This window comes from Haliotis asinina, chromosome 4, assembly GCF_037392515.1.
Source record: "Haliotis asinina isolate JCU_RB_2024 chromosome 4, JCU_Hal_asi_v2, whole genome shotgun sequence".
Classification (NCBI taxonomy): Eukaryota; Metazoa; Mollusca; class Gastropoda; order Lepetellida; family Haliotidae; genus Haliotis; species Haliotis asinina.
Window position 1 is genome coordinate 3409787 of NC_090283.1, and position 144179 is coordinate 3553965.

Genomic DNA, 144179 nt, shown 5'->3' on the forward strand with positions numbered 1-144179 from the left:
GGGTACAATGTGTGAAGCCTTATTCTGGTGCAGGAAGCGGTAACGGATTCCAAAAAGATTCATCAAGGGAAACCACTCTTGTAATAGAGTGGGTTCTTTTTGAACAGACGACGCGAGAGGACTATTTACAGTAATGTGGAACACTGGTTTGACCACCTGTATAGGGTCATGAACGGTAAGTGTTTGCTAACTCCGACGGTAATGAAATGTTTCCTATATGATGTAAAATGTTTCGTGTATGGTGTAAATGGCGGTTTGTTTGTAAAATGATGTTTGAAGAACTGTTTTACTGTCTGTTTAGGGAGGAAACGGCGAGGTTCAGACTCGTGCCAGTTATATTGGGCCATATATTTTCATAGACGTGAATGTTTAGTGTAGCCTAAATAATATTCATGAATTCAGTTTTCGTAAGATCCAAGTCTGGGTTTGCACATTTGAAGAATCATCTTACCCACAATCACACAATTTCTGTTTGATTGTCCGTTGTTTATTTACCGAATGGCAACAGGTTAATCAACATAATTTTACATATGTACAGTGCCGAGAACTCCTGTAACATGGCAGGCCATATGAGTATGCATTGTGGGCAATGCAAAAGTTGATAAGTGTGATGTCATTTGTTAAACAGTGATTGAAAACTAAACTGAAATTTTGTGCGCAGAGCAGTGGTAATTGGATGTACACTTCTATAACATTTACCTGTTAAACTTTACAAAGATCCATCCGAAACTCACTTCATAAAAGTTATTTATGCTACATTGAAATAACGTGAAAGTCTATGGAAGTTACGCCAGGTGTCCAAATATAACTGATGTCTGTATGTTTCTGCAGTGTCTATAACGCTCGAACACTGTGGTAGCCATAGTGATGGCCCAGTGGACAAAATGTTTAACACCCCGGATGCCACAGGGCATATATGTCCTTCCTCTTCAACCCTCACTTTCACGTCCAATAAAATTCTTAATATATCAAGCACATATATATAAATGTCGCCATTTTTCACACTATACAAAATCGCGATTCACAGCGCTATATGCTGTATGTTTTGAAATGTTAAGATCTGATAAATACTGAGAATAGAAATCTACTGAATTTCAATAATAGGACATTAATGATCACTGATATCAAGTTTTCATGTAACCAGGAATGATAATTCTGAAACGTCGCCGATGAACACAGAATCGGTTGGGATGTTTTCGAAAATACACGAAGGCCGAAGCGCGCTTTCCGCCATATTGGATAGTGTTTACAAAATCACGTTTCGAGAAGGCCGGTATTGAGACGCTTTTTACATCACGTATACTTATTTCATAGTCAGCTTCGACAAATGCGTCATTGAAATTTGAATTCCCCATACATCTTAGAATCAAATTATAAATGGTCTTTGTCCATTTGTCACCAATGGATAAAACGAATCGAGAGATACTGGTTATGAGAAATCTGTGCTCGAATGACTGCATATGTTTGAAATGTAAACAAAGAATAATTCCGCTTTTACACTGCGTAGCATCCAGACGTATTGCTTACATTGATTCGGTACGTTTAGTATATTCAGGGGGAGAGTATCGTGGCAAGAAATAGCAAATTAAAAATAGATACAATGCAGTCATTTGATAATTCAACATTTAATGTTGAGCGTTATGCATTAGCGCATAAATCCAATTTCACATACACTTATATCGTTCAGACATCAGGCTGTATTTTCTTCGCTCACACTTTTCGTAAAGATGACAATTAAAACAAATCGTAGCAAAGTGATTTTATTGGTGCACGATACAAAAACGGAGAAATTTACTGCATTTTAACGCACACAAACGTCTTGGGCAGCATTTAGCAGTATCTATTTCTCAACCCCCTGAGGTAGTCGCAGTTATACTCATCCCAACGGAAAGGAAATTAAATATTCTACATTTCTGTGTAATTTCATAGCAGTACGCAGATCCAGGGCAGTTCTCGCACAACGTTCATTTTTCAAACTTCGTGAAAATGTGCGCCAGAAAGACAACTCGGCATCTAGGTGGTTAAACATCATTCTGGAGAAGGGCAGTATGTTCCGACACAGTTTCCAACGATCTAAAACTCAAATTACAATCTCACACTCAAATTACAACTAACAGATGGTGACAGTGATCTTCATGGTTTGACTGAATAACTGGTGCACATACAGCTCCTCGATTCGTTTTCATGTCATTGGCGTCGTATTTTGATAACTTTACGTGTTGTTTTTCTTTCAGATTTCGTAAAATGGCAATTGCTATTTCTCATATAGAATTGAAATACAATTTGTTTATTTATCGTATGACTAAAAATGGTTGTGTGGAAATGCAAATAAGAAACCAAGAACTTTTGTTCACTAATACGACCAAGGCTAAAATACTTATTTCTTATTCATGTAGTTGTTTGCATGTTTCAAAGAGCTATAGTGTAAGCATCAAGTATTCTCAAAAGACATGTTAAAGGGTTGTGAATGTTGCAGCCATATTGTTTGAGACGCACGTAAAATCTCTTCGTCTTACACCTTCCAAGTACCCCACTCCTGATACCTCGGTCTCTGCAACTGTAGTATGGGGTTCAACTTTTTATGACATATCTTTCACATTTGCTGTTGCTGCAAGGTTTCTCGTGCAGTGTAAATGTTAACATACTCGATAACAGGAGAAACAGTTTTTTGGCGCTGTCGTCTTTTAAACTAGGGAGAAACAGGTTTCATTGCTTTAAATAGGCATTTTCCCTAGGATCACGTTGGTCAAGGATTTGTGGATTTTACACATTGAAATACAAAATATCCCATTACAATTTTAATATGGAGGAAATTCCCATTACTTATGCATGCGTACTCTATGCAGTAATATAGAAATATACTATAATTGCTTCGCAAAGTCCCATTGTGCAGATTAAGGAAGAGGTTTCCTCCAGTTGACCATTTGCTCAAGAGTGATCCTTGTTTTCCGTATTTCACAAGTGTAACAATGTTACATTTCTAGTGTAATACTTCTTTGACTATAGTTAAGGGCGTTTAGGGGACACCAATGAGTTAGAAAAAAACCCAAAAACAATTCATGACGCCACAATGTTACATACTCAGTCGATAAATGTAATGTACCAAAGGCGAATTACCTTTACCAAGACCTATTGATCTCTAGTTTCTTAACCAAAAGAACATGGATTTTTAACACTGATATTATTATCGCGAAATAGTTACAAGATACGTTTCGTAGATACGTTTCGTAGCTTCACATCTTACCCGGCCAATTCTATTGCTTTAATTTCCACAAGTCTTCTGCAATACTTTTAACGAAAGCTGCTCGTTTGTCACGCCCTTAAAGTACGAGTTCAGATCATTTCATATAATATATATGACTCCACAATCGTAAATATGTTTCATTCTTATCGAATGAATTTAGTTCCCCTGACAAGGTGTCCAAAAGGAAATGGGAAACTGCTTCATGCATTAGCATTGGGAATGAGTTGGAATCTCACAACTGATGATTGCTCTATTTCCAACTAAGCAATCACTGAATAAAGTGGGTTAGCGTTATTTTTGAGATTTTCTTGTTCATGTTCTTGTTGCAGGCAGGTATAACATGATGCAGCTAGCAAGATGATGACTAATATATCATGAACAGAAACGCCCTGGTGTCTTCAAGAAATAATCAGTCAATGAAGTGTGTTTTCTTAGAATAAAACACGTTTACCGACCCTAACTACTTCGAAGATATGTTCCTTTGTCAAGTGTTTCAAAGACTGAAACAGTAGTTCCAAAATCGTTTGTTTTTCGAGTAAGAGAAAATTTGATTGATGACTTGGTAGATGTGTACGTGCATACCCCCGTATTAGGAGTTACAGCTGAAAAGGAAATCTCTTTTAGTTGCCTATTGAGAATAAAATCAATTTGCGATTCTTAAACAATATTTAAAAGTATATATTTGAAAATACAGGGTGAACAGTTTCCACAAATCATCATCATCATCATCATCATCATTATTTATAGCTGGTTACAATCATCTAAAAGCATCATTTAGAGTGCTTCTATAATGTTTATCACGTTTGGAATTAAACAGAAATTTAGCATTCTTATTTGAAGTAGTTCTGATACACCAGAGTGCATGCACCAACAGGGACACCATTCTTGACCAACTCGTGTTATTCCGGGACAAACTCCATGGGGGTTACGGAGAGGGGCGGAATAGCTCCGAATGCAGTTGCCATTCCCGGAATAACACCAGTGGGTCACGAATGCACACGAGCACAATATACGTTAGAATCATCTACCCTCGCACGTGGGCTGAGCAGACGACAAACCACACAGAAATGGAGGATATTGGATGTTGACTGTTCTCTGGAAAGCTAGCAGTATTCCACACGTTTTATTTTCAGGGTTTTTTTACGACTTGTATCAGAAACAAACGGAATATGAAGACGAGCGCAGAGACATTCTGACAAAGTAAGTGTATAGCAGTCTTTATGTTATTGGATTGTTAGTCATATGCCGTTACCATGTAATCTGCTCTATCTTACATGTCTGTTACCCAGTACTAGAGTGGGGGAAGCCATAGTGTGATATTTGTGAAAGTTTTATTGCGTAAGACACAGATATGATAAAAATGCCTGCATATGGTTATTTGATGTAGCTGTACGGGTATCAAAGAAGAGCTTTGTATCTTAAGTGTATTTGTCATAGGACTACTTGTCAGCAAAGTAATGTGACAACAACCTTTCATATTTTGCCATATTTATTTTCTCAAATCTTTGATAGTTTTTTTTCATATTCGGAAAGATGTCCTCTCGCAATATTTCGTAGTTTTATGTTTTCCTTTTCATATTGTTTGCTTTAAAGACGATGCAATCTACAACAATCATGTCAATGTATCTCACCTATTTGAGGATGTGTCTGGTGATGACATCAGGCGCATTAATAGCATTGTGGATGAGTGTTCAGTCAGATGTTGAAAAGACCTATTTGCCTACATACATATCTTGGTATGTCAGACCCGAGACAGACGAAGACCTTGGTTCGTTTCCCGACATAGCTACAGTGTGTGAAACCAGTTTCTGGTATTCCCGGTGGTGGTACTGCCGGGATATTACTGAAAGCAGTGTAAAACTAAGCCCACCCACTCACTGCTCAATGTCCAGGAATACGGCCTAACCCTCTGACAAATCCAGCAAATTCACTGACAGTTTCACTGCATCCATACACTCATCGGTATGAAGTGAAGGTCCTGGGGTAAGTATTTCTTTGTATGTCGTACTAAAAGAACTTTACTCGTGTCTCTTACATAAACCACACTGTATGACAGTAACTAGATTATTGGTTTCTACGTGCTAAACTAATGAATTACTGATTATGCGTTTCATTGTTTTGCAAAACACATTCGTAAGTGCTTCAGACCTTGATAACTATATGTTATCAGTTCCTGCGACAGTCCCTGGAGCATGTTGAAGAACTTTATGAAGCTCATGAATAGGAAACATTTCATCATGATCTTCCCCAGCAGAGGTCTTAGTGATACAGTCATCAAATGTGATGTTTAGTTCATAAGAAAACAACTTATGGGATCAAGAATGCCGATGAAATGTTCAGTTTTAGTTTGTTTATACACATAGTTTCATATAATCCAGTTTGGTTGTATTCCATCACAGCTTTCAAATTAAAAAGGGCCAGTTGTAAGACATAAGAGGTTGTTCTCTCGTCACCTAAGCCTAATATATTGCCTACATTAGTTCAGTTATCGGCATATTGCCCAATTTTGTGGATGGCACTTTGCCAAATATTGAGTGTGGAAAAAATGCGAACCATTGTCATTTTAGTTTTCTTTTGGAACGGTGCAAGTTTTACACACATTCTAGGGAATTTACATAGTGAAATAGAGACCAGTAAAAAATGTTTGTACCTCACACTTCTCTGAATTGGCAGGGAACCTGGAAGTAACTCTACTTTACGAAGTTAAACCCTATCAGTAATGTGAATGGTTCAACAGGAGAGAAATGCGTTTTTGAAGTACCCATCTCCCCAAAAAGGGGCGATATGTAGAAATGGATTATTCATAATGTCATTGCGGGGAATCAAACCAGTGTCCAAATCAACTTACCCGAAAATCTTGCACATCAACAATAATTCACAAAATATCCAGGCGATGTATTTCAATACCTCTATTTGCATGTTTTTATAACGTCCTAGTATTTCGTTAAACGTGTGTCTATGATGTCCTGGCGGACAAAAGCTGTTGAAATGCACTATGAAACTTTGTATGGAAGTCTGACAAATGCTTGTTCCTAATGACCGATATTTAATAATTTTGTGACTTTTTCAATAGCAGTAGTCAAGGTTATTCGAATGTACAGAGGCCAAATTTAACAGTGGCATTGACATTTATGTCAGACATACTAGATTGTTTCTGAATGTGGGGGTGGGGGACAGTTGTCATTAAATTCCCACACTTCCAAATCAAATGTATTGTATTAGATGTCCACTCTACGCACACGCACACGCACGCACGCACTCACGCACTTGCGTGCGCGCGCACACACACACACACACACACACACGAATCTGCCAATGACTCATGTTAGATTGTGATGATTCAGTGATTGCAGTCTAAGTAAACTAATCCTCAGTACCTTTCGTTACACTCCACTACTGAGTCTAACAAAACCTTGTGGGAGGTCACGTCAGGTAACCTTTGAGATTGACCAATCAGAACACAGTTTACCAAATCGCGAAAGTGGACATTAGCACATACCTTTTGAAATCTGTATCTCGAAAAGGTTGAAACCCGAACGATTCCGAATGCTGTTTAGTGTACGCTCGCTTCCGGGTGATGCACACGGCGTACATACAACCATGACAACGGTGAGTAAACAGTCGCTGACAATGGTGTTTTGGCAATATTCAAGGATGTCATCTTGAGGAAATATTAGCTACTGGTAACCATGTCAACAGAAACCCCAAAGCCCATATACTGCAGGTCAAATAATTGTGTTATATGCGGATTCTTCTTTATGGAGAGATCTGTGTCTCCTGAATATTTTGAAAGTTTCTCCGATCCCTAAATAGTAGCCTTTTCCTGATTGGTTAAATCTGTTTAACCGTCTCGCGTTTGATTGGACGGTCATTAAGTGGGCAAGATTCTTTATGGATAACAACTTCTTTATTGCATATGAAATATTGCATATGCAATAAAGAAGTTGTTATCCATAAAGAATCTTATCCTCTTATCACTTACCAGCTTCTAGTAATGCCAATCAAACAAATCATGGACGGTCATTGGTCGCTAAAAAGGTTACCTGACGTGACCTTGTACTAGGTTTTGTTAGACTCAGTGGTGCAGTGTAACGAAATACACTGAGACTAAGTTTACTTAGTCTGCAGTGATTGGATCCGGATGTTGGGACATTGTGGGCGAGCTGGCTAATGTGCCAGGCTAGTGATCCAGCAAGGTTGAGGTTTCAGGATCCAGCCCACCTGTGACGGGGTGTAAAAACCTTGGAGTCATCTTTGTGTGCAGACTCTTTCAGTGTTGTCACAACCTCTAATGTACAGTACACAACTCTGTGCACTTAATCCTCTCAATGCTATCGTCGAACCCATTCGACAGGAGTGCAGGATAATGACATCTCCAAATAAAACTTGCAATAATTATTCAACGAGTCGGATTTACGTGTCATATGAATTATGTATGGAATGTACTAATTCTCACCTTTTTAAATATGTAATGTTCAATACGTTTATATACCTTAAAACGAAACGCCCGCGAATTAAAAATGAGATCGCCAAATTTCTCAGCACGCAGTCGAAAATAACGGCCATTGTTCACTTCCAGCGCACCACGCCGTGTGGTACCCAGTCTAATATTTTCTTCATAATGAAATATTTTTTGATAGTTTAGTCGATATTTTTTGTTCCTTGACGAAGAGAAAGCTCATAAGTTTCCCATTTTCTAAAAATTAGTAACTTTCGGCTCAAATAAATATAAACAAAACCAATCTCAATGTTATATCATCGATTGGACGAACAGAAACGATCATGGCAACGGCGGTAAACAAACAACTCCACATGTATCGTGATGCCGAAGAAAATGTGCCATCCTTTTGACATATCCAATTATTTTATCTGGAATTAATTACACGGTGTGAATAGGTAAATGTTATTTCCTCTGCACAGAAATTACCAGATTTAGCGATTTTATTTTGATTTGGTTTGATAAACTTCCAACATTCACAAAGTTGACAGCCGTTGGTGACCCGAAAGGGCGTGGCCAAACTCGCGGTCTTTCTAAGTGACAAGATACGAAGGATGTTTGAAAATATGCGTTCATAAGCAGAATCTGAACACATATACATTGAAAGAAAACGACTCAATACCTATATAATGCAGATCATGAAACAGTATCACAATATTTGTAATTGTACCCACCCTTGATGAAACCGGAAGCACGTACACGGCATGGCACTCGTGGAAGTAAAATGTGAAAGAGTTGGAAAACGACCATTGATACATTTTCTAAACTGATTCAAATTCCCGTAAGATCTATACTATACACCAGAGTTACCTTTCAGTCATCCTCAGTCATTTACTATTAGTTGTGTTCAATAGCAGTTGTCATTTGTTGCTTGTGTTGTAGTATTTCTCCTGAAGTTAGCCGTCGATGTGTTGATCTTTAGTTTAGCAAATCCGAAGTCGATGATTTTCGCGGTCTATTTTTTTTCAAAGAATGTTCTGACACGGGGAGACATATAAATTGTCAGTGTGTCGTAACAATAACAGAATATTCTTCTGTGTATATCGTTACAAGAAGTACAATTTTGATGATTGAAGATCTCATGAAAAAAAATCATTTTTCCTTTTGCAGAAACGAACGAAACCAGAGCTAGTGTGAGAATGTAACGTACAGTAAATGTATTTCATAAAAATTAATTACTGCTTAGAAAACAACTGTCATCGTCTTTGTGAATCAGTATTTATTTTAGACATTAAAACAGCTAAACATCACATCTTTTGTTCACGAATTTGGAGCAAAATTGAAATTATTTTGTTACTCCAAACAGCAGAGCTTTCGGAGTTAATTCTACCTAGTATATATAATGCAGGTAATGTTTCAGATCAAATTGTTTGACGTGTGTGCATATTTGTATAAAAAAAATCATGTCATGCTGCTCAGTCCGTGGTTCCATACAGCTTTTAGATATTGCACTAGTGCAATCTGAACTGCAAAATGTACCTCATGTTTATGGCCATACTTTTTACTTACTTGCACACTGTCTATGTTCATATTTTACTGTTAAAACAGACTTCATCTGGGAAACAGACTGATGATCCAAACTCTTGGAGCAGTGATTACACTGACAGTGATCGAAAGACAGACTCATTTTTTTCTTGTGATGAAATTTCATGAAGTAATATGAAATTATCATACCAGACCTAGAATAATTTTGTCGTAGTGATGTTTTGAATATGGAATATCAAAACTACAAGTGACAGATAATTAAGTGTTGAGTAGGAGGTGCAACCTATGTTAGTCTTTGGCATCAAGGTAATCATGTGGTGGCAAGTAAATTTCTTTTTTCCTAATACTGAGCTCTGCAGTGAGTGTTTTTTATTGTCCAGTTTGGAGCTATTCTTTAAGATTTCAATTTGGATTTTTTTTCATTGCCATGTGTATATGGCAAAGACATATATATCAAATGCTTCCAGATCTTTAACGGAGGACTGCTCAGTCCTTGGCATTTTGTTATTCAAGGAGGACTGTTCTTCATGTTTCTTGTTTCATGATGGTTTAGGCTATTGAACACTAAATAATTGGAGTATATCACCATCAGACACTTCAGCAAACAGAAACAATCCTTGAAAGTTCATTAGACCCATTTCATAATGTGACATTGCTCCTAAACCCAGGAAAAGACAATAAGGTAGAATAATATATATTTACAGAATATGAAGCATGTTTACTTTCACCAGAGACAATATAACTTCTTATATGTATATGGTTTCTTTTTTATCAAATGATAACATTTTCTGATAAATTTACATGTACTGTTACTTCAACAACATAAATGACATTATTTGTCATGTGCGATTCAAAATAATTCAGCAAACAAAGTGGTACTGCTGAAAACAAAAATAACTCATCACCCATTTGTATTTGATGTACATTTTGGCACGATATTATGAAGAAATAAAATACACAAAATAATTTGTAACATCTGTCCATATATTTTATGGCATACATGTAGTTGTAATAAAAAATTGTGCAAAACTGTCAGCTTTCCACATTACTGAAAGACATTAATTAAAATTTGGTTATTTACACGTTGCAAATGCATTGACAGATTTTAAGTGTCTTTGCCTTTGTCTATTTGAGAGAGAAAAATAATTGTCATATTATTATCATTTAACATATTAAAGTATATCAAAAGATTTAAAGTTGTAACCAGTTATGAAACATAAAGCATTGACAAATCTATCGCAATTATTCATCAAGAACGTTAATTCATTGCATAAAATTATGAATGTAATTCAACTTGTTCTAAAGTGAGACATATAATTTTCCCAATCATGTAATATGAACGCATTTTTTATCAAATCATCTCCGATTTCATGTGAAACTATAACTGAAAATATATTTTTGTTTATAAAACATGTATACTGCAGTTCTTACTACACTACATCGTCATAAAAAGAAAAGCATGAATGTTATTTTGAAACACAAATGCCACGCCCATATCCGCGCACCTGTTGTTGAGAATGATATTTGTACACGTTTCTGTGTTGGACCATGTGAAAAAAACAATAAGCTGGGATCAACATGCATCACAATTATATCTTTGCTATCTTTATATTCAGTGGACAATAAAGTATTGTGCCTAATATGAATAAAAATTCAAATAAAAGATACTGAAAAACTTGCATCTGCAGTGTTGATCGACTACTGTTTCCGGGTCACGGGAGCATACAAGGTCAAACTGGTTCGGCTATGTGCAAATTATATAGTCAAAAATACACCAAGAAAATTCTATGAGCTCTGATTAATCACTTTAAACAGTTATTTGTGCTAAATTCAGGCGAAATATCTCCAACTTTTCTGTTCATATTCAATAGCGAATGAATTTCATCAAGCAATCCCCGTCTGTGACATCACATCCGGTGACCTTTGCACTTACTAGAAAACAAGTTAGATTTCACGATCTTAATTTTCGTCCGTCTTTCGTCATACTAAACGGAAAATGATACATGGAACACTTGTAGAATGAGAAATTCTCCCTCTTTCACCAGGTCTTACACAGAAGAGTTCTGTAATCTTTCTTCTGACCAAAAAAGCTATATTTTATGTAGGAGTTCGACGAAGCGCGCCATGTTTGTTTTTTCGTATGCGCAACACGATTTAACACCCTCTTTTTGTGGGTTTGTGCAAAAATTAATGAACCATAACACTTGATATTTGCACTCATGAATGCTTATGAATCATGTATTTTATTCTGCTATTTTCATTACATGACACGTTTAAATAAACGTAATAGTGCCATTTCAGTAAGACCTGTCATGACATCGAAAATATTATTTGTTTACGACAAACGTTTTCGATTATTTTTTTTCAGAATTATTTTTTAATTTGTCGTCGCGCGGATATTTGCCGATACAAATATACGAAATTAAAGTCAGATACTTATGAAATATCAGTAGTAAGAATATTGAAATCGGTTTGCGATAATTGGACAATTTATACGGTTCCTAGTATAAAACGCATCCGGCTACCAATCGAGTAATTCAAGTAAATTCAGGAAAATTTACTCTGTTTATGTTTGTCTTGTAATTAATATCTGTACGTTTGAAATTATCTGGATATTTTTTTATAGTAATGTTTATTTTTGTATGTAGTATTAATGAGCTGAATATTTTTTCAGTTGTCCCTTCTTTAGTGACGCACTGAGTGTTTGAAATCACCCACCCTCTTATTAGCGCCTTATGCTGAAATTAATTCAGCAGGCTAAAGGTTAAAAGAACCCACGAATCCTTTGGTATATGAACAGATGGTGGTCACATGAACACGTGCATACACCTAGTTGCGGGTACAGCAAGGTGCAGTAAACTTGGACAAAGTGCTGTGACTGTGTCCCAGTGCACCCAGCTAGTGCGTGGATATGTGCGCTATAAAAATATCCTATCTATCTATATCTATCTATGTTTCAGGAGTATCAATAACCTAACACACCATTTAAATGTAGTAACAATAACATCCCTGACATGCAGACTGAATTGGAGGTTGAGAAATTGTGTTCCTTGTTTCTCTGGCACATTCTACATCCTTATGTCACAAACAAGTTCTATGAGATTGGGATCACAATTCCTGGTGTGGTAAGGTCAAATTGCCACCCCTTGATCTAAACAATGTCCAGAAGCATGAGCATGATGTGTCTTGGCATTGTCATTCAAGAAGACCGACATTGTTTTCACAGGATGCTCATAGAAATATGGTACAAAACCCTGATAGTTGTCGGTGATTAACAGTTAGCCTTTCATATTTTGTCTGTTAAGGAAGCCTATGATCTATGGGTATGTTTATCATATCTGTTGATCTCCTCTTTATTATCAACGTTTGCAATATTTGACAGCATATGGTGTAAGGTATTCTTGCAGCACACTGAAGTCAGCACTTATTTCTCCCCTGTAATTTGGAGTGAAGTACTACTGTTGATACCTGTGTACAGTTATTCACTATAAATGGGAATCATTTCTCAGTTACGTCAGATGTTATCTTCCCTGGAAATAACCCATTGAAGCTGTAACTCTGGTTTCTCCACTTAAGAAAAAAAGAAGAAAAACAAGAATATCATTATGTGGTGAGACTGCCTTTATTTCATATTCTATGTGAAACACTCCTGTCTGCCAGAACAACAGTATGTACAATTATGCATAAAGCATTGTAGGGGAATCCCCTTAGCTGAGGCCAGATTGCAGTTACCTCCCTGCAATTGAGAGGGCAAGCTAACAATGTGTGAACAGGTTCGTTGAATAGGGTTGAGTATTTTCTGACTAAAGCTTTAGAAATTAACAACTCATTTCATTACCATTTATAAGGAAACATGAATATGAAATACTTATAGTTTCACTGATTTTCATGAAATTGAAATATCTTGTAATCTTTTCACCATCCAAATCAATACTATCGAACCCATAGAACAAATTGACAGCTCTTAACTGAGTTTGTTTTAATGAGGAATGTTCAGTAACTACAGCATGTTGAAACTAATCTGTTACACAAGGCAGTCAAAAGCTATAGTTTTCTTCATTCCCACAAATCAAAAATTGTATTACAGGTAATCAGTGTGATATATCTCATATAGTCCATCATTGTTATGTATCTCAGATAATCAATCTTCATTATCTCTATATATCTCAGATTATCAAACTCACAAAAATACAAGATTCAGACAAATATGAATACAAGAGCCAGAAGTCAATCATACTATCTGGTTGTCACTGTTACTTTGCTTCATGATTCAACAGGACCTTATTTACACATATCATTGCTAAATGATGTACTTGACAATTTGTGGGATTAAAGGAAACTTAGCCACCTAGATAAGCTAATCTGGCCAGTGATATCTATATGAAATACACCTTCGTCAAATAAGGAACACATAATGTAACCAAATACTTACAAATACAGCAATTGCTGAACGCATATCACAAAGCTTTTATTTGCACAAAGTTTAAACAGGGATTAAAAGCAGAGATATATGTATAACTAGGACTAATTGCAAAAGTTGAGTGATTAAAAAATAGAAGACATGATGCAATAAAACTTCCTTGAAAGACTTCTTACAAAAAATACAAAACAACCCTCATACTGTTGTACTACTGAAACAGATTTACTTTCAAAATTTGATTAAAATTTCACACATAACTTTGTAAGGAGATCAAAGCCTTGACTTCAATACTTCTATTTGTTACTTCCTACATGAAATATACAGGTAGAGCATCTTTACTCCACTGAAGCATGGTCCGATTGACATTTAACACAAACACAATACGGCCATTCAGAGATAAAACAGTTTGCAACTAAGACAGATTTTCCCTTGAAACAGTTTTGATACTTTTAGGACAACCTATAAGCTCCAAGCGCTACGCACGTGACTTTATGAAATGATACTACAGACAATGGCACTTGGTGATTTGACAAAACAGTTGAGGACATTTACAAAAGCAAGGTTCTTGCCTCATTGGTGCATCAAGGAAAAATTCAACAAAACAAAATCCATAAAATGGCCATAAATTATTGACGGAAAATTCTACAAGTCCATAATTTCTTTAATGGCAATATTGATACTTTCTGCAACAGTGACATGCTGAACTGACACAATATTTTCCTGTAACAATAGATACACAGGTTATCCATTGTAAAGACTAATGTGAAAAAATATCTGATTCCTATGAGATAAGTTTGAAATATTTACAAAGACAGATTCGTTTACAACATCACAACTTGATCACTAGTTTTGACAAGCATGCAAACAGGCAAAAATCAAACCACTTGCACATAAAGACAGTCTTTTTTTCTCTTTGAACCCTATCAATAATCACATTTAAAAGCTTAAAAAGTTTGTACAGCTTGTCAAGCATGAAACACTCATCAACAGGAAAATAAACAAAAAAAGTTGTGATATTGGCATCATTTAACAAGGCTTAAATTACAGTATAAGACAACACATCATACATTATATAAAAGAACCTCCAACTCAGCTTCACAAGCAGAGATGGGAGATCTGGCATCTCACACTTTATGACATTCTAAAGTAAAATAGATTTTTTTTCTATCCTTTCAGAAATAACTTGCCAAATTATCCCACAATAAATAGTATTCATATGAATCTATTAACTACAAACATTCATACCATGAAATTTCCACCTGGCCTCTTTATGAGGGTTTGATGATGTTACTTCCCTTTGATCAGCGGAGACAAATTGTTAAATGTCTGGAGACATTTTCAATTAACTGTCAAAAAATGGATATCTTAAAGTTTCTGAGACAGTTGCAATGTTCTAAATCTGTCATAAACAGCTTGAGAAAATCTTTTTACAAACTAGAAAACATCCCAAACAAGTGTGATGCTTGTTTTTGAGTACACCATACAGTAGAAATGTCTATTTGATAGAAAAATAAGATTTAAAAGATACACATGCTTCAACAGCAGACAGCACAATATTCTGACACTATGAAATTCTTCATTTAAAGTCTTCATTCATTCATCAACAGTCAAGCCAGAAACAGAGTGAACACAAAAAACTTCTTGGTTGTGGAAAGTTTACAATCATCAGTATAATTGTTCTATATACTTGCTTATGATAATAATCTCAAACTTACATGTATGGGATCTACCTACATAATCCAATATAACATAGCACTGAAAGAGTAGGATACTGGATATTTTTACATACATTTTTTTTAGGTATTTGTTGTAAATGGACATACTCAATTTAGAAGCAGTTGCAGTTACGATCATAAGGACTTTTAAACATAAATACATCTAATCATCACCAATAAAACATACTTCATGTAATCATTTCAAATTTCACAATCTCAGCATTCACCGAGCCGCCCACAGAGACAGTCAGTTACTCGTATTCACTGGACAATCGTTGGATTCCTTGCTTCAAGATGGGACATTTCCTCTATATTGCTGCAAAGGATGGCTCTAATCCAGCAGTGTTTCATACCTAGATTGTTAGTGTCCAGGATTCTGCCAAGACACACAATTGTACTTAGTCATCCCCAAAAAGTTCAAACTTCTTCCTTTGATCAGCTAGTGATTTGACAATTTTTAATCCATCCACCTACATTCCAACTGGCAAAGGTCATCTTGAAATCTTTAGTATCATGGTTAATGCCACGTAATCCATCTCCCATTTCATATGACCTTCACCTTAACACTGACCTTATTGTGGTCATGTTTGCCCAATGTAAGGCTTGAACTTTTTTCTGAGAAGGAATTGTTTTGATAACATCTGTCTGTCATACACGTCACAAGGTCTTGGGTTCCACCCCCGTCACATATTTTCTTCATAGTTGAATCAACTATTCACACCATGGATATAACGAGCACCAATATTCCCAAGTGACAATAGTAACACATAGTTCAGCTGCAGCTGTGCAGAGTCACATGACACGACAAACCCTCAGAGGCAGATCCACAATCTTCAGAACCATTTTCCCTTTGTCACAAATATCCAGTAATTTTCTTTTCTGGCTAAATGAAAAAATTTTGTTTGAAGGCATTACAGGTAATAATTTAACGTTCCTGAGATGATACCAGACTGCAGTTACTAATAGATATAATATCATTTTCTTAAGTTCAGAAACTATCACAGACAGGCCTCGAAAGAGGTCATAGCAGCCTGTTCCTTGCATTCATCCTGGGAATTGCATATGTGTTTCTCCTCGGGTCTATCAATTGTCTCTCAAAATGCAGCTTGAAATATGACGTGTCAATCATCCAGACACCAGCCTGGTTGCTCTCACTCTCACACATGAAGCACCTGGGCAAGGCAGTAACACAGTGCAATCACTGACCACGTCATGGTTACTAATGCTCCTGAAGCTGGAGGTGGCTTCGGCTTGTGGGAGTATGGAGGTGTTGGTCTTGGAGCAACTGAAACAGACATGAAAAATGAATAGTTAGTGAATTGAGACAGTACCGGGAGTAAGTTTGTGAGTTGAAAGTTCTCTTTATTTTCCAGGTCAGATTTGCAAATGCAGCAAACATTTACCACTGGGCCAAGTGTCTGGCTTCTCAACTCAAACATTCAGCACTGGCATAAAGCAAACTGGGTAGCTAATCAATCTGAAGATGTAAGCATGTGTCCTTATTTGTACTTGCTAGTTTGAATGTGATGATTAAAAACATAGCATGCATGTAAAAGAGAGCAAAATGCTTCTTGCCTGTTTTGTTGGGGCTTTTTGTTGTTTTTCTAAATTTACAAAGTTACAAACCTATTCCATATTCATTAGCTGATGTAAGGATCCCCACCACATAACAATGGAAATAGGGGTCAAAGTAGTTATCTTATCTTTAAAATGTTCCATTAAGACAAAAAATAAAATAAAATAAAATTAAACTTCAGAACCTTACATATCCTAACGATCAACATTCCTGGAGCATTGAGGATACAAAATATAGGTCTGTATTAAGAGATTGATGTCTTAGACCTATCTAGGATAATGAAATTCAGCTTCATCAATATTCATTTGATGATCAATCGAAGACCAAATGATTAATTGCTTCCCTCAAAATGCAGATTCCCATCATTAATATTTCTATCCATACTCAAGATTGTGATTAATGTTGTATAAAACCAGCCAAATCGACAAATAACGTAAGCCCTGCTTAAATTGAAATAGACTAGGTTTCATTTCAGCAGGTCCCATCACGTCTAATGACTCTATAGGTGCACTTGTCGCTATGAACGAGCTCACTAGGCTGCATGAAGAAGGATCCCCAAAAGCAATAAAACCTAGCTCCCATGGGCTCCTGGCTTTTGATACAAGAAAAATCAATAGGAAAGTCATTTTCCTTGTTCAGAACCCACTGATGAGAAGAGAACAAAAACAGATCTAAAATGCGAAATACAGCCTACATCATGGCCATTTTCAAAGGCCTGAAGATTTATTACACAGAGGTTTGAGGTCAAGCAGTAAGTATTGCCTAACAAGAAGACAAAAATAATTCTGTTCTGATGACATATATTTCTCAGGGTTTTTTTTTTTTTTAATTAAAACATCAATGCTATCACTCATGACAATCCTCTCAGAATGATGTATTTATGTTTAGGATGCTTTAAGTGCGTAAAATACCCAAAGAAATTATCATCTTTTATCACTCAATAAATATAATTTGACATAAAGAACAGTTGTTAGTTAGGAAAGCTTGATAAAAACTCTTCACATTATGATGCTGTAATTATTGGAAACCTCACACTGCATCATGTATATAACTGAAGCTATGAAAGGTGGGAAGATAAACCCTGTGCATGTAATGTTCATGTATGTTTCCCTGTACTGCACCCCTGTGACACTGGTATCCTTCTATATTCAATTTACATGTAAAAAAATTGGGTATCAATAAGTTCCTGACAAGTGGTAAAACAATAATGCATTGATTACTTCCTCCAAAATGAAACTTAAATTTCTTGAATTTCAAATAACTGTCCATTTCTGAAGCCCATGTTAGGCAAAATGCACTAAAACATCTCTCTAGCTGTTAAAAACCAACTTGCCTGGCACAAAATAAAGAGATTTCTATCAATTTCTAATGTCTTAGATTCAAGTCAGGTACAAGACTCCCTTACCTGCGTATGTCAACCAAATTGGACACCACGCAACAAAATTTAATTTGTACATCGATTCTATGCCCTTTGCGATAGCAAGAAAACGTAAATTGTGACTTAATTCCCTCAGGGATAAAATTGATGGAACCCAGTCTCCATGATATTTTACATATCAATCACATGAAACACACGTTAGCTTTGTAACAAATTCTTCCGTTTTTTTACATTTCATAAACCTAATTAATACAGTCTGCACAATGTTCAAACTCTGTTTTGCACCTTATTTTTTCAGATTTGTTCCATAAAATTTGGGGCTGTCCATTTGAGGCAATGATTCAGCAGAAAGAAATAATTTTGAGAATACTTATCCCAATTTACCAGGAAATGATTATGAAAGTCAGTGAAACAAACAGCACCAATTCATTCATCACTTGAAAGCTGAGTAATTTGAGCTGGTATGAATTTTTTAAAATTCATAATTAAATTGGACTGTATTAATTAATGATTTACTCAATAGTCAGTGGTGAATGAAGTCAAACGGAAGGTTAGTCAGGAGTTTGAAGAAGCTAACGGGGCGAGTTGAAGCTGCCCAACTCAGTTTAAATACTGTCCTATGTCGGCTTTAGTCACCATAATGTGTGTATTGCATGTGTAGGTGCAACGTTCTTCAAGTCCGTCCAGGGAACATTCTTCCTTAACACTGGGAATATGAACACATGCCAAGCTAATCCTTAAACAAAATTCATACTAAGTTTCATAGCAGAAAGCGATCACATTTTCCTTTCTCTAGATGTTAAGTCATCTTTGGAATTTAGAATTAGAAATATTAATTGTTGCCATGTCCACTAACAGTACAGAAATGTCAGTGAAGTGAAGCACCAAATACCCACTTGGATCCTTATCATCACTGTCATCCCCACTACCACTGCCAGAGGGGTCATACAAGTCCTCATCATCGTCATTGATATGAATGTTCTCATTCTTGATCCTCCTCTCCCCGCTGGAATACAGATCCTGAGGGCTGTCCCCCTGCATCTGTTCATCCATTAATAACATGCTCAGGTTCTGAAACATACAATATCACCTACTATATAACAGACTTATTGTGAATGCAATCAAGTTTGAACAACAGAAACCTATAATACGGAGAGAGTACTTCAGTGTAGAGGGTTCTGGTTGGAAAGCAGAAAACATGGTGTGTTCACTGTCTTTCATTGATCAAGCTGCATAGTTTAGCTTACTGTCTTTTCATGGTTACAGGAAACATTTTTGGCTGCTTGTTGCTAGGCATGGTGTTTAAAATAACAACAAAAAATATGAAAACTTGTGTCTCCACTTGATCCATGTTCTTTTCATCAGACCTCACAACTGAAGGTCTATTGTACACCAGGACTTGGGGGATAAATAGGATTATTTCTATGTACTTCTGCCATCTTTCTCATCTTGATATCTTTCTTCACATATCTATAGCCAGGGGTTTAATTTTGAAAAAAAAAAACAAACAAAAAACCAAACACTTGCCACAGGGCAGGTGACTTTCCTAAAGTAACTCAAGATTTTGTCCTGAGTAAATGTTCAGTTGCCCTGATGTTTATGACATAATCATGATGTTAATGTTAAAATTAGAGGACTATTTATTGACGAGTGATAACAGCAAAGAAAGATAACACTACTTTATGATCATTGTTAAATTTAACTTCTACATTTTGAGCAGATATGAAATGAAATTCAAGTTTATTTGCAGTTTGAAACTGTGAGCAGAAAATATCCAGTAGTGGACAAGTAAGACACCATTACTAGACTGCCCAAAATGAAAAATGACTTGTCCTGGGCATCAGACCATGGGATTTATAACCCCTGCTAAATATATATAGCTACTAGGTATGAGAATAACAAACATACAAAGGTTTTTTTCAGGTGCTATGCCAATGCAATATTTTTCATTTGTTCATTCTGAAGAAACAGGATGGTGATGTTAGCATTCGTATGAAGAAAATGTTGCTAATATAATTCACACAACAAAATTATTTCACTGTTGAGACTTGAAATTTGCCAACTGCAAAAAGATAATATAGGGCTTTCTAGTCCGGGAAATGTACATGTGTAGTGATGTTGAAGTTAGCAATGAATGCCACTGTTGTGGCTGTGTGGCTAAACATGTTTCAAATAAATTATGGACACTGGAAATACCTTCAACACAATATATATTTCTAATTGTCAACATGCACCTTTCCTTTCAGAGTGACCACCTGGCTGTAACACCAGAGCATAAAATCACTCCTGATTACTTCCTAGTACTCCCATTTCCATACATATGGACAATGTGTATTTTACTCAGCTATTTGCAAAATGACTTAAGGCTTTGGCACAGAAATGCAATAGGACCATTACAGATGTGGGCCTGTGACTGGAATGCCAGTCAGACTGGGCAGTAAATTGGACGAATGTTCACTGAAGCTTAGTAATACTATAACAGCGCCTTCTTATGGGAAAATATTCACCAAAGATATCTGAACATAATCCTGCACAACACATCTGAAAGAGAACCTCATGGCAACGTCTCCTCTACATGGATGATTTGCCTCCCTTGTCTGACACTGTCCCCCTCTTCCTAGTCTTTGTCTGATAGGTAATGAAGCAGAGTGATTTATTGTCTCCACATGGGAGTACACAGGCAAGGAGAGTGACAGGTCACTGACATTGATCAGTCACAGCAGCAGTCAGAAATAGATCTTAGGAACATGGTGTATACATCATGGTGTACATTGGTGATACACAAATAATTACCCAGAATACTGGCCTGTGTGCAGTAAGTGACCCAATTAATGACTGTGCAAGCACTGGACCTTGCTGTTGACAAAAGGAGCAAGCGTTGAACTTCCTACTGACAATGGAACATGCCTTTGTCTTTGCTGTTCACATTCTTACAAGCATTTGATCCTGCTGCAGACAATGGCGATGTTTCAAGCATACAAGAACTTGTCAACACACAATGTCACAAACAGCATAGATTACCAATCTGATTGTGTCAACAATCAGGGGGTGAAATTCCTCTTCAGTGACAAGACTGCAAATCCGAACTTGCATTGTTCCATTAATGTTTTATTATAGCTTGTCAGCTACAAATAGGCTTGGGGTGGTCTGCCTTGCAACATGATATGTGTTGGGTTACATGTTGGTAAGGGTAAAGTCATCAAACCCACTTGCTATTTGTGTGGTCTGTGTTGTACATGTATTATATGTATTCCCTGTGTTGTGCTATATGAGGGTAATTGCAACAGTTACCTTTTATTTCAATTCCATAACTCATAATCCAGAGGGGCAGACCAACCAAATATCAAACTTCTTTTTCCAGAACCATTTCCCACAAGAACCACTGGTGCAAACCAACTCTGTGAAACCTTTCCACTGCACCCTTCCTTCACAAGACCCAGAGGAGCAGAACAACTTCATATCAAACCTCTGACGTATGTACCTCTCAGTCGAAAGCTGTAGATCAACTGTAAATTCAAACTTGTCTCATGCTCCCGTTCCTGTAGGGATTCTTGCTAAATATCTTTATCCTAGGTTGTAATCATACCTTGATCTCATCTGTCATGATCAGGCGCACAATAATGAATCAGCTGGACTCCTAGAACCTGAACCAATCTCAAACACTGGTACTATCTTAACTCAATATCCAGTACTGGATATCCAGTACACTTCAATATGAACAAGAACTAGAGTTACAAACCAAATTCATATCCTGTTTATGTCTCCTGTACCTTCACTACCAGTCATCCCCAGCCCATCCTGTGCATCCTGTACCTTCACTACCACAGTCATCCCCTGCCCATCCTGTGCATCCTGTACCTTCACTACCACAGTCATCCCCTGCCCATCCTGTGCCTCTTGTACCTTCACTACCACAGTCATCCCCAGCCCATCCTGTGCCTCCTGTACCTTCACTACCACAGTCACCCCCTGCCCATCCAGTGCCTCCTGTACCTTCACTACCACAGTCATCCCCAGCCCATCTTGAGCCTCCTGTACCTTCACTACCAGTCATCCCCAGCCCATCCTGTGCCTCCTGTACCTTCACTACCACAGTCATCCCCAGCCCATCCTGTGCCTCCTGTACCTTCACTACCACAGTCATCCCCAGCCCATCCTGTGCCTCCTGTACCTTCACTACCACAGTCATCGCCAGCCCATCTTGTGCCTCCTGTACCTTCACTACCAGTCATCCCCTGCCGATCCTGTGCCTCCTGTACCTTCACTACCACAGTCATCCCCAGCCCATCCTGTGCCTCCTGTACCTTCACTACCAGTCATCGCCAGCCCATCTTGTGCCTCCTGTACCTTCACTACCACAGTCACCCCTGCCCATCCTGTGCCTCCTGTACCTTCACTACCACAGTCATCCCCAGCCCATCTTGTGCCTCCTGTACCTTCACTACAAGTCATCCCCAGTCCATCCTGTGCCTCCTGTACCTTCACTACCACAGTCATCCCCTGCCCATCCTGTGCCTCCTGTACCTTCACTACCACAGTCATCCCCTGCCCATCTTGTGCCTCCTGTACCTTCACTACCACAGTCACCCCTGCCCATCCTGTGCCTCCTGTACCTTCACTACCACAGTCATCCCCAGCCCATCTTGTGCCTCCTGTACCTTCACTACCAGTCATCCCCAGCCCATCCTGTGCCTCCTGTACCTTCACTACCACAGTCATCCCCTGCCCATCTTGTGCCTCCTGTACCTTCACTACCACAGTCATCCCCAGCCCATACTATAACTTGTTGCTTTGTCACTGTCCTGACTAACCAAGCAGTTATATGCAGATGATTCACTGTCACATCTGATTAGTGAGTTTCAATACCATCATACAGAAATTATAAAGAAACATGACACAGACGCATGACAAATAGAAGGCTCCATTAATTGAGTGATGTGTTCCATTCAGCTCGATCAATACAGTCAATATCCACCTGTGTTGTATAAGCATTTCAGTCTTCACGGGTATGAATGTCCCCAGGTAAGTGCTGCCTTCTGATTCTTTTCTCCATCTGATTGGACATGCCTGTCATTGTTCCACCATGAATGACTACATCAACTTATTTGTTTTCTGCATTGTTTGATACCCTTTCACTTGGCACGTCACCCATCGTGCTTGTACCTCACTGCACTTAATCAATGAACCCATGCTAGATCACACCCTGCAGGTCTGCATGAGACTACAATGATACCAGTATTGTACAGACTGTACACAATTCATCAATGTTGGGTCAATTTCATGTCACACATAAAAGTTTATGCTCCCAACTCTTTGGCCTAAGGTCTTTCCTTATGGCATCTGAACACCAACACCCACTACCTTTTGTTACATTAGGTGAGGACACCTCATTTTGATACTTAATTTTGAAAAAAATGCCCTAAAACAATCACCACTTAGCACAAACATGTGAAACTGTCATGTCTAAATTTGAATTGTCAAATGAGGCCAAGAATTTTACTTTAATGTTTATGATTTTTTCCTAAAGAATCACATTTGGGAAAATATTTCCAATTTCAGCAAGGGTAAATATATCACAAAAGAAGTCCTACTGCAAATAACCATGTATTTGTCTCCACCTACAGGTCCCATTCTAGATTCCTGTGAGAGTTACATATTTCATCATCCATGTCACTGACAAAACTCATTACTTGATCAAATTATTGCCTTAACTGTCAGTGACACAACCATGATTTGCTCAATTACAACAATGTTGTCTAAGGCCAAGCCTCATTTACTCACTTACATGTATGGTTACTGTTCTTTGACACACTAAAACACATTCAAGCATGAAACCCAATGATACACAACTGTGTTTCAGTGACACCATTTCATTTTCAAATTTGTTTAATAACTTCTCTTAATCATAACATTGATGGAGACACTGGTTGTGTAGGACAATGAATGTGTACCTTCTGACAATCCAGTACAGCTGTCTATCTGACATGTGAAGGGTTTTCTATTGTATTTGGAATATTAAACATTTCCAAAAGATATGAAAAAATGCTTTAGCTCACATCACCATTTTATACCCTGTGTCACACTAAATAAATTTAGGTTTGAATCAAGGTCAGATGGCATGTCAACAGAGCTAGTATGTAAAACTATATTCACACATTATACAACACATATCATACCATGACATCATAGCTCATGGTTCACAGCAAAGTGTAACATTCACCCTGACTTGACACTTCACCTAAATACATCAACTCATCATATCATATAATGCTCATAACAAGAACTAAAAAAGACAAAAGTTGCCAGTTGGATTTGTTCCTCTCTTACCCTTCTCATATGGATCAGTTTTTCTTTAACATTCAGCAGGTCATAGTTTGGCCTAACGTCAACTTTCACCTCTGGGTTGGCCTTGGCCTGTGCAATGAAGCTTGATTCAGGAACAATACGGGTATACCTGAAAGACAAAAACAAGACATTAAAATACGTATAACAATTTCATCCCATGATTGCAACAGAAACTTACAGTTTGTGGGTTTGAATCTCTGTTGACAGAAAATGAGTTTCTAGCTTTCAGCACAAGCTCCATGCGCACAGGTTAAGAGAAGAGGTAGATCACTCCAAACATAACCACGTTAAGCTGACACGGACAGACGTACCATAACGGCAATACCATTCAAAGCCATGCTAAACCTAACTCTCTCACACTGTCAGAGGATGTAATCTCATTTAATATATACACAGGCAGGCTTCAGCTAGAAATATCAAGTATTGTAATTCTCAACCATTTCCTATTTATATTGAACATACTCTCAGGTCACAACATATGTATTCTATGCTTGGAAAATATATCAGAGTTCTACAGTAAGAATTTATCCATTTACTTTTTTCATTCTAGAATTTCAGGCAGAATCATCTTGCCTGATCCAAATCTCACAGGAATTTCTTTGGTAAGAAAAAAAGACTTGCTTTGATGCAGATGCCATGTTTATGCTTGATTACGATGTGTGAAAGAGGAGATTTATTACAGTGGAGCATCACAGTACGGTCTTCTACTCCTCAACACACTTACTTGGTCATAGACATGCAACAGACCTCAGCATTTCTTCTTTCAGTTCAAACTCATGGAGCAAAGGTCAATTCATGTTCAGGTCAAAGGACAAAGTTTCAAAATATAATGGTAAAGTTGAAAATGTTAAAGGTCTAGCTTAAATTGAGAAATGAATGGCTTTGTTCATGGGTAAATATTTGAAAACATTTTTCGATCAAGATCATTTTTTCATTCTTATATGATCCTGGATGTCAGCATATGCAAATACGTCTACATTTAATGGTGATCTGAACACCATTCCTGCAGTATACATGACACAATAATCACCACAGCTACAGTAAACTGAAAGATGGTCCCGAAAAGACCTACACGAGTCTGCTGAGGGCGGATGACTGCAAATGGTGATCCAATGGGGTTTGTGAAGGTGAGGGACACCAGCTCTTTTGTCTGCCAGACATCCACTAAGAATACATGACTTGTTTTACAATTTACACTGATACATGTATCTACAAGACATACAGCAAGTCAATTAGTCTCATGTTAATTCCTTGTTGGCTGAGGTGAAGACAGGTTTAGTGAAGATTTTCTACCGACAGATCCCATCAAATATGGGTTTGGCTTTCTAGTAATTGACATGAAAACTTTCTTGGCTGTTCAGAAATGAATGGCGCCACTTGGTCTCTATGGGTCAGCACAAATGGATTACTGCAGTGTGTTCATTAGATTTTTTAGCTAATATTAATTTGTCTGGGTAAAACATGTCTCAAAGCCTGATGATGTTCAAATTAAATTCATGTCAGCTCTGTCTCAATTAACTACTTTTATATTGTAACTGTTAATCTTTTCCAGATTTAAATTCTGTCATTGGAGCACATTCAGCAAAAGTAAAATAGCTCCTTTTTACAAGGTCACATTTGTCATCAATGATTTGTTTACAGCTTCACTAGAAATATCTGGGTCAAGTCTGCCTTCTTGCTGAGTGAGTTTGTAAATTATTTCCCTTCTTTTTCATCAGTTCTTTAGAGCCCCCTTCAAAGTTATCTGTAATCCACTAAACAAAAATCAATTTCATTACAACTGTGACATCGTTAAAAAGTGAAACCATGTCAATTTGCACAGTTCCTGCTCACAGCGAAACTGATGCAAAACTGACAAGACGGATAAGACACACGTTGTCACCCAAACATCAGCTACTAATTGGAAGGATTTCTTTGTCTTCATCAGCAGAAAGTGCTAAACTTGCCAGTGACATCTTCAAAGGTGAAATTGACAATGATTCTCCACAAAAAGCAGCATTTGGTGTGAATAATTAGTGTCAAATGACAAGATCACAGACAATCTGGGACTGATTTATGAGTGAGATATTCTAATTCATGCAAATTAGCCCCCTTTCAGACAACATAAAATTCTAAATGACTAATTCATCACAATACAGTCTTGAAAATAGTTTGCATGCAACTTACAAAAAAATCTTTCTCCATACTGTGAATTACCAAGGAATGAATAATCACTATAAATATGTTATTTAAGCTGTTATGATCATGTATTTTCAAACTTGTTCATTTCATATCTGATGATTATGATTACCTTTGCAACATTCAAACTGTAAACATAAACCTTCCTGACTTGAAACAAAAGTTTTATCAAACTGTTACACGAACAAACCTTCACACACTACTGTCAAGTATGACTTCAGACCTAATGCACTTTGGTTTCAGCAAAAAAATACATATCATTAAAAACTACAAATGACACTAATTTCCCCACTTCGTTTTCTACCTGAAAACAACACATGCTGAGCTACTTTATCTGTTACACTAAGACAAATATATGGTGAAGCCAGAAAACCATACCTGTGTATTTCATTTTCATAGTACACTCATCACACTATGAAAATGAATTTAATGACTTCCTAACTATTACAAGAAATGGATGGTAAAGGGGAAAATCAATCACAGTCGCAGGGCTCCAGATAATTTTTTAACATGAGGAGTACGTATGCCTATTTTTTCAACATAAGAGGACTGGGAAAAGTTAGAGTACTGAATGGAATTTTATGAGGTGTAAGTAATTTCGTGTTTCGCTACATATGTGCACCACAACATTGCTACTCTTGTGTAAACAGGTCAATAAACAAAGCAATACTTTTTGGGTTAAATACATCCGTAAATGATTCTAAGACCGTATATACCATGGTGGGTATCTGCTACGTTTTCAGACTCTTTTTTCCTATCGCATCATGCATATATTTTATTCGTACCTACGTTGATACGGCCCTTTTCTGGAGCCCTGATTGTCATTTGCATTTTTTTATTGGTGAAATATCCTGACCGCCAGACAAAAAGGTTTAAGTTTAATTAAACTGAATTGAATACTTGATATGTGGGCGCACTCCAAGTGCAGCACACTACATGTGATGTCTAGCTGTGATTCCACTTGGTTGCTATTGGCTACCAACAGTTAATGCCTAGTGCAGGATGGTGTGATTCCAAGCCAGCAGCCAGCCTGCAGTCGTATAGACATTTAAAAAATCATGATAAATCTGTTGGGTGAACAATAAAAAACACAAATCATCCATGCGATTAAATGAAATCTTGCCTTAAAATTACTGTGGCTCTTTGATCTGTCCTGGGCTACTTTTCATCCATTTTGATTCCATTTTACCGACCTTCACAAGCAATAAAACTCTGTTGTAAAGTGTAATTGTAAAGCTCATGGACAGCAATCCCTGTGGCTCAAATAGCACATGTTCAATCAGGTGAATCTACGAGGGAGCTCTGTTTACTAAGTGTTCAATGGAATCATATTGTTTTCAAATTTATGACAAACAATCCTGACCTGTAATGATTGATGAAGTCCAGATTACAGATGAAGTACAGAAAATCTTGATTCTGAAATTATTTCCAATTGATCTAGACAATCTGGCTATCAATCTACCAGTGTCTTGCATAATCACAGGGTTAATCTCACCTTACCACTAATACATTTCAGATGGTTTCACCATAAAGCACTTCACAAGAACATAAAACATCATCAATTCCATTCTATACATAAATGAACACAACAAGTTAATATGATACTTTTAAACTTTTTCACATGCCTTCTTAACAGGTCACTACACTTAAAAATCTATCACAAAGCCTTAACAAGATTTGAAAACCTTTGCAGAAAGATCCGAGCACAGGGTGCCACTACTCCTTGTGGAGGTACACCTTCAAGGGGCAAGAGTGGGGGTGAGGAATGGAGGGAGTGTTCTGAGAGCACTTAAATGGATCTTGGTGTATCAGCTTTCTAACATAATCACTTCTACAGTCAAGAGGTAGCAAAGAGCTAAGTCAGCTGGTAACACAAACCCACTTGGTGGGTATAGTGTATTCACCCATGGTGCTCCTTTAAATGTTTCCAGGTTAGTTTAACCAGGCTGACATCTTTACAAGCAGGGCAACATACATATGTGTTATTTTATTCAGGACAGCTTACGCTTTGGTAACATGACAGATCTCCTACATGTTCTAAATCTCTACATTACCATGAACCCTAACAAGGAAGGACATCAAGTTTTCATAATTTTGAGAAGTATGTCACTGAAGAAATGAAATAATCAAACGTTGCAAAAAGTCTTGTCCAAGAAAATGTTAATCACTACTCCTGAGACGGGGATGTTAGATATGGCAGTTCCTCTGATACTGCTATTTGTGCGTCAGAATGTAACAGGACAATCACAGGAAGACAAGTAATCGTCATCAGGCGAATACCAGTCAAATTAAGACGGCATCAAATAATCAGCCCTTGCACAACTTCTTTCTAACAGAAAGTTTTATATTGTATATAAGTTATAGAGTATATAGTGAAATAAGTCTCAGCTCCTCAACTACTGGTTTTGTCCATTTAGTGTGTTGTAGTCTGAAATGATCTTAGGCTAATGAATCGCGTGTGATGTTGTCTCTCCCACCCTTATGACCTCATCTGCAAATCTGTATTACATGTTCATCATACTGAACCAGCCATAAACCAACCATGATGTTAACTACCTATATATAGTTTCTTGTCAATATTGCATGTCAGCAAAGACATCCCTATTCAAAGTTTCACATGTCCATTGTATATTTCTATTAAAAGCAGCGTCTATTTCCGGTCATGATCATGTGCCACAAGAAACAGGTGCTTCCGACATTGATTACCCTGTTTGATTGACAGGTCTGTTTTCTACAAACATCCTTCATGTATATTTCATTGCCCAGACTCAGACACAGCTTCCGACACAAGAACCACATTGACACAAGTAAGGGGAAATCTGGGCTGCTGATTTAATCAACAGATAACATGAGCACCAGTTTCTCTTAAATTGGGCAGCTTCATTTTTCTCAAGTCATAAATTGAATGTCATATCACACACTTCATTTTCCAGTTCAATTATTATTTTTAATAATCAACAGAAGAGGTTTTATTTTTATTCACTGCAATTAAATCCCACAATTTATTCCATAAACCTCTTCCTCATTTATAAGGGCAAACTATCCCTGACACCCCATCAACATACAAGTCACGCTGAGGTGATGCAATTTACAAAATTTATGTGACAGCACATCTTATTCATTGCCATCAACATGAACCTTCAGTGAGTTTATTAAACTGCACATATTTAAATGTATCGCGATAATACCACCACATCCATATCAACCTTCTGATCAGAAATCAACATTCCCGACAACACCCAGTCTGAAGATGCAGCCATAAGCATACAGGCTAGAATGGTAGCAATCACAATTCTGGCAACTTTTTATAGTCCACTGAGTCATATTTATCGCATTTTTAGAGATGAAATTTTCCCCTGATGGTTTTTCAAAACTAGCGATAGGATCTGGTTGGTGAAAAACCTCCTTCAATGGGGAACTCCTGTATGGCTCTGTTCAGGGAGAAGGTACATTAATCCATAGGTGGAATTCCTGTCATGTTCTTCACAGATTGTATGTGGGATAGCAAGCTGTGGATGAGCTGGCCTCAAGCCTCACTTTCTGCACTACCTCTTCCATGGCAAACATGGTAGTGACCGAAACAAGGAGATGCTTCTCACCAGCATAAATCCAGGACTATAATTACGGACCAGTGACACACTCTGCGACTTTCCAATGGCTTAGCATCACAAGATTCCATTATCTGTTAGAGTTTACCTATCAATTAAATTCAGTTCTTGAGACAAGGGATAGGGTGCCAAGTCATTCACCTAAGTTTCTGTCTGACTTGAAGCCCTGTCTATGCTATACATCTCAATAGTTAAATTCCTTTCTGAACCAAACATAATCATAAGAAGGTGGAAAAGGGTAACACTTCTGTTTGAGGTGTCTGTGTATTATTAAAAAAGAGACATCAAAACAATTTGTCTGGATAGTTTATGTGATATCAGTAGGCTTATGCACATTTGGTGCATGTCAATGCAAATACATTTTACTTCATAGTATAATTTTTTTTCACTTGTATTACTTGAATATAAGGGAATCACTTCTACAAACACCACTCTTTCATGATCAAATCCCAAAACTGTCATGACATTAACAATTTTAAATGAATTCTGCGTATTACGTCATATTGCTTCCATGTGATGATACTACATATGATAAACTGTTGTAATGTACATCATTTATGTATCTACATTTCTATATGTTTGGAACTACTGTGTTGACATTTGTAGTTTACAGAATACTCAGTGTCTATTCTAGAACTGAAAATCTAAGGGGGATTTGTCGCCCCCTGACAAAAAAGGAGGGGGGATTTGGAAAATGTAGGGGGGGAATACAAAACTGTTTCTGAAAAACACTTGGCTTGTCTCTTTTTTTAAGAGTCGGAGGGACCGGGGTCAGCCTCGGGGTTTTACTTGTCTTTCGATTCACACATCTCCTTAACAGATTGGTCTGGGGAGACGTGGCTGATAGTGTTGCTTTCTCAGTGGTATTTTGTGCAAAAAAGTCAGTTATTTTCATTCTGTGTGACATTATTCACACCAAATTACCACAAACCGTTGTAAATAAGAATTTTGTATTCATTTGTCGTCTGCAACTTCAAGTGATAATAATGTCTGATTTCGAAAACGAAGCTAAAACGAACTGCTGTTCTAAAACAGATCGACAAAACTGTTGTACACAAGCACTAGGTTTAGAGTTCATAGTCTAACGTTGTCAATTAATTAATTAATCAAATCATAACGTCATCGAAAAATGTGATCTATTTTCATACTGATATGAATGAAATTTCGTTTCCTCAATGCCGATAGTGGTTTTAACCAAGGGAGGTTACTCTATTATGTTTACATGTTGTCACTCGAACTTGACTCAGTGGCTGACTCCGATTTAAAAAGTCATTCCTTGTCAATACAAAGCTTTTTCTCGTTTTTTTAAAAGGTAGGTAGGGAGCAAATTACTATGCGCGACAGTTAGCGCTCTGTTGTTTTTATGAGGCGCATTTTGATCATTTTTAGCGTGAATCGCATGTCTTAGAATAGACACTGAATACTGTTACTGTTTCTTGATGGAATGCTATGCAATAAATATCTTATGTTTTGTATCTTTTGCGTTCTACCTTTCAAAAATGTTTTTCTTTGGTATAATCCAAAGTACGAACAAAAGTTATGACACCTATAAATTGTCATGTCAGCATAAATAACTAGCCTTCCATCAAACCACTCCTTGATATTTCCATTAACTCAGGCCATACACACTCAACCTTTAAAATATTCAAACACTTTCCTTCAACATTCAACAGGTCAAGCTCTCAATTTATTTTCAGCATGACTCAAATGTGTTGAATGACATTGATGAATTAATAGGGAAAAAGGCACTCAATGATTGGCAGAAAACATCAAATTATTGAGCGGAATATCTTCCAATAAAATTTCAGTAAAAGCAGACACAGCAACTTTTCCAGTTCAGGGTGTGCCGAGAACTGTAGATTGTTAGGTAGACAGGTACATACTATGCCAGGTACAGGAGTACACTAATATGGATGGGTATGACACAGAGGCTGAATGACGCATATTAGCTGCAGCATTTACAAGTATCTCCGGAGCAACTCTCTCAATGCCTAATCACCATTATATCTCATCACCATTAAATATACATCAGCTATACACAACATCTTGAACACATTTGGCCTCACAGTGAGTCTATGCACTATGTGAAGGTATTACAATCATATTGACCTGAAGGTCACTTTGAACAATGGCACCTGGCTAAACAATATTCCAGCAATATCAAACCCAGAATAGGCATTTTTCCTTTCTACCCAATGCAACAAAATCATTCTGTTGGGATACGTACACAGTGAGGTAGTCTAGTGATTAAATCACTGAAGGCCCGGGTTCAATTCCCCACACTGGTTGAATGTGTGAAGCACATTTCTGGTGTGTCCAACCGTGACATTGCTGGAATACTGCTAACAGCGGTGAAAAACCAAACTCGCTCACTCACTCACTCTCTCAGTGCTGTGTTACTAGCTGTAAATTCTGCTGTGAATCCTTCCTTCTGTGTACTCACACATAAGGTCTTTCCCCCTAATACCTCACATACCATATTCCCTTTCATTACCCATTATTCAAAACAAGTCAGTCCACTTTGTCACTTACGATGTAGCCAAGTATCATACACAAGTATATTGAGGTCAGTTCACCTGACAGAGCACAGAGAGCCAACATGTCCCATCCCGTCAATTCACAAGGGGCATCAATATAAGATCTCATTTTAATATCAATCAATCACAAATGAGATATCAATATTCCATTTCAAGAGCTTCTCCTGGATTGTAGGCTGCCACGGTTAGAAGGTATTTTGCCATGAGTATTATACCTCAAGTAGAAATTGCCAATTTATTATATGCTACAAAAGCTCACTGCTTGATCTGGGTCAGCTGATATCTGTGCTTGTACTTTGCAACCAGTGACCTCTAACCCACACATACACCTTTCTCATTCCAACCACACAGTCCTAATTCTATTTCCTTTTATCTTGCATCGCTCACTCCTGATCTTAGCTCTTCTCATTTTCTTCGCTATGCCTCACTCTACTACACATGTTAGTTGGACTTTTCTCATACACAATGAATGATTACATATTAACTCAAAACTTTACATCTAACTGCTTTTGCATATTGATATTCTTCTAGTGAACATACATTATGTCAACAAAATGGATCAATTCTATCCTCGGCAGCTTGACTTGACTTCACCTGATGCTGTCTTCTCTATGCAGCAGGTATGATGAGTTCTCCATCCAGGATCCCAGCACACATTAGCAGGAGCTACCACATTCAGCAGATGAGGCGGATAACATCAGTTAAATGTTAAGACATGATCTCCTCATAAGCCCCAGCTTCTGTTTATGAAATCACTAAACATGATTTCAAGATGTTTGTTCCTTTCCACATCAGTCACTGAATAATATTCTCTCTCAATCAACATGCTTGCAACTTGTCAGACTGCTTACATCCTTCCATCAGCCAACGTGACCAAAGCAGTACCCCACCAATCTTGACAATCCCCTACCCAACAGATCCAATCTACCGACCATGAGAGACAATCCCCCACCCCTCATAAACAGACCTCTCTGTGCTTTCAAAGTAATTATTATTCAGTTCTCTTACCCAATCCCCTGCATTGTATCTTCCAATCAGATGGAGATAATATACCTTGGCACACTGATTGACCACGGAGACCAAACATGTCATCAATTTACTATAGGGACTTACACTGCTGCAAAAACTCTTTGTGCGTGAGCATTCCAGTCCTGCCATCGGTAAGCCTGGCTTTGTTCCAGGGCAGCATTATCCCAGTGTTATCAGTGCTGTGTGTGTCTCCAGGATTACCTATATTTCCGATAAGTAAAGTCAGGTCACTGGTGTAGTTTGCTCACACACAGGCTAGCATATGGCTTGTTTAAGTGGAGTGACTCTGAAGTCCAAACTGGCCAATTAGTAACCACTGATGACAAACCACCCTTCATGGCTCGCATTATTAGCCTATTAAAGCGCCCCCAGCACTGTGCTTGCCAGATAAGATAATAGATGATAGTCGTAGCATGAGATCTTGTGATGGAGCTACTTGTTTTAGTAGCCTCACCTGTTGTACTACCCTGTGATGTACTAAATTCCTACATGCTGCCAATACCTTCTCTTAATTTCACCGGCCAAACCAAAGGAAATATGCCACAAATACAGTGGAGTACACAAAACATTTTCAATCATTGCACCTGGGCCTTCTTGCATGCTTTGTGGCTAATGGACACCAAGACATGATTCCGGGTGGACCATTGAAAGAATGTTATGTGGCTAATGGAACAATGTTTTGTGGCTAATGGACACCAAGACGTGCTTCCAGGTGGACCACTGGAACAATGTTTTGTGGCAAATGGACACCAAGACGGGGTTCTTGGAGGACCACTGTAGCTACAGCAAATCAAAGATATAAAGGTGCCTTACACTAATTATTAATGCCAATTTGCTTTTTGGAGTCTACATTTATATGATTGAGGGAGAAAAACTGAAATCAAATATGAAAATACTGATCATATTTCTTATAAGAATAGAACATGTTTAACGTTTAATCCTCTCAATGCTACAGTCGAACCCATTCGACAGGAGTGCAGGATAATGACATCTCCAAATAAAACTTGCAATAATTATTCAACGAGTCGGATTTACGTGTCATATGAATTATGCATGGAATGTGCTAATTCTCACCTTTTTAAATATGTAATGTTCAATACGTTTATATACCTTAAAACGAAACGCCCGCGAATTAAAAATGAGATCGCCGAATTTCTCGGCACGCAGTGGAAAATAACGGCCATTGTTCACTTCTAGCGCACCACGCCGTGTGGTACCCAGTCTAATATTTTCTTCATAATGAAATATTTTTTGATAGTTTAGTCGATATTTTTTGTTCCTTGACGAAGAGAAAGCTCATAAGTTTCCCATTTTCTAAAAATTAGTAACTTTCGGCTCAAATAAATATAAACAAAACCAATCTCAATGTTATATCATCGATTGGACGAATAGAAACGATCATGGCAATGGCGGTAAACAAACAACTCCACATGTATCGTGATGCCGAAGAAAATGTGCCATCCTTTTGACATATCCAATTATTTTATCTGGAATTAATTACACGGTGTGAATAGGTAAATGTTATTGCCTCTGCACAGAAATTACCAGATTTAGCGATTTTATTTTGATTTGGTTTGATAAACCTTCCAACATCCACAAAGTTGACAGCCGTTGGTGACCCGAAAGGGCGTGGCCAAACTCGCGGTCTTTCTAAGTGTCAAGATACGAAGGATGTTTGAAAATATGCGTTCATAAGCAGAATCTGAACACATATACATTGAAAGAAAACGACTCAATACCTATATAATGCAGATCATGAAACGGTATCACAATATTTGTAATTGTACCCACCCTTGATGAAACCGGAAGCACGTACACGGCATGGCACTCGTGGAAGTAAAATGTGAACGAGTTGGAAAACGACCATTGATACAGCCGTAGGTGACCCTAAAGGGCGGTTTTTCTAAGTGACATGACACGAAGGATGTTTGAAAATACGCGTTCATAAGCAGAATCTGAACTTATATACATGAAACAATATCACAATATTTGTAGTTGTACCCAATCTTGATGAAACCGGAAGTTGGAAAACGACCATTGATGCATTTTCTAAACTGATTCAAATTCCCGTAAGATCCATACTATACACCAGAATTACCTTTCAGTCATTCTCGGTCATTTACTGTTAGTTGTGTTCAATAGCAGTTGTCATTTGTTGCTTGTGTTGTAGTATTTCTCCTGAAGTTTGCCGTCGATGTGTTGATCTTTAGTTTAGCAAATCCGAAGTCGATGATTTTCGCCGTCTATTTTTTTCAAAGAATGTTCTGACACGGGGAGGCATATAAATGGTCAGTGTGTCGTAACAATAACAGAATATTCTTCTGTGTATATCGTTACAAGAAGTACAATTTTGATGATTGAAGATGCCATGAAAAAAAAATCAATTTTCCTTTTGCAGAAACGAACGAAACCAGAGCTAGTGTGAGAATGTAACGTACAGTAAATGTATTTCATAAAAATTAATTACTGCTTAGAAAACAACTGTCATCGTCTTTGTGAATCAGTATTTATTTTAGACATTAAAACAGCTAACATCACATCTTTTGTTCACGAATTTGGAGCAAAATTGAAATTATTTTGTTACTCCAAACAGCAGAGCTTTCGGAGTTAATTCTGCCTAGTATAATGCAGGTAATGTTTCAGATCAAATTGTTTGACGTGTGTGCATATTTGTATAAAAAAATCATGTCATGTGGCTCAGTCCGTGGTTCCATACAGCTTTTAGATATTGCACTAGTGCAATCTGAACTGCAAAATGTACCTCATGTTTATGGCCATACTTTTTACCTACTTGCACACTGTCTATGTTCATATTTTACTGTTAAAACAGACTTCATCTGGGAAACAGACTGATGATCCAAACTCTTGGAGCAGTGATTACACTGACAGTGATCGAAAGACAGACTCATTTTTTTCTTGTGATGAAATTTCATGAAGTAATATGAAATTATCATACCAGACCTAGAATAATTTTGTTGTAGTGATGTTTTGAATATGGAATATCAAAACTACAAGTGACAGATAATTAAGTGTTGAGTAGGAGGTGCAACCTATGTTAGTCTTTGGCATCAAGGTAATCATGTGGTGGCAAGTAAATTTCTTTTTTCCTAATACTGAGCTCTGCAGTGAGTAGTTTTTGTTGTCCAGTTTGGAGCTATTCTTTAAGATTTCAATTTGGATTGTTTTCATTGCCATGTGTATATGGCAAAGACATATATATCAAATGCTTCCAGATCTTTAACGGAAGACTGCTCAGTCCTTGGCATTTTGTTATTCAAGGAAGACCGTTCTTCATGTTTCTTGTTTCATGATGGTTTAGGCTATTGAACACTAAATAATTGGAGTATATCACCATCAGACACTTCAGCAAACAGAAACAATCCTTGAAAGTTCATTAGACCCATTTCATATTGTGACATTGCACCTAAACCCAGGAAAAGACAATAAGGTAGAATAATATATATTTACAGAATATGAAGCCTGTTTACTTTCACCAGAGACAATATAACTTATTATATGTATATGGTTTCTTTTTTATCAAATGATAACATTTTTTGATAAATTTATATGTACTGTTACTTCAACAACATAATTGACATTATTTGTCACATGCGATTCAAAATAATTCAGCAAACAAAGTGGTACTGTTGAAAACAAAAATAACTCATCACCCATTTGTATTTGATATACATTTTGGCACGATATTATGAAGAAATAAAATACACAAAATAATTTGTAACATCTATCCATATATTTTATGGCATACATGTAGTTGTAATAAAAAATTGTGCAAAACTGTCAGCTTTCCACATGAAAGACATTAATTAAAATTTGGTTATTTACACGTTGCTAATGCATTGACAGATTTTAAGTGTCTTTGCCCTTGTCTATTTGAGAGAGAAAAATAATTGTCATATGATTATTATCATTTAACATATTAAAGTATATGAAAAGATTTTAAGTTGTAACCAGTTATGAAACATAAAGCAATGGCAAATCTATCATAATTATTCATCAAGAACGTTAATTCATTGCATAAAATTATGAATGTAATTCAACTTGTTCTAAAGTGAGACATATAATTTTCCCAATCATGTAATATGAACGCAATTTTTATCAAATCATCTCCGATATCATGTGAAACTATAACTGAAAATATATTTTTGTTTATAAAACATGTATACTGCAGTTCTTACTACACTACATCGTCATAAAAAGAAAAGCATGAATGTTATTTTGAAACACAAATGCCACGCCCATATCCGCGCACCTGTTGTTGAGAACGATGTTTGTACACGTTTCTGTGTTGGACCATGTGAAAAAAACGAATAAGCTGGGATCAACATGCATCACAATTAAATCTTTGCTATCTTTATATTCAGTGGACAATAAAGTAATGTGCCTAATATGAACAAAAATTCAAATAAAAGATACTGAAAAACTTGCATCTGCAGTGTTGATCGACTACTGTTTCCGGGTCACGGGAGCATACAATGTCAAACTGGTTCGGCTATGTGCGAATTATATAGTAAAAAATACACCAAGAAAATTCTATGAGCTCTGATTAGTCACTTTAAACAGTTATTTGTGCTAAATTCAGACGAAATATCTCCAACTTTTCTGTTCATATTCAATACCGAATGAATTTCATCAGGCAATCCACGTCTGTGACATCACATCCGGTGACCTTTGCACGTTCTAGAAAACAAGTTAGATTTCACGATCTTAATTTTCGTCCGTCTTTCGTCATACTAAACGGAAAATGATACATGGAACACTTGTCGAATGAGAAATTCTCCCTCTTTCACCAGGTCTTACACAGAAGAGTTCTGTAATCTTTCTTCTGACCAAAAAAGCTATATTTTATGTAGGAGTTCGACGAAGCGCGCCATGTTTGTTTTTTAGTATGCGTAACACGATTTAACACCGTCTTTTTGTGGGTTTGTGCAAAAATTAATGAACCATAAAACTTGATATTTGCACTCATGAATGCTTATGAATCATGTATTTTATTCTGCTATTTTCATTACATGACACATTTAAATAAACGTAATAGTGCCATTTCAGTAAGACCTGTTATGACATCGAAAATGTTATTTGTTTACGACGAACGTTTTCGATTATTTTTTTTTCAGAATTATTTTTTAATTTGTCGTCGCGCGGATATTTGCCGATACAAATATACGAAATTAAAGTCAGATACTTATGAAATATCAGTAATACGAATATTGAAATCGGTTTGCGATAATTGGACAATTTATACGGTTCCTAGTATAAAACGCATCCGGCTACCAATTGAGTAATTCAGGTAAATTCAGGAAAATTTACTATATTCATGTTTGTCTTGTAATTAATATCTGTACGTTTGAAATTACCTGGATATTTTTTGATAATAATGTTTATTTTTGTATGTAGTATTAATGAGCTGAATATTTTTTCAGTTGTCCCTTATTTAGTGATGCACTGAGTGTTTGAAATCACCCAAATGAATTCAGCAGGCTAAAGGTTAATAAACTTATCAAATGGTTAATAAACCACAGTTTATCACATGCTTGCATACTTTGAGACAGTGGATGTTTGTTCAAATCCTCATGTTCAAGTGTACAAGATGTGAACACTATACCCTTAGACTTGCTACATCAACTCTCTCCCACTGCATATTCGTTTCCTTTGAAAAATTTCACCTTATACTCACATGCAAATTTTCAGTAAAACGCTGTACTTGTTTTCAAGATCAATGTCATTTTAGCAAATCGACATGCCACAACATAGCATGATTTCAAAGAAGTCAAGACCTATATTGGTCTCAAAAAGAATCAACCATACTTCAAACCCAGAAACATATTTGAAGAAAATATGACGGCAACACAGAACTAAATTCAATATTGATTAGGAAGTGAAAGTGCTGTAAACAAGCATCAAGCTTGCAGTGAATTGTACATCTGGCAATAAAAAAGTAAATGGGTACTGGTTGTTATTCATGTATTTTCTGCAAAGTATATCAGAGTCACTTCACATAAGAGACTATGCCCTTTTTTCACTAGATCACCATGAACTTCCCACGGATTATTTTATGGAAACTCAAATATAGACACATCAACAATAACTTTAGATGATCCATGTCTAACTCAGCACACTATTTAAGGCTTACATCCCACATTCTAATAATGTTTACATTATATTTTCACTGTTTTTCCTGCAACATCCATATTGTAGAATTCAATACCTCTTGCAAAAGATGACAACAAACATTCCTTTGCATAAGGTACATGTATAGGGTAAAAACAAGCTCAGCCAAGAAGGGAAAATTAAGGATCAATATTTTCTTATTATTTTTATGAGGAAGTTTGACAGACTGCATGGATTTATCATCACAAGAACTTATTGGAGGTTCTCTTGCATGAAGAAAGCTCATTATTAACAGGGGCTGGTTGCTGAGGTTGGCTCTGTTACACAGGTAGCAGGGGTGTGGCTAGCTAGCACAGTCCTTCATTGCAGTTAGTAGGGACCTAGTCATGAACTTTGGGCTTCCATTGCAGTTAACAGGGACCTGGGCCTAGATTTTAGGAGTTCTCTTAGCAATAAGATAGTCCAAAGTACCATACATTAATATTACATTACAACTATCTTAGAGCTAAGAGAACTTTGAAAATGTAGGCTATGGCTAGCTATTCTCGAAACATTCGTAGCCTTATGAACTTCTTAAGTCCACTCTTAACACATTGGCTACGATCTAAGTTCCGAATTCTTATGGCTACAAACGTTTCGAGAATAAGGGCCCAGGTCATGAACACTCTCTCCTTGCTGCAGTTAGCAAGGACCTGGAGGCTGGCCTTAGCATAGGATTCTAGAATGGACAATTCTTTCACACATGCAATGGTTCTAACACTTTTATTTATTTTGAAATCCCATGCTGTATAAATGGAAAATGTACATATTCAACATAAACATAATATCTTATCAAAAGTAAGAAAATTCTAGCATACACTTCTTATTTCTGACGTTAATGATACACCTGTTAAACCATTACATATATTGCATTGTACTTCTGCAGAAACTGGGGGGTCTCGGTGAGTGTTTTGTGACCAGGTATTACACTAAACTGTTGAGATCTCAATAAATGTCTACCATGGGATGTTGCCAGCAGCACTGGTTGTTGCATCTGCAACATTTGCATTGATCAATCACGTCATCTCAAAGCTGTGCAGTTAACAGGGACCATCTGCATTTTCTTCACTTGAAGAAAATCTTAATTACCTCCCTTGATGCACCTGACAAGCTGTTGCAACACACTGACCACAATCATCCCTACCTCCTACTGGTCTGGCTCAAGCACCACCCTATTGATGAATGATTGACAAGTGTACATTTCAGCATTACTGTTCACACCCATGTTGTACTCACTGCCTGCAGTCTGATTCCATAATTACTCACATTGGTTTTTAACCAACTCACTATGGCCATTTCAAGTTGCAAATCACATCTCAAAGGTTGTACATAGCATGTTTATTACGTAATACCTGCACTTGGTATTTGGAATAGGTGAAATGGGCATTGTTTAATGGCTAATTGCATGGCAGAACAACACATGCCTGACTGCAAGTCAGTGGTAACAACCCGACATTTAGACTTCATTATCATGCCATTTAACTGTACAACAATAATGGTAAGCTTGACAGTGAAAAGCAAAATGCCTGTATGCTTTCTCGCACATTCTCGCACATTCTCGCACATTCTGTCAATAACAATTCACCACAATAAGAATCAAGGTTCTGACAAAAGGGCAAGGCCTTTCTGCAAAACCCTAAAGGAAGCAAGACCATATTTCCACGGGTTCAGATCTCCCTTCGCAATGAGGCGCCTTTTCAGTCTAAAAGGAATTGTTTATCTGTATAAAAATTATATACATTCCAAGATCAAGCATTTCTGTCTTGGAAACACTAAACATACTGTGATGACAACTCATACTACTGCACATTCCTCTTTTCACACAGATATATTCTACATCATTTATGTCCTGGATCGGATTCATGGTTGACTCAAATGTCTGAATGAAATTGACTGGTCATTTCATTATTAAAATATGTCAACTGTTCTCCCTTTTTCGGGTTAAGGCATATTATCTTCATACTTTCATATCTTTCAGAAAGCCATTCCATTTTTATAAACCTGACAAATATGCACCCATAGGTTTCAAAATAAGCAAATCCTCGAAAAAATTAAGTCTGTATTGGCAAGAATATTTCACCTAAATATCCCATATTTCACTTTCCCTCTCAGTGTGTGTCCCTCCCCAACATGTCAATGTCTCCTTCATCAGAGCAGTGGAACAGGCCGCAGCATCCACTGTAACTGAAGCTAGTGCTCCTACAGTGTGACTCACACCTGGTTGGTGGGGCCCTACTGGGCTAATGAGAACCCTTTCTTCCCTACGCTTAACTCCCTTTGTATGCAGCACTGATCACCAGAGGGCACTCATTTCCATCATCCACAATGTCCTCGCTGAATCTGCCACAGTAGCAGACGATCAGGTATGCTTGGCATTCTGGGTAATAAGTCACATGACCAGCTGCCTTTGCTTGAACAATAACACCTACACTGCACTGGGGCAAGGTGTCGATGCACTTGATAAACGTATATGTAAACCAGTCCCTTTATTAGATGAACTGATTTAGATAGCCAGTTTGGGCAGATGTTTCCCATTAATTTTGGATATTTGTCAGTATTTAGCATTTATTTGGTCCTTTCTTAAAAACAAAACAAAAAAATCCCCCCAAAAAATACAAAAATAATTTTTTTATCCTTTTCATTCTATTTTCTAAATTTGGCAACATGCGTAAACTAACAAATGCTTTATATATTGCACATTTAAAACTATGTCAAATGCAGGATTATTATCTGTAGTAGTTGTAAAGAATAAATCATGCATATATAGCAATAAGTACTTTCTCAATAACAATAACATTAAGATAACTACACAATCTGGATATCTATCAAAAGACCCAACAAACCCTTAAGCTTCACAAGACTATTCATCTCTGAACAAAAACGTTAGTTTCACACAGCGTGAAATTGACGACGAACAATGAGTCACACATTTCGACCTTTTCCATCTAAAAACACAATTTCACAAGTTTCTGTTAAACCACTTAGTCTAACTCCAAAAGGCACCGAGCTTGCACCAGCTCATTTCCTCCGTTTGATGCTAAAAAACCACTGCACATAGCTAGTTTTGAGACAAAACAATTTTAGAAATTTCTCAATTCCTTGTTTGTAGTCCATGTATTTGTTTTCACAGCAATTTATTGATTTCAACAAAAACACCACAACTGAAGCTTAAACAACAAATAACTTGAATTATGATAAACCCATGTGTCATGTTACAAATAGCCACTGATCTGAAATGCACTTATCCATGGTCGCCTCGTACAGCCTTGACTTCCATAATTGCCAATTTCCTGCCCACATACCCACATGAAAGACCTGAACTACAGTCACTGCCGGGCGAAAAACTTGAAATAGACATTTTTTCTAAATACATGTTTCCACGGATTATTATTTCCATTAAAACCAATTTCATCATGCTCAGTACTTCAGCTGAAACGCCAGGATTAACCATCATCGTTCTTACCAGTGTATGAAAATTGTTTTATATTTGACAATTATGAAGCAAAATTAAGATGCCAATCTTCTTCTGCAACCACATAGTAAATTTTCAATCACCCACACAATCCACCACATTACAGCCAAGATTGTCAGAGAAAACCTGTTAATGTTGTGGCGTTTCTTTCATGATTTCATGGCTAATTTCAAACCAAAGTTTGGTCTCCTCTTCCACTGGTGCATCAGTTTGCAATCTCCCTTGACGACACCAGCAAATCAGGAGGAATCTCATCTAGGAGAGACAGGTGAGATGGACAGAGACAAACGATGTGTCACTGCTGGCCTCAAACCTCTTTACTCCCACTGAATCTGCCTATACGTCAGGATGAACTTCAATGTAGCACTTATCCCTGCTAATGTTATTCTCGCGTGTTTGAGACGTTGAATTCAAGCACAGACTTTTCTACTGATACATTTTACTTTCCAGTCTTTGAGTCCCTTCTTCTCAATATGATTTCACGTCAGCTTCACTGAAATTCAATTTTGCTTAAATTCTCTCAGGAATATGAAATTTTCTTAAAATTGACCCGAAGTAAGATTGTGCCCTCTATTTTCTAGAGAGACCAATATATATATACAGCAGCTAACTCCAGTATTGAAAGATATTGGTCAGCATCTGAACACAACCACTACTTGATCTTCATTAAAATGACTCCACGAAGTGTCTGTCTGTATCATAATAATTTATTTGTTGTATGAGACAGACCTATCAATGATACAGAGACATTGACAATTTAAACCCACTTTACAATGAGGCACACTGCTGTGTTCGTGGCTGTAGTGAATCCTCCAGTCACCTCTAACATTCCTAAACCTACATGACACTGAAGTAATTAGTTTCACAACACAGCATAAAAGATTTCTAATGAGGTCAAATGCGTTGAAAAAGTTTCTCACTATATATTTGATCAACATTCTTCTTTCTGAGAGATGCCTAACACAGAAAGGCGAGACGGCTTCTGCCTCTACAAACATGGCCTGCAGGAATAGCGCTTTCTTCGTCTGTTTAAGAGGGAAAAAAGTATGCAGATGCAAAACTGTATGTTGACTGCATTGCAGTGGAATCAGCGCACGTTAAGTGCAGTCGTAAACACCAGGGGGTGCTGCCTGCTCCAAACATATGGAGCCTATTTCGTCTGTGATAGACAGTTGAAAACTACATCCTAGAATAAGACAAGTGGCCAAACAGGGAATATCACCCCACACTACAGGCAATAATTGATGTTCTCCAGTTTTTAAAATCTCCCAAACAGGTACATTATCTTTTTAAAGGAAAAATCTTAAAGGAGTAGGGTCAAGTTGAATTAAACATGAAACATCACCATGCACCTGCAAGTTGGAATGTCAGACTCATTACGATGGTCATGTACTTTTCACAAATCGTAAACTGAAAACAAAGATCATTTTTTTAAATATTCTATGTCAGCAGCCAAGATTCTCTTTGATCATTCCTATGATGTATTTAGAAAATAAACAAATACACACAAAATCAAGGAGTCATTAAATGAGAAACATTCCTCCCTCATCTGTTCCGTCTCTGATTTCTCATTCAAACCTATTCTGACTCAACATCCTTTGAGACTATCATTAGAATATACGAGAACATGATACATAAAAACAGAATTCATTAATATATCATTCTTAATTCTATGGCTACATTAAACCTGCCAGTGATTCACAAGTCATGTAAATCATCAAAACATGTCTCATTAATTTGTCTGTCATCCGGCACAGCTAATCCCACCATTTACACTCAAAGATAAAAAGGCAGATGGATAAAGTTAAATATATAACAGATAAAAAGGTCAAATAGTGAAGCAGGACCATGACGGCTGAGTTTTACAAAAACAGCTAAGGAACAAGGGATGCATACTTGCAGCAAGTAGCTGGGTGATAATAAGCCCTGTTGTATAAACCACACATGAAATTTAGTGTCTACATTTCATTGTTTTTGTGGGCTGATGGAAAAACTTTGATAAGGATATTTGAAAAACAACCCTTGTGTGGGGAAAGTGCTCGAGTAGAATGGGTCGGTAGGTTGAGCTGGATGCCACATGTGGCAAGAATGGCAATTTCGGCAAGCAATTTCAAACAAACATCGCACCTAGCAACACTCTGCAAGACCAACACTAGGAGTGAGACCTTCCACATCACCTGCGCTACATTTACCTCAATAACTGCATCCCGTGGAATCCGCCTTAATATGCACATCAAACACCAGCCATGATGGAATTGTGTATTGACTAAGTACAGACACCGGATAAGGTCATTAGTAGACATTGATGGATTGTTGGCGGCGAAACCATTGTCAGTTCACATTCCATTAAGACACAGACCTTAAACTCAAACTTCTTCATCTGCCATTTGGAAGTGATTATAGAAATGTGAAAATACAATTTTGTAAGTTTTACATGTCTGTTTTCTGTTTTATGTAATCAAACGGCAGCATCTTAAGTACAAACTGAAATTTTCAAAAGCCCTAAAAAAAAACTCAAGCAGAATTGCACAAATTATTTTCAAAACAATTGATTCCCATGTCAATTCAAAATCAGCCAGCTATCAATATTTACCATAAACAACACCTTGTCAATCCTGCCTACTTTGCCCTTAACAGTTTTTCAACACAAAACCAGATTCTTCTAGTTCTAATGTACCAGATGACCTTGAACATGGTACCATCTAAACCAAGAATTCTTTGAATTTGCACAAGGTGCTTTTTCAGCCATTTGATAAGAAGGTTGCATAGCTACGCTACCTTTAGACAGGAGTCCCTGCAGCAACTATGTGCAACACTGACCCGAACATGAAAGACAGACGCAGACAATTGAACACATGCAGTGCACCCAGAAAGGTCAACAGGTCCAAATCAACACTTGCTAGAAAATATCCCGGCCAAGAAATTCAGGCACTCTACCATAGCTTAGCACAGCATTACGTTGTCATTGTAAATATTTAGTCCTCTAAAACAACTCATTGTGGAGCCTGATCACGTCATGTGTTCTTCACCAGGTGTTGGTCAGACATTGGGGGCGAAAATTCTCTACATTATCAAGAAAAACAGCTGTGTTTGATTCCAAACATTGTTCTCTGTGCATGGACACACATCTGTGAGGTAGCCATGTTTAACCTACTGGTAGCCGACTACTTATCAACTAATTCATCTCACATATTCTTTACATAATACTTTAAATGATTTGAGAAAAGGTCACATTTTTACAAAGAACTATATCCAGTACCGTCTCAAGCAAACAAAATTGAACCCTTGAAACTGACTTAGTACCTAGCTAAGTGCACTGCATTACTGTGGTGTGATCCGTGACAGCAACACAATGAGCCAAGGCAAGTCAACATGGCGGCCATTATTCCAAACCACCAGAACCCCATATTAACTTTTAAGTCACAGGCAACATACCTAGAGCCAACGACAGACTTAGAGTAAGGTCTTGGAGTATCACAATGGTCAAGGCCAGGTGTCATTAACACACACAAGGCAGGGATGGAGGTTATTCACCAACAAAACCAGTGCTATTGTCCATGCTACTTCAATACCTTCCTCTCACCTCAACTAAATGATCCACCAGACAAGAATTTTTACTATCTTCCCTTACAAAATAGTCTCCCTCCAGGTAAGGGGGACCAATTGATTGTCAGTCGATCGACGTCAAATATTAATAAAGACTCACAGACTCAGTGTGTTGTCAAACATTACAGCTTTGAAACAGCAAATTAGGGATGTGACAGGATTAGGTACATATTTTTGATGGTCTGGAGCTTCTAAAATGGACCTAACTCCATTTAGCTGAGCTCTGTCCAAGTAGACATGAGGGAGAATTACAATACTACTGGTATGAGGGGAGATATGGTGGCATGGATTAGTGGGACACTGGCATGTTCCTGTCAGGGGTACAAGGTCACATGCCTTGAGCAACAATTGAGACAATGATTTTCTTATTCAGGTGACAAAATTTCAAGGTGGCAATTGTGATGTGTGTTGGCAAACCAGCTGACATAACAACTGATGACAAACCCTACTTCACCCTCTCACCACAAAAACTAAGTACTATAAAAACCAAAAATCTCTTTAATTCTCATGCTGTATAATGACGAAGCCTCATTCGTTTTTATTTCTTTCAGTTATTACAACAACCTTCCACTAAAATGCTACATTCCACTTTTTTAAAAGAATTCGCTGAATCAGCCAATTCTTTACTTGATAAAAACATCCCACCAAAAAGCCATCCACTTGTAACCTTTATCAAATAAATTGAAAGTTGTTATTGAATTCATGACACAAAATCCCCAATCAAATTATCGTAACAAAACTAAGAATGTTTTTCCATGAAATCCAACATATCAGGAAACATAGCAAGGTGACCTGTAAAACCTTTGCAGAAATTCATCCAGTTTTATCAAAAACAAAGATAAACTTCTGTTTAAATGGAAACACTTGATACTCACTGCATACACACCAATCTGTCCCTGATTCCAAAGAGATCTACCTCTGTGAGACAGTCCACCATGCAGACAACTGTTGCAAACTTGATGTTGCAGTAAGTGAATACAAGGGAACACAATGTGAGCCTTGATCTATTTCCACAGTGCTACCTCATCTATCTAGACGCTCTACAATGGGTAGCAGTAACAGTCTTTGTCCAGGGTAGAATATAGCAACCTATGCTTGCTATAAAAAGCGACTATGCTTGTTGTAAGAGGCGACTAACGGGATTGTGTGGTCAGACTCACTGACCTGGTTGACCCGTCATCGGTTCCCAATTGCACAGACTGATACTCAAGCTGTTGATCACTGGAATGTCTAGTCCAGACTCAATTATTTACAGACCGCTGCCATACAGCTGGAATATTGGTGAGTGCAGCATAAAACTAAACTCACTCTTCCACTCACATTGGGTAGGGGTAACAGTCATCAACTGTAGACTCAGAACGGAAGTCTGTTGTTGAAAATCAAAGACAATATAATCATTTATGTGAGATATTGGCCTGCTTTCTGCTTATCAACAAGGTTCTTGTTTGTATAATGCTTTTCTCACCATGATTCCTTATCTTTCTTAGAAGCAAATAAATAATCAAGTTTAAACCTGACAACCCACTGATTGGTATCATGAACATCCAACTACAGGTCACCGAGTCAGACCATGGGATACACTAAGTTAGGAACTGCAACCAGCACAGGTCACCGAGTCAGACCATGGGATACACTAAGTTAGCTACTGCAGCCAGCACAGGTCACCGAGTCGGACCATGGGATACACTAAGTTAGCTACTGCAACCAGCAATCTATATACACCTGTATGTCAACATTCCAGGAAGAATGCTGCAAGTATTCAGTGTATTATGTCAAATCAAAAATGACCCATCTTTCATTTTATATACATTATTATTATAGGATATGTAAAATTATAGGATATTTTTATAGTGCACATATCCAGGCAGCTAGTGCTTGCTCGAAGCGCTGACATATATTTCCCTCAATCACTGGATATCATTATCAACAGCCCATCATATTATCAGTCTCAACTCCCTGAGGAGTATACAACTCTTGCTGCCTCTAGGTGCACCTAGCTATTTGTAGCAGTCTCATCCTATCGAGGTTGGAGTCTAATAACAAAGAAATCATAATACTTAAATCTTGAATAAACATGAATACTGATGAACTGATTATGCTAATCACAAAACATCTTTCAAAGGCAATTCGAAACAGTTATATCTATGCTGATTCGCCTACTTCCGAACAAAAGACCTTATTTAAAAGAAAAACATTATTAAATGAGGTTAAACTTTTTCAAATTCTTGCTGTTACTGTAAAGTAGCATATCTAAATGACTGGAAATATTAGAAATATATGTTAATCATTATCATATTAAAAATGAAAGCAACATTTCAGAGTAGATATCCCATCCAACTACCTAATAATGTGTCAGCACTAACTGACTACCATTAATTATTCAACTCTTGAAGAAAACCTTTTCAAATCCATTAGTTGAACTTTGAATCATAACAGATATTTAAGCTTTGATTTTAAAAACATTACTGTCTCCTTCAGAATTACCTCCATTAGCTGCTGATTCAAAAGCAAAGTTCAAAACACTAATGTAACCTTTGGTGCTGTTATTGGTACAAGTGTGTAGTTGAGCCAACCAAATATTAGACTAACTTCATGGATGCACAATCAGTACCGTTGCTAGGTGATGAATTATTGCTGTGAAACAAATTTCAAAACATCTCAGACTCAGTTCTCAGGTGATCCACTTTAGTGTGATTGTTTTACTTGGGTAAATCTTGGCAAGGATTGTTCGTGTGAATATATGTTCATTTAACACCACTGTGTTCAACATGGAATTGATGAAAGGCAACTTCTTAAAAAACAGGACTTGCAGACAGTTATTCTTCTTCAGCATTTGCAGGTGAAAAAAGGAAGGAGTTGAGGAGACAGAACAACGACCTCAAATGTCATTTTCTAAATGTTTATTCCGATACAAATTCCACAAACTGATTTGAAAAAAATCTGTAAACATCCTCTGTTACATAATAGAAGAAAATATGACACAATACCGATAAAAGGCATCCAAAACAACCTAGAAAAAAACCATGGTATCGTGACATCGGCACCTGTTAAATGGAAAGACAAGATCTTAAGCAAATATTATCGGAGACAAGTCAAGCCAACAGTTTAGGAAAGTCAGTGAAACTGCTTGGCTCCCTTGCTCTGCTGCCAACGTCCTCTGGGAAGACTGGAGATGGTGCTAGACAAGTCTTCCCCTGTCTGATGCCAACAGAAGGTGATATAATGGCTACAACACACTTCTTCCAGCTTTCCTAATTTGCATATTGCAGATTGGTTGTCTGTCTTCAAAAACAATGCGCCAAGGGAAAGGATTTTGAAGTTCATGAAAATTTCATTTTAGAGAATAAGTTTCCTCTGGTCCAAAATCCTCCCCAAATATTATTTTTGTTTGTCCAGCCCTTTGATCAAGGACTAAGTAAGACGCTAGACTTGTCTTGTAAAACACCTGCAAGAAATCACTTCAGTTGACTTAAAGAAACAGAGTAAAAAAATAATTGTTGAAACTTGGTGAATATTGGCATATTAACAAACATTTGCTGCACATGCCTGAAGTCTGCTGGTTACCCACAACCTTAATCTGTCTACAGTATGGACAGGTTAAGACACAACACAAGTTGCCAGGCAATCTGCGGCTGTGGTCAATCCCCACCTGGCATGAAACAGTAACCCGCAGTATTACTACAACCATGGTATTTCGTCTTCGGTTTGGTATTCCTTACTACAATCCAAAAATATGTGATATGTGATCATAGAATAACATTTCTGCTAATTCCTATTAACGACAATTTTGGGGGTTTTTTTTCCATGTTATTAAACAATGTTAAGTTTGACTGTTGTCAACGTTCTGCATTAAGATGATATTTCATATACCAAACAAAAACAGACTGAACAAACAATATGTACCATACCATACCGTGTACCATCTCCCACCAATCCCCACTGTCACAAGTCAAGACAAACCAACTGTTTCTGATAGACGTCATATTCCTGTGACATAATGTCAAACTAAACTAGGGTCCCTTTTTCAGCATTTGAATGCATTGTAGCTAGCATACACTACATAAATTCAACATTTAACAAATAACATAAATACACTGTGATTATCAAAACAAGTCTAATATTTGCTTGATAAATCATTCATAACATGGTGAAGTCAGCAGTGTTAAGGAATAAATTGCTGGCAAATATAAATCAGCTAAACAATTGGGATGTAGGTAACTCAAGTTAGCACATTATATTCCTTGCAGAAACAACCTTCCATAGAGGCAATAGCTTTAGCTCAGTAACAATATAAATCAATCGCATTAGGTTGTACCCCAAGGCACCCCTGTGACAATGCTGGCAGACAGACCTGAAGCATAGTAGGATATACACTTAAGGCCTGCTAAACACCAACACGATATCCCATCACGAATAAAGCCTACCGAAATTAACTTCGCAAGTTACAACTCTCCCAAGACTGTTCATCCAATCAAAACCCACATGTTCTTCTCGTTGACCAATCCTGCTTCAGTCTTCATGGCTGATCAGACAGGAATGGCCTCCAACGACTGTCATGCGCATGTGCTGTGAATCGTACACTTTCACCACATTGGATTTTATTGCTCGCAAGAGACTTAAAGGATCAGGATAAAAGGAATCTAACGTTTTCATGCATCTGCAAACCAAAATGAAATACGTTGCACCAAGTCGAGGCTTGACTGGGCTTTATGAAGCTAAAAATGCAGCTTCAAAGACCAGCCTCTGTGAAAGAGGATATAAACTGGAAGGCTTACCCAAGCACCATGCATTACGTTTACCTAAATGTATAGACTAAGCTGGTTCTAGAAGGGCCATGACTAATAGCCATTTAGACATGACAAAGGATGCACCAAGTATCATTGTAAATACTTCCCAGAAACTCTGTAATAGCCTTCCATACAAAGCACAATCCTTTCACAATACATTAGCTCATATTCTAAATTGAACAACCAGGGAATGTAATTTAAAATTTATCTGCACATTTTGAAATTGTCTATTAACCATGCCCACCAATTGAAATGATTTTCACAGACTTCACCTTGAACATTGTCACTAATCCACTGAAGTTCACTGTAAGTTGGGGCTGGGAGTGACTCCCAAATCATTCACAACTACTCAAGGATGTTTGTGTCAGGTCATTTCACACATGGAAGCTTCAAGAATGAATGAAGGATGAAAAAGTGGGAAAGCTCCAGGATCAATTTTCTCAAACATCATAAACAAATACAATCCTTCCACAGTTCAGATCCTTTTTCCTTCATCTGATACAGAATCTCCTGCTACAAAAATATCTGAGGGAAGCCAACAAAACTTAAATCACTCTGGCCAATGAGCAATGAATTCTATCCCAAAAAATGACAAAAAATAGGAAACAAAATGAGCATGCATAAATGGAAACAGGCATCTCTGATAACGCCAGTCATTTTAAAACAGTTATTTTTGCAAAACTTAAAAGCTGTTTCTTACTGCAAGAGTTCTGGGTTCACAACAATTCCTGATTTCCAGAGAGTCGGATGTATGAGATTATGTCAATATCAAGGGCAGTGTCCTATATGGTGAGAACCAATGTTATGTTAATCAGTGTAACACCTCCAGGTGTCACTACTGCTTGCTGCACACATACAACACTGAGGACAGGAGGATTGACACTGACAGAATATTTCAATGATGATCGCTATCACATTACAAACCTATGGGATGAGGCAACAGGCTTGAGGTCTACACTCTGACAGACCATTTCACTGATGCTACACTCTTACAGACCATTTCACTGATGATCGCTGTCACATTACAAACCCTTTCACAGCAATTACAAGACGGTTTAACAGTGTTACCCCTCATACTTCTCACTGAAGCAAACCCCAGTAGTAGACGTCACTTTGCTGCAAGTTACAGCTGAGGAGGATCTGAGCTAACCGCATGTACTTCTGGATCTGTCTGAATTAGTTTACTCTTTTTTTCATGACACACTGAAACTGAATACAAACTGACTACCACTTGTCCACAAGACCGTGAGTACCTTGGACAGTCTGTGGAAGAAACATGCATGTAGAAGACACATCTGGGTTTGTCCAGGTTCAGTGGCAAATGAATGTTCGCGATACTAGGTGTTACACTGCTTGCATTATATCAAAATCTTGTGTCACTAAAACACTGTGTTGGTTTGGCTGAATGTTTTGGAAATAGATTGTGTTTGAACAGATGAATGATTGAGTTCAGTCTAATGCAGCTTCTAGCAATATTCCAGCAATATCATGCCAGACCTATTTCTGTATCAGGACAGTTACATGTCCAAGCAGAGTGAGTCAAGCAGAGCAGGAATTGCACCTCATCCATATGTGATCAAACATGCCAGCACCAAGGCCATATGGTCATGGAGCTTCAAAAAAATGTGCCCCAGTCATTTTCCTTGTACAATAATGCTTTAAAGTGTCCTCAAACTAACATATACAAGGAAACTACAAATGTCAGACTTCAGTGTTTAGGGACTGTAAGAATGTTCCTAACATCCCACTTGCATCTTGTTTTGTTCAGTCACAACACAATTCGGTCATGATGCCTTCATGTCCAGGATTAATGTTGCCACACTAAAGCTGGGCAAACAGCATCACAGGTTACCAAGGAGCCAAATGTTGACAATTTGTGCACTGATTATACACATGATAGAGGTCAGGAATGTTACCTTTCATTATCAACACAGGATTCTGTTCCTCATTCCCTAGCTTCACACATTTCAAAGTTTAAAAAGAAACGTTGTTATGACCTCAAGGGATTGGTATTTTTTGGACTCGGGTCTTGTGACTCAGCTCTTTAAGTGTCCACATGCATGTATGAACTAGAACTGGGGAGAATAAAATATATGTGTACTGCTTGAACCAAACATGACAACAGTGTATTGTTATGAAGTGTTTAATTGATTATATGAAGACAATGAATCAACAAGCAGGACAAAACATGACAATACACTAGTTTGGAATAGTTTCCATGGAGTGTAGAAATCCTATAAGCAGCAATGTTGGAAATAGAGAATTGATTCTGGGCACACACTGTGGAACGTCTTATATCTACCACCCCCTCAATCAGTCACTTCCTACCTAAACAGTCGACCAGGTTCTGAAATGGACACCACAGCGGCTCGTCTACTCCTAATAGTTTCTGTCTATCTGTGTCCAACGTAAAGGCTTGCATAAACCAGCACTGGTTACCTAACCCCTGCAAGAATGCACAGTAACACAGGGCCAATGTGTTCTAATCCAGGGACCGATGACTATTGCAAACTCTGTGCTTAGCATGTACCTACAGTTGTGTTACCTGCCCTATGTTTCACCATCTACAAAGATATCTTACACCTTGATGCAAGGGGCTGGCCAGGTAATGTGTTCAATATGCACCCTTCACTTCTGTTACACAGCTTATACATGTAACAACAGTGTCAAGTAAGGCACCGTTACTCCTGCTGACTGTTTGTTCATGATGCTCGTTCATTTAGATGGTGTAGCAAGCTCTACACAGACAACTATTGTTGAAAATACTTATCTAACAACAAACTGAAAGCAGATGAAACTAATAAAAACAATATTTTGTCTTCAGATGGCATTATCAATTTCTAAGCAATACAAAATGAGCAATCAAGAGTGACAAAATGTGACTTTCAGCTTTACAAATCTCTGGTTTCAGATTTGCAGTTCAAATGGTCATTGTGAATCCTTTCCTCAAACACCACAAATAAAATTATAGCACCTCCAGTTCCACAATAGCACGCCAGATGGCAATGTTTGTAATCCTATCAAATTTGCTTGTGGCCAGCTGGTCTCATCATGAGGCTAATTACCTCCCCTGTGAGCCTGAATTACAGCCCTTGTGTAGGCAGTAGTGAAATCCCACTCCTGGGGGCTTCACTTACACCTTCAACTAAGATAGGGTTCATCTTGGGGGATGCCGGTATCAGGTCTCCACGTCCCACTGGACAGGATGTGTCGCCTGCTTTGATGGGGTACACCAACAAAAGGGTTAAAATAATTGTTCTGCTAGAAAGTGTAAGGACTGAAGACAAGTTGTCATATTCTCCTCGAACACAGTTAACCAAAGTGTAGATTGTCTCATTCTTAATGGAATTGTTTTCACAAGCAGATCTGTTTGATCTGTCTAAAAAATTCATTTTACAATTAGCTCTTGAAGAAGCTTCTAAAAAGGTGTAAAGGTGTAAAAAGGTGTAACGTTCCAGCACTAACACATACTTGAAAACTCCTTGACACTGAGAGAATCAGATTCCATGATCTGAAGCTTCACAAAGCTAAAACTGGATCAAATGTAGCCTTTCAAAACATTTTTCTGACTATCCACACAACAGACTATCAACACCATAGATAAAACCCTACAACTATGAGATTTCGATTAATACAAAAAAATTTCAAATTTGAATTTTCAAAGTTAAGTTGCACCTTTATGACTAGTGTCTATTACCCTTGATCCTAACCCCTCAAACTAGGGTCAATAGTTGTCAGATAACCTTCGGCCTCTCATTGTGTGACCTCAAGTTACACAATCCACCCCTTCTAATTACCTTCCCACAGTGAAGCAGTCATCCCTCGGCCTCCACCTCTCTCAACAAGGTAAAGAGGGGCATTATGCACAATTCAAAAGGTTCAAGTTTGAAAACATTCCAGTGAAATTACCATGTACGAAAAATATTCATCCTTGCGTACATCCTTTTCTCAAACACATGTCAACCCAAAAGACAACATTCATACCATTTTCCAAGTATTTACCTTGTGTTGCTCAACAAAAAAAGAGTATTTTTTACAATAACTGGTCAAAATCCATTCACAAACTTGGCATCAGACCATCAGCGAACCTGAAATTTTGTTTTTCTCAAGATCAGTACCAAAATAAAATGAGCAACAATTTGTGAGAGGTGTTGGGAGGTGTGACAGGCAAAGACGATGTGTTTGAACAAGACCGGTGTAAATCCTTTCTAAACTTCCGTATTGGAAGAGGACATCTAGGACTAATCACAAGCCGATGGAGACAGAAGGGGCAGTAAATGGCCTGGCATGTAACGAAGTTCCTAACGGGACATGTAGCTCCCCCTGTCCTCCCATCCTTACCCCAGGTCTGCAGAACACCACCACAAGACAAGCATTTCAACTATCAACACAATTCTCCCCAAGGCCGACTGATCCTAGGGACACAGAGATTTACTGACAGATTTGCAAACCTTGGCTACCACCACTCAATGGCCAGGCTTCTCCCAACAATAAATATTCCTTCCTACTTGCCCCCTGAAAAATCTAGAACAACCTCACACATTTGGTGGCCATGATAAAATGTCACCATAAGTGGGCACTTACGGGAATGTTTGATGGTTGTTTTTTACAATTTACATTTCATCAATACTTCTCATTCACTGAAATAAGAGAACATTTGAAGTTCACACTCACACATCCAGAACAAATGTATTTTTTACTGATGTACCTGGAAATTACACTGATCGTGGGAATGAAACAATACCTTGGATACAATGACACTTGTCTTTATGGCATGACTTGATCTAATTTGATCAGAACAATACAATAGAACTTTGCAAAAACTAATTCCGGCACTGTGGAATGGTAGTAATTAGATTTCTGCTTCAAAAGCAAACTTGTGTTGTCTACCTGTCAACTGTTCATGATGTTACACCAGGCCGAGGTGTGTAGTAATATATCCTTTAAGAGTAAAGCAGGTCTGGCATGGAGGTTGTAAGGAGTATAATTTCTGGAGTAACTTCACCTTGAGCAATATCAACACTGTCTCCTAATATCACAGTAAATCTCAAAATATGAAAACAATATTTGTGGTCATTTCTACGAGAAAAGTCATTTATCCATTTAGCTTGAAGAAACAAGATCAACATACCTACGTACACAGCCATGTTTTATTATGCTAACGATAACAAACTCTTACCAAGTGGCTTATTTTCTTTGGAAAGCAAAAGAATTGACATAAATGCTAGCGGAGGCAAGTAACATTGATCTAGCACGGAAAGCATCCTTCACAGTGTAAAGGCAACTCGTGCACCACTTCAAGACATGGCACGGTGCCGTGATATTCACTTGGAATAGTCGTGCCCATTGAGCGTATCTACCTCTCATTCGCACCAAGATTCCTTCGGGGAAACACAAATACTTTTGCACAATAATAGTGTGAATTGACATATGTTTTAGTGTATACCCTGCACCCCAGTAGGACTTTCTCCCTGGTTACCGCTGTTTAAGGTTGTTGAGACAGAGAATCTGTATACAAAGTATCCAGGACACAAATCTCAGTCCAACTTTTACAAGTTTTCAGGAACCTTGACCACATTCTCACAAACTGACGAGGAAGCGATGATGGAAGTTAAAAGTCTTGTTAAAGTTAAAAGTTAAATTTGAATTTTATTTGAAAAATTCAGTTAAATTATTATAGAATCTGCACATGATCCAAAAGCAGTTTTACTATTCAAGATATTCTCCATTATTTCTAGTTCAACATTTTTAAACAAAAATGAAGAAAAGAATTGAAGTTTAACAAAGAACAGCAAAACTTCAATTATCTTCTCTTCCCTGAAATCTGACACATAATTGCAAGTCAGTGACAGAAAATGTTCTCGGCCATGGAGGGCACGTATTTTAGAACTACACTCCCATTACGCAGCGCTTCTCAATGTGTCATGCATGCGGCCCCTCGATGGCTGCAGCAGCAGCAGCAGCATAACCCAGCCCCTGAAGCAGCAGCAGCAGCAGCAGCTCCCATCTCAGGCTGTATTCACAACGATCATAAAACAATCCAAGCACGAAAACTTATTGAAGCAAATCACCACTGTAGAGGAGCCCATGGTTATAAGTGCAGGCTAGTCACCAGAGACAAGGGAGAGTTAGTTGGTCTGGGAGATGGGAGGGACAGGCAGCATGGGAGGGGGGAGTATGGGGTGAATGGTCTTAAGTCATGAAATAAGTGATGAATACACAACCGCCATGAGAAAGGAATGAGATCTGCATTTTTTTTAAAGACAATACATGTACTGACATTGTTTGAAAAGCAATGAAGACAATTATCTAAAGAAAATCCTGTCACCAGTCAGATGCCCAAATAAAGAGGAACTGTATGAGTTCTAACATGGCCACATCATGAAACATGTAAGACAGACACAAGAGCCTGGCCATGGGAAACAAAAGGAAAATAGGATGAGTGACACTCAGGACTGTACACAACCATCTATCGTGCGACACCCAGGACTGTATGCTACCATCTATCGTGTGACACCCAGGACTGTATGCTACCATCTATCGTGTGACACCCAGGACTGTATGCTACCATCTATCGTGCGACACCCAGGACTGTTTGCTACCTTCTATCGTGCGACACCCAGGACTGTTTGCTACCATCTATCGTGTGACACCCAGGACTGTATGCTACCATCTATCGTGTGACACCCAAGACTGTTTGCTACCATCTATCGTGTGACACTCAGGACTGTTTGCCACCATCTATCGTGTGACACCCAGGACTGTTTGCTACCATCTATCGTGTGACACCCAGGACTGTTTGCTACCATCTATTGTGTGACACTCAGGACTGTTTGCTACCATCTATCGTGTGACACTCAGGACTGTATGCTACCATCTATCGTGGGACTCGCAGGACTGTACGCTACCATCTATCGTGCGACACCCAGGACTGTATGCCACCATCTATCGTGTGACACCCAGGACTGTATGCTACCATCTATTGTGTGACACCCAGGACTGTATGCTACTATTGTGGAACACTTTGCATCTTAGGATCTTAGTATGTATGCTACCATCTATCGTGGGACTCCCAGGACTGTACGCTACCATCTATCGTGCGACACCCAGGACTGTATGCTACCATCTATCGTGTGACACCCAGGACTGTATGCTACCATCTATTGTGTGACACCCAGGACTGTATGCTACTATTGTGGAACACTTTGCATCTTAGGATCTTAGTATGTTACTATGCGTTTCCATGTATCCCACCCTGTTACGATCAATGTTACCATGTATCTTAGCTTGTTACCATGTATGTTACCACATAACATCACTCAAAAGCAATCCATGAGATGTGATCTCAAGTGTACAGTGATTGCTATCCCTCTGGGAGGCCTACATTTAAGTGAAGATGGTCAAAAGATTATTCTACCTGAGGAGCAGTCGATGCATGACAAGCTAAGCCCTCCCTTATGATTCGACACTGAGATTCAAATGACTGGGTTGTGAGGTACAGAACAAGCTGACCGAGCCTGCATGTGGAAGAGGCTGGTTGCACAACCTGGTATCTGGAGACCAGAAAACAGGCAACAACCTCTTCATTAAACTCCAGCTCACAATCAGCAATATAACAAAGGTAAATCTCTAATCAAAGAAGCGATGGAAGAGTCTAGACAAGCTTTAGTCTAGATCAAGTGTTGAATTTATCTCAAACATCACAGCATAGCAGATGCTATGGATTGTAACGGGAGGCCACAACTCAAGCAGCAACTGGTCTTGTTTCTCACAGTACAACGACCATAAAAAGCAAAAGTAATAAAAGTACAGCCTTTTCATGGAGAGTATGGGCTAGAGATTGAGACCAATGTTGAACTTGTTCTTATGAAGAGTCTCAAGCCTTCCCTCTGGCCCACCAAGGAAGCAAAGTAAAAAGATAACTGCAAAGCCAGGTCTGGGTATGTCCTGTACTGCCTGTTGCCTCCCTGCCTGCTGCCTGCAGTTGTAAGTGATTCCTGGGCACACTAGGCCACAGGTCAGGGAGAAGGATGGATGCACAAGGCAAAACATGCTACAGAAAATAAATCAGTTCACTTTCCTACGTGTTGATATGATCCCATGTTCAAGTACATAGCTTAGCTAAAGGTAAGCACATCTGTGGTGTAAATGTGAAAGTGGTGTACCATACGAAAAAAGTAAAGGGTAGGATGTGAGACAGGCACAGGTGAGTTCGTCATCAGGATGGAGGGTGGGTGGCACACACTATCAGCAGATGATCTGTACTACAACAGTCTTTCCGCGGAAGAGCATTAGATTTCATGAGTGAGTGAGTTTAATTTACATAGCTTTTACAATATTCCAACAATATGGTGGCATGGGACACCAGATCTGGGCTTCACAAGCTGTGTTCATGTGGGAAAATAGATCATGAGAGCATGGCAGTATGAAAGATCATGGCACTGGTAGCCAGTGCTGTTAGACTCGCACATTCATGTGATTGTAGACCACTGCAGGTCATGTGACTACAAGGACGTCCACTACAGGTCACATGACTGTAAGGCAGACCACTGCAGGTCATGTGATTGTATGACAGACCACTAGAAGCCATTAAGAGATAGTAGACATGAAGGCGGAGCATTGATGCAGGGTCAGTAACCCCAGACATTGCTGTTATGGACACATCTGTAGACGGTGACCCTGACAAAGATGTCTCTGTTGCTGGGAGGATTAGGGCTGTATTGAGCTGACTGCAACTCTGGTCATGTTGCAAGAAACTGGATCTCTGGTTTGGAAACTGAGTCTATCAGGATCAACAGAGACTGTGAGCCTGTTGACAGCTCTGTCAGTTTCCACTCACTACCTAAATCCAGGATTTACCATCAAATGACAATGTGACACTCTCAATTACATACATCACCAACACAGTGACAGTCACAAGACAGCATATACAATGTTCTGCTGAGACCAGTAATCAGTTGTTTTTGTTTTCACATCTGAACAAATGGGACATCAATTTGTCATTTCCAAACACGTATGTGCAAAATATCCAAGTTTTAACCTGATGGTCACATCACAAAAGATAACACGTCAGTTACATTACCGCTGCACACCTTTCGTTGTCCTGACATAACCAGCTTCACTAAGGTTGCCCTGGAAACAAGATGGCTGAGAAAACATGCTGCAGGCCCAGCTTGTGAGACTGTCACTGTATGCTGGATGTCACCTCTCATACTACAGGTAATATTATCTGTTCACTGATGTGCAGTAATTCACTTTCAAACTGAATCACACATTCATGTCACAATATGTCAGTGGTAAAGTATTCGCTTGTTTACGCCAAATACCAGGGTTCGATTCCGCATATGTGTACAGTGTGTGAAGGTCATTTCTCACATTCCCCAGGATTAAATTGGTGGAAAAAAAAACAGAATAAAACCCAACTCACTCACTCACAATATGTCAGACAGACCAGTTCATATCTGCCATGTTCACAGATTTGCACAGGGCATAGTCTGTTTGGCTGTATTTTATTTCTAGGACATCAGGTAGTCTTGCAAAACTCACAAAAGATATTTCCAAAATTTCCAACACCATTTTGAGTGTTCTGAGATACACACTGTACATTCATTCATCATTTGTACATAAAATGCATGCATCCAGGCCAGTTTCTAGGCTACCTACCCTATGAGGCTTAACTAGTGTCAAGCACCTGATACAGACAGGATCACGTCAGACATGTAAGGTATGCTATCAGAGGACTAGGCTTGATATATACGGCATGTTAACATAGGACTATGTCAGACATATAGGATATAATAACATATATGTTTATGGGTATAAGTCTAGAGAAATGTCTTTTTGACCAGTCATCACAGGCTGCCATGATTTGACATGTTCATTCTTCATGGGCTGCACTGGGCTAGCAACATAGGCTGTTATTTCACATTCTGCTGTTGTCAAGAACTATAGGAGCACACCTTGATCTTTTACTGCCACCTCATATCACTCTAAACATACAGACCCGTGAAGGTCCCGGGGTAGAACAGGCCTTCAGCAACCCATGCTTGCCATAAAAGGTGACTATGCTTGTCGGAAGAGGCGACTAACGGGATCGGGTGGTCAGACTAGCTGACTTGGTTGACACATGTCATCGGTTCCCAATTGCTCAGGTCAGTGCTCATGTTGTTGATCACTGGATTGTCTGGTCCAGACTCGATTATTTACAGACCGTCGCCATATAGCTGGAATATTGCTAAGTGCGACGTAAAACTAAACTCACTCACTCACTCACTCTAAACATACAACGCTGCTGGAAATAAACAGTGTCTGTGTTAGTATGGTCAACCATTCCCTACTTTAGAAGAAGTAAGAACATACCAGATGATGACAAACTTTAATGTGAAGTCCAGCAGCAATGATATTGACTGTAGAAATGACCACTGCCGGATCCAGACAGCTGTGCTCAGAAGCAAGAATGGCAAAAAACCCATGGTAACAGTAATGAGGAACGTAACACTTACTGTGCAATGTGAGTTCCATTCCAGCACTTGCTGCTTGACATATCCTGTTCGTAGATGATGCCCTGACCACAGATTTCATTAGAAAGTCGATTGTAGATTCCACGTGAGTCCATTAGTTTCTTGAGGACAGTCTCCAGCTGTTCCATCAGGCTGGATGTCGGGGCCGGTCTCCGACGGGACTTGGGTTTGGACATGACGTAGCTCCTCTTTACATTATCCTTTGGAACAGATCTGGTGGTCAGGTTCTGGCAGTTCTCCATCACCTGGAACAACACACAAGTAAAACCTTGAGCAGCAGGACTTTAAAGAACCTTCTTACGTTATCCAATGGCTGCTGTTGTATATATAGAACCATGCATCACCAAAATTTTTATCCATCATCATCGTCATCATCATCATCATCATCCAGTAAATCATGACACTTGACTACGTAAACATCCACAACATACATTATAACCAAATCAAGGGTACATTTGAATTTCATCTTTGATTCCTAACAAAGAGACACAGACAATGTGACTGTTGGATATCACATGTATCATGCAGTGACATCTCTGAAAGCAGTCAAACATGATGTCATCTCACATGCAGATTACCTCCTGGGTGAAACCAAGTTAGCTGTCTCCCTGCCACCTCAACTAACCTTCAAATCACCAACACACCACAGAAAGTAACTTGTCCTGACTAATGTTCTTCTTACCCTGATTTTATGACACAATGTTTGATGTTAATGTTTACTGGACTATTTATCAAAGAATGATAAATTTCAAAGAATGATAGCACTAAATTATTACTGCTATTATTGTGAAATGTAATGGCTACATTATGAGCAGATATGAAATGATCTAAATTCACTTGCAGTCTGAAACCATAAGTGGAAATTATCTAATAGTCATGGACAAGTACGATAACATTATTTGATTGCCTGAAATGAAAACTGGCTTGTCCCAGGATTTTTGAGCCATTGAGTCTACATTGCAACATCACTTCCTGGTAAAACCAACCTTATGGAGACACTTTTTATCAGTCTACATTACACTGAACATATCAACATTTTTCACAAGGAAACATAATGTTGCTTTAAGTATTGCAATCCTATGCTGAATCGTCAAATGCTAATAGTAGTAGCTGTATGTCAGAAAGAACGTTTTAAACAGCTTGTACAAGCTGCACGACAGCCACAAGCTCTGTTGGCCCAGCATGGATCATCTGATATAAGGGATATTGACGCTGCCGTCTATTTCTGTATGACAGAGCTGCTAGATGACTGAGAAACAGGTAGATTTGAACAGCTACGTCTAGTGACATCTGATGTTGATGCCACCATTTATTTCTGTATGTCAGTGCTGCAAAGTGACTGTGGAACAGGTAGATGGGAACAGCTACGTCTAGTGACATCTGATGTTGATGCCACCATTTATTTCTGTATGTCAGTGCTGCAAAGTGACTGTGGAACAGGTAGATGGGAATTTCTACGTCAAGTGACATCTGATGTTGATGTCAACATCTATTTCTGTATGACTGTGCTACTAGGTGACTGAGGAACAGGTACATGTAAACAGCTACGTCTGGCGACATCTGATATCAACCATGTCAATGCCACCATCTGTTTCTGTATGTCAGTGCTGCCAAGTGACTGAGGAACAGGTAGGTGGTAACAACTACATCCAGCAACATCTGATACATCCTCAATATCTCCAGGGTATACGTTCCGATAAGTCTCCACTATACCCTGGACGCATCTCTGGACGGCTCTGCCCGATAAATTTATTACCTCCCTTGACTGTCGTTTGATCCAGTCAGGTGTCTACGCTGGGAAGTTGAGTGAACCAATCACAACTCACTTTCGTTTTTTTAATTATCTAACCGAGTATACTTGGCAATAGAAACCATGCAGAGGTTCTCTGGAAGAGTTACAAGGCGTTCTTGCAGTTGCGACCTCTACCTTTGTTGACACTGGCAAGCTCAGTTATAACGGCGGCCTAGCTGATTGGCTACTGTGAGAAGGTTGAGCCAGCAAAGGGAGGTAATAAATTTATCGGGCAGAGCCGTAGATGCGTCCAGGGTATAGTGGAGACTTATCAGAGCGTATACCCTGGAGATATTGAGGATGCATCTGATAGTGATACCAGGGATATTGACATCACCATCTATATTTGTATGTCAGTGCTGCCAAGTGACTGTGGAACAGGTACATGGGAACAGCTACATCTAGTGACATCTGATGTTGATGCTGCCATCTGTTTCTGTATGTCAGGGCTGTCAGGTGACAGGTAGATGGGAACAGCTACGTCTAGTGAGATCTGATGTTGATGCTGCCATCTGTTTCTGTATGTCAGTGCTGTCAGGTTACAGGTAGATGGGAACAGCTACGTCTAGTGACATCTGATGTTGATGCTGCCATCTGTTTCTGTATGTCAGGGCTGTCAGGTGACAGGTAGATGGGAACAGCTACGTCTAGTGACATCTGACATCAAGGATACTGAAGTTGGTATCTATTTCTGTATGTCAATACTGCCACGTGACTGAGAAACAGGTGGGTGTGAACAAGTATGTCTAGCAACACACAACCAGAAACATTGATAAATAACCTAATGAGCAGGCAAAGTGAAGTCAATCAATTCTTGGTCGGTAATTGAGAATGTAGTGAGGTTCAAATGTAGTGACATCGCTGTACATTCAGGACCAATCACTAATAATGTATATAGAACACTGATGTTAGTGTTTTCATCTGTGACTATAACCATTGTGTGGGTGTATCTCTCTCATATTCCTGTGTATCACTCTCATATTCTGATCTCTCAAAAAACAGACATTTTCAAACAAACCAATTTCACAAATTCAGATACAAATACATTTTAAAAGCAATTTCAAATTCAGCAAAGCAAATGTCATTATTTCTTGTCAAACCATATTTTCCGAAAAAGACAACTGACTTAATACACTCATGAAATCTATACAAATGCACTGAGGCAATTTCACCAGTCTGTACAGATACACATTGCAATCTGGCATGACCCAAGTCGGAAGATCAGGTGTGATCAGAGACAACCTTGATGCAATTTCAAACATGAAGCTAACTCAGTCGGAATAGGGTCCCATGAGCAGGGTCCAGGCATTTGGCTGTTGGTCCGAGCGTGGCGACGGTAGACTTGACATGATCACTGATTACCCCAATCAATGATCAATAATGTAAAGGTGGGCGGAATACATTTCCCTAAAAGTAGCTCAATTGAACTGTGGCCTTTCAACACTGATCAATTCAAAAATTTACTTTTTTATCCCAGACAATAATAATTAATGGAGATCTGTTTTTTTGTCGTGGAGGTTCTGTAAATAGCCTATTACTGCCTGGATAAAGTATTTTCCTCCAGCTTAGCTGTTGTAACCACCAGAAAGTGGCATGGCTGGATAGTCCACAGATGCAGGCTTCAAACAGACCTCAACCTTCTTCTCCCATGTACAAGATGGAGGTTTTTGTTCTGTAGGACTTTACATGAAACACGATTCAATTAAACACCAGCCTTTGATGGCAAGAAATATGATGACTGTTACAAACAGATCTTACAATAACAACAAAAGAAAAAGATTAGAAGATCTGGCTCCAACTTCAATCTAATCACAAACCACACACAACAGTGTTTAGATGTTTTTAGTGATGCTTCCACCTAAGATCTAATACACATCTCGGATTGAAAACGTGGTTGAAACTCTCTACCATTAGAGAACTGTTGTCCCCCTTGCATCAAACTCTAGAGCACCCCCTACCAGTGCAACCAGGGGTACTGTAAGTTCTAACATCAGGGTAACCAACAAGACACTTCTTGTTGCACACAATTTTTGGCTGTGATGTAGCTGACTATCTGGTCACAAGATATAAATAACTTATTCTTGTCAAGTGTTGCAGCAGCAGACGAGAATGAGGAATCCACGTCTAGCGTATCATCCTGGTGTTGAGACTGTCTGTAATCCTGACAATTATTGATTCAAGTAAGGAGAATGTCAAGATTAAATTGGACGACAATGTTTAGGTAATAGAAGACTTCCTACATTCTGTGGAGAGATCCGCTACAGCCAATTAACAGCTCTGGCCCCACTCCATCTTACAATCTTCATCTTACTGTCGTAAGTTCGTCCTAAAGAACATTCAAATCCACAATAGTGGCAGCTTTGAACAATAGTCATTTGGCACCCTAACCAGCAATATTAATAACTACATCATGCTGGCCTGAACATAACAGTGCAAACCTAAGGTCAACAGCATGAGCACCATTCTTGCCAGAATGTTCCAGAAACATCCACTTTATGTGACCTTTCAAATTACTTACTTACTGGTCCTTTGGATAACTTTCTTCTATGCATGTAGACAGAATCATGGCTTACAGATCAGTGAAACCTTAGCCAGATTTAATACATGCAAGTTGTTTTACAAAATACAAAGAAAAGAGTATTACCTTATTGTAAATCCTTGGTCCATCATCCATTGCTTGAAGTATTCCTTCTGAAATCTGTTCATGCATACCACTTAAAACTACTTCCAGACTGAATGTTTCCTTCATGCCGTTAGTGAGTGTTCTGACTGCTGATATAAGATCATCCCAAGCCGGGCTTATTTCTGACTCAGTTGCCAGACAGCCTCCAATAACATTCAAGCAGAAACCATGGCAAGGCTTAGCATCGACATATCCCTGACAATGTGAGCAGTATTGCAACCGTGTTGCAGCTTCTAGACAATTGTAATCAAACTTGATATGATCCGTGGAATTAATGGCTTCTGTGATCACAGACAAGGCATTGACAAATGCCCGTGCTCTTTGAAAAGCTTGGACAATCTTGCGGGCAAGATGTTTAGGGACATTGCCAAATGGCTGGACATCTTCCTCAGCCTGCAGCAAACAGCTGCGGTAGTGGTCATCGTAGCGGATGACAGTGGGGTCACTGAGGATGAAGTAGAAGACAGATGGGAATAGTTCGGTGAAGAAGGTTTGGACTGAGTCCTGAAGGTTGACATGCTGGCGCCGGGCATACTGCTCCATATCCAGGAAGAAGTCGCTGACAGTGCCGTGGTGCTCATTCCATGGGATGTTGTGGACTCGGGTGAGGATGACGGCGGTCCGGTTCTGTGCCTCCTCCAGTATATCAAGTATCCTCTCTGTAAAAACACAAAACACAGTTATAGAAATACAATGAGACATGATAGCAGTAACATGTTCTGGTAATGTTCTGGTAACAGACCATCCAGGACACAAGTACAGCACAAGAAAGGACATTTCAGTACAGCCATTCAGTCTGTATTGAGATAATACTTTGTTTTACCTCAGTACACTAAAAAGTACAAAATACACAACTACAATTACCTTGATGAAACTTGTGACAATTAAATATGCAACCACACGCTCAAACACCTATTTTTCCCAACCCATAGTGGGCCTTTAAAAGGCAGAGTGAAAAATGAAATATACAATTAAAAAAAAATTGTAAAGTAGATCCCCATGCACAGTTAAGTAGCCTGACATTTATTTGAAACAGAAATGTGAAACGGATTGTTGTTTAGGGAGCACGTCAATGCGTGCAGATATATCAGAGCTGGTGCCCCCAAGGTTTCCGATGTACTCCACATGACCTGCCTTGCCAAGTATGGAAAGTGAAATAATACAAGAGATCAAAAGTCATTCATAGCAGACACACCATGTTTTGACATATATCACATAACGGACATTGTGGTTAGAGAGAACTGTTCTGTTGGAACTCAGCAGGGGGACTAAGTGGCAGAAAACCAGCAGTTTAGAACGTCGCTTTGACAGCCTCTTCCTCTGCCCTAAATGTCAGTGCATTGGCAACATAGTAAGGGGACAGGCATTGAGTAATACTGGGAGTAGGGTTGTGTTCTTAAGGATGTATTTTTCTACTAGTGCTGTGAATAAAGGGGAATATCAAGTGTGAGGGTGGATATCAAGGGGTGGGGAAGAATATTAGGGGTAGGGAAGTACTGTAAATCACGATATTTTTGCGAGTGGCAACCAAAAGACGTTTGTACATAATATTTTTGCGACTTACCTAATTCTCAAAACATACTTTAGTTTGACAGTTTCAAAGCTTACTTGCATCTGAAAGTTTTATCTCAGGTAAATCCAATCACATATTAAAATTTGCCGCTAATCTTGAACACCATTCAGTGGAGTACTTCTGCATGTATGCAATCAGTGATGTTTTCCTGATGAAGGACCAGTTTAGTCAGCGTCGGAGAAGCTGTTGATCTCCAGGTAAGTGTCACTGAAACCTATTCACGCCCGCTGGATGGTCTTGGCCTTTCAAACAGTCTCGAAGAAATGTGTGTTGCGTGGTTGGTGCCTGTCTGGACTATCGGACGTACTGATTGAGTGACTTTTGTTCAGGTATCCATTGTTTGACATGTGACACACATGTGACAAGTAATTAGTCATTCTTCACGTTGTTGCTTAATATATGTGTTGTCTAGATTACATTTTCTATTGTTAATTATAAGAACTGGTGAATAATAAAGCAAAGATAGGACAGGTCGTTTGCTGACTATTAATTGCATTCTACCAGCAAATTGCGTCATAATATTTTTGCGAGCTCGAGTCATTCGCAATTTGCGCAAAAATATCATGCTCACAAAAATTTGATGATTTACAGTATATGAGGAAAGGGGCGAGATATACTGGCGGTGGTGGGTGAGGGTGTGGGTGAGGGTGAGGGTAGGGGTGGGGGTAGGGGTGAGGGTGGTAGTGTTCAGATGAGATAGGACAGGATAAGTGCAACTTCTTACCAGTCCATGTGAGTAAGTCAATAATGAGAGGATAGTCCAGCTATGTACATTAATTGTTAACACAAGACATGCAGCTGTACTTAGAACCAGGAAAAACATTCTCCTCATTTACAGATCCAAATGACAGCACTCCACCTGGGAACCATATACAGCCACATACAGTTGAACACAGGTTCACATAAAAACTGCCATCACAACTACCACATCCTCAACACAGGTTCACATAAAAACTGCCATCACAACTACCACATCCTCAACACAAAGACTTCTACCAGACAGCACCCAGCCAACCTTTTCCCTCTTCACCTGAAGTGCATGGAGACCAGCCAGTACCAAGAAAACCTAAATCTGCTTAAATGTTCCTTTGAAAGCGTAATTTCAGATAACACAGAGCTGACATAACATGTATACAGTTGTCATCTATCATATCCATGTAGATCACTTATTAATGAAGATAACCATAAACCCATTCTGACGACTATTATCTAAATTAAATTCTCTGAATTCTCTAACATTTCCAAGCCATCACTATCTGAAAATGTTCCTCCACTCCTCAGATTATTATGCTGTGCTATTTGTAACAAGTGCTTCAGTGTGCATGAAATCATGTACGGCCAAGATACCAGAGGTTACTAACAAGTGCTGTCTGACGAATACTGTAAGCTGATCATGGCAGCCAAAACCCTTCATATGAATATTTAGGCAATAACCAAAGGAGCTAGCCAAGTTAATCCACACTTTAGATATCCACTTTGGTGCATCACCAACATACTCTCAGCTGACTACAGAACCAAGAGGGCACAAAGCATGGGTGTGTAACTGATGATGGTGACACCTCATCCTGTGTACAGGGCAACCTTCAGGTCAAGAAGTACTTCATGCGGCACCTCGTCTTTGTACCTCATCCTGTGTACAGGTCAACCTTCAGGTGAAGGAGTACTGGATGTGGCACCTCGTCCTGTGTACAAGTCAACCTTCAGGTGAAGGAATTCTGGATGTAGCACCAGTTATGGTAACTTCATCCTGAGGAGCTTCCAGGTCCACCAATCTGATCCTCAACGAAGAACATGAAAGGCCACTTGACATTCTTGGAGGTATGCCTCTGTTCACCCAGCAGTGACCGGGTGCACTGCAGTATGTTTGTAGTGTGGCTATTCAGGAAGTTTGGGTTGTGTACTCCTAAGGGAGCTGAGAATCAAGATCAACAACATACACAGTGTAATAATCTATTTGTTTTTGTGTGGCTTTGGCAGCTAAAACTCAAGCACAGTTGACAGGTGTCCAGAGTATAGTAATGTGTCTGTGAGAGAACATGAGAATCCTGTGACACCCATATTTCATCTACATGTCACCTTGTGTCTGAAGCCCACTCCAAGCTACTGCTCCTCATGCATTACTCCAGAAAAAAATTTCCAGTCTGCAGACCCGACACAAGGACAAAATACTATCTGATAATACACATAAAATATAATATTTACCCTCACTGGGATAGAATTAGTGTTTAAAGTTTCATGGACTGGTACAATCAGTTTAGAAATGTTAATAGTCATCATTATCAATTCACATGTTCAAAAATAACTCCCAACTTTCAATCTCTTTGCCAATGAGAAAATTGAAGTCATAAACATCAAAGTTTGATATCCTTCCTGTTTGCAAACATCCAAACATCAAGTTCTGAACATCAATGAAGCAGTCGAGGCCCAAGTGGACACTACAGTGTGACAGTGGAGAGCTACATCATAAATGATGTTCCATGATGTTGTAACTACTTTGACCTGTCTGGGTCACTAATACAACAATGTAGTATATTACACCTTCAGTCCAATCTACACCAAATTACACTAATTGCCGCTAGTGAATCAGACAGAAATGTGTCCGTCTGACCCGCAGTATGATGTCACATACTCCCGATCTTGTCAGATCCTGTACACAGTTTGTGCCGGTAGGGGTCACTGATGTAGTCACCCCCCAATCCAATTAGCCGCTGGGGGCATGAGGATCGGCAATTGCAAAATTGATTTCCGTCTATAGATCATTGTCGGTTTCAACTGGGATACTTACAGCACTGGGCATGAATCATTGATGGAGGGACTTTGGCTATTTACGCCTGACTGGCTAGAACGATGATCGGCATCGCACAGGGGGAGGAGATCCCTGGTATTCAGACAGTTAATGCACAGCACAGATTTCACCTTGTTAGGAGGTTAGGAGGGTTGATGAGCACAGAGGATGGGGACAGACCCACTGTAACTGAGTAACTCATTAAGCTTCAGAGTTACACATCCTGGCTATTTGGCTACTGGCTACTTAGCTGTGGAAACAAGGAATTAGGGGACTGGTACATGCTGAGGCTCTGACCACCTATCATTCCACAGCCTAACCAAGTTTTATATTCCCTGATACAATACTGCACTGATTCCTGAATGGACATTAGATGCATATGGACATCAATTGATGGACTATGTTCAGTCTACTCTAAGCAGATCCTCAAAGATGTGTACATGGTCAAATAAACATACCATACATGGAGAAGCATAACAAGCAACTGAGCAACGTCATCATGAATACTACGTGATACAGTACTGCAAGCAGAAACATGAAACTGATCCAGACAAGATCGAAGGATCAAATCATGTACTGATGTACTGGGATGGAAATCCATCAACTTATTAATCACTTTGACATATTAAGTCTATTATCAGTCTATGTATGTCCAGCAAGTTTGTCCGTGTATTAACTCCCCAACATAATATCACAGTGATATGAGATCGTATTTCAGGTGCAGCTAAACCAGTCATGCACAACATCCTACACCTCCCCACACCCACAAACAACGGAATCAGAGGAAATGTGAGCCACGTCTTTCACAAATTATGTGTCACTTGCACGAAAGATACAGCACGAAACACACAACACCAAAGGCACAGCCCTGCAACACACACTGATGATATGCGGCACGCATATGAAAACATGCACATGCTTGCAAGTGTGAAACTCACACAGGCATAGAACAAAAACGTAGCTGAAAAAACAGCAGAAATGAATTAACAATGGCAATCACTTGGCACTCCTTGCTTTGAAGACCGGTCCTCCGGGGAGCTATATACAAGTGATGAAATATGAATATCGTCAGTTCCCGTCATAGATTTCATTACAATCCAAGATGACTTCGGGCCAAGTTAGATGTTTGATGACAGACTGCAATCAATGGCATCTTGGTTTGACAATAGGGGATTTACATCCCAGACCTGGCAACTTATCCGAATTGTATTGAGATTCAGTCGTCTGTGTAGCAACTCACTTCATTTGTGTGAATAATTTACATGTACTTTGGACCAGCACTTAATGCAGAGAGTAATTTAGGTGTATAGTATACCACATCTGAAATCTGAGGACAATGTTCGACACACCATACACCCTACATCACTAACCACACCACACCACACCACAGACAACACAGTTCACTACACCACAACGCACACATCACAGCACCATGTCAACGAGAGCGTACATCCTCAGGTTGCCAACACTGAACACAAGACTTATCCTCTAAAAGTGTTCGTTCATTCCCAGCGGTATGTTAACATCAGCATAAAACAGCTCCACATTTAAACCTAGAGTGAGTGCACACGGGACAAGCACACATAAATGTTGTTACACGATTAGCCTGAGTGTAAGACGCAGTGTGAAGAACTAGCGCCCCTGGGGGAGAAGGAAATCTGTCACTGGGTAGATGACCCCAGTCAACACCAGCAGCTGTAGCAGGCTATTACAATGTCTAGACCTATCACACAGCTGCTGCCCTTTACAACAAGCATTTCTAGAATTCACATCTTGGCTGTAATAGGTCAATCAAGCAATTTGGTTGCAGGCAGCATTATGTGGTAGTACAAGAAGTAGGAGCTGGACCTTCTGTGAGTACCAACACTGGGACTAGCAGCACTGTCAGACTGGCTATTATCTAAACTGCTGCAGGCATTACATCAGAATAGCTGACTGACCTTAATTCCTATTATCCCCCTTACAACAGGTATATACGTTGCAATCAGATTGTGATATCAGTCATTTTGTGAAATGAGTAAGAGGCCAGGTCAGTCATTTTGTGAAATGAGTAAGAGGCCAGGTCAGTCATTTTGTGAAATGAGTAAGAGGCCAGGTCAGTCATTTTGTGAAATGAGTAAGAGGCCAGGTCAGTCATTTTGTGAAATGAGTAAGAGGCCAGGTCAGTCATTTTGTGAAATGAGTAAGAGGCCAGGTCAGTCATTTTGTGAAATGAGTAAGAGGCCAGGTCAGTCATTTCACATCAGTATACTTTTGTTACTTCATGATATGTCAGTTCATCTATATGTGGAGGAATGGTGCTGCTCTGGACACAGCAAGTGTCAAACAAGCAAATAACGCAAATAAATGCTTCAAAGTCAAGCTGAAGAACAACAGTTGCTGCCACAATAGTTTTAACTGCTAGTTGAAATCATTATGCACTTTTGTAGATTAAGTTATTAGGTGAAATTGCATGACATGACAGAAGTATATTGATTGTTGTTTGACAAAATGATGACCCTCTAAGTCATAAGTCATTTCACAAAGTTTTAGTCATTACATGAAATGACCAATTTCAGAATCTCACTAATAATATTATATATTGCTAACACAGGGTATGATCTTGTCATCTTGTGAACATTCTTTTTACAAATAACAACTAAATTACTGCCCTATGTGTTTCAAATCCAACACATGGCTATTGCATATTTCAAACCATGTTTAAAACAATAAATTGTTACTTCTTCACAAAACGTTCTTGTAGTCTCAGAAACATGGCTTTAAGGTCAAATGGAGCAGATAGCAAGTAACAAAATAAATATATTTCCCCAGTACATAACCTAGTGCTGCTGGAACTGATGGTTTTACCAAGGGAGTTCTTCTCACATTCAGTCACAACACTACTCTCACTAGAAAAAGGACATAAAAATCTGTCTGAGCAGATTGTATTCTGGGTTAACATCATGAAGTGTCAAGTACCCTACGCATCAGAAATAACACGTTATTCCAAGAAGCAGGTTGCGTTGTGATGTGCCTGTATGTATAGACAAACAAACAGATCTTCTCATTAACACACATTTATGTAAGACGGTATGGAGTAAATACACTGACAATCAAAAGATACTCCCCTTTCTTGAGATGTACTGTGAATCATAAGTCTTTGACTCATTCTCACTACAGAAAAAGATCCATAAGAAATAGTTGACAAGCTATACCAAGTGAGTGATCACCATGTGACAAGTACCTGATGACTATTGGATTAGACAGGCCATACTTTCCATTTGGTTACCTACAACTCAACAGTTAGTGAAGTGCATCAAGGATGTCCTTGTGAGAGGTACTGTACAGGAAACTGGCAAGGCTGTGACAGGGACTGGTATGTGAAACATACTGTAGAGGCCTGGAATGTCTTAAACCATATCTGCACACTACTGGTCTTCCCGCTAAATCTTGGTAATAGTTCCAACAGCTTTTGGAGATGGCTGTTCATGATTTACATGCGTACATTGCATTTCCCAGCTGATCCGCCAGGACCCTTTGCCGGGTTAACCCCTTTGTTTCCACAGTCAAAACTACCTTCCACCACCCTGTTAACTTCCACAATACCTTGATAACTTTCAGCACACACAACCTTCGCTAGTCTGTCATGAGCAAGTACATGGTACACAGACTTGAGAAGAGCAATCTCTTGGGAGTGCACATCACATCTTACACCAGGAAGGGTTAAAGGTAAGAAATATACTTGCAGCTATTACATCCATGTGTAAAAAAGTTCAGCTGAATGCAGCTCTCCCCGAGGAGTAACTTTCAACAACTGAAGCACATCAAGGAGGGCTGTGAATTTATTTTGCAATTTGGCCAGGAAACAGCTATGAAAGTTAAATTTGTATTTGTAAAAGTTTGCCAAATCACCTAAACATTCACTAATGAGTTTTAAGAACAGTTCAAATCACAATTATTACATTAAAATTGTTTTTATCATTTCACATGAATGAAAGCACATTTTTAATTCCTAAAACATTTGTTTCCCAAGCTGGACACTTCATGGATATTTCAGAAATCCATATGTCAAGAGAAAGCTGTCCCAGTTATAAATCATTTAAACAAAGTTTAGCATAAGAATATTTACAAGCACAGTGGCATTCTTTTGAGATCAGATATCTTGCTGTATATATAGACACCTGGCTGGACTGGCCACTCAGCTAATGGCAGCCCCCAATGGCCATAATGTGCTCACAGGACAATAACACCACTGATGTCATCAGAACAAGTAAATGCTTTCTAAAAACACTTTCCTCCCTTTTTGATGTGTACAGATTCTATGGGTGTACATTTTGTCCAGCTAAGAAACCTATTGTTCAATTCAGACACCAAACAGACTTATTGCTAAGGCTTTGTTGCCCATTACAACATACTCCTAATACAGATGGCCATCAGGTATAACCTGACAACAAAGGACACTCATACATCAGGAATGTTGGTATTAAGGCCACCGTCTGATTGATCAGTTCAACAACTTAAACAATATTTCATTTGAGAAAGCTAATCTGAACTTTTTTTCATTTCTAAGCTAATTAACAACATTTGCACAATATCAATCATTCCTGTCTCAGTTTGCAAGACAACAGGCTTTGCTCAAATGCCCCCATGTGTAATACCAGGGCAACACCAAGCATGATGGATGTAGGCAGCCTCACAATACGAGACACAGCTGAGTACCTGAGAATCATTTCCAATGACTTCTGTTCAACAGCAGCAACGTCTTCTACAATAGACACTTTGTCATAAACCAAATTCCTATTCAATAAATAAAATATTCAGATTTTTATGCACCAGTCTTTTATGTTGGCTTCCATTCAATTAAGGGCAGTTTTCATTCAGGCCATTATAAATCGCGTCCACCCAGGCCAGCAGTCTTCACAGAGAACAGGAATGAATTATTCAAGAACCCATGGGGAGCACTGTCGAGTCTTTACAATTCTTTCGTGCCCACAACTGAGTTATTTTTATGACCTAAAATTATTTATCCTCTCAGTGTAGCTTGGATTCCTAGAAACTGTGTTTCTGACAACCAGGGTGTTATCCAACATTCAAAGACAACAAAGAGAAAATCAACACTCAAAGGTATCCTTACTACTTGCAGCAGTAAACCTTTCCGCACCAGATTCTGATCATAAACTTGGAACTTAACCATGCTCTGTGAACAGTTTTATTATTTTTTATTGGATCTTTTTCTCCCAGACTTTAGTCTTGTGTCCCAATTTGAAAGCATTGTCTCATCAAAACCATACTTCTGAGTGAGGAAAGACGTCAGTTTTTGACAGTGTTTAGATCATTTTTACCGACTACTGCTAGCCTTAACTCAGACTTATTTCACTTCTTTTCACATGGGATCCAAGAACAAACATAGAGAATTATTAATGTACCATAAATGTGTCAGCTGACAAGCACCATGAGACACAAAGTTCACATCATGGAGACATCAGAGTGTATGCATGTCAATCAGACATAACATCTATTATTCATCACCCCTTCAGATATGCAGATCTATGCATGTACAGGTTGTTGCATCAGACTCAAGGCACTCTCCCTACAGTCAGGAAGTATACACACCAGACCCTGACCTAGATATTGGGTCGTAACCTGACTGACCAGTACCTGACACTGCTGGATGCATCAGAGATAAACATAGCTACCTTTAGCATACCTTTAACAGTTACCATTGTCAGACTTGACTAATCCCAGCTGCCTGTAGCACAGCCTCCATTGTCAGACTTGATAAACCCAGCTGCCTGTAGCTGAGCTACCACTGTCAGACTTGACAAAACAGAGATGCCTGTGTCAGAGCTACCACTGTCAGACTTGACAAAACAGAGATGCCTGTATCAGAGCTACCACTGTCACACATGACTAAACCTACTTGTCTCTATCAGAGCTACAACTGTCAGACTTGACTAAATAGAGCTGCCTGCAGCAGTTTTTATCAGACCAGACACCACAGAGCTCTCCTTTACACAGCTGAATTAGAGACTTAACTTGATGGAGCTGACTTACACTTCAACACAGGCACACCAGAACTGTAACTATTACAGCACAATGTCAAGTTGTATCTACGCATAACTTTACCACTTTCCTTATATACCTTTTCCTTATAATACCACCCTACATACATAGGTTATCCAAGTCGGTACAAGCATGATGTCACACCAAACATTCAAAGGTGCGTCTATTGAAAGCAAGATACAAAATGTTCAATAGGTAATATGTTTCTGTAATGTGTTTCATGTTCAACAAGTTGGGTCCAGCGTACTGTCAATACTGTTTTCACACAGTGTGTGTGTGTGTATTCAGCTGAGAGCGACATTGTACTGTGAAAGGATATTACTGTCATTACATATAGAGCATTCCCTTTGCCTGGACAAACATGCTGAATCCTCATTAGCAAACTGCCAGCCACAGTGATCAGATCTCGAAACCTTAACACAAACATAACATAATGTTGCCTACCACAGATTTACAGACCTTCTGATTCTGCAGTGGTACCCATTCCGACCTGCATACAAGACACATCACAGACAGTGTTCCTCATTACATAGAAACCCTTCCCCTCCACCCAACCCTTCTGACCAATTCTGACTCTCGGTTCAAATGAGGAGACAAGTCTGGGGTACTGCTGACCAAATTTTTCCATGAGTTCAAATGGGGATACAAGCACTGGGTTCTGCCTACAATTCCATTTACAAAAATCTTTGGGGGCAAATTTCATGCCACACAGGCTGAGAAGTACCAGCAATTAACAAGATCCATGCCCATTGACTCCTGCAAGTCTCTTGGGTTTGGGAATATTGAAGATTAATATCAACTTCCATGAAATATACATCTAGTGTCAGTGTTGACAAATCTCTCAACACTTTTGATGATTGTTTACCGACTCTGTCCTCATTCAGTCAAGTGAGAGGACTATGTGCTCACTATCACTCCCCTTGGCCACAATATAATTATATCATGTTTTTTTTCTGCCAATATGATACATTGGCTATGGCCTCATATTTGACTTTATATTCCTTGGTGCCCAAACCATGTTTAATGTATAAGAGTACAGTATTTGTAGAAACTGAAGGAAAATTTCATTAACATGTTGCAGTTCCCAGTGAACTGCCAAACTGTCAGGGATACGTCCAGACCTGAGCATAGCCAATCCTGTAGATGGCTAAAACAACACCATGATGAAAGCTAAACATAGGAGCTAAGTCAACATACATTACTTAGAGAATGTTAAAGAGCAACCCAGTCATATATTAGTTAAATATCCTTGTACTGACAATACATGGAGGTTGAGTACTGGAGATGTCTTGTACTGACAATACATGAAGGGTGGGTACTGGAGATGTCTTGTACTGACAATACATGAAGGGTGGGTACTGGAGATGTCTTGTACTGACAATACATGAAGGCTGGGTACTGAGGATGTCTTGTACTGACAACACATAAAGGCTGGGTACTGGAGATGTCTTGTACCGACAATACATGGAGGTTGAGTACTGGAGATGTCTTGTACCGACAATACATGAAGGTTGGGTACTGGAGATGTTTTGTACCGACAATACATGAAGGTTGGGTACTGGAGATGTCTTGTACCGACAATACATGAAGGTTGGGTACTGGAGATGTTTTGTACTGACAATACATGAAGGGTGGGTACTGGAGATGTCTTGTACTGACAATACATGAAGGGTGGGTACTGGAGATGTCTTGTACTGACAATACATGAAGGTTGGGTACTGGAGATGTCTTGTACCGACAATACATGAAGGGTGGGTACTGGAGATGTCTTGTACCGACAATACATGAAGGGTGGGTACTGGAGATGTCTTGTACGGACAATACATGAAGGTTGGGTACTGGAGATGTCTTGTACTGACAATACATGAAGGGTGGGTACTGGAGATGTCTTGTACTGACAATACATGAAGGGTGGGTACTGGAGATGTCTTGTACTGACAATACATGAAGGGTGGGTACTGGAGATGTCTTGTACTGACAATACATGAAGGGTGGGTACTGGAGATGTCTTGTACTGAATACATGAAGGGTGGGTACTGGAGATACTGGAGATGTCTTGTACTGACAATACATGAAGGGTGGGTACTGACAATACATGAAGGGTGGGTACTGGAGATGTCTTGTACTGACAATACATGAAGGCTGGTACTTGAAACGAGTTGTACTGACAATACATGACAGTTGGAAGAGAAGTGTTTCCATTGGGTGTTAAGGTCCTGCAGGAACGTGGAGGTTTCCTACACCTAAAGACAACTATGATTGATCATTGACAGCCAACATGAGGCGTACAACTCGGACATCCCCACCTCCGACATCTTCATCCGTCACACAATCACATCACTAATGTACCAGCAAGGTGGGCATTCACTGGTCAGTGTGCTGCAATATACATGAGACGTTGAACATTAACATGTCGTCAACACCTCCAGACCGTGAAACAGATGAGCACTGTCAGTGGTGACTGCCTGATGAAAAACAAGGACAGACAGATCAATCACCTGGAGATAATCTCAAATAAATGCCTCCAACAGAAAAATAGCTGTGAGTATTCAGACAATGATGTCCAGCTGGTCATGTGCAAACTTGTCACCTGATCTTGAGGACATGATAAAGGCTGAGACCACAACGACTGACCAATGCTGTGTTGGTTGTTAGATATTCATGACATGACACCCAATACTGGTATCAGACAGAGCTGGATGCCACTTGACACCCTGTCAACACTCTAGATAGGCATATAACACTCCCAACCATAAATATACATGATTCTTGGGATATAATGATCAGTGACACATATCCATTGTCAATAATCACATCACACTCAAATACCACTCCCACCAATCATCTTTCAATATCCAAAATTTGGCTTTTTTTATCTGTTAATCATTTTTCTCCTGAAAAAATCTTATTAGCAAATTTCTTTCCAAAATTGGTCTGAATTGACTTTCATCATTAAGAAAACAGATTCCATCAATTCTGCAAAACACCATTAGTGAAGAAAGTAATCAGCATTTTCAACCATGTTCTAAATCCTCTGCATCTTATTTACATCATTTCACAACATCAAAGGCTGTCTCGATTACTTACTCATATCTCATCCTATAAATGATATGCAATAAAATTTTATATGAAGCAATGGCAAAAATCCAACTTCAATCAGAAATCAAGGATTTCCCTCCACCTAATGATCCTTGGTAATAAAATCCTGGTCAGCCGTCCTACAAAAATCAATGCTGATACATGCTGGTAAAAACACAAACAGTGCATCATGACCTTGTTGCCCTTTCCTATCTGCTGGCAAAATTCATGAAGCTGCCCTTTGTATGTGATCCTGACTTCCCACCATCAATCTACGCTGTCAGTATCAACAAGAAACATGGCAACGTTTTTACCCAGAATTCTACATCAGCTGCAGCTATTCAGTGAGAGTGATGTAAGCCTGGGATGCTGGTTAGAGATGCACAAGGTGCATGGCGAGTATATGGTGAGGTTGCATGACAAGTATATAGTGAGGTTGCATGACAAGTTTATGGTGAGGCTGTATGACAAGTATATGGTGAGGCTGTATGATGAGTATTTGGTGACGTTTCAGGATTGCTATATGGTGAGTTTGCAGGACAAGTATATGGTGAGTTTGCTGGACAAGTATATGGTGAGTTTCAACAGTTTCAAGTGAGCCTGTGTTTTTGTGAAGGACAAGTTGACAAAGTTTCATTTTTCATGTCTACAAGCCACAGATATGCAACAGAGGTGGGTATGTGATGGTCTGAGGGTATATTGACTTCAGTGAGTGAGTAAGTTTAGTTTTACATCGCTTTTAGCAATATTCCAACAATATCATGGCACGAGACACCAGAAATGGGTTTCACGCCTTGTACCCATGTGGGGAATCGAGCCCAGGTCTTCAGCACGACAAATGAACGCTCGCCTACTAGGCTACCCCACTGCCCATGTGGACGTGTCAAATATATGACAGTCCTGTAACTAGGCAGGATACTGCCAACTGTACAGCAGAAAACTGACACAAGGACACTGACTGACTGAATGCCTATCTCAACAGCTGAGCAATGTCTGATAAGGTGTGTTATTCTGTCATCTGGGTGACCCATTGTTGTTAATACACATAATCTATTGTTCTTGCTATAGATAATCTTAATAATCCATATGTTTCGTTCCCACAGACTACCTGACACGAGCATAACCCTTAGTCAGCAAATCTGTTATAGAGCACAGTATCTACAACCTATCTTGTAACTCAGCTAGTGAACAAATTCCCAGAGGCCTCTACTGTCTCGTTCTCGTTAACAATCAAGACAGTTAAGAGAACAACATCTTTTAAATTATCAAGAGAACTTCCCATATCTATATTCATGAATGTTGGCAGCCTGAACACAGGACTTAAGGAGCGAGTCTTTGTGCTGATCCTTCATCTGATGTGCTGCTTGACATCACGTGACTAAACATCACATGATACTGCTGTACATGGCAGCGAAAAAATGCAAAAAACATCTTTCTCAAGACTGGAACAGCAGATGGCTCTTGCACAAAAAGTTGCCGCTTAACGGACATAAAACCACAATAACTGCAGGCCTGGTTTCCATGGTTACCAGAGTTTTCAAATTACAAAACTGATGATCTTGAAAATCCAATCCAATTGGCAAGAAGATATACTTTAGCAGTAAATCAAATTTCAAAATATTGTTTTGCTAATCAGAAAGGAAGAAAGATTTTCTTTTCATGATGGTTTCTTTTGTACCGATATGATTTGATTCTGACACATTTTTACAGAAATACAGGGTAATCTTCCAAAAGATATTCAAATCAGTCCTAGACATAATTCTATTTTTAAAAAAGGCTTTCAGTAAATTGGATGTAATGACATGGAGGTGAAACATGGCATTCTCCTCTGTGGTGAGTATTTCAACATCAGAGTCTGTTTGAGATCCATCAGGAATATGTGAAACCATAAACCTGCACACTGTCCCTAGACAATGCTGACTAGTTATCACAGTGACATCTACACAACAGGCCAGTTGTCTATATCAAACAAAACTGAATCAAGCAGATCATGTGTCCATGCCTGGTATCAGCTACAGTAGGACCGTGAATACCCATGACAGTGTCAGGTTGAGTACAATCTGAACCCAACACATAAGCAGGCACATGGGATAATCTGGTATCACTGCCATATCTCCCTGTGTGAAGCCCAGTGGAACGTGTCAGTAAGTGTGTGTGTCAGGATGGTATACACACTGCTCTCTTATGACAGGGACAAGAATGTACGGAGGGCCACTGGATACATCTCAAGCTGGGTGTACACTTGGAATTAACACCCAGTCTTATCCTTACACACAGCCAAGTCATGGACAGGGCTTTGCTGCTGTATCACTGTAAGGAAATAAAGGTCCTCATGATTCATCCATCAACAGATAATCTGACACAGACCAACAACAGTAACACCAAGGATTACATTCAACATTCATCCTTGTGAATGTTGCTAAACCTCAAACCCAACCCACCCTTCCCCTTCGTATCAACCCCTCCCCCCACTCCCGGTGCGTGTCACAGCTCAGGCAGCACCTGCACAGCCCACCCTTCCCCTTCATAAGAACCCCTCCCCCCACTCCTGGTGCGTGTTACAGCTCAGACAGCACCTGTGCAGCCCACCCCTCACCTCCCTCTACTTCCTGGTGTGTGTCACAGCTCAGGCAGCACCTGGACAGCCCACCCTTCAGCTTCATACCCACCCCTTCTCCCACTCCCGGTGCGTGTCACAGCTCAGACAGCACCTGGACAGCCCAGCTATTCCAGACACTGTTTTTTTCAGTTGATTTCACAAGTTCACTTTAAGATCCCCTCTCACAAGGAGACCAAAACGACTTGAACACTGAGAGACTTGGACAGTGTCGGGGAGCAAAACCCTGCCGATATTCTAAAGTCCTTGGTCAATATTTGAACTCTGCTCAGCCAACAACAAATCCATCAAGCCAGTTCAGCAAGTGAGGGGCCTTTTCGCCACCTACTCTATGAGACTTGTTTGATTGCCGATTTTAAAGGATCACTTCGTAAACGTTTCCTTTGAGGCCAAATGTATGCAAACAAGGGATTTTTGTGTTCTCAGTCTTGGCAAGGGAGGGTGTGAAACGAGAGAGAGTTGTGTCATTTCATCTGTGTTGGCTAAGAGCTTATTTCGCACCAATTATTATATCACCCGGATTTCACACCAACACTAACAAAATGTCTAACATTCTTAAATTAGAAGTGATAGTGAGAGACACCTCAGACAAAGGATCACTCCCTGTCTGGGGTGTCAAAATCATCACACTAAGCATAATCTAGAAATATCTCGAAAGTAAGTGCAAAGAGTAAAAATATTTCGAAAACATATCAAGAAACACACAGCACAAACACTTTGAAATAAATAATATGATCTCCAAATGAGTTGTGGAGGTTTTCTATTGCCTGAGAAAGTTCATGACCATTAGACACAACATGCTGCCTCGTTCTTTATAATGGTGTTAGAATCTATATCGAAATGTCGCATCATCTGCAAGAAAGAAGTTGTCCATAAACGTCTTCATCCTCATAAGAACTTTAGCAAAAAAGTACTTATGTTCGGCACGCGTTTGACGAAACACTATGTTTATGAAAAGTACCTCCGTTGGCAGAAACTCTATGTTCATGAGAAGGATGTATGCTGACCAGCAAAACAAACAAAATGGTGCCTTTTTTTCAGTAGAACACAAAAGCACGAACACTTTCCTTTATGAGATGTCATTTTTCAAAAACAGAAGGTTTTTTGGCTGTTCAGTCTATGTTCACAGAAACACTGTGTTTAAGAGAAGTACGTATGTTTGAAAAAAATACCAAGACTATGACTAGCTCAGAATGACCAATAACTGCTGGATGGTGACAAGAGCCAGACACTTGATACCGCTGTGGACAGATCTGTACACCATGTGGTCAGCATCAGATCAGAGCTGAAGATGAAGATGAAGGATGACAATGCTGTCACTGAGGGCCTCCTGTCCATCATTTGTCATCTGTTACCATAGTAATTACACCACCTGTGACGTGGAGTGAGTGATGGGAGAATGGATGAATGAATGCCAAACAAGCCAGTGAATAGATTAAGCAGACCATTACAATCTACTTGACACATTTACTTCAAGAGCTACATGCTAAGTACATGGTCTGGATTTCACTGTTGTTAATTCCAATATTTCCACAATGTGGAAGGAGGCCAAGTGCTGATGAGCGTCATACATTTCAGTGTGTGATAACATCACTTTACACAGGTGGTGGCAGGGACAGCCGCTCACCCCCTCTGAACCAATCTGAACTTGGTGCACATCTTAAACATCCAAAAAGTCACATTACATTCACATTTCAATGTGATAACATTTTAAGCTCCAGTACATAATTTACAGTTGTGATCATTTAGAAGAAATTGACATAAATCATTCTCTAACTAGTGTCTCTTGTCATGGACAGACTTGACCTCAATTCTGCTGATTAGTGTTGAGTATCAATATCCAACAGTTCATTTACCTAGGAGCAACATCTGCATCTGTAAGTTGTTGTTGGAACAGGGAGTTGTCTCCTTGTGTCTTCTGCAGCTGGGAGGCTGTCAATCAGTCAATCAACCTAGTCTGTCACACCCAAGTCGTACAAGTACTGGCTCTAGATTATCAGTGTGGCAAGACAGAACACCATACGTAAATACTAGGCAATACTTTACGTACATCACACCTGACTGTACACCAACAGAAAATGTTTCCAATTTCCCATCTGACTCAAACCTAAAGGACCTGACCTCTCATACTCTTCACTACATCTGTAGATTTCATTGTCAGTAAGTCTGTCAAAACCTCAAAATGGTGACACTTCACTGTAACCAGCATTTTACCAACTAACAATTATTAGGAATGGGCAAAAAACCAGACAGGCACAAATAACATTTCTGTAACAATAACAATAATGATAAACAGCAGCAACTGACTGTAAGACAGTGCAACAACTGTGATACAACAGTATCAGCTAATTCTGTCCCAGAATAAACATGGTGATCCCAAAGCTACTCTGAAGGCTCATGAATTCAGATGAAAACAAGATCAATTTGCGGGAAGTGAGGTGTTTGATTTGCACATGTCAGAAACAGGAAGCAGGTGACAGCCAATATGTCCGTCAAGTCAAGAACAACAGATGGTCGGCCATGTGGAAGAACAATATCTCACATTCCTGTCCTCAACCGGCCTCTTCCCCAGGGTGAGCATGCCTTAGCTCCTGATTCCCTCCCCAGCCAGACATCCCCCAAACCTGTAATCATTGTCCAGGTGACCAAGCCCATGGCCAGTGTCGGCTCCTGGTTAGGTGACCATGTCCACTCATCTGGCCTTTGCCACCCACCACTGATCATGGATCTATCAGGCGGGTCTAGCCTTGACCATTGAGAGTGTTCCAGGTCAGTGTCCAGTGACTTCACACTTTACCACCCACACCTGAATTGAGGCCTCCTTCCGTTCAGGTGCTCCTAAACACCACTGGGTAATAGATCTAATTACTCTGTGGACAGAGTATAACACATTTAATGACCTCCACCCATACTCCATGAGCTAGAGGTCAGGGGCCTCCTGCTGGCAGTGAGATGAGCAAGTGTCCCATCAAAAACTGGTTATCAACAACTGGCCCCAGGAGTAAGAGCTCAGATCAGATACCTGTGTACAACAACTATTATGTTGCCCTCCCACAGCATCAGACAAACCTGATATCAGACATAGCTGCTCATCCTTATCCCCCTCTTACCACATGTCCTCTACCCTTGTCTTCCCCTCCCACGTCCTGTTCCTTTGTCCTCCTGTCCCATGTCCTATTCCCTTGGCCTCCCCTCCCACATGCCCTGTACCCTTGGCCTCCCCTCCCACTTGTCATGTACCCTTGTCTTCCCCTCCCACTTGTCCTGTACCCTTGTCCCCACCCCTCATGTCCTGTACCCTTGTCCTCCCCTCCCACATGTCCTGTACCCTTGTCCCCACCCCTCATGTTCTGTACCCTTGTCCTCTCGTGTTCTGCCTTCTCTTCTACCGTTTGTATTCTCCACTGTTGACAAGAGCCACGCTCAAAGCATGTAAACGAACACATTACTGTGTCATCTCCAAGGGACTATCCAGTATTCATACCCAGTATAAACTGTCCATTACTTCCCCACCTGCATTCCTTACCGACCTTCATCAATAGCAGCGTTGTAGTCATCAATAGCAGGGTTGTCAATAGCACCATGGACATGACAGCGATACCCACCACATAAATCGGTGGTGTTTTGTCTGGTGCTCATTCAGAACCACTGCAGACTTATTCAGCTCACAATGTACTTTATGGGCGAGGCGGGCAGGAATTGAATCAACCTTAGACAGAGTGTAGCAGTGATTCCTGTGGTCAAACAGCAGCACAATGCATACAGCTGTTCCTCTACAGCTGTCCGGACACATAAATAGCATGGGTATGTCACTAAACACACACGTATGTTAATATCCGTCAGTGACAGACACCATGGGACAAGAGTGACTGAAGCGAGTGATGTATTACCTCAACACTTGTGTTTGGCAAGGAAAAGTCCCCTGCTTTCATTGCTACATCCCTGTAATGGTAGAAGCCTGCTGTCACACGCCACTATAGTCTCCAGCAAAACACCCTCCTGAACAAACACCCTATTCTATGTCAAAATATTTATATGCAAAATGGCCATGATAGAATTTTTTAATCTCATTTACAAATTCATGGATGTAAAAAGCACCGCTTAACTACATTAATATATCATTGGAGTCAGGTCAGTGCTCATTCATGGAAGTGAGTGCTAAATATTTCAAGTAATTGTGAAGACTCTAGTAAACATCTTGAAAATGTACAAGCTGACAACAATTATTAAAACTAAGTCAACCGTTCACTCTAACACTATAACAAAGACCAGCCAAGCCCAGCATCTGTTGTCCACATTACCCATCCCCACTTCTCTCTGTGCCCTTCACCTCCTCCTTCCCATCTCTTCTTTTCCTTCATCCTGTGACTGGAAACCATATGGTTTAGGAATCCTGTGCCCAAGTCATTCCTGCAACCTATTATTTATCTGTGTCCCAGTCAAACACTTCCTACAAGTGACCCAGCACATCCAACATGCCGTCACTGACCTGGGTAAACTCTCTCTCACAGTCAAGCACATCCTACAAGCCACGTAAACCCGGGTCACAGTCAAACACTTCCCACAAGCCAGATAAACTCTGTGAACCTGTCAAGCACATCCCACAAGCCATCACTGACCTTGGTAAAATCTGTGTCCCAGTCAAGCATTTCGCACAAGACAGGTAAACTCTGTGACCCAGTCAAGCATTTCGCACAAGACAGGTAAACTCTGTGACCCAGTCAAGCACATCCCACAAGCCATCACTGACCAGGGTAAAACCCTGTGTCCCAGTCAAGCACTACCCTCAAGCCAAGTAAACACTTTGTTCAAGTCAAGCACACCCTTCAAGCCAAGGTAAACCCCATGTCCTAGTCAAGCACTTTCTACAAGACAGGTAAACCATGAGTCCCAGTCAAACACTTGCCACAAGCCATTACTGACCTATATTCAGCTGAATGTAATCTGGGACGGGAACACTAGGAAGTGGCAAGCAATGGAAATATTGACTTTCCAAGATAAATATTCATAGTCTGTCATGATTTGTCATTATATGTAACAATCACTTTACAAATGTACTGTAAAATATTTCTCGATTATAGAACCAACCCAGTAGTTTCTACATTCAAAACACTGCATGGAATATGTGCATTTGTTCATCAACGATCATCCAGAAAATAAACAAAAACGAAAGAAGACAAGCCCAGATGTTGACATACAAAAAAAACCCACATGAACTACAGACAGTGTAACACAGAGACTTCACTAACTCCTGTCTACCATACTTCTGACAAAAAAAGATACTTTTAAAATCCTTTCATCTATTTGTTTCTCAAAACACAGAACATAGAAAAAAAATTGTGTGGTTCTGTAAATCTGTCATTTCAGTGTTGAAATTAGCTCAATCATAGTTAACCCCAAGGACCAAACAATCTCTGATTTCTTATGCAAACAGAAGATAGAGAGATGACAGGTCCTATCTCTATCAGCACCTTGTGTCCCCCTCCCCCACGTCCAGATGGCTGGAACTTAGGATGCTTAGGAAAAGCTGCTCTAAATCCCCGCGTGTAAATACTGGGTGCCAGACACACAAAGAATGGCTGACAATTAGCAAAGTTATGGGATTCTGGTATAGAGAGATGGGACTGTGGTGTGTTATCAACAATCTGATACTCGTTCAACAATATCCCATAAATTAATCTCTTTATGGAGGTCAATGACAGGAAGATTTGGAGACAGGTTTGGTCAGATTTGAGACGCCATGTAACCTGTAGTTTCCCCTGAAACCACTTCTGGTCAATGAGACAAGCGGCTACAAACTGGTAGTTTTCAGCCAGAATTGAAACACTGCCTGTATACTGAAACACTGACCGTTGTGGACAGAGGTAGTGGACATGTTTAAACTGAACACAAGGCAGTTAAGAGAACAGTCACATCCATCTTCATAATGTTGGAAACAACACAAACAAACCAAAAATAGAAAAATAACGATAAAGGCAATCATAAATTTCAGTGAAACATACATCTACCTGAATCGTGTCTATTTCTGTGATATTTACAGCTACAGTGACAAGGCAGCGTACAGCATGTGCAGTTTGTCACTATCAGTGTTGCTTCATACACCTGACTCCATGGCCTAGAGCACAAGCTCATTCACCAGTCAGGGCCAGCGTTAGGAAACATGTGGCAGTGTGGAGCCTACAGACATTGCTACCAGGCAGGCTGATATCTGTCATAACCTCCGGAAATATACATCCATTATGGCACAAGGTTTGTGAATAGCTTGTATCTTCACGCATACATTACGGTTTGTGGTCCTTCAGTGACAGCAGGAAACTCATGGTTTTGTCCTTTGTGGTTTAACACATAAATTTCCAGAATAAAAGAGACTGAACAATGCTTCAAGATGTAATGTCTCATAATGCCCACTATTTCCAAAACCAAAATAGGAGATCAATTTCTCAGTAAGTTCTCATACAGTATTTCCCCACCACACAATAAACACACAAGTACACACATACACACAGACTTACTGATACAGATGCACATACATACATCTGCCCTATCACAGCCACGCCACACACAGCCTATGTCTGACATGACTCAACAATACCGCCAATAATAAATATAACGTAATTAACATTACAACAAAACATTGAAAGTCAATTATTCCTGAATGAAATCCAGTGATCAGCAGACCCATCCCTGTTATTAGAACAGATGAACTTCCAGCACAGCATCATGTCAGCAAATGGCCGCTTCCAGATGCAAAAACATATCTCTTGTTCATAACCAATTAACGACCACACAAAATAATGCTAGTGTTTTGAAGACACTTCAAAGCTGAACATGAAAGAATTGATCTGGGCACATGCTGGAATAAAATCTTCTAAGTCCTTCTTAACACTGACGTGAGTCATGAATACACTAAAATTGTCTGATGTTGCACTCGCAAGGATCAGTTCTAGCACAGGAAAAAGATTAAGTTCATCTCATTATGACATACCCCCATCAAATGGTGGTGCGGGATAAACAGATCCCATGTCTCACAGCAAAAGACCACCTCAATATTCATTTCAACCTGCCCAAACATAAACCACAGTATGATTAATTTGACAAACAATACACAGAAGATAACGGAATGTATATTTGGAGTGCCAGTTTTCCTGTTCGTGTCAGAAATGGTCCATGTTTCCATATGAAATGAAACATGAGTTACACATATACACATTTAAATAAGTGACATTCCTGCCTGCTCGTAACTGTGTGTCATGTGTGCTTGAGGGGGGAAACAGTGGGGGCACCAACAATGAAATTAGGTTAACATCCAGTAAAATAGACAACCTTCTATTAATCCATTCACAAGAGAGGCTTGGCTGCATAACTCCCCTGAAACAGGAGCGAGCAGGAAATATTTCATATGTAATTCACTTCAGTTGAAGTAGGAAGGCACTTCAGAAAGTATGGTGGCCTGTTTCGCCATCTTCATCACTGCTAACTTCCAAACACATCATTCTTATTACATATCCGAAAACTTTAACTATTTACAGTTGAGACACCAGAACGTACTAGTATATATTAGATAAGACAAATTATTAATATTTCATATAATTGTCAACCAAACGATTCAGTATGTGACATTAGAAAAAGCGTTGAATTCTTTTCAACCTCCACATAAACAAACTTCTTATCAGATAAACACTGCAATTTTCTTAACACTTATACCGGAGAATATCGGAGAATATCCGCAGCGAAGGGCGATGTTATGATAATAATGCCTGAAACCCACCAACATTTCCCCAGCACAAGCATTCCCACCATGACACAGGGACTAGGGCCGCTGGAACCGGATCAGTTGCCACGGTAACACTACCCCAACAAAACAATGGAAAATGTCTATCAGCAAAGGCCATCAGCAAATTTGCCATCCAGTAGTGTACGCTGACAATTTGTTTTGTGAACATACTTCACAGTTAACCCTTGTGTGGCCAGGAGTATTTGTCATTTATTTTGAAAATACAGGTGTCGTTGTTGAAGTTGAGTAATTCAGGGTAAACCACAGTCTCATCTTGATTTACAACACTGAGACGATACAACAAACTTTCAATTCCGGATGGACACGTATATACTTAGTCCAGAAGGCTGAAACAATTCAGTTCTTGTAATTTTCTTTGAACATGTGATATGCTGAAGTCCATAAATACTTGGTAGGGTTCGAAATATCAGTTTCAATTGAATTTAACAAAACATTATATACTGAGAAAACAACAAGAACATATCATATTCCGTTGCATATCATATTTAGCCAAACAGGATTTATAAAATAATAATCAGTTTTTCCCTTTTGTAAACTTGGCAGGATACAAGCAATAGACTTGTTGGCGGTTACAAGTTCTGATAATTAAAAAGTAAAATGCTTTCCCAGGATGTTTATCAAGATAATTCATGAATACCTGAAAAAATTCCTGACAACAGAAACAGCATGTTCCCTGACAAACTCGAATCTACTGCCAGGTTTGGAGAATCAGATCAGCCTCCACATCCTAATCTCTAGCCGTCTGCATTAATATTTAATGTAAGACTGTTAATGTTGATCTGCAAGTCAGCGTCTCCAGCAGATACCGAGTAAGGTGAAATCGTCCAATATGACCAATCTCAGTGCTGGCTACTGTATACTCACAGACACCATTCAACACTGTAGCCAACTCTGTGATGTGAATACTCTATATTTCTGAGAGAAAATTGAACAAATTTCATTCTGACTGCATACCATTATGTCTAGACTCTTCACCAATCCTCCACACACAACCATCCATCAAATGCACCTGTACTCATATCCTCAATCGGGGCCATCCTAATGTAACAAGGAGCCCTAACTATGGAATCTATCAGTAAATGTTTGCCAAGCTTTAGAAACAGTTTGGTAGGACTTCCTTCAAGCAATCAAGTACAAAGACACACATGACACATACTTCCTCACTTCCCCCAACATCACCCCCCAAACCCTTCCATCATCTGAGTCTGGGAATCTCCAACATAACTAAAGGTTCCATCTTGGTATTGTGTGGCTATGCCTGACAGATGGTATGCCACTGTATCAAGGGCTGAAATAGATAGATACTATCACAGTTTGTGGAATGGGAATGAGAATTATCTGCCCTTGAGTGTTTGTGCTGGTGTTCCTAAAGCGATAGTCAAATACTGAAATGGGAGTCTGAAGCAGCATTGTTTAATTGCCTCTCTTCAGGAGATAATAGGACTTGAAACATAACACCTTTCACCTGCAATACTAATTTCCACACCACTTTCTTAGCGTTCACAACCTTTGTTCAGTCATGGCCACGACAACAATGGTTTCAGAGAATATATTCAAATAAATCTTTGTTTACAGATCTGGCAACAATATAAAGAATAAGGACAAATAAAAAATCAGAATGGCAAATTTTTTCTCCCCCACTGATTTGTCTGACAAAAGAAACCACTGTTTGAGAGGAATTCAAGACGTTGCAAATAATAGGAATGACAAGCATTAATGGAAGATGCACTTCTTTGTTGTACAGTAGTGACTTATACTGTTTTCTTGCTTGAATCAATCAGTATGATTGTGAACCTCAGTTTTGATGCATTAGTCAGTATGGCTGTGAACCTCAGTTTTGATGCATTAGTCAGTATGACTGTGAACCTCAGTTTTGATGCATTAGTCAGTATGACTGTGAGCTGACTGCCGCCAACGTCATGTCATCTGCCTGTCATGGCCACGTTCTACAGGAGCGGAGGACCAAGATGGCGACTACACACAGACTACTAATTATGCCATCGTTAATCAGCACCACTAGAAACTTACTGATCAGCTGATCAATGTATGGATTCGTAGCCTGCTAAAATAGGCGTTGTTACTGGTGGAACTCTTCAAATGGATGCCCTAATGACACAGTCCCATAGATTTTATGTACAAGTCACTCTGATACAACTACTTGCATGACCTGCAAAAGTAGTCAATAAGAGTAATGACAAAACAAAAGTAAGAACATCGGTAAATGGATCAACTTACATGAAACAAAAAACCAAACTTCTAGAAAAGTCTGGAGTAAAGCTGGAAACCAAAACCTGAAACCTTATCAATTCCACATGCACCAGAATACGACTTAACAGGAAGCTTCAAACAGCAGTTTGTACAGAAGCACTCTTTCATGATGTCTAACATTTTACCAACTCAGAATAATATTTCACAGGTTACAGACATTTATTATACAAAAGCTCTTAACTTTTGACAGTGACAAATTTCAACTTCAAACACGAACCACTTTGTCTGGCCAACAGTGAGGGTTCTACTGGCCTACATGCTGATCTCCGCACATCAGGAATTGCAGCTGCCAAAACGATGCCTCCAATAGGTCTTAAGGACAGACAAGCTCCATGGTAACAGCTTTTCCCCTTGTGTGATTTACCTTAATTGATTAAACCCTTAAATAAACCTATTACAACACCAGCTTACCATAGTTGTGTTTTCTGCCATGCGTGTTAATTGATAGAGTGTTTGAACAAGCAGGACAGACCTTTCTTGTCAATATCAAAGACCTTGTAATTAGAGGGCTGTGTAATCCACAAAAGATTAAGCAGCCACTTTAGTTAATCCTTTATCAAACTGTTTATGTAAGCCACTTGGCGATAGAGGTAAATCTGTGGACTTAATGATCTTAGTCTTAGCTTACTCTGTAATCTTAATCAAAGACCAGCTATATGAGTGACATCCGCCTACTTGACGCTGCAACACTCACTTCTTACAACAGGCCCTCATAATATATACAATATCTGGTTTAGGGAGTAAGTAAATAAGGCTGGTTTGAATAGTATAAGAGTCTATCCAAGACTGCCAACATGCTGTGGAAAATAACCAATGTCCTGGGAATTACTACCTTTGTGTAACCATAGACTAACATCTAGTTTCTCAAATCTACATATATTACACAAAGTGTTAATAGTCAAAAAATAAAACATAATGAAAAGGACACCTGAGATTTTCTTCATTTTCAGCTATTGAAATGTAGACTTGCCATATTTTCTAAGAAATTCTATACTTGTGTCAGCTTTCTGGACACATTTGCTGCAAGGTCTGTTTGAGAGACTGGTGTAATGCCTGTGAATGGTGTAGAAAAACTCAGACACATAATTAGGGGGAATGTGTGATTCAAACCTAGAGGCCTCACCCTGGATACGATACAGTTCTGTTAAAGTTTGTAAGATATCAAATATCACATTTAATACAGACACTTGGGTGCAAAACACTTCATGTTCCTCCCATCCATTCACATCCTGACATTTTGTGTCCAAACGACATTATATTTTTAGACAAACTAGTTTCTGAACTTACAATGTAGGATATATGTAACATATTTACCATTAAAAATTCAACAGTCATTTTTAATCTGAATGGCACGAAATGGAGTTAATTTCAAAATGTCAAAGAGATATTCAATATTTTACAATGTGAGCGCATATAAAAAGTACAAAAAAATCTGATGAATACTAAGGGCAACAAGGGAGTATGTATTCACTGCTGACACACTTACATCAGATACTGGCATATGGCTGTATGTAAGTATCATTGTGGCATACATCTCCCAGACACAATCTGCTAGTGAACCCAGTATATAGCTACACAGCATTGTTCACGGCTCACAATCCTCAACCCAGCTCACACCTGACACAGACCTGTATAGTGAATCTATTCAAGTGTGTTAGCCAACCAGTAATCTATTTACACAAGCGAGTCGGTAAAGATAGTCGACTTCATTCTACGTGCCCCTCTCCCTGCCCATTCCGACCCACTTGAAGGTTGTCATGAGACAGATTTACAACACAGGGCACATGATTGTGGGCACCTTGTACAGGCTGGCAAACAGACACCTACATCTGCCGTAGACAGCTTCTGTGACAGAAGGGGGGGTCCATTATTTACTCTGAATATTTGTAGGGGGGGCAGTCCAAAGGGGAGTAAATGTATTATGTGACTTTACAAACATACCATAAATTTCGACTAAACATTTCAACATCAAAGGAATAATGAAATCCACTAGGTCTGTCTGTGTGCATGATGGTGTATGGGTATGGAGAGAGTAGGAGAGAGGTATTTCTCTCATAGCTATGACATGCTTCACACTGTTTATACTCTTAACCCATTTCCTACTGACAATGATACACACTCACCAAACTAAAGCAACACCATAATAGCTATATGAAATTCCACTGAATATCTTATTGAAATTTTAACATAAGCCTTACTAAAATTACAAAATTACGTGGGACAAAATTAGATGTTTAGTGCTTGAGGAAATGCAGATAAAAATGGTTGAGAGTCCTTGAGCTAAGATTGCTGCTGCTGGTCCTCTCCTCAGCACATAGCACTGACTCAACACATTGATCTACAGTCAAACATGTGTGTCCTCCACCAAGGCCAGACCTAACCCCTTGATATGGCTCTGGCGTGTTAACAGGTAAGTGTTGAACACTGTCGCTGGGTCTGGACACACAAGCTCTGTGTCCACTCATCCCGCACTGTGTGGGCCAGCATGAATGGCCAGTGAATGCCAGACATACCAACGTTACCCTGCCCACAGACTAACACCGATGTTGGAACAAAGGAGCATTGGGAAATGAGCCTACTATCCACCCCCTGGTGATAACGATCCTTTAAACACGCAAAAAGGTACAATCTGAAGCCAAAGGCAGAACAACAATGAGTGAAAAGCTGGAATTCCTGATTTTCCCTGGTCAGTGTCCAGCAAGCCCCCCAGCTACTTGTGGGCATTGTGTAAGCGTGACATTATCACACTTGACTGCTGATTTAAGAGGAAGCCAATGGTCAGTGTGATTAAGTGTAGGAGGTTGTTCATCATTGTTGAAAACGTACCCAATCTTCAACCATTTGCCCATTGTGAATGACTAACACCCATGCTCAAATCCCTATGACGATCCTCAAATCCTTTGATTAAAATACAGTTAGTCACATAAAAGCAACAGTGTGGAAGTCAGTCAGGAGAAATGAGCCCTGTGATCTTCTCAAGACCTTAAAGAGGTCTTTAGCTCCACAAAAACATGTTGTTCAAGATTCACGTGTAACAGAACCTTAACAATTAAATCTACCTTCCTCACAGAAAGCAATTTATTTTCTATCAAACAGTTTGTATAAAACCATTAACCTTCCCCCTGGTACGACCATCTCGGAGACTACGGTTATCTGACTTTAAGCTGCCCGAAGTGCATTAGAAAAGGGATGGGTCAATTATCAGCTGAACACTAACACCCTTAATCCTGTGGTTCTACTAGAGAGACTGACCACACCAGCTAAAAGTCCTGTCTTACTAATGTATGCCTCACACGATATGAACACTGTCCACCTTGTACCTGTCACAAACTCAATGTCCTACATAATATGTGAAGACTGAAACTAAAATGGACTTGCTCAAATGTCAGAAAACAACCCACAGGTTTGTTATAGCAATGAGTGTCAAATGTATACTGTCCTATTACAAAGTTTCACATATGGTTCACATTTCAGAATTGACATGTACCAATTACACATTACCTAATGGTAAACACGTAATAGATGTTTGAGGGCATCTTGATTCAGTTCATCCCTAGCAGCCATGAACTTCAATCACTAACGTTCCAAATTGCTACTGATAAATAAACAAACATTCAAAAAACTGAATGAAAATGAATCCAATATTGGCAAGTATTCCTGGAAAGTCCACTTAACTCAGTTAACTAGATACTGGCCGTCCTTAATGACAGTTAATGAGATCAGCCAGGGAGACATCCAACTGACAAATGTTCCAACTATAGCCTTGATGCAATACTTGACCTCGGTGTGTCAGCAGGTCGCTGGCTACTCAGGTAAATCTCACTGACTACAAGCACAGACTGGCCGTGTACGAGCTCTTTACACAAGCCTTGTAAGACCTTGTTGACAGTCAGGTGTGAATTTCAGGTACATCTATCGACAGTGATTAAGTGAAGAGTTGAAATGCAAACCCTTCACTCGCCACGCAAGTTGTAATGAACACCTACTGAGAAGTTCTTAACACTGACTTGAAGCTCCTATCACTTCAGATGGTCAGTGGTCACCTCAAACTGCCCACTTGAACAACCTATATACATAGTTTACTTCTACAGGTGTGAGATTATACCCGTGAAATGGCTTGTTTGGGTATTTGTGGAAGACATGTTGATGACACACTACCCCAAGGCTACATCTGATCCAAGACCAAAAAAATCTAATTGTACCAAAGGTTCACAAGAATTAACATAAATCTGAACCTTAAACAGTGTCAAAAGTGGAACATTAAAGTACTTAAACTAAAGATCATGTCATAGTCAGGACACCAATATGTCTGATATCTGTGATTTATACAGAAGCCCTTTCCACAGATGTGTTGTAAATATGTATCACTGACCATATGTTTCTGATGCTACAAATAAAATGTCAAATCCAAAGATGAAGAGTGGGAACTGACCAGAGGTGGAAGTTCCCACAAAGAGTCCACACATCCTCACCACAGTCACAAAACAGGTTCATTCTGCCTTTCTTGCCTTTCCTGCTTATTACTGTTGAAGTCATGGTGTATGGACACCTCAATGTGTACTGAGGCACCCTAGGTATTGAGATGACCTCTCTACTTCAATAGCAATCTAACTCGGATGTTCCTTTGTTTATGGCCACCATAATCTGAAACCCTTAATTTTCACAACTTTCCAACAAAAGACAAGGGTCTCATTTCTGGGGCTTATCTTGTAATCCTTGAACATGACTTGGGGAGATTAGCGGAAGTACATGGCAGACAGGACTATGCAGGCAGTAAACCTGTCTCCACAAACACCCCTGATAATTAATCACAATCAGGTTCCCCCATCCGGCTTGACACAGCAGAAAGTCAAGCGAATTCAGAAGATTAAACTTCAAATTTATTGTTGGTTGCTGGAGCAAATCAGTAGTTAAATCAATCTATACCCGTCAATTTCAATATCCACAATGACTGAAAAAATGTCCAAACTCAACTTCAATTTTCTTCAGGGGTGAAAGATGTAAAAGCTGAGCAATAGTAAAAACATGTCGCCATTTTTTCAAATTCTACGAACTTGGCGCCAAATTGGCAATCTTGCAGGAATTATTTCCACAAGGGTGAGTTAAGTAAATGGTGCGCAGATCGCCCCCAGTATTTTAACAGAGTCTGTCTTGGCCCAACTCCGGATGACAAATGATCAGTCGCTATCGGACAAAACATGGCTGCCTCCATGGCAGGGATGTCCAATGTAATCCCATCAGCTGATTAAAACCTACTTTCAAAATTCACATTTGCTAAGACACTGTTGCAAAGTTGTGATGTAAAATATATGTGAAAAGACTGAAAAAGTGGCACGACTGATACAATCTGAAAGCCAATTGCAAGGGCAATCAATGGCTGTGTGCTGGGTGTTGGATGAAGGCCAGCACTACTGAAAGAGTCTCCCGAATCCTGGGCCAAACTTTTGCAAAAAGCTGCACTTGATTTCATTACACTTGAAGAATGTTCCTTTGCACAACAAGAATAGAAGGCTATAAAGGAATTCAAAGAAAAACATGAACTGATGAATGAGTCAAGTTTTTAATGCATTCAGCATATCACTCTCATCATTCAACCACAGAGAATGCACTTCGTGTTTCTTAATACATTCAGAATGTCCATACAAACAAGCTTGTAGTACTCAACCAGTACTACCCAGTATAATCTGTATCTAGTCATCTGTATCAGTACCGCTAACTGGAGCCAGGGAGAGATCTCGTGACAATACTGAGCACTAGAGACAGTGGGAGATCCCCTGGGACAATACCGCCCACTAGAGACAGTGATAGATCTCCTGGGACAATACCGACCACTAGAGACATTGAGAAAACCATTGTGACAATACTGACCACTGTGGAAAGAGATCCCTTGAAGCAATACTGACCACTATAGACAGTGAGAGATCCCCTAGGACAATACTGACCACTATAGACAGTGAGAGATCCCCTTGGACAATACTGACCACTATTGACAGTGAGAGATCCCCTTGGACAATACTGACTACCAGAGACAGTGTGAGATCCCCTAGGACAATACCGACCTCTAGAGACAGTGAGAGATCCCCTAAAACAGTACCAACAACAACAGCCAATGAGACATCCCTTGTGACAGGAAAGACCACAAGCGCCTGAGAACTTGACCACTGACCATCAAGTGTCTATCACTTGAGAGTTGCGCCCTAGCAGCATGAGAGATGGATGCAAACAGGCATACATCACGTAGCAGTTGTTCTATACACACGGACAACAGAGGGGCAACAAGCCAGGGCATGGAACTGCCATGTAAGTAAACAGCCTCATGAGAAGACAGCTGGAGCAAATAGGGCATAATTGGTCAGTGTTGCAACACATCAAAGTACACTTGTGCAAACACAACTCGCAAAAACGTGATGCACTCATATCAGCGTAAATTTCAAAAGTTCACAGATCTAAAAATACTACACATGAATGTATTCGACAAAGGCAGGGTTGCCTTTGTAAATCCTGTTAGAGAGAGACAAGTCAGTCTCCTCTAACTTGTTCCTATTGGACTTGTGCCACTGGAACAGCAGGATGACGGGAAATACATGCTTTGTTACATAGAGAACATTTCCCGCAAGCTCAGTGATACTTTATGAGTATATAGGGAAGATCTGGACAAAGAACAAGCTCAGTGATACTTTATGAGTATATAGGGAAGATCTGGACAAAGAACAAGCTCAGTGATACTTTATGAGTATATAGGGAAGATCTGGACAAAGAACATGCTCAGTGATACTGTATGAGTATATAGGGAAGATCTGGACAAAGAACAAGCTCAGTGATACTGTATGAGTATATAGGGAAGATCTGGACAAAGAACAAGCTCAGTGATACTTTATGAGTATATAGGGAAGATCTGGACAAAGAACAAGCTCAGTGATACTTTATGAGTATATAGGGAAGATCTGGACAAAGAACATGCTCAGTGATACTGTATGAGTATATAGGGAAGATCTGGACAAAGAACAAGCTCAGTGATACTTTATGAGTATATAGGGAAGATCTGGACAAAGAACAAGCTCAGTGATACTTTATGAGTATATAGGGAAGATCTGGACAAAGAACATGCTCAGTGATACTGTATGAGTATATAGGGAAGATCCGGACAAAGAACAAGCTCAGTGATACTTTATGAGTATATAGGGAAGATCTGGACAAAGAACATGCTCAGTGATACTGTATGAGTATATAGGGAAGATCTGGACAAAGAACAAGCTCAGTGATACTTTATGAGTATATAGGGAAGATCTGGACAAAGAACAAGCTCAGTGATACTGTATGAGTATATAGGGAAGATCTGGACAAAGAACAAGCTCAGTGATACTTTATGAGTATATAGGGAAGATCTGGACAAAGAACAAGCTCAGTGATACTGTATGAGTATATAGGGAAGATCTGGACAAAGAACAAGCTCAGTGATACTTTATGAGTATATAGGGAAGATCTGGACAAAGAGCAAGCTCAGTGATACTTTATGAGTATATAGGGAAGATCTGGACAAAGAACAAGCTCAGTGATACTTTATGAGTATATAGGGAAGATCTGGACAAAGAACATGCTCAGTGATACTTTATGAGTATATAGGGAAGATCTGGACAAAGAACAAGCTCAGTGATACTTTATGAGTATATAGGGAAGATCTGGACGAAGAACATACCCATCTACACATTCCATCACAAAATTATCTTCCTGGACCTATCCCCTCATCAATACATGAAATCTACAAGAAACCTACTTGAAATACATGCCCTCCAGAGTTCATTTACAGGTGACAGAAAACTAATCTGAAATTTGTTGTGCCTAGGTGTACTTGGTACGAACTGACAAGGTTTTGGTTGTATTCAGCCAGGTGTACTTGTTATAAACTAACTAGGGTTTGGTTGTGTGCAGGTGAACTCGGTACGAACTGACAAGGGTATGGTGTGCTAAGGTGTACTCGTTATGAACTGACAAGGATTTGGTTGTGCTAAGGTGTACTTGTTTTGAACTGACGAGGGTTTGAGTGTGTACAGGTGTACTCATTACGAACTTACAAGGGTTTGGTCGTGTGGAAGTGTACTTAGTACAACCTGATAGCCACTCTGGTTCCCACACACGCACTGGCTGTATCGTGCACTATCAGTACTGTACCTACAATCAATACTGACACACTACAGATCAGTCACCAGTGCTCTGAGTCAGGTGATTGAGGGATGGGGGACTTTCTACTACAGGGAGGATTGATCATGACGTGCACCATGAAATCAGGTGCAAGTCAGTGCAACAGCGCTCTGAGCTGTCGATTATAGACAAAGCCTTTCTGTTGCTGTAAATGTAAATTATTGTTTATAAACCTATTAGCAGTTTCTACATTCACTTCCTTGGGATTATCATTCTACAACAGAGTGCTCCTCTGAACAATGTGGGGAAAAACAGTCACTTCCCCGTATTCTCCAACTGATTATCCTCCAGGTTCATTAATCAAACTGGAACATCACTACATCTGCATATCAACACCCTTGTTAGGCTGACATAGCTGCATTTATAATTCAAGACTTCTAATGCTCTTAATGTGACTTTGAAACGTAAACCCTTACATCCTTCAACTCAGTGTACAATATTAATACAAGCAGCAAAACATACGATATGCTCTGGAAACAGATGAAGGCATACTTGAGTAAGTTATTAGGTCACTATGTGTCAGCTAGGTGGAAATGTCAAACGTGAGACATGCTGCACAAAAAGACAGGTCACAAAGTAGTGACGGTGGTAGAAGAGCTTCAATGTCAAGGAAGAATTAGTGTGTAAATGCAACCTAAACCGTCATATAGACTTTTGACAACAGCTGGCGTGAGATCGATAACTTTACACACAATGGCATAAAGCTGTGGCGGGGACTATTGATGCGGGACAATTGAAATCAACACTCCATAGAGTGTTGTACATATCTGTCACATATGTTTGATTGTCAATGTCTCATTCAAAAATCAGATTAACAACTTTTGTCACACTTCTGTATGTGCATCAAATAAATGCGCTCTTAAATCCATGCCAAATACTTTCCATTCAATACTTTTTAGAATTATTGACAGTTTTTAAGTTGGCCAAGATTGGTTGACAGAATACAAGCAATGACAAGACTGTACACTATAGACACACTACACACGTGTTGTCATGTAATGTCACCAGTGACATGACCTGAAATCAACAACTGTGTTTGTACATTCTGACCAAGCAAATTGTAATTCATTTTAAAAGCAATCCATTGCCCTTCAAACAAAATGACTACACAAATCATTTTATCAAAAAATCTCTAAGATCAACAGTCAGCATTCATCAAAGGATTGTTGGGGAACCACAGAGTAGGAAAAGGCAGGGCGTAATTTTGTTAGCAAAGTTGCAACTTTCAACAAGGCCATTGATAGCCCTGGGGGTTTGAGGCCTGCTTAGCACAAACATCACTTGTTTACAGACGCAAATCCGTCTCTATTCAATATTTGGTCATCTCCTGTCTTACCTTGATACCAAAGACAAGATCTAGCTTAGGAGTGCTATTCAGCCAATACCCATCACTGTCAAAATAAGCTGACATAGGCAAAAAAAGTGAAGATGCAAATGTTAATACTATGAACAGTGTCCAATTTGGTCAGTGGTTGCTGCAGACAGCCAGGATGTATCAAGATACCAGCTATATTTAATACGTCCTCACAAAAACACCAAAACTAATTCTATCCAAGAATCTCAACCACAAAATACGCTGCACTGAGCCCCTAGGATACATGCTGAAACAGCTAATCTTTATACCAATGGCATGAACAAAACAGACAGGTGTGGGTACTTGTTTCAAATGTCTTTCCATTCCAACTTCATTTTTTAAAACTACAACCAGGTGCCATTCTCTAAATTGTATTTTAAAAAAAATATCCAGATATGGGTGCTAAAGGTAAAAGTATGTGTTTACACCATCTTACCTTGAAACCGTGCCAAGCTCTCCATCACCAGCTTCTTCAAATATGCATTGGTTGATCGGAGACCGTCTTTTAAATATCTCTCTGCAGCCTTCACATATTTCTCCTCTGTATCTTTCGTGCAGCACGATTTGTGGTGCTTAAGTTCTTTACCATTGAAACATACAGACACACCTGAATCTGAAATCAAATTTTGATTAAAATTTAAAGACTTTGGCTGTTTGGCGTAGCTACTTCCAATCTCAAAGAACTAGGTACGAGGAAGCTTGTAGAAATATTGAAACAACATTTGGACTGAATTTTTTCGGAAAGAACAAAGCAGTATTTGTGACAAGGAAAAAAATGCATATAAGCAAACTAAGCTTTAGGTTCTTAAGAGCGTTTCCCCTCTTAGACTGTAACTGAAATCATTACAAGATATTGAATTTTATATTAATACATAATGTGTATACATTATGAACATAGTGATTGATGATAATATATCATACATGGTCATATCAATTCACCATGCAATTTTATCCAGTCGCCATATATGTCAATAACAATTTTATAGACCATTACTATTCAATATATTCATTGTGGACTTTTACACAAATGTGAACATTGTTTAATTGTTTATAACGCGATTCTCGTAACACTGTTTTAACCAGCCGCTATTTTAAACAACGTTCTGTGAAGCATGTCCGAAGCCATTTTTTTTCACTTTATGTTTTGGATAAAAATCAAATTACTATCAACAAAAATTACATTGTTATATTATCCATACGTAAGGTAATGGTAAACGTGGGATAAAATCAGCAGGCCGAGCATATGTCTGTGTAAAGCTGTCACACTAGCGATAACGAGTGATATTTCTCGCACATCGTGGAACTAAAATACGTTTCAACTGTAGCTGTTGCTTGGTTCAGTCAAATAGCGTTCATGATCTGAAATCACGCAATATCTAGGCCATTTAGTGCGTAAGAAACTCAAGCCTTTCCACGTTGGTATTACGGCATGTTGTGAGAGACAAAAAAGAAAAGAGGTTTCGCTATCGCCACATTCACAAAAGCAATGAAACTCAAATATAGAACGCTCGTATCGCGGTTCGAAATGAATAACACATATTTTGCTTAGTGTTCTGCATACTTACCATATACTTTGTTATCGGGTACAAGATTATGTGAGCCTATTTTTTTGTGTGAAAATTCGCGTTGAACCCGTCCACATTCTTTTCCCTGATGTCTATGAGTAGGTGCTGACGCTATTGCACAGGCTATCACACACACGCCGACACACAACAACGATATAATCCGGCAGAGAGAAACCATGTTGATCACATGAGACACACAAATGTACAATCCAAGAAAATATGGTATGAAAATAGACCGGACGAAGCAAGAGAAACAGCCCGCAGTCGTCTTCACGAACCGTCCATAGATGAATGCCTACGAGAAGTCGCCATTTGCATGAGTAATACTTGAGGTCACGGGGTCAACACCTCTCCAATCTGATTGGCTGATAGATTCAGTTAGCGGGACCTGCCATACGGAGCTCCGCTTCAGACATAATCTGACAACCGAGCCATTTTCTTAGTAAAACGCGTAGATTTGAAAGAAATGTAATCCGATTAACAACCCACTCGCGTCACTTTGCTAGCTTAACATCATGTCAGACTGCTTCCAAATAAGAAAGCTCAACCACTCCTATTAAACTATTTACACGGGTGTGTGAAAACAACAGTCCATCGAGGAACGAGTTTAATCACAATGATCCATTAAGACAGATTTGCCAAACGAAGCCCGAGTGACTTAACCAGTCTCTTCACAGACCAAACCGTTCACTGTGTGGTATGAGGTCACCAGTACTACTTCGCACCGGAGTCGACCAGTTTGGAGGCGACGGTGACAATGTAAGAAATCGTACACCAATAGCGTAGATTGTTCATCATGCTATCGTTTGGTAGATTGTTCACCATGCTAGTTTGTCATACCTTGATTCCACCATTAGTACTCATACTTTAAAAGCAATGTATCAGCACCAGTTGTTATTATTATATGAAATATATATAGCGCACACATCCCTGCAACCACTGCTTACTCAAGACTCCGGTATTAGTTTCCCTCGATCATTGGATGTCAGTCTCAGCGTCACATCGTATTGTCAATCTCAACACCCTGGGGAGTATACCACTCTTGCTGCCACTAGGCGCACCGAGTTTATTGTGGCTGTTTCACGCGAACGAGGTACCCAATACACAGCTGGGTGGACTGGGTCACATAGTCACAGTAGTTCGAGTTTACTGCACGTTTCTATGCACGTATTCACGAGGCCACCATCTTGTCACAAGCCACCCAGTCACAGGTGGGCTCGATCCCGACACCTCAACCTCTTTGGATCACTAACCTGGCGCTTTAACCAGCGCACCCACCACGAGCTCCCTGAATAACCGATCATTTGTCAACTTTAGACTTTACTGGTGACATGTGATTCGACTAGTGGCAGTAGTCCGTTTAGATCAAAAGCGGATAGATTAATTCAAATTTATCTCGATAACTAATGAACATAAAATACCCAATGAAACAAACTCTGATCATGATCAAAAACATCATACAGAGTTTTTTTCAGAATTTATGGCCGAAAAATATATAAGTTGATTAGCAATCTGTCATTAAAATATTGACACAGTTCACTGTTACGAGGGAAGAGTGCACAGAATGTCGAGAAAGGAAGGAGAAGGCACAGTACAGGTAAATGAATAAAAACATTTGTCGGCACTTGTACACGTACCTCTCGGACATCTGACTGTTAGTTTCTCTGCACTCCTCCCTCGTAATTACGATGGCAATATGACAACAGTAGGTGGAACTGCAGGTATTATTCGAGTTTATTTCTAGAACCACACGGTATTACCTGTAGACCGGTATATCGCAATGCGCTTTCCAATCGATACGTATTGCAGTAATCGTCTTGAGAACCACGCGGTGTATTGGGTAAAGAACAGATTGGACGTTTGTTATAATTACCTCTATCGTTTAAAGTAAAATCGACATAGACTTTCATCCACAACCGATACAATGTTTTCATTCATTATTTAATGATATAACAGAATACTGTAATACTACAAATTGCATAAAAAAGGAAATAGAATCTCTGACTATGCAACCTGACTATGGGATTGGTGTTATCAGAAGCATAACATATATGTTCACCGACATATGTAAATGTAGAAAATAGAATTGACATGCACAATGAGTACCACTCACTTTCAAGTACTTTAGTTTTAGATGCATCCCAATATTCGTATCGCAACACGGGAACTTGTCTGCCAAACAGACCCTGAAACAAATACATCAATGACAGCCCATGCAAGTCTAGATTATGTGGTAAGTCTAAATCTCCAAAGTCTCTGGGCTCCTTTTTGGAGCGCGCGTGCGTGCGTGAGTATGTGTGTGCTGTCTGTCTGTCTTATAGTGAACTGTTATGAACTGTAATGTATGTTCTGTAAAACATGTTCATTTCAGGGACTAGTTGTAGTTTATACGGACACCTGAATAGCAATACATTGCAATACTGTTGCAAATTTATTTGCCAACACACATCCCTACTTATTTCGTCACGTGTATAATATTTGAACTGGGAACTTACATGTCCCCACAGGGTGACGGGAGTACGCAATCGACGCTCTCTGCAAAGGTGGTCCCAGCGTTTGCAACAGGCAGTTGGGTGGGCAGAGTTACGCCCCTTTACTCTACCTGTCACCCATGAATACACGATGGGCTGAGAACCAGATTGGCTGCCGTCGTGATTCTCAGTGTTTCTCACTCCGGGTGCTGCTCCCACTTTAACCAGACACGCCGCGGTGTAGCTGAAATACTGACCAGACTTACGCAATCTCTTTAGTGACTCATCACAAAGATGGTATGGAGTGACTGTGATGGCTACCAATGTAACATGAGTATCGCCAGGATACCCATAACACACCCTCTGTCTCCACAGGTACTTTTTCGACTCAGTTCAATTCATTTATTCTCGTTCAACCACCATCTGTGGTACAAGAGAGGACAAGAGAAGAACAACAACATGTTTCCTCAGTCAACGACGCTGGACGCCACAAGATTCTAACCAAGTTCTATACACAACGCCGTGTTTTATACACGTCTACGTGAACGTTTACGACTAGAATTGGAGATACTGAAAGCCAAAATGATAAATGTTATAAGTTATGGTTTTATAGGAAACGGTGAATGATTATCCGATAAATTTCATATGTAGAGAAAGTAATTGCCACATGGGATAACCCGATTACATAACTCTAACCAGTTTGTTTACCAGGACAGAAAGTATAATCAAGCGCTGGCTTTAAATAGACCAGTACACACCCGAGCACTGAAGGGCGAATGTCGTATTATTCTCTCATTGAGTACATCCGTCTGTGGATAGTGTTCTATAATGTATGCCGATGGGGTATCTTTGTGATACAAGCGTTCAGGCATTAGGCCATGGACCCGGGTTCGATTCCCCACGTGTATGCAGTGTGTGAAATCCTGAACCGTGATACTGATGGAATGCTGCTAACGGTGGTGTTTTCTGTAACTTGTACTCGTGTGTTACAAAGACATGCACACATGTACGTGCTGGATGGGTAAGACAACCTTGTGACCATCTTACTGAAATCATCGGAACAAATTCTGCTGAAATATTCAAACAATATCACATGCTCATGTATTCTGTCTCACAGTCCCCGAACCACATTCTTTCCCATGCTGCTTGACCCTCCTGCAGTATTGTAGTAGGGGGTTCTGGACCGCAGAGGTGCACCAGGGCCTCGGAGCCTCCAAACGGCCACTGCAAATCCCACATCGCTACACCCGCAACATCTTTAATTGGAGTGCACTTCCTCCAGCGGAATTTGTAGAGACAACCGTTGTCTTCAGGAACTAGATTTGCACAAAGCTCTACTTGTTATCGTGGCTCCGGGAGTTGCTCTGGCCGTTTGGAGGCTCCTGGGTGCTAGTGAACCTGTGCTGTCCAGAACCCCACTACTATACTATCTGCTCCTCCCTGCAATGTATCTTGTCTCACAGTCCTTGAACTTCATTATTTTCCCTACTGCCTTGCCCTCCCTGCAATGTAGTCTGTCTCACAGTCCCTGAACCACATTATATTTCCCACTGCCTTGCCCTCCCTGCAATGTAGTCTGTCTCACAGTCCCTGAACCACATTATTTTTCCCACTGCCTTGCCCTCCCTGCAATGTAGTCTGTCTCACAGTCCCCGAACCACATTATTTTTCCCACTGCCTTGCCCTCCCTACAATGTAGTCTGTCTCACAGTCCCTGAACCACATTATTTTTCCTACTGCCTTGCCCTCCCCGCAATGTAGTCTGTCTCACAGTCCCCGAACCACATTATTTTTCCTACTGCCTTGCCCTCCCTGCAATGTAGTCTGTCTCACAGTCCCTGAACCACATAATTTTTCCTACTGCCTTGCCCTCCCTGCAATGTAGTCTGTCTCACAGTCCCTGAACAGCATTATTTTTCCTACTGCCTTGCCCTCCATGCAATGTAGTCTGTCTCACAGTCCCCGAACTTCATTATTTCCCCTACTACCTTGCCCTCCCTGCAATGTAGTCTGTCTCACAGTCCTTGAACCACATTATTTTCCCTACTGCCTTGCCCTCCCTGCAACGTAGTCTGTCTCACAGTCCCTGAACCACATTATTTTTCCCACTGCCTTGTCCTCCCTGCAATGTAGTCTGTCTCACAGTCCTCCAGCTTCATTATTTTCCCTGGTGCCTTGCCCTCCCTGCAACGTAGCCTGTCTCACAGCCCTCGAACTTCATTATTTTCCCTACTGACTAGCCCTCTCTGAAATGCTGAAACGCTTAATGAAGCAAGTCTAGATGTAGGTTCCCCCAGTTTTAGATTCTCTGGTCTCCCTGGGGATCATTTACATTTTAAATTGATTTGTTTGTTACTATCAAAATGATATATGAATATTTAGAGACGAAACTTTAGTCTGTGCACATATGAGCTCACAAAATATGATTACTCTCAAGGTAATTGTACTAGGTCAATGATGATGTTGCTAGATCAATGGCTGCTGTAACATGCGAGTATCGCACATGTCACTCGGGTTAATGTAAAGGTTGCAATACCAAAGTCACTCCTAGACCACGTGGTCGTGTACAATGTTGGTCATGGAATACAGGAGCAGTCACTGTAAGTTGTACCGACATTTATACGTGGGGTGGTGAGTGAACGCTTGATGGTATTTTACAGCTGGTGTAATTATATGGGGGATTGATCGGCAGTATAAAGGGCACACGGTCATTATTTTAATCACAACTTTAGATCCTTGTGCATGTACCAAGCAGTTTCAGTACCGATTTTGATATCAATTACTAGTATATCACCACGAGTTAATAAAGTTACAAATATCCGAACCTTATCGACGATATATCCCTTTATACAATCAGTGTTGATATATTTGATATGAGAAGACGTGAATGTAAGAGTATATTTATCATGAAAAATGACTTTTTTTAGTTTTCAATGAAAAATGAAATCTCTGAACACGGTACTGCTCATATTAGACTTGCAGTGAAACGATGTCATAGCATTGTGAGGGCATTGTACAAAATCTACTGACAAAATGGTATTTCCTAGGAGACATTGTGTGATCTCACAACAGTAATATTTCCCGTGGAACACATTCAGTTTGGATGATGAATGTACCATAACACCACAGTTAGATATTGGCAATATAGTAACACTTACAAATACTGGTCTGCTCAAAAGTGGACCTGTGAAGATCCGGGTTAGAACTGACCTTTAGTAACTCATGCTTGTCATAAGAGGCAACTAACGGGATCGGGGTGTCAGGCTCACTGACTTGGTTGACATGCCATCGTACCCTGACTGCGAAGGCCGATGCTGATTATGCTGATCACTGGGTTGTCTGGTCCAGACTCGGTTATATACAGATCGCCACCATATAGCTGGAATATTGCTGAGTGTGTCTTTACCCTCCCCCCCCAAAAAAAAACAAAAACAAAAACAAACAAACAAACAAAAAACAAAAACAAACAACAAAACAACAAAAAACAAAAAAAAAAAACCCAAAAAACAAAACAAAACAAACTCAACAGTGGGTGAATTTAATTTTACGTCGCTTTTAGCAATATTTCAGCAATATCACGTAGAAAGACACCAGAAATGAGTTTTACACATTGCATCCATGTTGGGAACCGAACCCGTGTACGCGTTAACTATTCTGTTGTGATATCTCCCAAAACTGGACTTTGACTCATATTATGAACATTATCATATTCTCTTTCTGCATGTTTTAATTCTAATACATACAAACAATCATGTATGAATAACGTTGGATGAGAAAGATTATAAGTTTAGGCTGCTGAGCGATTGTCTTAATCAGATGGGGGTTCCAGCATCACTTAGAGTCGAGTTATTTCCGAATTCACAGTACCAGAGGGGTAGGGGTGTTCGGGCTGTTCGAACCTCAGTCCCACTTTTGAAAATCACTTATGATCACATTGAAGTTAGTGTGCTTACCTGCTCAAAAAATCATAAAGTCTTTCTTTTTCTTCATTGTAATTTCAAAATAGCAATTAAAAAGCATGTATTATAACGTTCTCTAGCCTACAAGGTTCCTACAAGCTCGATGTAGGGTTCACCACCATATACCATGCAGGTTAATGGTTAAAACGCCAACTTCTCGCGGCTGTAGGGAGTGTTAGACCGTGGTATACAGTGGTATTTCCCTCCTTACACCTAAAGGCGCTACTTGGCCCATAATCACAGACGGTGTAATTGTTGTATTATACAAGAATGTGGGTAAGTGTGGCCTGTGGCGACTGGGAACAATTAGAACAGTGACAGGACAAATATCACGCCATGTTTAGAAACACAAGTTCTAATCAAATCACCAGCATGACATTTAATCAACTGTGATATGCCTATTTGGAAACAATAATTAATAATTACAGAAAAAAAAATCTTGCTTAATGCCACGATTAGATTGAGTTCAAGAGTAACCCCCCTTGTTAAACATTTGCAGTCGATTGTAATACACCCATTGCCGATATTAATCCTACTAGCATTGTGATGTACGTGGAACACGGACGTACAGTGTTACCATGGAAACTTTAGGTTACCTTTATAAAGCACCGATTAACGATTAATCTGGAGCTGGTTATCATCATTTCCGAGTTGACACAACTGTCCACTTTACACGTTACTTCTACATGTTAAAACCTAACTCTGTTGATATTGGTCCATCTTCAGGAGTATGTTTGTTTGTGTGGATATTCAAACTTATTACTGAAAGTGGCAGATACAGTTATGGGCCATTCTGCATAAGCGTGTGTTCTTGTTGTGTACTGTGTAACTGTGATTGCACTGAAGGAGAAAGTTATGTTATATCTGTTCAAGAGACCCTCGCGACAAGAGTAAATACACAAGATACAATACTGCACATCATGTTTTTGACCCTGATGAGTGAGTGAGTATGATTACTCCGCGTCTAGTCCAGTATTATCCGGCCTGGAGACTACAGACGTCACAAACTGAACCAGTATGGGGAATCCGGCCTTCGACGTGACGAATAAACGTTTCCACCACCAAGCTCCCCTGCATCCCAAACTGCATGACGTCTGACAAGTTTAGTGTTCCATACGTTATATTTGTATAGTGTTAAACAAAATGGTGATATTCGTCTTTTTGAGGGTTAGATGTGGCAATAATTGTTCATGCTGTAAACATATTATTGTCTGTGTGTCCGTCCGTCAGCCCGTCAACAGATGTATGGAACATTTAACTAATACATGCACACACCTACAGACGGACTTGTAACGTGGAATAGATTGCTAATTGTTCGATTTTGCATTGTCAAGGTAAACGCCACTAGAATCTGGTAGCTTAAGACAGTAATTACACGTGGACAGTGTCGTATGAGACAGTATTTACACATGGACAGTGTGGTATGAGACAGTAATTACACGTAGACAATGTCGTATGAGACAGTAATTACACGTGGACAGTGTCGTATGAGACAGTAATTACACGTAGACAGTGTCGTATGAGACAGTAATTACGTGGACAGTGTGGTATGAGACAGTAATTACACGTGGACAGTGTCGTATGAGACAGTAATTACACGTAGACAGTGTCGTATGAGACAGTAATTACACGTAGACAGTGTCGTATGAGACAGTAATTACACGTGGACAGTGTCGTATGAGACAGTAATTACACATGGACAGTGTGGTATGAGACAGTAATTACACGTAGACAGTGTCGTATGAGACAGTAATTACACGTGGACAGTGTGGTATGAGACAGTAATTACACGTGGACAGTGTCGTATGAGACAGTAATTACACGTAGACAGTGTCGTATGAGACAGTAATTACACGTGGACAGTGTGGTATGAGACAGTAATTACACGTGGACAGTGTCGTATGAGACAGTAATTACACGTGGACAGTGTCGTATGAGACAGTAATTACACGTGGACAGTGCCGTATGAGACAGTAATTACACGTAGACAGTGTCGTATGAGACAGTAATTACACGTAGACAGTGTCGTATGAGACAGTAATTACACGTGGACAGTTTCGTATAAGACAGTAATTACACGTGGACAGTGTCGTATAAAACAACTATGACACATGGACAGTGTCGTATAAGATAGGTATTACACGTAGACAGTGTCGTATAAGACAGGTATTACACGTGGACAGTGTCGTATAAGACAGGTATGACACATGGACAACATCGTATAAGACAGTACTTACATGTGGACAGTGTCGCACAATACAGTATGTACATATGGACAGTGTCGTATAAGACAACATTTGCATAGGGGCAAATGTACGGCATTGTCGCACAAGACAACTACATAAGGACATTATTGCTCGTGACAGTTATTGCTTATAGACATCATTGTACAAGTGAAACTGTACATGAGGTCAGGAGATATTCGGGTTGAGTGAGTGTACAAAGCTGAATAAGCTATAAAAACACGTAAACGAAATAAATTAAAAGTTAACATTCATAGATACTCACACAATTAGTTATAGTCAGTTTAATGTACCAAGCAGTTTTAAAAATACCGAGTATGCCACAAATTAAAATCACGTTTTACTCCAATAAATATAGACGACTATTTCAACTATAAACATAGAGTGACATTTACATTTCTATTTAAGTGTCATCAAACACGTATCGTCATCAGAGAACATGCAATTTCCCACTGGTATACATATATGGTCCTACTTGTAACGCAGTCCGTGAATGGAGATACAGGATGGTAGTAACTTCTACAATGTCCTCGGATTTCCCAAGGAAAGATGACGTCACGCATTCCCACAATACCTCTGTATTCCCTTGAATCAAACACGATTGTGTGTTCAGTATGGCCCACATGCGAGGCATTGACAAGTAACGAAGGAAGGTCAAACCTGCGTTTTTATTGACTGGTTAAAAGTACAACGATTTTTCCATTATATATTGCCACTTGGTCGCTGTCGTCTCTTACAGCTCGCACCGGCACTTCTCTTACGCGTCTCGATTCTGACCCAAACGGGTTTCCATACACTGAACTGTCGTGGCGCCATTGACAAGCGCAGACAATAGGGACCATTAATACGAAACGTCAACCCGTTTTTTGACCACACACATCACACACAACAGCATCACCTTTTAAAGTAGATGTTTTTGGACATACATAGAAATATTATACAAGTATTAAAACGGTTCCATGGTATCAATTCGTTGTGAGGTGTCGTTTATGAAAACTATTACTTCGTTGTGAGGAATAATCTCGGAAACGTACCACTTGAATTGGGTAAAGGTACATGAAAATATCACCTTAATGAAAGGAATAGTATCTATATTTCATGTACATATATAGAAACTATCGCTTTTGTGTAAGGAACGGTGCATGAAAACCCGTTGTGAAGAATAATATCTAAAACGCCACTAAAATTAGGTAAAAGTATATAGTAGCACCCTAGCTGTGAAAGAGAATTTAATAGCTGTCACTTCATTGTGAAGAATAGTAAACACAATAGTATCACTTCCTTGTAAGGAACATTCAATGAAAACTCTCACTTCGATGTAAGAAACATTATATGAGAACTTTAACTAAAACAAACTTTAAAACAAAAATCTGAATAGTGTTCTCGATTCTCATTTATTCATTCGAAATATTTTCGTAATATCTCAGCAACATTTTACTTTGTCAGTAAATATGTTTATAATCGGAAATTAATTAAAGATTTCTTATATTAATATTATTTAGCCACAATTAAATAATCGACTTGGAAAGTCCTCGCAGTAACACATTCCAGTGCTCTGTCCTATCACTGAGACAGTATCGTCGTACCATCCAGATATGCATTGCAGTGCTACCCATGAGTGTGTATTTATATTGCCATGCTATCATAGGATTTATTGTGCCTCTGTTTTAATGTGCATCGTAGTGCTATCCTAGTGTATTGTAGACTTGACCTGTGATCTAAAGGAAAGTGTGCATCATCAGTCTTTGATTGTGGTAAACGTAAACATCAGGACATGTTCATTCCACAGGGGTGTATCCATCATCGGGATTTTAGATGTTTGAATATATCACAACATATGGCGTGTACATGACGACGAAAGCACGGTCTACTGAACATGTGTTCACATGAAAGCACAAGTGTTGTCCGGGTTTCTTCACAAGCTATACGATACAAAGCTTGTGAAGAAACTTGGGAAAAATACGGGAACACTCGTGCTTTCATGTGATCCCTCATTTTGTCCGACCCGTGAAGGTCCCGGGGTAGAATAGGTCTTCAGCAACCCATGCTTGCCATAAAAGGTGACTATGCTTGTCGTAAGAGGCGACTAACGGGATCGAGTGGTCAGACTCGCTGACTTGGTTGACACATGTCATCGGTTCCCAATTGCGCAGATCAATGTTCATGTTGTTGATCACTGGATTGTCTGGTCCAGACTCGATTATTTACAGACAGCCGCCATATAGGTGGAATATTGCTGAGTGTTGCGTAAAACTAAACTCACTCACTCACTCACTCACTCACTCACTCACTCACTCACTCACTCATTTTGTCCCTCAGTATATATTCAGAGTCTGAGCGTTATTTTTAGAGTCAGTCACGTTACTGTCAAAACCCCGCGTGGTGTACAGTCAAATGGGGGTAACTGTTTTCATCTAAGACTTACTTTTCTTAGCGATGTAAAACATTCTCAGTAACTCACAAATAACTGCAACCGTTGACTTGCCAACATCTTACAAGGGCAGCACGGTCTGAACGTGTGTTTGGGACTCGGTAACTGAGATTTTAGGACTCCTCATCAGTCTACTAAGCGGTGAGCTTACACGATTTACCTCCCTTGAACTGTATTGCCTGTGTGTCCGTCACCTGGTGTGGGTGTGGCGTTTACGGCGACACTCCGCAAGGTTCCAGCCATGTGACGGGGGTCTGCAAATAATCCATTCTTGACCAGACAATCCATTCTAAGTTCTAGGCCTGTTATCAGAACTGGAGTGGTCGTTTTTGGGTCTTCTGCAGATTTGAACATTTAGTTTACTAACGCCATACCAAAAGTTTGTATGAGATCAACGGAGCTACATTGAGGATAATATGTTTCACGGACAATGCCATGTTTAAGTAATGAATATACATGCAAAAACATGGAACTTGCGATATCGGATAATCATTCTTGGTAACATGTATCTCTACAGCGTTGTTTGACCACCTCTCCAACTGTTTTGTGGATCCATGCATATGTAAAACCGTGTTCTAACTGAAGAGGTCCAATTATCATGTAGATTTTTCATCACATGGCAGCAACGTGTAGAATATATCGTGGCCGGCTGAGTGAGCTGTCCTACCTAGTCTGAAATAACGTTTGCTATATAACTGACATCAAGTGGATATGTTCCACATTCAGGTAAAACAGCTTTATTAGAGGAGCGGTAACCAACTCCTAGGACAAATTTGCAAAACTTAGAGTGGACTGTTTCAAAGTTAGTACGAAACATTGTTCCCCAAATTTCTGAGCCACAGAGCAAAATTGGTTGGATTGTGCCATCAAACTCTTCTACAGTCGTTATCTGAGCGAAATAATTGAAAGGGAGACCTGTTCGTTACTAATGTATTTATTGTTTAATGTGATCATGCGTTACATGTTTTTTCAGTTGTGTTTCTGTTCTCATAATATACGCGCCAATGATCCCACTGTGATACAAAATACTGTGATTAATATTTATGATGAAATGTTTACAGGGTACTTTTGTTATGCTTATCGACCAGTGAAAGGTCCGGGGTAGAATATGCACCCAACCCAACAACAACATGTGCGTGCCATAAAAGGCGACTATGTTTATCGTAAGAGGCGACTAATATGTGATTGAATTGGTTGATTTAGTTTTTTACTTTGACAATGTTTGAATTGAGAAACGGGAGATATCATAAATAAAACCTTTTATTTCAATTTTCTATCATGGATCTCTAAACATGACTTTGTGAGTTTGTGTATATGTGAAACAAACGTTGCCTTTGAAAAAGAAATGCAAGATTTTTTTTCTTACAAAGCGGCGTTTGTATAATAGATTGTACCCAATGGTTAGCATCTTTTACAACATCAGTGTGTTTTCTGATGATAAAGCATACCGACCAAACGCACGGAAAAAGGCAAAAGTTGTAAACAGTTCGTTATGATATTCGTGAAAATGAATATGCATGTGGATATCGTGACAGCCATACCCATGATGACGAGTCCCAAGCTCGCCTGGAATCATTTGTTGTTTTGACTCAACCACCGTGCCTCGGCTTACGAGAGATGAGAGGAATCATGTCTTGGGAGGATTGCAAATTGGCCAGACCACTACTGAGTAGGGTAGCCATCATATGCATGCTTGACCAGAACTTTTTCTTACGAAAACATATTGATGATTGTAATAACTGTTTGGATTGGACAAAAACAAAACATGATAACTAAAGGACTTAGAAGAAGAATTTTTATGAAAGTGTCACAGGTTGTACATCGTAAATAGCATCATATAGTATTGGCATAAAATAAAGTACAACATACGTCCAACGCGGCCTATGAGACACTAGATTCCTTTAAAAAGCAAGGGTTAAAAATAAGAAAATAAATGACCAACAACTATAGTTGTTCTAACAGTGTAGCATTAGAATAGTGTTGTTTAATAAGATTGCTAAGTTACGAGAGCCTTAAGGGAGCGAAAACTGAAGGAACATTGTGAAGAGGTGAATTAACTCGTGAGCTGACGACGCCTAAACATGTGTAGTAGTAAAGCGGCTATTTGTTTAATAAAATGGCTATCTTGCATAATGACAGTGACCTGGTCACCAGGGGTATACTGGGTAAAGACCGGGTATACTGGTGAGACAGCATCCCATAAATCATATCAATAAAAACTACAGCGAGCCAAGAAATGAACTTCGTCCTCGACTTTATTGATGTTATATTTACTACAAATCCGTTCTTCCATTGGAGTCTCAGGTTGTTTAAACCTGCCTAGTTCGACCTGTAAAGGTAATGTACCACAACGAAATTTTGCGAATATACTACGTTGTGATCTGTCTAGAATAGAGTTGACGTAAGTCTCTGTAAACAGATATTGCATAATTAGGCTGAATGGGCATAATTTGTTACCATTAATTTGTACCCGGTCATTCCACAGCTCCGAGACTCATTCCCTATAGTTTAACGCTAAAGGTCATTCCTGCGCAGACTCCAGGTCTGACTGAGACATGTTGTTTATATCCTTGGTTGGATGCTGTAAAGAACTAAGTAGTGACAATACATTATTATACCAGCATTTTCTGAATCTATTGGACCATTTGTTAATGGCAGTGGGTATTATACTGTGACAGTTGGAATGCAACTTATGCCAAAATCTCACAATTTCAATCTTATGTTTGGTAAAGGCAGAAAACCAGCCCATTTCCCCCTGACTGCAACATTTGGAGTCTTACTCGTAACCCCTAAAAATCGAACCCACAGACACGGTTTCTAACGGCATTTATACAGCTAAATTGCCTGGTGGCCCAAATGACTGAACCATAAAATAGGTCGGACTAAATTATCGAAAAAGATATTAAAAACATCATAGGCCATCCCACCAACGGCTTTAAGTTTACAAATTATCACGTCCAAGGCACGGCTAGCAGACTTAGCAAGTTCTTTAGGTGTAGTTCCAGTCGATGTTGTTACGCTTAAGAATTTGCCATGACAAACGATGTAAGAAACTCCCTTGTGAACCAGCAAAACAGAACAAAGACAAGTCTAAAACATTCAGAGTTTGTAATAGATCAAGTTATACAAAGTCACAAGTCTATTTCATAACATCGATTTCAAATACAATGCAAGTGAGACAAAATCTAAGGCAATGGGTCACAAAATATAATAAATCAAACTCACCAAAGTTTTAATTTTTAGTGCGAGAGAGAAACAGTCATGCATTGCTGCAGAATGTAACACAGCCATCGGTCTGACAGCGGTTATGAAGATGAAGCGTTGGCAGCCATTGATGATGGTGTATACTCCAGTTATGTGAATGTGTCCCTCACAACAGGACAACTAGCCTTTATAAATGTATATCTAATCATTTCCCGAAAGTTCGAGCAAATACGACCATCGCCACACGTGAAATGCCCTCAAATAATCTCCCGGAAGTCAGAAATAGAAGGCCAAGGGCAGATAATTTCCGGAAAACCTCCTGCCAGGATCCTAAAAGTGTTGACCGTCTTTTATACGAAATGTGACCCATCATAATTATTATTCAAAACACTAAACGTTGTGACCCAATAATAATTATTACTTAATTAATAACAACATATCTAGCAGTCGCTGTAAACAAAGTGTGTCAGGTGCAAGGAGAGCTATGTCATCTGTGTACAGTAACACACCAAGCATAAGGTCATCAGTCTTAACATCACATGACAAACTGTTAATTTCATCCACTAAGTCATTAATATACAGTGAAAACAGCATGGGCGACATAACGCAGCCCTGGTGGACACCAGAAGTGACTGGAAATGGGTTTGTAAGAAAGTTGTTGACACGGACACAAGACCAAGTATTAGCATGCATTGCTTGAACAACGGTGGGAAATCTGCCCTGAATCCCGATTTATCTAAGCTTATACCACAGGCAATCACGGTTTACAGAATCAAGAGCTTTTGGTATAACAACAAGACAAACATTACAAACACAAGACTTGCGTGTTGATTTTCTGTTACTAATCACGGAGTGTAGACGACAGATATATTCAGTGGTACCACGTTTAGATCAGAACCTGTTTTGTTTGTCTGCTAAACCATCATTAGATTCCAACCATTTACTTAAACGAGAGTTTAAAATATCACAGTAAAGTTTGCATGGTATAGAAATGAGTGATATATCTCTATAACCTAAAGGGTCTCTAGGGTCACTATCAGGTTTACGTACTGGGTTAATAATGCTTGAACGCCAAACATCTGGACAAGTACTGTTATCATAACAATATGAAAACAGTCTATAAAGAATGTCAGTACACGAGCGGTTCTGCAGGTATAGAGTCCGGGCCAAATGCCTTTCCTCGTTTCGCACGTGCAATAGCTGCGTCGACCTCAGCCAGCGCGATGGGATATACAACAAAATAAGAACACCATTTTGCATTTAGTTTTGAAAGGTGACTGAATAATCCATGTAGAAGACGTCACCGATCTTCAACTGTACGAGAACGATGTCGTCTAAACTATTAATTCATTTTGGAATTTTTCACATGCACTTAACAGTATCAGAAAATAGCAAATGAGCTCAATGTGTTAAAATAAATAAGAAATTCTCGGAAAATGTTTCAATTTGGAGATAGAACACATGCCCGATGAAATCGTGATTTTTTTCTCCAAGTGTTCTAAGTGTCGACATAACAGTTTAAATCATGATTATTTGGATATTGATTGTTGTTTCCTTCTTTCCAGGTTGGGCTTTTGTTGTTTATACCTGTTTTCACTTTCATAAGGACAATATTTAATGAAATATAGAAATACAAACAGAGTTAAATGTTCCATTCAAAGATGAAAATCACTTCAAAATTGGTAGATCTCAAGGTTACGTTTTCACGTTGTGCTTGCTCATTGGTCATTTGACAATTTAGAGCGAACAGCTTAGAACAACTAACAGCAATAACAAAGTCGGATTTGCCTAACGAAATTTGCTCTTAATGATTAAGAACTCAAAGCTAAATCGCTCTTCATGACACGCCCACAAAGGCTTTCATTGGTCATTAGAAAACAACAAGAATGTTTCTTGACATGAACTGTGCGTGACTAGCACGATCTGAGAACCAGTTTGTTAACCCTCTCGCTGCTGAAACATTCAAAGGCGTGGCTATTTTATAGATGTCGATAGTTACTTCACCTTTGCAAATGATAACACTCGCAACGCATTCTGGAATGGAGAGAACAGTGTTACATGTATTATCCGCAACGTTTGAAACAGTGCATGGAGATTCAACTGTAGATTGTTTGGTGACGAAACTCGGGGACTTTTCAAATAGAACGTTCTCGTTGTTTTGCTGCAAGTTTTCAGTAGGACAGGGGACCGAGCTTGTTGCTGATGTCATGCAGGATACCGAACTGTTCCCGTTGGTAACTCCTGACAGCGTTGCTACGATGTTTACTGTGACTTGTAACTGCCTTGTCGGTAAATCCACTGTTGTACAATGTTGTACAACATGTCACGCGACCAGAGTGGATGGAGATATTTCACCCACCTGTATTTATCCCTGCTTCGTCATAGAATTTCTTGTATATTAATTCAAACATATATTATCAAACATATAAATATCTTCTGGAATAAAACCGAATTCCAGAGGTGTAGTAGCAAGTTGATTTCTATAACGCTTCCATACAATTTCCTGTGTAGGTTTAAAAACAGACTTGTGTGGTTGAACACCAAAACCCAAACTATCCGTCGTGGCAACCGTTTGTTTACACTTTCCTCTCAATCATCATTTTCTCCAAATAAAATAGAATCATCGATATAGGCATGAGAAACATGACCCTTTTTCTCAGATGTCAAAACACAGATTTTAGGAGTTTCGTAAATTTTCAAGGACAGTAACATAGCTCATTTGCATACCGAACCGTGAAGATCCGGCTTACAACATGCCTTCGGCAACCCATGCTTGCCATGACCGGCCACTATGCTTGCCGTAAAAGGCGACTAAAAGGGATCGGGCGGCCAGGCTAGCTATTCTCGAAACGTTCGTAACCCTACGAATTTCTTAAGCCCACTCTTAACACATAGACTACGATTAAAGTTAAGAATTCTTAGGGATACGAACGTTTCGAGAATAAGGGCCCAGACTCACTGACTTGGTTGATGTCCACGCTTTCACGTATGCAGCTGCGCCTGTGCTTATCTCACGTAGATACAAATGACATTAGAGACGATGTAGAATGATAAATACATCATTATTCCATGTAAACATCGGGAAATAAAAGTTGTAGAGAAAGAAATGTATATAATGTTGCAAGATTTGATACAATACGTCTACAGTTGTGTTGTCGAAGATGCCGAAACATGGCGTAATCCTTACCTGCGATAAAAGTGACTGACACTGAAAACTGATGGCGGCATATTGGGCTGTCTAAGTAAACTTATCCGCACTGTAACGAAATACACTGAGACGAAGTTTACTTAGACTGGATATTGGGAGGAGTTGTAATATTGTTCAGTGTATTTGTTGTGATGACTTAGGTTCTTAGGTTTCTCATCCCTGCTGTGCCTGTGATATGTGTCACATGTGTCTCGCCTCTAAAGTACCTGTATAATATAACGGTAATGCGATGAAATTCTTGGAATTGAAGCTGCATCACGCGCGTAGATATGGCGGGTTGCCTCAGAGAAACTGCTGTTTCCATTTTATCGTTTTTTAGATCGAAAACTGATGTGGGTAATAACACAATACCCAACACATGACGAGGAATGACAGATTGTCTTTCCCTCGTTATATTAATTACGTAATTTCGAGACTTGGGGATAATCTGCCATTCCACGTCGCGAAAGAATTTTAATATTTAATTGTAATGTAACTTGGGAAAGATAATCTGCCATTCCCAGGGTCGGATACAGCTTTTTGAGAAGGCGTTTGGAGTTGGAATGGGTGTCGGTGTGGGTTAAAGTTAGGGTTAGGGTTAGGGTGTGGGTGCACATTTCATTGTCACCTGATTTTCAGTGGCCGGAAGAAAGAGGGGTTATTGTGTGGTTGCGCGTTAGCCGCTATTGTCTAAATCCACATGATCCACCTGTTCGTCTGTACAGGTGCTACCGTAACCCTGCCATCAAGCCAGCAGTGTGCAGTAATGTAACACTAGGCACAGACAACACCTGGCCACTTCGGTGCCTTGACCACAACATCGTGACGTCATCAGCAGTGTGACGTCACTGTACATTTGGCGCCGCGCCAGCTGGCGAACCTCGGCTCAGTCTGAGGTCACAGAGTGCAGCCAAATGTAAACAGACATTTTGTTGTTGTCTGTTTCACGATTAATGAGGAAATTATGACACATAATTAAAACAGAACTACATCACGAGATGCAGGGTTCATATACCAACGACGTATCATCAACATTTACAGTCAACAATGTCCTTACCTGATTCTGTAAAGTTCCATAAACAACAAAATGTCTGAAAATATTCTCAACAAATTTTATTTCTCCTCAAACACAACAAATATTCTCACCTTGATAAAGAATTATAAACAACGCGACGACGTGAACGGCACAAACCACGACAGCGTCAGTAACGACATGTCCTCCATCATTGTCTACATCAACACTACCGTCACTTCACTGTGTACCACGTGACAACAGGAGATCCGACAGTTGACGATGTCCCCAGCCTCTCGCCACGTCGGCGGCTGTCTCCCCGAAGTTGTTCCTGGCGTTGACGTCCACCGCGTCCAGAGACAGCACAGACTCCACCGTCTTCCTGTCTCCTCCCATACAGGCCAAGTGAAGGATGTTGTTACCGCCACCGTCCACCAGTGACACATCAGCACCTCGACTCACAAGCAGCTCCACCACATCTCTGTGTCCCCGCCATGCTGCCCACATCACCGGCGTCATCCCGACTCCACCTCTACTGTTGACGTCCACCGCGTCCAGAGACAGCACAAACTCCACCGTCTTCCTGTCTCCTCCCATACAGGCCAAGTGAAGGATGTTGTTACCGCCACCGTCCACCAGTGACACATCAGCACCTCGACTCACAAGCAGCTCCACCACATCTCTGTGTCCCCGCCATGCTGCCCACATCACCGGCGTCCTCCCGACTCCACCTCTACTGTTGACGTCCACCCCGTCCAGAGACAGCACAAACTCCACCGTCGTCCTGTCTCCTCCCATACAGGCCCAGTGAAGGATGTTGTTACCGTACACGTCCACCAGTGACACATCAGCGCCTCGACTCACAAGCAGCTCCACCACATCTCTGTGTCTCCATAGTGCTGCCCACATCACCGGCGTCCTCCCGACTCCATCTCCACTGTTGACGTCAGCCCGACCTGTGTCCAGGATCCGCTTCACCTCCTCCAGTTTCCCCTCCCTGCAGGCGTAATGGAGGTCGGCGTCTGCCCGGGCGTCTCTACTTGCGGGAGTCGGTGTCGCTGTAACACAAAGTAAACTCTGTACACAGGTCGGACATCTTTATCTTACAGCTGCGTTGTTCACATCTTACACTGATGATACAAAACTCTTGATACATAATCTATACATGTATCATGGCTGACAGCAACATGGCGGGTGTACAGGGAATGACAAGAACTAGTTGATGTTTTTCAGACATTAGTCATCTAACTGTTAGAATGTAAACTGACAGTCCTGTGTGTTGTTTGTCCACTAACGACATTGTCTCCACTCACCTCGTGTGTCAGGTCTTGAGGGGGACCCAGACTTCCGTGTGTCCCTGGTCGTGGCTGTGGAGACAAACATGAGGGCTTGAATGAACATATTTACATTACATTACATTCACATCGTTGATATCTAAATTATAAGTATGATCGAAGATATCAGATTATAAATAATTCATATAATATTATGAGATATGTATCAACAAACCCATTGTACAGACTAGAAGTTTCTAAAAGCCATTAAGTTTTCCGTTAATGACACCGGGATTGTGTTAAGAAAGTACACACATTTCTAACAGATGTGACAACTTGATACCATGTATACACAGTGCAACTAGCGACTATCACATCTGGTCCACCATACCCTCCCACCTACCAGGTACATCAGACATCTGTGTAGGTCCAGGTCTCGGTGCTTCCGTCTCGCTCCTGGCTGCAACACAGAGTATGTCATGTACATATATCTAGAAAACTTAAACACAGATTATGTCTTGTAGGAGACTTCAACACAGGTTCCGTATCTGCCCAGGAAACAACTACAACAATGTGGAAGCCCAAACATATGTTGACTTACAATGGTATTATTATGTATGGTGGTATTGTTATGTATGGTGGTATTACAGTGTTCACGAATAGTGTCTGACCCTCTGACAAATTTGGCAGATTTGCCAATGGTCAGACAGAAGTCCCCAACCTGCTGGCCCCAGTGTCTGACTGAATATATTACATTGACTTTGTCTGCAGTTGTTATTTGTTGCGTGTGACACTTGTTCACTGTTTATAAATTTATGTTTATAAAGTTTGTCATTATATAATGTTAATAATTTCAATGCCAATAATGAGAAATGTTAAATCTGAAATGTGTGTTTAATTTTATTCTGTGGGTCCTGTGAATTTTCAGTGGGTCAGAGAGACATCTGAAACTTACAGGACTCAATGTCATGTTACTTTGAATCATCATTCGTAAACATGTGCATATATATCTAGAAAACTTAAACACAGATTATGTCATGTAGGAGACTTCAACACTGGTTCCGTATCTGCCCAGGAAACAACTACAACAATGTGGAAGCCCAAACATATGTTGACTTACAATGGTATTATTATGTCTGGTGGTATTATTATGTCTGGTGGTATTATTATGTCTGGTGGTATTATTGCGCCATTTGTTTCCACTTATATATGTTTGCTGTACATTACCTTGGCTGGAGTTGTTGAGACTGAAAACATCACTGGCTTGACAATCAAAGCTAACTCCCGCTTGTAAAAAAGCGAAGTAAAGGCATTCTCACACGGCTGCTACTGTTGCAGGCCAATGTAGATTCTTAAACATGCTCGCTAAAAAAATGCCATGTAAATGTAGTCTTCTATGCATATTTTTTCTATAGTTCATGAAGAGAGTATGTAAAATGCAGCCTATCATTTTGAATATATGAACAGAGCAAACTGAAGGAAGTTAATGATGGCGGCTGTTCACTGGTGCCAGCGGATTCTCCTCCATGCAAAACAGGTGACAGTATTTTCGACTCACGAACCTACCATGCACCTGACAGAATGAACTTTGTATCTGTTCACATTTTAACAAAGCAAGATACATGCTGCCTAATCCCAACAGAAGTCATTGTCGGCCATGGTCTGTTCACAATCCTACCTATTTCAGTGATGGCCCTTACAAAATACAGTGTTTAACAAACTTACCCCGCTACCGTCCTCACACAACAGACACATCTCACCGCCAGCCTGGAAATGCCCAGACTAGCGTCACTGGTCGCGCTAAGGAGGGAGTTATGACGTCATTGTGACGTGACATGTGAGGAGTAACACCGAGTTTGGCGCTCGACTGCGTGTGTTACTTGTATGGTCAACCATGTAACCTGCCACGATAAGAAACAGCCACCCCCGGCCCCTCCCCATCCAGTCACGCATGGGGGGCGGGGGATCTGAGAGATTTACAACAGTCAGCATTAACTTCATGTTTTGCACGATGCTGGTGATATAAATACGCAGCGAGATCAAAGGCCTTCAATAATATTATACTATGGACATTTCCCCCCGAATCTCATGGGGAAAACAAAGGTTATGTTGCACTCTGTGTCTTAATTATCTGGTTGGATAGATTCCACACGGGGTAAAACTGATCGTTGTCTATACAACATGTCTTGTTTAATCCCCTGGATGCCACAGGGACATATATGTCCTTCCTCTACATCCCTCACTTTGAAGTCCAATAAAATTATAAATATACCACGCATATATAAACACTTCACAGTTTTGGATTCTGTGGAAAATTCCGTTTCTTGATACCATCCACTATTATCTCAGCCCAAGCTAAAGTGCTTAAACTTACCTTTCAAAATAGCTTTCATCGTAAATGTCGTCATTTTTCAAACTTAACAAAATCGAGATTCACAGCGTTATTTGCAGTATGTTTTGAAATGTGAAAATTGGATAATTACTGGGAGTATTGAATTTCCAAAACTGCATCTTAATGATCACTGATATCAAGTTTTCATGCAACCAGTAATGATAATTCTGAAACGTCGCCGATGAACCCAGAATCGGTTGGGATGTTTTCGACAATACACTTACACGAACGCCGGAGTGCACTTTCCGCCATATTGGTTAGTGTTTACAAAATCACGTTTCGAGGAGGCCGGTATTGAGACGCCTATAACATCACGTATATTTCATTGTCAGCTGCGACAAATGCATCATTGAATTCCCCACACATCTTAGAATCAAATTACAAATGGTCTTTGTCACCAATACCAACTGTCTAGACAAAACGAAAGAAATATACTTGGTATGAAAACGAACGCCGTGCTCGAAAGACAAACTTGCGTGTGCTTGTTTGAAAAGTAAACAAAGAAAAAATCCAATTTTACACTGCGTAGCATTTTCGGTAATATTCCAACATCCAGCCGTCTAATCATTGCTTACAATGGCTCAATACGCTTAGTATATTCAGGGGAAGAGTATCGTAGCGAAAAATAGCAAATTAAAAATAGATACAATGAAATAATTTGGTAATTCATAAGAAACTGTCAAACTGTTAGTGCAGCGTGACGCCATGACTGACGGAAAATCACGCAGAACGACACCGGTACTTAAGGGCATTTCTGGCTTTTTCCGTCATTTACAATGTAAACGATAAAAACATATAACAATACACAGATAGTCAGAATAATTCCGATTACTTACAGCTCACATTTATGTACAAAAGATCCCTGAATCAAGGAAAACGTCCTCGCAAAATCCAGTGTACCCTTGTCAGCGAAGCCGCCATTTTGAAAGAAATCGGTCATCGGTAGTGATGTCACACGTCAATATTGTTGCACATATTAGGCAATTTCTTTCAGGGGAAGGTCGGTTGAACAAGAGTAAACACAATGCCCATACCATTCCGATTGCACTTTTAGTACTGTGATGTATATTTTGCGTATCGTTCAGATATTTTTTCATGAAACTGATTTCAGTATGTACACATATCCATGTTCAACATCATATCATATGTGGATATAAGGTATACGTTTTTGTTCTTTGAAAGCGTCTGATTGTTTGAATAATATTTACATGGGATATTGACTCAGTAAGTGTACTATACCACATTTTAAACCTCTACACAAGTGTTGGAAGATCACACGTAGCCATAACTGCAACATGTGCTTTAGTTCCCGTGATGTACAATATTCAATACGTTGGGACAAATATTGCAGTTTCATATGAACAGGTTAATAAACAGCGGTTTAATTCCAGTAAAACTGATAATATTAATGAAAATTGGTTTGTATTGGTTTGTGTCGTTTTATAGACAAAACAATTATCAATATTGATTGACCAGGTGCGAGTTTGTCTCTAAAGTTTCATGATTTATTATCATTTTTTTCGATAATAAAATTTGATTAAAATATATCTGATGGCAGGATATCTAACGCAAACAATATTTATACGAAAATTGTTAAAAATATATAAACCAGGTCATGTCTTAATTTGGACAAGCCTTACGTCCATATGCTAGTACTTCTGTACTGAAAAAGCGATCTCTTTGTACCTTTCATTGCATACTTATGAAGTGAAATGATTTCATAATCAAATGAAGAAAAGTCTATTTCCTAAATGAATACTCAATGAATATTCAGATGTTGTGAAATTGTGATTTACGCTAAATTAATTCTAGAGAGGTGCGCGTATTGCTCATATTACAGTGCATATATTTCCTCATAAATTTATATATTTTTCAAAAATAATTCTTAACTAAGGAAATCCGTATAGGAGCAATTACTGTGCATAGTGTATCTTGTTTATGACACAACTTATCAAGCAAAGCATCCGGCAATTAGCAAACGCGTCCATGCCAGCCTTAACTAATTAATCACAGATGAAATTAGTGAGCTGTGTCGGCACTGGCCTTTCTTCTCGGCTACATCCCATGGTCAAGCGCAGATAGGTAGGCCCATCTCAGCAGGAGCATCTATACCACCAACTAGGCCGTAATCGAAAATCAACTTTACCATCGTACCACCCTCTTTGTCTTGTCGTAAATGCCATGACCACGTACTGCCAGATACTTGGATTAGCAGCTGACACAAACCGGCCATGCCTGTACCATAAAGAAAATCAAGTCTTGTTAGGTAATCATCTCCTTACCACCTACCTCGTATAGTAAAGTTTGTCAGCATAGGGTAGATAATGCATATGGAAAACTCCAACATCGGAGAAACTTGATAACGACAAACGGGTAGAGCTGTGGGTTATAAAATCCTGGGTTCTTCCATCTCAGGCACACTTGCTTGAATAAACCCAAGGAACTCACAGCTCTCTCCTTTCTTGTTTCAAGGTAAGAAACATTTAAACCTCATTCTTGTTTATGTCTAACTTGCTATTTCTTTGTAATTATCGTCTTAAAAGGCTAGAGTTATATTGAAGCGCTCCTACGATATTGAAGCACTCTTCAGTGCAAGTGCTGGTTTTACATTAATTCTTAGCCACTACCCAGAAGTATTTATTTAAGCACATTGCGTCGTGGGCTCCTTAAGTTTTATGTTTTTCATGTACAAACGAATATTTCTTTTCTATGTTTCGACACACAGCTGTACATGTATATCCCTAGTCTTTGTCCAGTTTTATTAAATTTGCGTGTTAGATCTGTACATACAGGTTAGATTCGTGTTCAATAGCCTAGATGCTTGTAGTTTAGTCGCAAAATTAGTTCCGAGAGTTTATACAATTATTTCGAGCATTGATGAATTTATATGTAGGTCAGTTATTCCGTATTTCAAGAGATTCCGTGGATCAAATAATATTCGAGTAGATTTGCATCAAATACGCGTTCACAGAACAGGTTACAACAGTCCACATTTGTATTTTGATGTCTCATAAACATAAATAAGTATTTCACTTAGGATTTGAAACGTTCAGTTTTCCACGCGCTCTTGTATACGGTACAGAACAGTTTATACGTGAATTTAAATACCGTAATCATTCGAAAATGGCATTGTCTTCTCTTCCTATTTCACGAAATAATACTTTCAAACCCGCATAGTTCAGCATGTAATTTCAGCCTTCATTCTGTTCCTATCTAGTGCCGTATTTTATCAGAGCCATCCTAGAAAGTTAACATTGTCATATAGCTGTGTTATTGTCTTGTTTGTAAAGCACATAAATGTACATTCCGACATCTTTAAGTATAGCATTACAGTATTACAGATATTCTACGTTATTGATAAACTCTGTATATATCGAAACCGCTCGTTGTCCACAGCAACATCAGTCGGGACACATTTAGCGTAGTCACCCAAATAATTCATGATAAAGCAAATTAGCATTACTCTAGCTAAAACTGTACTTTCTCCCCTGTAGTTACATATATTACTTAGTTATGTCACGTACCGTATTGTATTGAGAAAACATTTGCTAACATTGTAGTTAGAGTGCGTCTTGCAATACCGGAGTTAAATGGCTTATGTCCAGTCTGTGCACTACATGCCGTTTACCGTATTTGCTCAATGCATGTATTTTGATAGTTGAAAACTACTGTCATTAATCGTAAGGCTTTACCGTAGTTAATGCATCAAGCGCGACCTACCATAACGGACATTAATCCCAACCGTAGTTAATGCAATAGGCACTACATACCGTTAATATCGTGGACCCATTACCGTAGTTAGAATATTAGGCGCTACACCCCTGATAGTCATAAATCGTTACAGTAGGTATCACTTTACCCGCAAGATTAGGTTATGTTGTATTATTTGTAATATGTTTCTGTAAGCAGTTACCATACATACTCTGTTACACCACTCACTGCTTAAATTACTTGACTTAAACTGAAAGTGTATTAGGATATTGATTGTTATGTCTATTATTTGTATGTCATTATTATGTATCAATTGGTGTTTTGTGAATGTCATCTCAAGACACTTGCTTGAATAAACCCAAGGAACTCACAGCTCTCTCCTTTCTTGTTTCAAGGTTCGCTCCCAATAGCTAATTCCACAAATCGAGGCTTGACAACCCCTTTAGCCTAGTAAAGTTAAAGGTTGCCCTAACCGGCACAAACAAGCTGTCTTACTCACAATAAGATATGTAGTAAAACCGTGTAATTGTTGATATATTCAGGACCCTATTTCAGTGATAAAACCATTCATTTTATATTTTGGCTAAAAAGTGCTGAATTCTGACACAGAAGCCGAGATCTATTACACACTGAGTAGAAATTAGGTTAGATGTAAACTAATCAGCAACCAGAGTCGTCTTTTTCCAATGTCACAAAATGCACAAAACATGCCGTGACGTCAACTAAAATGTCGCATTATTTTCAGTTATTTCATTTCATTTGAAAATGTGGTTATTACTCCGTTAATAATGATGCAAAATTAATAAAAAATACATCTACACAAACAGGAGAATATGGGAATCTAAGAACTAAAATATGTATCGGATAGGTACATCCAAATTGCTATTACCTGCTTTTTCATGTAGTACACTGGCATCGTTTCTTACAAATTGTGAAACTACCAAATGGTATCCTCTCACATTGGGGAACTTTGTATTGGAATAATTTGGTTCACTGTGAACAAAACATAACGGAAATATACTGTCCGTATCCACAGCAAATTCTCTCCAGGTGATCGGAGTTACATTGGCCTAATGTAAACCATAGCTGAGTTATGCCCCCTTATCTTTATACGTGCATGACCTCTCTGTCCACGTTTGAAATTTTGACATTTATTGCAGGTCATTTTTGCTTTTGTGAGTATGACGTTATGCATTAGCACATACATCCATTTCATATACACTTATGTCGTTCAGATATCAAGCTGTATTTTCTTCGCTCACTTTCCGTAATGATGCCAAATTAAAAAAATCGTAGCAGAGTGTTTTTATTGGTGCACGATAAAAAACTGAGAAATTTACTGTTTTTGAATACACACGAAATGTTTGGACAACTTTTAGCAGTATCTATTTCTCAAACCCCTGAGGTAGTCGCAGTTATCTTTATACCAACGGATAGGAAATTAAATATTCTACACTTCTGTGCAATTTTGTAGCCGTACGCAGGTCCAGTACCACGCGAGTAAATCTCGCACAACGTTCACTTGTCAAACCTTACCAAAATGTGCGCCTGAAAAAAAACTGGGCATCCAGGGGGTTAACGACAGATGCAGTTGCAAAAGTATAAAAGCATACAAAATCGTACGTCCTCTTACAATCGATACAATCTAAATACCGAAGCACACGAATGTACAAAATTACAGGTGTATTTTGATACTCGAGATGGTGCTCCCGATATCAATCACAGGATTGTCTGTTCAGTACTGCTTTATTTACACGATGTGAAAAAACATATCACGAGTGACGATCCCGCTTAGAACTGCATGGTAGTGAGTAACCCATGCTTGTGGTAAGATTCGACTACCGAGATCGGGTGGTCAGGTTGGCTGACTCAGTTGACAATACATGTCATGTATCCTAACTAGATCGATGATCGTGCCGTTGATCACTGCATCGTTTGGTCCAGACTTCATTGTTTATAGACCGCCGCCATATAGCTGGATTATTGCTGACTGCGGCGTTAAGCAACAACCAAACTAAACAACTTTGCAACAATGAATCTCTCCCGAACTGAACAGCCCGTGGGATTCGTGTTTTAGCAATTTTCTGTCCAGCAATTTGGTTGACACACAACATTCTGAAGCGTTCATGATTGGCATCCGAATTCAAATGTGTATTCGACACCTTGATGTGAAATCGGAATTTTCCTTTGTTGACATTTAATACAAGCGCTGCATTTGAAAATGTGTCTGCTACTCCTTTAATAATGATGCAAAATCAATCAAAATACACCTACACAATAGGAGAATATGGGAATCTAAGAACTAAATTATGTATCGGAGAGGTCCATCCAAATCGCTATTACGCGCTTTCTCATGTAGTACATTGGCAGCTTTTCTTACAAATTGTGAAACTACCAAAATGTATCCTCTCACACTGGATAAATTTGTACTGGAATAGTTTCTCGCACAACGTTCACTTTTCAAACCTTATGAAAATGTTCACCTGAAAAACAAAATCTGAGCATCGAGGGGGTAACTGTTAACTCTGCCCATGACCCCCAATGCTTATGACGTCACAATGCTATGACAACACAATACCAGTAGCTCACAGGGATACTATGACAACATAACAGAATTAGTAGTGAATGGTTACAACTAACATGACTCACAGAATGAATACGTCTTATTGTGAATATATAGCAGTGTTGTTGGATTCAATCAGAACTGACAGATCCTTATTATACACAATTGTTGGTTTGGACATGTACAGAGATTTTTTGATGTATGTATTGCATGTATAGCATGTACAACATGTAAAGTAATACTACTAACAGTACATAGAAATTATTGTTCATCCACGGGTGCCCTTGTCGGACTCTTACTACGTTTTTTTTGGTGATGCACCAGGCACAATGGAGGTAAACCCCTAGATCTCTGTTGATCTTCGGTAATAATGCTGGAAGTGGTGCAGAACAAACCTCACTTTGGCACTATATTTTGACAGACCCAAGTAACTAGTCATGACAAGATACATCAGTTTCGCATTGATGTCAAACAAATATAGTTCGTCACAGCTGTTCAGTGAGCATGTATTCTGACATGAATATCGACGTAAGATCATGCACGTGGCAATGACATGAATTACCTGACATGCAGCTACTTACCAAAAGGACATATTTATCTCTACTTGCCACATTGGTAGGCCTCGATATTACATTAATTTTGATGAAATGAAGGAGCCAGGTTAAAATATCGTCACTTTAACACTTTTTGGGTTTGATATTGGAAAGTCAATGATCTCAGTTGATCTTAGAAGAAGGAGGAGAAGAAGAAAGAGAAGAAGTTCAGTGTTTGAAGGCACATGGCTAGGAGCATCCTCGATATCTGATGAATGTCCACTATACCCTGGGCGCATCTACAGGTCGGCTCGATAATTTTATTACTTCCCTTTTCTGACTCCGCATTCTCACAGTAGCCAACAAGTTAAGTAGCCCTACAACCGAGCTTGCCAGCGTCAACAAAGATGGCGGTCGCACCTGCGAAGGTTTGCTCGCAGTGCTACTCGGAGTTTTGGGAAATCATACGGGCAAACTGACAGGTCCGAAACTTTTGTCGCTGACAGCCTTCTATTTCCCATTTATTTCACCAGAAACCTGCTTCTCCACTGTCCACATGTAGAAAGTTGTACGTACCACCCCTATCTGGCTACCCGCCAAATCCATGCCTTCCATGTCACCATCTGACTATGTCGGACGTACAACGTGTTATAATGTTGTAATCTTGGTCATTCACAGGCAATAAACTGGTTCAGTTTTAAGCGACGTTCCCCGTCTCATCATTAATTGTCCTTGGGACACATCAAGACCAGAACCCGTGACACTTTAAAAACAATATATGTAAGAACACATTCTACCTCTTTCAGAGAACCTCTGCATGGCTTGTGTTGCTAAGTTTAATCGATTAGATAATGTAAAAGGCGAAAATGAGTTGTGATTGATACTCTCAACTTCCTAGCGTAGACACCTGATTGGATAAAAAGCCACTCAAGGGAGGTTATACATTTATCAGACCGACCAGTAGATGCGTCCAGAGTATAATGGAGACTTATCGGAACGTATACGCTGGAGATATGGAGGATGGGCTAGCAGCAGAAAAGTGTCCAAACAATATTGTGCAGAAGGACAGATAAAACAATACAATTAGCTCATTTTCATACCGGCAAGTTATGATCTGGAAATAGTGCAGCAAACTTCAACAATGTACATTAAAAAAAAATGTTTTAACTGCACCCCCTCACGCATACGACACAGACAGTTTTGCAACTGTTTTCTGCATTCAGTCGACAGACATAGCTTCACAAATGTATACCATCCTGCGGGTTTGCTTTGGAGATTTTACGTGCGCTTTCCGACATTTTAGATAGACGTATATGCATGTGAATTGAAGTTGTGTTTACTTCCGGGAGATTTATTTGAGGGCATTCTACAGTGTTGACAATGTTCGTATGTGCCCTGACTCTCGGGAAATGACTGTGTATATATAAAAAAGGCTGGTTGCCGTGTTGCGGGGAACACTCATTCATATTTGCTGGAGTTACGTCGCCAACAATCAACACCTGACCTACATTAACCGCTGTCAGACAGATCGCTGTGTTCACATTCTGCATTGTTGATTTTCTCTCACACCACGACTTTGGTGAGTTTGCTGGTAAACATATTTTGTGACCCACTGCCTTATATTTTGTCATACATATATTGCATTTGAAACCTGTATTGTGAAATTGACTTGTGACTTGTATTGTATAATAATACAATTTGAACGTTTATGACTTGTGTTTGTTCTGTTTTGCTAGTTCACAAGGGGATTATTTACATAGTTTATCACAGTAAATTCTTAACTGTAACAAAATTGGGGGCTCGTCCGGGATAGAATTCATTTGACATTTGAGACATTTGTGGAACCAGCAAAATGGTGTTTGAACTTGAGAAGTTTGTATTGTCCCCTGGCTCTGAGACAATTAGTCAGCTGAGGAAATCAGATTTATTGCAAAGGACAAGGTATGATAAGGGTGGTTTTCGGCCCACGAACAGAATTGGCTGAAAACATGTTATTTGTTTAGAGACAAGTTAGCTTTGCATAAAAATGCTATATTTTATATGATCTGAGGTGTAATTTCACTGCAGAAGGGCCCCAAATGGGTTTTATGTTCCCATGAAAAGTAACAAGAAGTCTGAAATATCAGTGTGCCATAGGGACTTCTTTACAACTGTCATGGTATTTACATACAGCAGTTTTACGACAGGTAGTCATGCTGACAAACATGTCAATGTCAATCATAATGTTTTAATCTCAAGGGGCCCAATTAGGGTTGCAAAACATTGTTAATTCAATTACTTGCCAATTGTGTCCTCAAAACTCATTATTCACAGCATTTTTTGCAAATGTAATCAATGGGTCAATTTTACAACATGTATGCATGATAACCAATCATGTTGTACTAAGAATCACATGGGCCTGTTTTGGGTAACGCTACATTTTGGGCACAGCTTCATTTTAACTAGTAAGTGTTACAAGTCAGCATTTACAACCAGTTTTAGCAAATATACAGTTAACATCTCAATCATCATATGTTACAATAACCAATCATGTTGCACTAAAAATCACAGGTCTTGACCTCAAAGGGGCCCATTTCGGGTAAACTTTCATTGTCAGCACAGGTTCATATTAACACCATGCAAGTGTTAAAGTCAGTATTCAAAAGACTTCACAGAGTAATTATTCACACCTTATCCACTTTAAAGTTATAAAACATCCACCATTACTCTTCATTCACACAGTCATCAATCTCAGTTTCTCATTCACTGTCAAGAACCGCAGTATTCAAGAGTGTATAAACCTAAAGTAGATCAAAATATATAAAATATGAATTTTAAACTATTGGGAACAAAGGCAACTAGACCGACTTGAAAAGGTGAATGGTCAGTGTCTGAAGAAAGGATTTACATGATGTTAATTAAAGCTTGTTTCAACAGTGTTGTAACATAGATTACCAAACTTAAGAATAAAAATTACAAGTTTTGGATTTGATGTGAAACAGTTTAGTTAAACATTGTAGACTTGATAAACGAACTTTGAAAAAAAAGAAAGAAAAGTTACATGGATTTGAACCTGCATGTCTGATAAGAAAAAACTCCAAAAGTCTACTATGGCAACCATTGGGCTAGATGTTACTTTACCTCCCAACGTGAATTTAAGCTTTTATATTACACTTTACAACTATGTATGACTTGACGTCTGCTTGTGTTCATCATCTGCTAGACCTTGATACAATGTTCTTATTCTAGCTGAAAATGCACTTTTTAAAAAGATTTTGATGTGAGCAAAAGCGTGACCCACCACAATTGTTTAGGTGTGCATTCTTATTTACTCTCTTCATATGTGGTGAAAAAATTGGGATGGGTCACGCTTTTGCTCACACTTTTCTATCACTCTGAAAATCAGAAAATGTAGGTTTCTGGAAGATATTGTAAAATATGTTAAATTTGAGGTCTTCAAAGAGGAAAACTAACAATACTAAAAACACAAAAATGCAATTGGAGGTAACTTCAACAATTAATATAGCCCTTTTTATGCTAAAATTAACGTGTTGTAAAATTTTGATAATCATGACATGTTGTGGGCCAATAAGGGCCTCTATCACACCTTGTCCTTTCTTCATATCTCAAACTTGATGCCAAACCTGCAATGAGGAAATTTCAGATTTTGAAAATTGTGTTAAATCATTATATTGATGAGGGAGTTTTTGGAGTTGATGTTTTGGAATTGGTACCAGAGGGATGTTAAGACCAGTTGGGAATGAAAAAAATTAGAAATGGAAATGAAAAGGTTTGAGGTGGAAGAAAGAAATACAATTGAAGAAATTGGAAATTGACAGAGAAATTGCACTGAAAAAGCTTGAAAACCCTTCTCAACCTTCAAATTATTCTTCTTTTGACATTGCAAGGCATGCTAGGCTTCTACCCCCTTTTAATGAGAAAGAAGCAGACAAATATTCTGAGAAACTTGCTGAAAATCTTAAGTGACCTAGGGAGTCATGGACTATGTTGTTGCAAACTGTTCTGAAGGGTAAAGCTCAGGATACTTATTCAGCTTTGTCAGTACAGCAAAGCTCAGATTATGATCTTGTCAAGAGCACACTTTGTGCCTGAGGATTATTGTCAGAAATTCAGAAATCCTCACAAAGGGGACAATGAGATTTTTGTAGAGTTTGCGAGAGAAAAGGAAACACTGTTTGATAGTACAGTGATAGTATGATATGACCGTGTATATATAAAGCTGGTTGTTGACTTGACCACAGGCACATGGACTTACACACAGGGATTTATTGGAGTCGTCATCATTTGGCCTATCTACACCTGTCTGCCTCGTCGTCTGACTGTCAGCGTCAACCTATATTCAACAGTCAACGTGTTACAGTCAATGTACAGTCACAGTCACAGTCACGTGTTACAGTCACTCTGAAACCAAGATGTTGGTCAGCTGATATTTTATTTTTGACCCACTACTATAGATTTGATTCTGCTGCATTGAACTAGAAACCTCTTTTGAGAATCCTTGTATCTTGCTCTCTGCTCAATCCATGTTATTGAATATTTTAGACTTGTCTGTGTTATATTTTGCAGGCCCTTTATCAAATTATTCACTGTAACATCCTGAGAGTACATGGGCACTCGAAATAACTGTGCAAAGGTTTCTTTGGTAAACATGACTACATATCAGTTGCGTGACAGTATTGTGTGTGGTAGAGTTGATGGGAAAGATTGTGAGGTACGTAATGCCAACCAAGTTTATCATTCAAGATGTTCAGGCTTTACTTATTGTGCACTTAACTGGTAAGTGAAAATGTAGAAAATGTAGAAAAGCTATATACATGCATTACATGTATCGATTCAGAAAGCTTGTGATGAAACTGATAGCTATCTAAATGTTGCTACAGGTTGAGGAGACTGTCAACTCATACAAGAAGTATGAGGGGATGAAAGATGATCTTTCCGACTTCAAGTTCAGATATCTGCTGGAAGCCATGTTTGTGATGACAGCACGTTTCTACCGCTACAATCTACAGTACCGCCAGGCATAGCTCAGAACCTACATATTTTAGACCGAATGGTGCTCAAAGTGTGTGTGGGAAATAATCCTGAAACTCAAATGGCTGAAAGCACGTTCATTTCGGATAAGTGTTAGAACAATCATTTGTGCCAGTTTCACTTTTCAAAGACTATTCAACCTATTACGTTTGAATTCTGAGACTACGAGGTTTGAGGTTCACACGAGAAACTAAATTGTGGCAATTCTATACTTGTTTACTTGTATGGTAAAAGTTTCAATACAAACGTGACCTGAGTTGGTTCTTCTTCCACCTCAAAATACATCTCATGAATTAGTTTGGTCAAACTTAAATAGTTACTAGTACTGTGTATATCCTTTATGATTTTCAATAAATAAATAATTTCTACTTAAGTTTGCATCATTGTTGTTATGTAGGAAGAATGATTTACATTTTATTTGACATATCATATTGCTTTACTTAGATTTTATACAGATACGATTATCGACAAGAGGCAGTCATTATGACAATTGAATATTATTTACTTAACATTTTCCCTCCCAACTGTCATGTATGTGCACATCATGATTCAATATGTTGGTGACGTGAAACGTGGTTCAACGTTGCTTATAGCGACCAGCATGCACGTGTGTAGCTAACTGTTCTCACCCTGACTTCTTCGGTTTTACAGAGCTAGTCCGGCAGCTTGACATGTGTACCCTACTCAGACGACTTCACAACTGCATACCCCACCCAGAAGAGACAGTCTACTGCACAACTGCATACCCCACCCAGAAGAGACAGTCTACTTCACAACTGCATACCCCACCCAGAAGAGACAGTCTACGTCACAACTGCAAACCCCACCCAGAAGAGACAGTCTACTGCACAACTGCATACCATGCAAATTATTTCGTCACTTTATTTACCATCTTGTGTTGATTGCAGTTTTATTAAAATAATCTCAGCTGCGTTTCATATTCTTCAGCTCTCACACACTCGGTGGAAACGTCGTCTGTCTGTCTGTCTCCCTATTTCTCTCTCTCTCCCTCTCTCTCACACACACATCCACACGCTGAAAGAGTATAGTGTTTATATTATCATCATTAAATGCCATAAAAACAATAATACTCTCTAAATATTAGAATACTATTTTATGATGATAACGTTTATATACTAAACAAGAGTTAAATTGCATTTTCCACTTTCTTCTGAGGACAAAACTGTAATATGTACATGCTGCAAGATTCCATGCCCTGCTTCACTGTTACACATGATGATCACTGTAGTATTGTTGTGACAGTTATTTCTGTCTGTAGACGTTGTATCACAAGCAACTAAATATAAAGTGATTTTAGTCTTCAGTGACATAAATGTTATTGGCAGGGTAATATTTACAAGAGCGTTCTTCTTTAGGTATATGTTCCTATTTTCCACTTTTCCACGCATAGATTAAGGCTTGCACATCTCAATTTACACATCTATCTTCTGACACGACGGTTTTTAACATACAAAAGATATTGTTCATGTTGAAGTAGTGATTTAAGTTGACTAAACAATTCTAGTTCATGGTTTTCCTTGGTGTGTGTATTCCAATTCAGTAGGTTAATATCCTTGAGATGTCGAAAAGAAATCAATAAAAATGTCTTCACACATCCAACGCTTTGAACAACTCATGCGTATCCAAATTCCAATGAAAACAGTAAATCTCTGAGGTTAGCATTTCATAACAGTTCTTAAGGTGGCTGTCCTCCAGCATATGTAGCATTTTCAACCGATAAGCGATCCATTTCTTTATATAGTGTATTGCTAGTGGTAATCTTCCTAGTTCGCCAAGTACAGCAGAGTTACAACTTTTACTTCCCACGTCTACAATCTGTTTACAAAACTGATGGTGAATCCTTTCAGTGTGTTCCTAGTACCTGTAGGACTGATTTCAGATAAATATGTTATGGTAGAATCACTCTGTTAAACAGTAACAGTGATCTGGAATTATTTATCTGAAATTTACATAGAAACGTCTTTCCTCCTAATCCATTCTTTTAAGGACATGAATTAAAAGAAAGTGTTGCACCAAAGCGAAGGCTGTACAAAAGTCGATAAACATTGCATACATTCTGCCTTTCCTCTTTGATAAGCAGTTCTAAATGTTGTTGTGAATGGAATGTTGTCTGTGGTTGCATATCTTCTACGATAATCAGTCTGTTGAAACTTGCTGTTGTTCTCCGACCACGTTACAAGCCTTTTATTCAGTATATTGGTGAAGAGTTTTCCAATTACATTCAACAAACATATTCCTCGGTAATTATTCGGCCGACTGTTATCGCCACTCTTGTATAAAGGACGTGTTCCGTTACTAAAAGCTTGTGAGAAATGTCCTGTGTCCACTGCTTTGTTGTATAGTGACAATGAATAGGGTAAGGTGGGATGAGTGGAATACTAAAGCACCTCAACAACGATACCATCAGGTACAGGAGCGTTTTGGTTTTTGAACTGTTTAAGTACATTGCTGTCGCCTACGCCCATCTGTGCCATGTTTGCAAATTCCCCCTGTATTGTCTTTTTACTGTTATTTAACACAAAAGTAAAGTGAGCAACCAATCTGTCTGGTGTTGTATCTCGAGGACAGTTTGACTTTCCAAGAAACTGATTTATCTTCATCCAAAGATCCTTCACAGAGACCTCACTTTCACAAATATTAATAACTTGTCTGTCTTCAAATCACCATTTTCATTTGAAGATAAGATTTGAAGCCGCCATTATTGTTTGTTCTCCTGAAACAGTTTAGAAGGAAATACTTTATTCGGTTTTCATCTCCTCTCATTTACTGTCCCACCAATAAGGCTGTTTCAGTGTGTGAACACTGAGCACACTTTTCTTTCTTTCTGAAGCATTCCCCACACTGTTGTAAGACAGCAATAAGTAAATGATCAAACACGTCCGTCAACTAATCTACATACACAAGATGCATGATGCAGGGAAATGATCAAACACGTCCGCCAACTATCTACATACACAAGATGCATGATGCAGGGAAATGATCAAACACGTCTGCCAACTATCTACATACACAAGATGCATGATGTAGGGAAATGATCAAACACGTCCGTCAACTATCTGCATACACAAGATGCATGATGCAGGGAAACGATCAAACACGTCCGTCAACTATCTACATACACAAGATGCATGATGCAGGGAAATGGTCAGATATGTTACTGTCAAGAACCTGAAATTCTGGAACACATTGGAGAATATTGGAAGGAAATATTTATGTGATATAAATGCGATATAAAAGTGTAATCACCACTGGTGTCCACGATGCTTCTCCCATTAAGAACGTGAACGTGAACGTGAAATGATCTGCACAATTCCGACAGGGAAATTCCAAAGTTGTTGATAACCCTGTTCCTTCTGTTTCTTGGGAGACAAAAAATGCCGTTGTAATAATTATCTTCAATCATCTTTGATCAGATGTGTTAGCATCAGTGAAGTCCATATCACTATTTCCAATCCCTGCGTTAAGGCCCCGCTTGAACAGTTCAATATCACCACGCTTAACAGTCACTTTCAACGAAACACTTTCCGGTTCAATGATGCCACTCGTTTCATCGCTGTTCAAATAGTATGTTGAACCCTCAGGGAATATGTAACAATTTGTAAAGCATTAACAACAACGGTTTGTAAAAAAAATGTAAAGTGCTGATGACACAGCAGATGTAATTGTTTGTCTCTGCACAGAGACACGTGACTGTTTCTTTGAGACAGTTTCACACGTATAGATCCTCCTGGGTTTCTTGTTAAGGCTCATGACTCAGTTGAAAACAACAAATTCGGAAAATTCATTTACACCTCAACCTCTAGAAAGAAATTGTATTAGACCACAGGCAAACTGTAGCGCAAGTGGGGTTGCGCAGAGTAGAAAAATGACCAGTCTTGATATATGTGAGCGAAGCGAGCAAAGGTTGGTAACACACTTTCCCCTCTTAGGTTCAAAAAGTATTTTTCGTGTCGAAATAAAATATCGCCACGATCAAAGGTACACTCCAAATTCCTGACTAGGTTGTGATCTGAGATTTCCAACGCCATATTTAGCAATTACTCACGTGAAATGTGTTCTATTCAACATTTTAAGCGCCACGGATAAACACGAACTGGTCACAAATGTAAGTGGTCCTCTCGCAATCCAGTTATGGATATAACATCTATATCATGACGATAGGGTTGCCCTGTATGCTATATAGTGTGTCGTATGCAACATTTGCAGTGTTTTGAAATGAAACTTTGTTGTTGCATACTGACTGTGGAGGTGTGTGATCTTGTGAACAGCGATCAAGCAACGGATCAGGAGACGTAAGGCAAAGTTGAGAGCGGAAAGATCTTGGATGGGTGACCGTGTTTGGCAGCTTCACTCCTGAGAATTTCGAGGACTTCAGTCCAGCCCCGCAACGAAACATGTGATACATGTCGTCTCAAATTAGGCAAGCGAGTTTGTGTAAAATTTCATCTGTTCACCCAGCAGAAAATGACTACCAGGTGGAACATATCATGTCACTAATAACCGAGTGCCTCACAGGGGCTATTTGAGTTATCCAGGGTAATAATGATCAGATTGTTAGCGTTATGAACCTTTTGCCATTCTAACCTACACTTTCAGACTCAGGCATTCAATCGCTGGCACACATTGTCAGCAGTCTAGTCCACCCAGTCAAAGTGCCCCCCCCCCCCCCCCCAAAAAAAAAAAAAAGAACTAGATTTCTACTTGACTGAGATCGTAATTGGGAAAGCGTTATCCCAAATATAGTGAGTGAGTGAGTGAGTGAGTTTAATTCTACGCCACAGTCAGCAATATTCCAGCTATATGGTGGCGGTCTGTAAATAATCGAGTCTTGACCACACAATCCAGTGATCAACAGAATGAGGATCGATCTGCGTAAGTAAGGTCTGCATCAATCAGCGAGCCTGACACCCAGATCCAGTTACGACAAGCATAGTCGCCTTTTGTAGCAAGCATGGATTGCTGAAGACCTATTCTACACCGGATCGTAACGGGTCACCAAATATGACGTGTTATATAACCATGTGTCATACCTTGGAAAAGTCCCTGCCGGACCTCAGGATCATTTTCACCTGAAAACATCAAATAAAACGAAGTGAAATAAATTTAGTTGGTGCCGTTGATCAGTGTTCAACAGCTCATGCGTGTTATGTATAACCATAGACAACGTGTGGAAAGCAGCGATATGAGCATGTTTTGACCCGAGCTACGTACAGATTTCAGCTGTCATAATCCAACTGTCATATTAAGTGGATGTATCTGTTTACATTAAGACGGCAAGTGACTGACAGCAACTTAATGCCGGATGTATATGGTATATCTGTACCACATCAACCTGCTAACATATGACAATCAAATTGATGATATAAATAACAAGATACAACGTTGCAAGAGTATATGGGAGACAGTAAGGGACAAGTAAATGAGACCACATTGTATCTTCCCAGGGAAATCGTTTTACTGAGTCAACAACGCATTCCTCCGTATTTCTGGGGTGATAAAATAAAGGAATGGAGCGTACACTTGCCATAATGATTATGACAAGTAGTTAAACGTTCACTGAAGGATTATGAAATATACTACTTACTGTTGTCATGTTTTTTCCTCTTTCTACGCCTAGAAGAAGAAGGACAGACAATGTGAAATATTCACCCATAAGACAGAGCACTCTTCTCTTTCCCATCGCCGTAGCATTCACATATAATAACACCATTGCAATCAAACTAACCTAAACAGATTGAGAAACCTTTAACAGTCCTACCTTATACGCAAGAATGTTCTGAATCAGTTGAGCTAGCAACTATATACCTTGATCTCATTTGTTAGCGTTAGC

At 39.4% G+C, this 144179-nt stretch overlaps 2 protein-coding genes across 2 annotated transcripts; both read right to left on the reverse strand.

The window, feature by feature from the left end:
* Positions 1 to 12830: 12830 nt before the first annotated feature.
* Positions 12831 to 104653, reverse strand: LOC137281207 (glypican-5-like). The gene is made up of 7 exons (XM_067812329.1): positions 104318 to 104653; positions 103189 to 103365; positions 67003 to 67700; positions 62549 to 62811; positions 24644 to 24770; positions 19213 to 19387; positions 12831 to 16647 (listed from the first exon to the last, which is right to left on the reverse strand). Exons 1-7 carry the CDS (start codon positions 104493 to 104495, stop codon positions 16520 to 16522), a joined length of 1746 nt encoding a protein of 581 aa, XP_067668430.1. The 5' UTR covers positions 104496 to 104653; the 3' UTR covers positions 12831 to 16519.
* Positions 104654 to 122937: 18284 nt separating this feature from the next.
* On the reverse strand, positions 122938 to 123816 carry LOC137281210 (uncharacterized). Its single transcript, XM_067812331.1, has one exon. The coding sequence runs from the start codon at positions 123731 to 123733 to the stop codon at positions 123065 to 123067; it is 669 nt and encodes a 222-aa protein (XP_067668432.1). The 5' UTR covers positions 123734 to 123816; the 3' UTR covers positions 122938 to 123064.
* Between the last annotated feature and the right edge of the window lie 20363 nt (positions 123817 to 144179).

Excerpts from the sequence above, each read along its gene's own strand:
- LOC137281207 (XM_067812329.1), bottom strand. The coding sequence starts at position 104,495 with ATGGTTTCTCTCTGCCGGATTATATCGTTGTTGTGTGTCGGCGTGTGT. Across the intron at positions 67,701-103,188 it reads GAGCTTGGCACGGTTTCAAG|AGAGGATACTTGATATACTG; the intron begins GTAAGATGGTGT and ends GTGTTTTTACAG. Across the intron at positions 19,388-24,643 it reads AACTGATCCATATGAGAAGG|AACCTGAGCATGTTATTAAT; the intron begins GTAAGAGAGGAA and ends TGTATGTTTCAG.
- LOC137281210 (XM_067812331.1), bottom strand. The coding sequence starts at position 123,733 with ATGTGGGCAGCACTATGGAGACACAGAGATGTGGTGGAGCTGCTTGTG.